The 120,895-nt window shown below is 58.7% G+C and overlaps 2 protein-coding genes across 6 annotated transcripts; one reads left to right on the forward strand and one right to left on the reverse strand.

Annotated features, from left to right (window-relative positions):
- Window positions 1-30,709: 30,709 nt before the first annotated feature.
- On the reverse strand, window positions 30,710-94,122 carry MRPL23 (mitochondrial ribosomal protein L23). Of its 5 annotated transcripts, XM_058439080.1 has the most exons (7): window positions 94,036-94,122; window positions 90,589-90,711; window positions 89,404-89,486; window positions 88,757-88,830; window positions 69,247-69,446; window positions 65,017-65,025; window positions 58,068-58,137 (listed from the first exon to the last, which is right to left on the reverse strand). In XM_058439080.1, the coding sequence occupies exons 1-7, from the start codon at window positions 94,050-94,052 to the stop codon at window positions 58,068-58,070; spliced, it is 576 nt and encodes a 191-aa protein (XP_058295063.1). In that variant the 5' UTR covers window positions 94,053-94,122. The 5 variants fall into 5 exon arrangements, with proteins under 5 accessions (XP_058295062.1, XP_058295063.1, XP_032009716.1 ...); XM_058439079.1 differs by lacking the exons at window positions 58,068-58,137; window positions 65,017-65,025 and adding an exon at window positions 30,710-30,824; XM_032153825.2 differs by lacking the exons at window positions 58,068-58,137; window positions 65,017-65,025; window positions 69,247-69,446 and adding an exon at window positions 85,068-85,324 and having other exon boundaries at window positions 94,036-94,121.
- LOC116467898 (collagen alpha-2(I) chain-like) lies at window positions 35,311-47,384 on the forward strand. Its single transcript, XM_058439882.1, is given in 13 exon segments — window positions 35,311-35,394; window positions 36,112-36,154; window positions 36,618-36,656; window positions 36,821-36,919; window positions 36,996-37,064; window positions 37,144-37,203; window positions 45,181-45,660; window positions 45,663-45,901; window positions 45,904-46,057; window positions 46,139-46,273; window positions 46,369-46,481; window positions 46,562-46,684; window positions 46,766-47,384. Coding segments are annotated over 11 exon segments (1,512 nt in total). The 3' UTR covers window positions 46,479-46,481; window positions 46,562-46,684; window positions 46,766-47,384.
- Window positions 94,123-120,895: the final 26,773 nt, after the last annotated feature.

A 120,895-nucleotide genomic window follows, 5' to 3' on the forward strand; every position in this document is an offset into this window, starting at 1 on the left:
GACTATGGAGAATGAGTATGGAGGGTAGACTATGGAGAATGAGTATGGGGGGTGGACTATGGAGAATGAGTATGGAGGATGGACTATGGAGAATGGAGGGTGGAGAATGGAGTATGGAGTACAGAGAATGGAGTATAGAGATTGGAGAATGAAGAATGAGCGTGGAGGGTGGACCCTCCACTCTGCAGACCCAGTGGTATCTGCATTACCTTCTCTGCTGACAACTCCTGTCATGGGCCAGGCACTGCTTTGTCCACCCCCCACCATGGGCCATGCATTGTGCCAAGTGCTCTGGGGACACGTGCAGCACACATGGCATGGATGCGGTGATGGAAGCTCTCCTGTGCTGCCCAGAACCCTGGCTCTGGATTGTGCCCAGTGGTGGTGGTGATCTGCCTGCCTTGCTCCCTCCAAGCCATGTGCTGGCCGCTTTTGTCGGAAGTTGCATTTGTCCTCTGGGTGTGGACATGATGCCAGCCGTTTCGCCTGCTAACTCCATGTCCGCTGGGGGCTGAACACTGCCAGGCACTGGACAGACATTTTTGAGTGCCAACTGTGTGCTGTCACCATGCGCAGCTCTGTGTGCTGTTCTGACAGCTTTACCTACATCATGTGCTTTGCTGGGCTTCCCTCCACCTAAGCTCCATGTGCTTATTATTGAGCACCTGCAGTATGCTAGCCATGGTTTAGACTCTACATCTAGAGTACCTTCTTTATATATGTTAGTGAGCATCTACTGAAAACCAGATACTCTTAGGCTCTTCAGACTAATTATTTAGCACCTCCTGTGTACAGATATTCTTTTTTTTTTTTGAGATGGAGTCTTGCTCTGTCGCCCAGGCTGGAGTGCAGTGGCGTGATCTCGGCTCACTGCAAGCTCCGCCTCTGAGGTTCACGCCATTCTCCTGCCTCGGCCTCCCAAGTAGCTGGGACTACAGGTGCCCGCCATCACGCCCAGCTAATTTTTTGTATTTTTAGTAGAGACAGGGTTTCACCGTGTTAGCCAGGATGGTCTGGATCTCCTGACCTCATGATCCGCCCGCCTCGGCCTCCCAAAGTGCTGGGATTATAGGCGTGAGCCACCGCGCCCGGCCGTGTACAGATATTCTTCTAAGCTCCTTACCACATCCCCACAGCCTGCTGGGCTCTGTGGTAGCATTGCTGCACATCTTGAAGGACCGGGTCATGCCCACGTCATGCTGTGGGATTTACTTACCCTGTGTGCTGGGCTCCATGCTGGGTGTTTTGCTTTTATTTCTGAGCATGTCTTGGGGGCTGGATGTTCTCACAGGCTCTTTACCTTTGTGGCCAAAGCACCTGCTCTGTGTCACACGCTGTCCTAGGAATGTACATGTGTCAGGGGGTGATGAGCAAAGGCGGGCCTCCATTTCCCATCTGTTCATGGGGACTGGCATGCCATCTTTCCAGGGTGCTCTGAAACCCAGGAGAGCCCCCAGCACAAGACCGTGCAAGGCAAGGAATGCCAAGAGAAGGGCAGGTCTGTCCAAGGCTGCCCCCTTGGGGGGCTGGGACACTAGGAATCCCCGAGGCCTGGGCACAGGGCTCAGAGCCCATGCACCTCCCTCTGGAAGCCTTCATGGGAACTGTGGGGGTGTCAGGGGGCTTCTGGGCTGCCCTTCCACTAGAGGATTCCCCAGCAGCTGTCCTGGAGTGGACTCCCACATGGACCTTCCAGCCAGCCCAGGTGTCCCAGCTGTCATCCCACAATGGCCTCTCCAGGAGGTCCTTTAGGACAGCACACTTGGCCTTGGGGTGCAGTGGGACTGCCTCCTGTCTGCCCTGCTCTTCACCCAGAACCATCTCTGCGGTTCCACTTGCCCCCACCCAGGCCTTCCTCACACCTCGGCTTCTCCCCCGACGGGCCTCCCTGCCGCCCCTAGACCTCCTCCTACCTTGGGCCTCCCCACATGTGGCTCCCAGAGCCTCTGGGTGGTTTCTACAATCCAAGCCCCATCAGAGGAGGACGAAGATTTGCCTGTTTCAGAAGGCTCAGAAGTGGTTCAAGCTAGCAAGCAAATGGAGGCCCCTCACCAGCCCCCTCTAAAACCTCCCCAAACACACACAGACCTGTGAGTCCCCGCCTGGCTCTGACCTCAGGCACAACTCCCCACCCCCACCCACAAACATGACCCACACAGCTCCAGCCCCAGGGCCAAGGAGCTAAGCCGGCAAAAAAAACCCACGAGGCCCCTCTGCCTGCCTGGCCCAGGCCTGGGGCTGGGAAGGGAGCTGGGCTGATTGATGGGCCAGGTGGTGGTATTGCAGCCTCTGCCCCACAGCCCGGCACAGCCAGGGCTCAAGTGCCCCCTGAGCTGCCACAGGAGGTGCCTGTGCCCCGGGAACCTGGGGGCTGTCACCCCCAGGCAAAGGCGAAGGCCGCAGGAGGGCAGTTGCACAAGCCAGGAAGCAAAGGTTAGAGAAAAGCAAATTCAATAAGCCGGCTTTTGATCCGTTTTCCACGAAAAGGTCCCCTCCTGGTCCCCAGGCAGCCTCGTGGCCAGCAGGGAAACCCGCCAAGCTGGCTTGCCCACACCCATCAGGTCCCTGCCTGTCCCCCGACCTGCTGCAGGTCCCCAGCCCCTGGCTCTTGGGGCCTTTCCCCTTTGCCCATTCTCCCTGGGCTTCCCCGCCCACCCCCCCCACCCTCCCACACTCCAGGACCACCCGACAGACAGTCCCCTACTTTGGGAAGAGGCACAGAGACAAAGGCCTGGGACCCTGCATGCAAGCCCCTCCACCTCTCTGGGCTGCGCTGGGACCAGGCCTGAGCCATCTACCTCTCAAGGAGGGATGACACGCAGAGACTTGGGGCCCTGAGGGACCCGCATGGTGTGGGGAAGACCCTCCTCCCTGTGCCCTCCATGCCGCCCCTCTGCCATGGGAGTGCTCCTCTTGGGGATTCTCATTTCCGTGCAGTTCTGAGATCATAGCCATAGCATGGCACCTCCCAGCTGAGCAGGAGCTGAGAACAAATGGGGAAACTGAGGCCCAGGAGAGGAAAAGCATGAGGAAAACAAGGCATGCTCCTTGCCCTGGGGATAGACCGGGAGGTGTCTTGAGGGCTCCGAGACCTGAGTGTCCGCCTGGCCCAGCATTGGCCAGCTGGGGTCCTCTGGGCCTCAGTTTCTCTCTGCTGTGCCCTCCCTGCAGGGTGGTGGTGCACGATGGCAGAGGCTGAGGAACGCCGCTCACATGTCAGGGGGCTGCCACCAGCTGGGGCTTATTGAGTTACAGGTGACCATCATCTGCTTCAGGACTGGCCTTTTGAGAAGGGAGGAAGCTATTAAGGTGGGCCACTGGGGGATCTAAGATGCGGGGGTAGGGCTGGGGTGGGCCAAGCCCTCGGGGAACCCTGTCTGGCCCAGGCCCTTAAAGCTCCTCCACCTGGGACTCCCCACCTTCTGCTGTGCAGCCTTCCATGGCTCCCTAGTGCGCAGAGAAGGACCAGCCGCTCACCCTTCTCCGGCGCTGGGGGCTTCTGCTCAACTCTTTCCCAGCTTGTTTGGAATGCTGGCAGCTGAGCCTCCCTCCCACTCCCTACCCGCCAGCTGCCACCCCCTGCCAGAGTTTCTCTCTGCCCAGAGTCCCAGCATCCAGGCTGGAAGGGAGAAGGAGCCCCCTATCCCGTGCTGCCCCACCCAGCACAGGCCAGCCCTGTAGCCTCCAGGGTGTGCTGGGAAGACCCCCATAGGAATGTCTTCTCTGGGCCCAGAGCCAAACCAGTGCCAGGAGGAAGAACATTTGCTTAGAAACTTGGGAAGTGTCTGCTGAAAGATGCACGTGGCTCAGCTGTGTCTGACAAGCCCAGGAGGGGAAGTGAGCGGCCCCCACCCTGACAGTCCGGGACTCTGGGAGCTGGCCAGGCCTGGGCGTGGGCCTCCTTGGTAGAGCTGGGGGGGTGGGGGTGGGGGTCAGGAGGGACTGTCCACTTTCCCATCCAGCTTCTGGTAGGCTTGTCCTTGCTCAGCAACCTTCCATGGCTCCCCAGTACTGGAGGGGACAGTTATGTCTCTTCTCCTTCCACCATCAGCCTCAGACCCGGGAGAGCACCTCCCGCAGCCATCCCTGAGTCTATCTTTCTGGCTACTCCCGGACAGCTCCCCCGGGTCCCCTGTGAAGAGTACCCCTGCTGACCCTTGGGAGTCTGGCTCTGGCAGTGGGGCCACCAGCACACCCCTCACTGCTCCTGCCTGAAGCTGGGTCTCCTCCCCTCTCCCTCTCCCTCCCACCTCCTCAATGTCCCTGGAATCCCCCACCCAAGCCCCTGGGCTGCCCTCTGCCTGTCTCCGGCCCCTCTGTGCCTCAGTTCTTCATCTCGTCTCCCCAGCCCACTCCCATCCAGGGCCTCTGCCCAGCTTTGGAGCCCTCAGCCACCTCTCCCAAGCTCCTGGGCAGGGGCCACACCTGGCTCCCAGGCCCTTCCCAGAGCTGCCCACTCCCCTCGGCTGCCTGGGACCTGTGGCCCCTCAGCCCCAGCTGCAGACCCCTTCCTCCCGCCCCCACCGCCCCCAGGGAGCGTCAGTCCCCAGCCTGGTCTGGGGTGGGCCTGGGCTCATTCCTGCCTGCCTGGCCCAAGGAGAGGGAGGGGGGAAGAGGAGAGGAGAAGGGAGAGCGGCCTAGGGAGGAGGACAGAGGCAAGAGGGGCTGCAAGGTCAGGGGACAATGTTCAGGGTGGGAGGTGAGTGGGGTCAGGCAGCGTGGCTCGTCTTTGAGAGACGGCTGGGGAGACCCCGCTGAGCCCCCACTAAGCCGCTCAGCCCAGAGGATCCAGCCACAAAGGGACCTTCCCTTGAACCTGCTGAAATTTTGTTGTCTCCTGCGCCCCCGTGAGGTCAGTGGACAACATGACACCCATTTGGCCACTAAGGTGGGGCTTCTGGGGGGGTGCAGGTGGGAAGCGACCCCAGCCCCCACCCGCCACCTGCAAAGCTGGGCCCTTCCTTCCAGCCATTGTCCCCGTATTCCCAGGGCCTGAGGAGGGGGTGGACCTTTCTGGATCTGATTTCATCTCCCAGGCAGCAGGGAGGGGCTGCCGAGCCCCTCACCCCTGCCTCCTTTCCCTTCTAACACGTGGAGACCCTCGTCCCAGATGATGGGGTCCTTCCAATCCTAGGCCCCCCGAGACTTGTCGCTTGGTGGAGAGAGGCACCGGCCGTCTGGGCTCCAAAGGAAGCCCCACGTCTGGGCTTGTGCTAGCTCCCAGCCCGGTCACAGAGGCCTCTAACTCCAGCTGCAGCCTGGGACCCAACAGCCCCCAGCCCTGGCCCTGGCTCCCACACCTGCTACAGGTGTTGGGGGCCACAGGGTGCCACCCCGGCCCAACTGGAGACAGAGCCCGGGGCCTCAGCCCTCAGCACATGCGTCCCCAAGGCCAGAACCCCGAAGAGAAGGGGTCTCCAAGGCCCTCCAGGCTGCAGCACCTTATGCAATGAGCTGAGGCCCTCCCTTTGGAGCCTGGGCATCCAGATGCCTTCTGCCACTGACAGACGCTGCTGGGAAGGAGTCCTGCCTAGTCACCCACCTCCCTGCAGCCTGGCCCGGCCCCGAGGCTCCCAGCACTCTGGGCCTCTGTCACGGGGACACCCTAGGAGGGTTCCCAGCCTCTGGCCTCCCACCTGCAGCTGGCTGTCAGGCCCAATGGGTCAGGAAGGCTTTATGAGCAACCTGAGACCAGAGGCAAGCCTCACAGGACAGCAGATTGAAGGAGGGGCAGACAGGGACCAGGGCTGCTGGGCACTGCAGGCGCCTGGTCTGGTGGAGGCACTGGCTACAGAGGCCATCCCCACCTAAGCCACCTACGGCGAGGAGTTGGACTGCAATGCAGCCCCTCACCAGCAAGGTGCCGTGAGGAATAGGAGGAGTCCCAATGGAGAGGTGTAGAGGGGGCCTTGTGGGCAAGGGAAGCACGGAGAAGCTGCCCCACCTCCTGGCTGGAGTTGTACAACCCCCTTCTCCCCTAAGGGGTCTTCATTTGCCCTTCAGAAAAGGAGGGGGTTCAATCGCCCTGTCACCAAGGACCCTTCTAGAGAAGCTGACGATGGGACGGTTCTAGTCAGGACGAGCCCCCAGGCCAGGCTGATGGGGGTTGGGATTCTGAGGGATGGAGTGTGCACACTGCTTTGGTGGGGCTGGGGGCATATCCTGGAGCCTCCCCAGGGGTCCCCTGGGTCCCACCCTGAGCAGCTGGGCGTTGGAAGCCGCCTCCCCTTCCCAGAAGGGCAGCTCTCTGTCAGCATCCTCCCTCCCCCCGGGCGGAGCGGACAGGCTCCCATGGAACAGCCTCTGAGCAGAGAGCTGTGTCCTCAGATCTGCCGGGGCCAGGGCTGGGGCAGAGGAAGGGGCATGCAGTGAGCCCAGCTGGGACAGCAAACAGGCCTCTGGGGTCTCTCCTTTCCCTTGCCTGCCCACTGCAGGGGGCTGGCCGGGGCCAGGGCCGGGGGAGACTTCCTCGATTTATCTCTGCAGCCAGCGGACAGCCTACAGCCTGGAATCTGGGGTTAGGCTGAGGTTTGCGTGTCCTGCTGTGAGCAGCTTGCAGCAGGACAGAGGGACTGGGCTTGGGGGTGGGGGGGGGCACTGAGGGAATGCAGGCGGGATGGGGTGGGGGGCTGGGACAGCGAGGATGCTGGGATGCCTCTGAGCTGGCTGGGGACCCCATTGCTTTGACGGGGCCTGAGTGAGTGTAGAACCCTGGTACGGGCCATGGCCATGTTCTCTGAGGAGCCAGGGGACTGAGGGCTGTAGGAAGTGTGTGGGGGGGGGGTGCCAGGCGATGTAGACACAGCCCCGCCTGCGGCAGAGGGTGGGAGCGGGTGCCGGAGCCTGTGCTTCAGCTGGAGGAGGAAGGCACAGACAGAAAGAAGAGGATTCAGCAGGGAAGGGCAGGGCCGGGCCTGGAACACCAGGCCGGAGCCAGCTGGAGGGAGGCAGGAGCTGGGGGGCTTCCAGAGGCTTCAGGCAGGAAGGAAGGGAGGCCTAGGGAGCCACAGGCTGGCGACCAGAGATAGCACGGCTCCAGGACTGCCACCAAAGCAAGGCCCCAGACACAGGCGAGGGCCCCACCAGCGGCCCCGTAGACAGAGGCTCCCGGCCTAGTTGCAAAAGCTCCACACGGCTTCCCTGTGTTTTCATGACACGATTGGCCTCTCCCGCTACAGCTGCCCCAAGACGAGAGGGGCCCTTCACGGCTGCCCATGCATTGCTGTCCCATAAAGGACCCTCCGCAGCCCCTCAGGAGACCCCTGCCCAGGTTCCCGTCATCAGGGAGCTGGAAGCCCAGCTGTGCCCCTCACCCACAAAATGAGAGGGGGGCTCTAGATCCCACAGCGAGGGTCACATGTCAGCACCCGGCCTTGGACAAGGAAGATGTTGCTGGCTCCGATGACCTGGCTTCCTGGAGTAGGCAGCGCCTGGTGGAGCTTTGACATCAGGGTAGATGTGGAGGGGGTGCAGCCACAGATGAGTGAGGCAGCAGATCACAGACTGTCCAAGCAAGGTGGACTCAGACTCACCAGGGTCAGTGTCGGCCACCCAGGCTCCAAGGCTGGAGCCTCACGAGTCCAAATGGCTCAGCACACACAGCACATGGCACTCCCCAGTGCTGCTCCAGCCCTAGCACTTCCTGAGGTCAACAGATTCCCCCGCCAGTGCCAGCCCTCCCTGCCCAGGCCACTAGGGCCATGCTGCCCCCACCTCATCACTGCGGCAGAGGCACCCAAGTGCCATCCGGAGGACCTGCTGCCCGAGGGAGCACAGCTCTGGGCTTTTCTTTCCACCTTGTTGCCACTCAGGAGAGGACAGTGCATATGTGGGAAAACCCTCATGCTCTTTCCCACTTCAGGCCCCACCCTGGCACCAGGCTGTGAGCAGGGCAGGCCTCATTGCAAAGTGCACGTGCACCCACTCACCACCCCATCCTCTGCCTCATGAGGGCCCCAGGGGATGTGGAGCCAAGTCCCACACCACCCTGCTGGTGCTGCCTGCAGGGAGCCTATGACATTGTCTGTGAAGGTGGTGGCTGGGCTTTCCACATAGAATCTTGCCCCCCATGGGCCTGGAGCAAGGTCCATCCTCAAGCCCGCTGGGCCTCAGTTTCCCCCTGGGCCCTGGGGTGGTGGAAACCCTGCTCACTGACCTCAGAGGCGTGGAAATGCTTTGAACACATAGGGCTGCCCAAGACCCCAGCTCCTCCCCGGCCTCACATGCGTGGCACCCCCCGCTGAACTTGGGCGTGGCCCGCCCTGGTCTGCTTGCTGTGGGCCGCAGCTGTCCTTCCCTCCTGCTCCTTCTGGGGCCCTCTCAAACCTCCCTTTCCGAGGTGGTCCTGCTCTGTGGGATGTCTCTTTTGGGTGCAGGGGCCCTGATGGATGGGCTCCGTTCACCTGTCCTGGTGGCCACAAAGGGAGAGGAGAGAGAGCACGGAGGTCTTCCTGGCACAGGTCCACGTACTTTGGCCAGGGAGGGTGGCGGTGCCACCCTGGTGGGCCACACTCACCCCTCCTGTGTCCACCTGGGCCATCAGGCTATTAGGACAGCAGCCCACATCTTAGTCAGCAGAACCCCCAATGGGCAGAGGCTGTGGGCCCTCTTGAATCCCTGAGTGCCCCCTTGGGTGTCTCTTGGCCTGCTGGGGCTCCCTGAAGGGCCTAGCCCCCCTGCCCAGGCCTCACAGGCCTCCCGACTTGGCAGGCAGGCTCCAGGGAGCTCCAAGGCACCCAGGTCTAAGCCAGGCTGGGGTGGGTGCGACTGCACTGAGATCTGCCCATGGTTTCTACCAGCCCCCAAGGCCAGCCTGTGGCTCTGGCGGATAAACACATGTGTTGAGCCATGGTGGATGTGTGCGTGGGACCACTCTGCCTCCCACTGCCATCGTCACTTTTTCCTCTTTCTCTAATCCCAGCTGGGCTGCTCCAGCCCAGTGGGCCCAATCAGGCTGCGGGGTCCAGCAAGGAGGCGCAGGAAGGAGGGTCTCCTGCAGAGGTAGTGTCTGAGGGGAGCACATTGAGGCACAGTTCGGAGGCCCCACACCCAGAGCCAGATCTTGGAGTCCCAAGAAACTCATTTCTAGGCAGCCGAAGCTGAGTTTGGCACAGAGCGAGAGGTGTCTCTGCCTTCCCCCAAGGCCAACCTGTTGAGCCATCGAGGCCCCGTCCACTCCTCCTGGGCCTTCTCTTCCTGCAGAAGGTTCTGAGGGGTTTCTTAGAAAGAGCCATTAGAAAGAGGTGCAGGGCCTACGAAATCCAAGCGGCTCTGCAGCAGGTCCAGCCCGCTTCCTCCCTGGCCTGCAGAGCCAGAGTCCCAGGGAGCCAAAGACGCAGGCAGCCAGCCTGCCCCCACGCCAGCCACACCGGGAGCTGGGAGCCTCCTTCCACTCTGGTGTGAGGGCACTGTGTGTGGGGGAGCCCCGAGGCCTTGGTCCACCAGCAAGCCCGGAGGAGAAGGGCTTTGGGGCAGCCCTGCCTTCAGCAGTTTACAACCCACGGCTCTGGGTCCCCACCTGGCCTTGTCAGCAGATGGGTCCTCCTTGGGACAGGCCACCAGGGACACTGGCTTTAGCCCTGGGAACCAAGACATGGGGCCTTTGACTGGGCAGCAGAGACCGGCATGGGACATATCCCAGGGCCAAAGGGACAAGGAGGGCTTTCTAAGGAGGCAGGAGAAGGGCAAGATGACCCCAAAGTGTGCAGGGGAAGCCAGCCTACCCAAAGCCTCTCTTAGGTGCTGCGTGAAGGTTTCCTAGAACAGTGGGGTGGGCGGGGCAGGCAGAGGGGCAGGGATGGGCTGGGTAGACTGGGGGCAAGGACCAGTGACGTTGTGGTGGCTGAGGGGCCTCTCGCCTAAAGCCTCCTCCTTGTGGGGTTCCCTGGAGGTGGGCAGGCAGAGCAGTCATGGCAGGCAGCGCACATTGGAGGCGTTGGGCCATGCTCTGCTCTCAATACCATCTCCTGGGCCTTGGGCCTCAACGACCGGGATGGTGTCGCCCCCGTGACACAGAGGGATCACAGCCAGAAGAGGCAGGGCTGAATGCATGTACCTCGCTGTACGGGCACCCAGGAGCACAGGGAATGCTCCCTGGTAAGCACATGGGGGGGTGAAAGCTGAGCTGGCCAAGTCCAGTTTTTGAGCTGAACCTCAACACAGGGGCTTGCTGCCCCCTCCAAACTCCCAACCCAGGGCCTGTGGGCACCAGGGTCCAGCTGCTGCCATTAGTTCCAACAGCTGAGCTTCCCCCTGGGCTGGCAGGGCCTCCTTGGCACTCTCTGTGCCCCCCATGCCAGCCCTGCACGTACAAACCCCACTGCAAGCAACACCCCCACCTCGGCCACAAAGCAGCCCTGTTCGAAGGGGCCCTACTGGGCCTCAGGGTCAACAAGACTGAATTCAGAGGACTGAGAAGACCCTGGCAGAGCCGCCTGCCTCCTGGGAAGCCATTTATCACTCCCAGGCCCCGGCCCGCCGCCTGCTGTGTGGCTGCGGCCAGCAGGCCTCACAGCGCCCGCCCACCACTCTGCCAAGAGCCCCTTGGCCAGGGCTCCCTTCACCACCCTCAGCCAGCGCTTTCTGCTGGGCTGGCCTTCCTAGCTCCAGAAGGGTCCCCAGCTCCTCTGCTCAAACCAAAGCTTCCCAAACCCACCCACATTTCCCCCCAGCTGTCCACTTGCCCAGGGCCTGTGGGCCTAGGTCAAAGGCAAAGGGGTCCCACTTGAAGAAATCCTAGTAAATGATGAGCCATTTCACAGAAGAGTCCCCTGAGGCCATCTGGAGAGACCCCTGAAAAACCCCCTGGCCACCTGGGGAGCCCCCTGCCCACCTGGAGAGCCTCCTGGCATCCTGGTGCATTGCAAATGAGCTTTTATTGACACAGCTTTTCAGGAGTGGACGCAGGCAGACACGGGTGTGGATGCCCTGTTGGGGCACAGGTGCAGACATAGTGGGCCATCTCAGCAGCCGCCAGGGGAGCCCCGGCCCAGACACCTTTGGACAAGGCCTCCGCTTCCTGGTGAAGTGTCTGGGCACTGTGTGTTCCTGGACTTCTGGGGCTCAAGGGAGCTGGGGGGGCCCCAGGGGCCCTGCCTCTGACACTGAGGCCTTCAGGTGAGATGCTGGGCTGAACCCTGTGCCGTCCTCCTCTCTTGCCTGCCCCTCCAGACCTGGCTGTCATCTGCTCAGGCAGGCCAAGGGGGCTGTGGCCTTGTGTCTCTCCCCTGCTGAAGGCCCAGGACCCTCCTCAATTTAAAGGTCAGTGTCCCTCAAAGCAGCAGGCTATGTCCCACCCAGCACCACCCCCCACAGCCCCACACCACGGCCCTGGACAGGTGGGAGCTCTCCCCACCTGGAGCCTGGCACAGTGTGGAGCGGCAGCGGCTGCCAGGGGAGCCCTGGAAGGATTTGGAAATGGGTGAAGGTCAAATCCCAAACCTCCATGCTGCCCTGAAGGGGAGGGTGAGGGAAGAGGCCTGGCAGCCCCCAGGATGCCTACAGCTGATAGCCACAATACACACCCTCCTCCAGGCACCGCCAGTGCTGTGGCCTGTGCCTGTCCTTGTGCTGGGCCTGCGCCCAGGGGCAGTGGTACCAGGACTGAGACTGGAGCCCTGACTGCCTGAGACCCCCAGCCCCTCCTTGCTGTGTTGAGCCAAATGTGAAGCTGGGTATCCAGCCAAGAGGCAGCGCTGGAGCCCAGACCTGGACCCCGCTCCCCAAGGAACACACACTCCGGCTTGCCGTCCTGGCACAGCTCAGTGACACATGCTTTTCAGGCCTGCCTGGTGTTTGCCCAGGGAGACTGCAAGCTCTCTGCAAGCAGAGCCCACTGCCCCTGGACCACTGCTCCCAAGGGCTGGCCAGCACTTCCATCTGGCACCCAGCTCTAAGCGTCCAGGACCCTCCAAGCCCCCAATGCCCCCATCCAGGCTGAAGCTCACCCTTGAGCTCCAGGTTGGAGGGGAAGACTGTCGACCCCAGGTCAAAGGCCTGTGGTCAAACAGAACCCACCCGAGCCTACAGGATTTAGCCAGACTAGCTTTTCTGTGTTCGCCGGCCCCTGTGTTTCCCAGCCCAAACTCCAAGCAGGCAGAGCTGGTGCCCACTAACTCAGGGAGATCTTCTGGTTTGTGTCCCCACCTCACCAGGAGAAGGCTGGGGCAGCTCTGGGGCTTGGCAGGGGCTCTGCCCCAAGGTGGTTGGGTAGTGCCAGCTCTGCTTTTGGGAGCTGAAGCCAGCCTGGGTAACGTGTCTCCAGAGGACCCAGGCACCCAGGCACCACTGCCGACCCCCAGCACCCTGGGGCTGGAGCAGTTTAGCAGCCTCTCCAAACCCTGTGCCCATTTCTTACTGTCCCAGGAAGAAAACAAGCCGGGCATGTGGTCAGCTCTTTGGGCGTTTTCAGCCCCGGGAAGCACTGACCAGGGTGTCTCCCCGGAGGACACAGAGCCAGCCCCAGCCGTTTTCGGAAGCTCACCCTGGCAGGCCTGGGAAGCCAGCCGAGTAGGCTGGCTGAGAGGGCGATCACTGCCATGGGTGGGGGTTTGGGCTGAGTGAGCAACCTGGGGTCTTGCGGGACAGGGAGTCAGCCCAGCAAACGGCCCTAAAGTGGGGCTCCTGGGGATAGAAGGACGTCCCCTTCGAGTGTTCCAGGTGGCTCCGGAGCTGGCTGCGTTGATTGGTGGAGCTCCCTCCCGCTCCATCTTACTCGCCCTGCTTGTGCCATGGCTCCCCCAGTCCCCTCTGTCTTCCCCCACCCGCTCGCTCTCCAGGGTGCAGTGGTGGGGGGGTCTAAGTATTCACTCTGAAGCTTGGAGCCCTCCACGCCAAGGGACCTGCTGGAGAGAGAAATCCCCCACCAGGGCAGTGCTGGCTCCCTTGGGCTCTCCTGGAGTGGAGGAGATGGTGCAGGGGCACAGGGCAGGGGAACAGGGCAGGGCAGAGGGAACACGGCCGACTGCCACTCGTGCCTGCAGAGGCTCGGGGATTGCCGTGTGTGCTGAGCCGCCTGCCACCCATTTGTGATGAAGACTGCCCCTCCCCACCATACCGAGCCAGCCTGGGGAGGGCCCAGCCTCGCTCTAAAACACTCTGCAGCTCAGTCTCATCCTGTGCCAGCCCGGCTGCCTTACTAGCTGGCAAGTGAGGAGGGACCTGATTTGTCCTCCAAGAGCTGCCGAGCCCAGCCCCAAAGCCAGGGCTTCACAATGGAGGCACCAGAGTGGCCTCTCGAAGGATCTGGGGCTCCCAAGGTGTCGTCAGAGGGGGCTGAGGTTCTCTCCAACCCTGGGACAGGGAGAAGCTGCAAAAGCAAAAGGGAATACTAGGGCCACCTGGCCCGCCCTGCACGCTCTGGAGGAAAGGCCGGTTCCCCTACCCTCTCCTGGAACCAGGGTGTGGGGAGGTGGTGACATGGGGGCCTCGAAACTGCCCGAGGGCCAGAACCCGTGAGCTCAGGGGCAGAAAGGGGAGCTGGACGGGCCTGGGCTGGCCTCTCTGCTCCCTTTCTTGCTGCCCTTTCTGGGGTCTCCAAGTGCCTGGCTGGCGCCTGTCCGGGCCAGGCGTCTACATTCCCTTCCTCTTTGGGAAGAGGACAGGGAAACTGACGCCAGGCCCTGAAATAGCCGCCGTCCTTCGGCCTGCGCGCCTGTGCAGATGGCTGTGCTGATTGGCCCCCCTCGGTGGGCACAGGTGGCCCTGAAGTGGACAGGCCCAAAAAAGGCCAACAGCCTTCCTGGGCACTCTTGTGCCCCACATGGCCAGTGCCTGGGAGCTGGGGGTGAGGCTGGCAGTGATGTCTGCCCCTGCAGGGGGGGCCCAGGCCAGGCTGGCATAGCAGCTGGGACTGCCATTCACAGCCAGTGGAGACCAGTGGGATGGGAGGGGCAGCTGAGCCAGCAGGGCCAGCAAGGGCACCGCCTATAGAGGACAGGCCTTGGGGTGGCGAAGAGGGGTGCTGGCGTGGGCAGTGGCGAGATGTTACCTAGTCCATGCTGCCCCGAGCTCCATCTCCCAGCCAGTCCCCATCCGGCCCTGAGCCATGGGATGTGTGCCGGTGGCCCCTGCAAGCCCAGCCCCGGGCTGAGCCTGTGCATTCTCAGAGGAAGGAGCTCCAAGTGCCTGCTGCAGAGCCGTGGGCCCAGTGGGCAAGGGTGCAGCCCCGTCAGACCACGTGCTCGGTGTCTGAGAACCCCTGTCCCTCACAGGCCTGAAAGCCAGAAGCCAGGGCGGAGGGTGAAGCCCGTGAGCCTGGCAGTGGACGGGCGGCGGGCTGGCTGTGTGACGGCATTGAGCGGCAGCTGCCCCCGAGTTCCACTTGTGTCACCTCAGCAGCCTGGGCCCTCCATGGCGCCTGATTGCCTAGCTGTCTCTGTGGCCACACTCCCTGCCTCTTTAGGAAAAGGAGGCTGAGCTCTAGGGCTGGAAGTAGCTGTGCCCTAAAGAGGCCCTCGAGGACACCTGGGCAGTCAGGGACCACAGTCCCCTCGAGGTCAGGATGGCCCAGGATCACCCTGTGTGGGTCTCTGTGCAGCCCCCTCCCCGGCCCTGCCTGTCTCTGTCCCCTGTCTCCCTCTGCCCAGGGTCTGTGGGCCTCGGTTTCTCAGCCAGTAGCCGCAGCTGGGTAGGCTGGGCAGGGAGTCTGAGGTGCAGAGCAAGGTGGGAGGGCAGGGGGAGGGGAGCCCCGTGCCCTCTGGCTGGGGACGAGGAAAGGTGTAGCTCATGGAAAGAACAAGGCAGCAGGCAGCACAGTGGAGGCAGCAGGCAGCACAGTGGGAGCAGCAGGCAGCACGGTGGGGGCAGCAGGCAGCACGGTGGGGGCAGCAGGCAGCACGGTGGGGGCAGCAGGCAGCATGGTGGGGGCAGCGACCCGGCCACATCTCACACATGATGTTGCTCTCCCAGAGGCCTTGGCCTGGCGCACCTCCCTTGCTAAAGTTTCTCGCTTTCCACTGCTTCCTGCTTCCCAAGTTTGCTTTCCGGGGTCCAGGCAGATGGGTGGCCAGGGAGCCTGCTCAGTGATACTTGGTTTCTTCTGAGATCCACTTCCTGGAAGCTTCTCGCCCGGGAGCTGCCAGTCCCCTGCCCCGGCTGCGCTCCCACCCTTTGTGCTGCTGCCCACGGGGACGGCAGTTCAAAGGGCCTGGACTGTCCAGGCTGACAGTGAGTGGGGTGGGGGGCAGAGGCTTGGGCCCCAGCACCTGCTCATCTACCCAGAGACCCGCAGGCAGGGGCATCAGGAAGAAATAAACACAAAGAAAGCAAGGCCCAGCCCTCAGGCAAACCCAGCTTCCACTCTCAGCCTCAGTTTCCCCATGTGTCAAATAAGGGAGTGGGAGTGGCCCCACCTGGCTGTAGCACTAGCTCTTGGCTCCAAGATGCAGGCCTTCCTTCTCTTGTCCCCAGCCCCTGCTAGGGGCATTCTCCCATTAGAAGCCCCCTCGAGCCTGGGGACTCAGTGCCCACTCACCAGTGACAGTGCAGAAACCTGCCCTCAGCCAGGTCTCTGTTGTCTGCCACTGGCCATCCCTCTGAGACCAAGAGCCCACACCCAAGGCTGGAGCTCAGCCACACCCTGTTCTCTTCCCACCAGCCCCTCCTGGACTGTCCCCCCGGGGTGGGTACACAGTGGGCACTTGGCAGGGACTGTGCCATGAACATGGGCTGCCCCTCACTGCCCACCCATGCTGAGCAAACATGCACTGGGTCCCTGGCCGTTGGGCCCAGTGAGGTGGCAGTGGCAGCAGCAGTGGCCACCATTCACACCTGGCAGGGAGACCTTCCCAAGGCCACCTGCCAGCTGCACTCAAGGCCAGGGCACAGGCTGTGCTGCTGGCCCCTCAGCCCACGCTTCCCAGGATGGCCACCTGGTCAGGAAGGAGAGGTCGGGGCTCCATCAGCCAGTGTCCTCCCTTTTAGCATCCACCAGGGGATGGGAAGGTGGTCCTCAAGAAGCCAGGGGTCAGGGCATTGCTGTGGGCGGGGGGTGCCCGGGACTCCTCAGGGTTCTCCTGGCCCTCCACGGCCATTGTGGGGAGGAGGTGCCTGAGGCTCCTCTGGGTTCCCCTGGCCATCCATGGTCATCATGGGTGAGGGGGTGCCCAAGGCTCTTCTGGGGGTTCTCCTGGGATCTCCATGGCCATCGGGTTATTTGTGCCCGTCCAGGTGGCACGAGTGAGTGGATGAGACACAGGGAGAGGGGTCAGGGTTGTGCCCACCCTCAGGCCATGGTCCTTCCCTGGCTCAGCACCAGACAGCGGTGGAATGTGGGAAGATCTGGAGGCACACAGCACAGAGGGGGTGGGCCAGCACCTGCAACATCACCTGTACCTGCTCAGGCCTAGATACTCAGCGACGGTCCACACAGAGGCTGGGAGGACTGAGCTCCCTGGGCAAAGGGAGCAGCCAGGGGCCTCCAGCCACCGAGAACACCTGTGCCCCAGGGAGCCCTGCCTGGTGACGGGGCTGGGCGTGGCTGGGATCCTGCACCTGCGTCTCTCAAATGCTCTGGTTCCACCGGCCTGGATGTCAGTTGGAAAAGGTCTTTTTTCCCCTTTCTTCCGCAGGGGAACATGTGGCCATTACAATTACTGGTGCCATGCAGGAGCTTCAGCTCCAAGCCTCAGGGCCACAGGCAGCTCCTGGAGTTGGGCCAGAGTGAGGAGAGAGGGCACAGGAATGGGGGCCGGTGACTGGGTATAAGAAGACCCTTGTGGGCAGGGGGAGGGAGAGGAGGGGTGAAAGAGGACAGAGCCCCTGGTCTTGAGAGCTGGCCGGCCAGAGTGTGGGCAGGTGGCCTCTCATCTGAGTTGAGCATCTTGGTGAGCCCCAACCCTCCCGCCTGGGGGTCTCTGCCCAGCCTGGTCCCTGGCCAGTCGGCCAGCAAGCCCCTCCGCAGCCCTTTCCAGAGGCTGCTGTGAGTCTGCACCCACCTGCAGTCTCCTGCAGGGCCCTGGGAGGGGAAGGGGGGTGCAGGCGGCTCCAGCAGCCAGCCTCACAGACACTGTTCCTTGGGAGCCGTTTCTGGGGTGCAGCTCCAACTCACACCCCAGAACACCTTGGAGGAAGGAGCAGCAGGCCCCAGGTAGGTGCCGGTGGGGGGGCCCCTCTGCTTGGTCGCATTGGCAACCCAGCCCTGGAGCTGGGGGTCGGGGGGTGGCTGCCTGGAAGGCACATAAAAAAAGATAGAGCCTGGAATTTTTCCCTTCGAAAAAAGAAAACTTGTTCTAAAAGGGGAAAGATTGATGCTCTTGCTTTCCCACACTTGGTTTGGAGCCAACGAGGTGGTTTCAGAAGAAATTTTCCTCTCCTCTATTAAATGTAACCAAACACGATCGACATTTGCACATCACACGGGGACCTCCAGGCAGCAGAGCTTAGGAACCTTCCTGCCCTCCGCCCAGCCAGGCGAGAACAGACGCACCTCTCACCCCCTGGCCAGACAGCCGGGCAAGGGCTGTGGGCAGGAGAGAGGTGGGGGCTCCTCAGGGCCCCCGTGTCAGGAGGCGTCCCAGACAAGAGTGGAGGGAGAGGCCTGCAGCCAGAGGCTGCCCACCAGCCAGCTGGCCAGATGAGGCCCCAAAGGAGCCCAGGTGAGGATGGCAATGGCAATGGGGCCTCGATGGGACGGGGCCTTGGCATCCCACTCCGCACCTGCCCCTCTTGGAGGCCATCGGGAAAGCTGAGAAGCTGGGGTGGCCAAGTGAGGTGCTGGTGGCCCCCACAGAGTCCCCCAGCTGCATCTCGGTCTTGACCTGGGCGGGGCTGGCCCCTCCAAAGGTGGACTCTGATCCTACAGGGGCAGTCCAGCCTCCTCCACCATGCAGGTGCCCACGCATCCCTGCCTCCGCAGGCAAGGGTGAAGCTGGCCCATCGCAGTGACGGCACCCAGGCCAGCCCCAAACCTGGGGTGTTGAGGAGCCCTGGTCCTTGGGGTCTGCTGTCACCACAGCTTGGAATGGGGGGTGGATGATCCCTGATGTGTCCTGTCTCAGAGGCCAGGTTCTGCCTGCTGGGCTCTCTGGCTCCATACCTTGCTTCCCTCAGAAAGCACGCGCCCGCAGGCAACCACGCACCTCCCACACCCACACATACCCACGCACGTCCCACACGTGCACACTCCACACGTGCACACCCCAGGACCATCCACAGGTGCACACTCCCATGTGCCTCCCAAACCCATGCACACCTGCACACCTTCCCCCACACATGCACACTCATGCACACAGCCACACACACACGTGCACACACCCACACATGCACATGCACACACACGTGTGCACACACACGCATGCACCCCCCCCCCCACACACACACATGCACACACCCACAAACACACGCACACACACACACACCTCCACACACACACCACACACAGACACCTGCACACACCCACCCACCTCTCCCTACACACCCACACACACTCACCCACCTCCCCACACCCAAGTACACACATCCACCTCCCCACACCCACACACCCACCTGCCTCCTCCAATACACACACACTTCCCCACACCCACACACACCCACCCACCTCCCCACACCTTTACACACACCCACCTCCCCCCCCCACACACACACCCACCTCCCCACACCCACACACACACCCCCATCTCCCCACATCTGCACACACCCATGCACATCACACATAGACAAACACACAATGCCCAAGCACACAGGGCCTCACTGCCCTTCCAGACACCCAGCCCTTACAAGCCCAGGTTCAGAAGAAACAAAGGTTTAGAGTTTGCTGCTTCCCTGAATCTCCCTCTTCTGGAGCCTCCAAGCACTCCTGAGAGCTCCTCAGACAAACTGGAGGCAAGGGGAGCCCCAGACAGTGCAGGGAGAGCCACTTCACTCTGCCCTGGAGGGAGGGGTGGGCAGCAGGGGCATCCCCTCCCCAGGGCCCGCGGAATCAGCAGGGGAGATGGGGGAACACTGGAAATTGTCCCCCATTTAGACACTTGCAGAGCTGATGCCCCAAGGTCCCCTCTTCCCACCAGCACAGCCCAGGAAGGAGCCATGACATTCAGAAGGCCCAGGGCCAGCGCAGCATGATGGGCCCGGACTTCTAGGCAGCTTCCATGGGCTGGGGTGCCCTCCTGGGACCAGCTGGCTGCCTGGACACGGACCCCCGGGATGCTCCCATGCTCAGTGATGGCAGGAAGGAAGGCAGGTGGAGTAGACAGGGCCTGTGGGAGGGCAGGACCCGGCAGGCAGCCTCGCCTGTGGCCCACGCTCAGAGGGGCCAGTTTCCAGCCTCCAGTTTGTTTCCTGGGCAGCCAGGGTGTGTGGGGGCCCGAGGGCAGCCAGAGCAGGCAAGTCCACAGCCTCTGTGTCCTCAGCCAAGACTCCATTTGTCCTCGAGACCACCAGAGGCCCAACAGCAGCCTCCCACTGACCACTCGACCGTCGACCGCAGGCTTCATCCAGACACAGGCTGTCCTGCTGCCGGTGCATGAACAGGGCAGCCAGATCCACCGATGGAAATACAGGGCACCTGTTAAGCCGTGAATTTCAGATAAATAACAGAGGCTTCTTCAGTATTTGTCTCCAACAGTGTCCCAAATATTACACGGCACACACTCACACTAAGAACAGTCACAGTTTACCTGCAATTCAGATTGAGCTGCCATCCTGCACTTTACCTGGTGACCCTAAACCACAGAGTAGAGTGACAGCTGCACAGGCCACGCCTCCCGCTCCGCTTCAAAGGCCTGTCTCAGCTCCGCACCATCCAGCGTGGCCATCTCCAGCCACCACAGCTGTTTACACTACAATCATGAAAACTGCAACAACCACGTTCCAGGGCCTCTAGAGCCGTGTGTGGCTGGGGCTCCCAGCTGGACTGGGAAGACCCAGAACGCTCCCATCACTGGAGGAAGCTTTGCTGGGCCCTGTGGGTTTGAGAAACTTCCTCCGGTTGCCTGGCCTGCACTACCAGCGGGTCTGGCTTCTCGTGCCAGGCCTTTCAACTGGGAGCTACCTATGCCCAGGGCCTGACTCACAACTGTGGCACAGGGGCATTCACCTACAAGCAGCTCTCGAGGACATGCCTGGCGGAGTGCCTCCACCCGAGTCCGGACGCCATCCTGCTCAGCCCTGGGCCCGACACACTTGTTTCGCCTTTGTTGGGGGAGCTTGCTGCAGCCAGGGGCCTGATGCGGTCCCATTGCCAGCAGAGCCCTCAGCTCCCCTCCCTGCCCTCCTCCCAGCGCCTACCCCACAGTGGAGCTACTCATCTAGCACAGCCGGATGGTCCCCACCAGCCTCAGAGCCACGGGCCTCACGGCTGAGTCCCAGCAGGGCGGGGCTCAGCAGGGGCACAGCTTGCACCCAAGAGCTCTCCAGGGCTGTCCAGCCACTGCTCCCCAGGCCCCGTTCTCCCAGATTCTCTCTCGCCACGGGGAGAGGAGGAGAGGCTGCTAGGCCTGCATGATCTCCCCTAGGAGTGGGCACTGGCCAGCTTCACCAGTGGAGTCATCATGAGGGTGCTGTCTGGGGACCTCCCTGCCCACTCCCAAGTCAAGGGCCTGGTGTGTGCAGAGGGTGCCTACTGTGTGCAGAGTGCAGAGCCCGGTGGGAGGCCAGGCTGCTGCAAGAGCCCAGGTGTGAGGTGATGAGAGCCGGGTGTAGGGGTGGCGGCAGGAAGGAAGGAGGGGCTCAGAGCTGAGTTGGAGCACCGCCAGCGTCAGGGAGGCCCAGGCCCACTCCAGTCACCCCCAGCTCAGAGCCGCCACCATGGCAGTGCTGAGCCCCCTACTCCAGCTCTTCATCCAGATCTGACGCCCCGATAGGACGCAGGCTGACCAGACTGACCATTAACCTGTGGGCCTGCACTGGGCACCAAACAGCAGGCAAAGGCCCAGCTGACCCCAGACTACTGCAAACCACCCCAGACCACCCCAAACCCCTCAGGCCACCCCACACCACTGCGGACCACCCCAGACCACCCCAGGCCACCCCACACCACTGCAGACCACCCCCAGACCCCTCTGGCCACCTCGAACCATTGCAGACCACCTCAGACATCCGCAGAGGACCCCAGACCACCCCAGACCCCTCAGGCGTGGGCCTGCCTTCAAGCCCAGGCCAAAGAAGGCTGAGGCAGGCCTGCACTGCCCGGCCACCCCAGGTCTGTCTGATGTCCTCAAGCCTCCCGCCCCCGGACTCTTCCAATTGCTTCTGGGCTTTCCTGAGGCTGGGAGCTGCCTCGGGCTGACTGAGCAGATGAGGGGTGTGACGTGGGTGCCCCGGACACGGGGGCCAATGGTAACTGCAGCAAGACGGGCTGCGGGCAGAGTCCTGCACCCTCCCAGGAGACTCATGGGGAGCCCAGCCCCACCTGTGGCCCCGCCAGCTCCACCACAGCCCTGCACCTGAGGATCTGGGGTCTGCTCCACAGAAGTTCAGTGGAGCAAAGAGGGCGTGTGAATGCAAACCCCACCATGATCCCTGTCCTTGTTTGGACTCATGCGACCAGGCGGCTCCCCTCTCAGAGGGCCCAGGGAGGAGGCTCACTCAGGACAGGCAGCAGGTGGGAGGGGAGGCAGGGAGTGAGCCAGTCGGGCCCTGGGGGTGGGGATGGGAGTGAAGAGGGCAGTGAGAGATGCAAATTGCTGCTTGGAGGGTCTGGACCCCGTGGAGAGGTGGCGAACCCTGAGGTCCCACTGAGAACTTTCCATGGTCAAAGTCACTCTTGTGGGGCACTGGAGCCGGTGCTCACCCCCCACCTTGAAATGGCCAATCCTCTCCCCTGCTGAGTTCAGCATTTCGGGTTGCTCGATAATCAGCCTGGGTAGGAATATTTACACCATGGTCATAGGAATACACTCCAAAGCAAAGCATGTGTTTTCTCCCTGAGAGCCCATGTTAATGCATCCCAGCACACCCCTGCACTGGCAGTAAATTCCTTTAATTCCCTTTTTTTTTTTTTTGAGATGGAGTTTTGCTCTTGTTGCCCAGGCTGGAATGCAATGGTACGATCTCCACTCACTGCAACCTCCGCCTCCTGGGTTCAAGTGGTTCTCTTGCCTCAGCCTCCCAAGCAGCTAGCTCAGATTACAGGCAGGCGCCACCACGCCCAGCTAATTTTTGTGTTTTTAGTATAGACGGGGTTTCTCTATGTTGGTCAGGCTGGTCTCAAACTCCCGACCTCAGGTGATCCACCCGCCTTGGCTTCCCAGAATGCTGGGATTACAGGCGTGAGCCACCGCACCTGTCTGTAAATTCCATTTTTACAGAATGACTCGGGATCAGAGCCATTCTATGAAAGGTGATGTTCCTGAAAAACAGAAATGGGCAATTCTTCCTAAGAGTTTTATGAAGGGGAAAATATTCCATTTTGTTTAAACAAGGACAAGAGATCTGACATGCCAGGGGCCTTCTGCCCCTCTGCGGATGGTACAGGAGACCAGGCGCTCCATGAAAGTCTCCCACGAGGCCTCCAGCCTCAGGCAGATCCCTACTACCTGTCACTGTCACTGCTCAAGGTGGCGCCCGCTGGCTCCCCTGGATGGGACTAAGGAAAGCACATTCCATTGGGCAATCTCTGAACAGAAGCATCTTAATAGGAAATTCACCTTAAAAGGTGACAGGTGTCCTCCCAGGCCTGCTTCTGCAAGACAGAGCATGTCGAGGGAAGGGAAACATGTCTAATCCCCAAGGCTTCCTGTGGGACTTTGCAGAGGAGATGGTCACAGCTCATGACCCAGCCTGCAACTCCCACCTCCCACACCCTCAGCCCGGGGGACTGGCGCCCCCACCCTGCTCTGGCTTGGTGGTTTGTAGGGGGTGGCACAGGGCCACGGCCATCTGCACCTATGGACTGTGAGAGGAAGGGAAGGGGCACTGGCTTGGCCGCAGGCTTCCCCTGGCCCCACTGTCATCTTTGAGAGGCTCTGTGAGACTCCCAAGAGTCAGGTGGGGAAACTGAGTCCCAGGGCTCAAGGGCATATGCTACGTGCAGGGAAACTGCAAAAGAGCCACCGCCCAGCCTTGCTTATCCTCAGAAGGTGGCAACACAAGCCACTGACGTCCCTAACAAAGTGCCACGTGCCAGAAGGTGTGTGTCTATGGGGGTGAGGACGTGGGGTCAGAGGGAGCCTGGCCTTTTCTTGGAGTGCCCCTGTTCTCGCCTCTCCCCCAGCGTCCCCAGGTGCAGCCTCCGCTGGTCCTTCAGAGGGTCGTGCCTGTGGTGCCTGTGGTGCCTGCGGTGTCTGTGGTGTGTGGTGTGTGGTGCCTGCCCCTCTGTCAGGGGTGGGGCCAGATGCTGCGTGTCCAGGGCAGGCTCCCTCTCCCCCTGAACATGCCTGGCTGAGGGGCACCACTGCAAATGTCATTATTACCAGGAGCCGTTTATAGGGTGCACTTTGTCCACGTGCAGGGTTTACAGCCCCTTTTATTCCTCATAAAACGGGAGGGGAGCAATGCCCCAGCGTGTGGGGGCCAGAGCCTGGCTGCACCCGCTGGAGAGCAGCGAGAGGCTGGCGCGATGTAGGCCCCTTTGCCACGCCACCCTGGTAGGCTCTGATCTGAGGAGACCTGGGCAAAGGGGATGGACTGTGGAAGGGCCCCTCTGGAGGCCTGGGTGCAGGATGACCAAGGGTCCCAAAGAGCCCGCTATGCTTGGGTTTTCTAAAGCAGAGGTGAGGGATGGCAGGGTCCCTCTGGGGGTCTCAGTGCAGGATGACCAGGAGCCCCAAAAAGCCCGATGTGCTTGGGTTTTCTGGAGCCGAGGTAAGGGGGAGGTGTTGAGGGGCTGGGGCAGTGAGTCTGGGCTGTGTCCTTGATGGGTCCCCTCTTCCAAGCTCCTTTCCCAGCACATGAATGCTCCACGCTGCCCAGGCCTGCCATTTCTCGGATGCCTGCCCCCACGCCGCTGTGCCTCTCCTCCCCCACCTCCCCCTCCTTGCCCATCTCACCTCTCTCAGGTGTGTGACACCAGCCCCTCCCCCCTCAGGCCTTCTGCACCCCCACTAGCCTGCACCCCAGATCCAAGTGGGGGCCTAACCCACCTCCAAGCCCCTCTCTTCAGCCCTGTTGGGAGCCTCTGACGCTTGGAACAGCCTCAGCTGCCTACTCAGAAATCAGCATCCTGTGCCCCTACTCAGCCCGAGGCGGGTGCAGCCTCCCCTCTTTGAGCCCTGGTCTGCCAGGCGAGGGGTGCTGGAGCAGGCAGGTCTGGGACCAGGGGCAGCAAAACTGCCAGGGGCTCACCCTCCACCCTCAGAGCTTCGAATGGGAGGGCAGCCCTGGCCCAGACACCCTGGTGAGGACCCTGGCCTTGGCTCACCCTGGGGCTCCTTCACAGTGCTCCCCCACCCCGGCTCCCCAGAATGGAGTCCAAACTTCTCTCCTATCTGGCCTCTCTTGCTTCTTTGGATTCCGGTGGCCATGAGGGGAGTGGAGGTTGGGGGTTCCTGGGCAACCTCTCCTGAAGCACAGGAGGCAGGGGCTTCACCCAGGCAGCTGGCTGAGGCCTAGACACCCCAGGGGCTGCTGTGGCCCCTGGTATGGACTTCGGTTACCTGGGGAGGCCAAGCCAGCATGCTTCTGGGGGTCTGTGCTCGGTGCCCCCTGCGAATTAGCGCTATCTCAAAGCAGGTGCCCCAGCACACTGAGGGAGCAAGGGAATGTCTCTAACACTGCTGGAGGGCGGGGGGCCCTGCCAGAGCCCAGGGAGGGATGCACCGGCCCACGGCAGCCAGGGCACCCCCTCCATGCGCATGCCCCCGCCTGGCTCCCCTTCCTCCTCAGCGCTTCACCTGGTCCAGGAGAAGAGGGCAGAAGACACCCCTAGACCGCACGGGGGTATGGGCAGGGAAGGGAAGCGGCTCTCAGTGGAGACTGCCTTGTAACCCAGGAGGCAAGGAGAGAGGACTGCCCTCCCAGGGGCAGCAAACAGGCACTGGGTGGAATGGGGTGCCCAAGCCTAATCATCTGCCATGGCACTGTCCAAGAATGCCCAGATCACTGAATGCACAGCATGGAGAAGGGATGAATCAGGGGTCACTTGGTGGGGGCTGCTGGTGTGGGCCATACTCCCCAAACTCCAGGCAGCACAGAGGTCACCAGGTCTCCAGGGCTGTCCCTCCAGGGCCTTTACAGATCCTGAGTCCTGACTCCTCACATACACAGCATGGGCCTGGGAGTTGGAGTCCAGGCACCCCAGGCCCAGGGCCCTGCATCTTCCCTCCCCAGCCAGACTCACAGCACCAGCCAGATTCACAGCACCAGCCCTTGGGCCACGGGGGCGGCAGGCCCAGCTTCAGAGGTACAGTGGCTGTCCCGGCCTCTGGTCCGTCTCGTTGGGGCAGGGGCTGCCTCTCCCCACAGACCAGGGCCTCCCTTGGGGTGGGTGCTGCCTCACAAGGGAGCCTCAGGTGGGGGTGGGTGTGGCCGAGTCTTTAGTGTCTGCCCAGAGGCACCCAGCAGGCAGCTGACCTCCTAGACCAAAGATTCCTTCCTGGAGGCCGAGGCGCTGCCTCCCCCACCACGTGGAAAGTTGGCCCTGATCAATTAGACCGTGCGCTAAATAAATCACTCAAGGGGCTTAGAGCTGTGTTTTTGCAGCGGCTGCAATAATAATATTAATAACAATGCCCCTCAGAAACCGGCCAAGGCTGGAGTCTTGGGTGGGGAGGGGCCGGGTGCCATGCTGGCGTCCCTGGGTCTCTCCCCAGCCCCCTGCCCACCCACCAGGGCCCCGCCACCCGGTCCACAGCCTGGCCCTGTCTCCTGGCTCAGGGCGTCCGGGGCGTCTCCTACCCGGGGCCTTCTGGCCATGGCGGGGCCGTGTTGGGACCTGGAACCCACCCCACACCAGCACGCATGCAGGGGAGGCTGGGGAAGCCCGGAGGACCCCCAGAGATACCCTGACCAGAGTGGACAGGAAGAGGATGCAGGGCAGGGGGCAGGGTTGAGAGCACGGGGAGAACAGAAGAGAAAAGGAGAGTTGGAGAGAAAGAGGGGGTGCAGGGCAGGTGGAGTAGGGGACGAGGGTCTGGGCGCAGGTTCGGCCCTTGACTTCTCCAGGGCACCTCCTCCCACCTGGCATGGAAACAGAGTGCCCATCTCATGGGGACCTGCCCTGGAGGTCCACGCACTCTGTGTAACTGTGGGGGTCCCCAGTGGGCATTGGCCCAGCTCTGCTTCTGGGATGAGGTTGAGTGAGCAGATGGGGGTCCCTGCAAGGTCCAGGGCCAGGGCAGAGACACAGAAACAGAGGGAGATGGGTCTCCATTGTCGCCCAGGCCCCTTGACAGACCGCCCCGCCATCCAGAGCCTGTGGATTGCTGAGCAGGAGCTGCCCCCGCATCCCACAGTGGGAGCGGAGGGTCGGCCAGCACAGGCAACGGAGAGGAGCTGGCCTGGCCCCTCCATCCTCCTTCGGTGCGGGGCTGAGGAGGCGTCTGGCTGGTCAGGCTGCTGGACACCCAAGGCTCGAGAGGAAGCCATGGCTTTGGAGGGTGGCATTAGCACAGAGGGGAGCCAGCGGCCCACAGGCATCCCGCACACCCAGCGCCACAGTGGCAGCAGGCCTGCCCTGAGGGCTGGTTCTGGGATGGGCAGAAGTGGAGCCCTCTCTCCTGTGGAGCCGCAGGAGAGAAAGGCAGGTGTGCCCTCCCGGCCCAGGCCTCTCCCACCTGAAGGTCCAGAGAGGAGGCAGCCCCCGGAAGGCTGCACAGGCGGGGCTTACAGACAGGGCTCGGGGACCAAGGTGTGGGCCCCAGGGACAGCGGGCAGCAGGGAGGGAAGAGGGGGAAGAGGGGGCTTCCACTGCAGGCCAGCTGAGGGAGATGGCCCCTCGCTGGACGAAGGGCAGTTCTAGGGGGCCTCACTCCCGCCTGAGCCTGGAGATCCCAGCCCTGCGGGAGGGGCATTGCCCAGGCCCACCCCTCAGCAGTCGCTGATGCTTTGAGAGAGGGTGCCCTGGCTGCGGTTTGGGGAGGCATGTTAAAACATCAAAGACTTTTGAGTTCAAAGATGTCAGAGGGCAAAGGTCGCCAGCCCCGGCTGCCCTCTGTTTAACCTCAGCCCCAAAAGGGAAAAGGGAACCAGAGGGGGAGTGGCTCTGTCCCTGGCCCCATCCCCGGCCCCTCTCTCTCCTCTGATCCTTCTTCCTGGCTCTCTGCAGACAGGGAGAGTGAGAGGGCCCCAGTGTGGCTTCAGCCTCCGCACAGGCCCTCTCTCCCCTCCCCTTTTTTTGCAAAAGCAATGGAAAACAAACACGCTCCCCTGCCCCCCCAACTCCCCACCTCCCATCCCCAAAATCAACCCAAGAACTCCGCCAGCCTGCTCAGCGCAGCAGGAAAACCGGAGTGGTTGCCTGCGACCCAGAGCGCGACGCGAAAAATAAATTCCTTGTTTTATGGTGGGAGGGGAAGGTGGGGGAGGAGAAGGAGACAGAGAGAGAGAAAAATAATTTTTATTATTTTCTGTTATCATTTTCCTAGGGCTGTTTTGCCTGGGCACCACAGTCAGCTCTAGCCCAAGGCCCACCCCTGGGCCTAGGGCAGAAAAGGGCTGGAAGAGGTGGAGGAGGGGCCAAAGGAGGAGGAGGAGGAGGAGGAGGAGGAGGAGGAGGAGGAGGCGAGGAGTGTAATTGAAGCTGGCTGTTGGCCCAACCACCAACTTAAAACAATAAAGCCAGAGGAAGTCCTGCAGGACAGAGAAACAGAGCAAGGGGGTGGGTGGCCAGCGGGGCAGGATGGAGAGGCCAGGGTCGCCCTTGGGACCCAGCTTTCCTTGTAGGGAGGAGGCCCCGTGTCCCAGAGGGCACAGGGAGCTGAGGGCTTTGGGTAACAGAGAGCAGGGGCGGTCAGTGGCATGGGTGGGGGTTTAGGCTGAGTGAGCAACCTGGGGGCTTGCAGGCCAGGGAGTCAGCCCAGCAAACAGCCCTAAAGTGGGGCTCCTGGGAACAGGGGGATGTACTCTTTGGGTGCCCGGGGTGGCTCCAGAACTGGCTGGGGTGGTTGGTCCAGGGGTCCCATGGCCTGGGCCTCCTCCCCTGGTACTAGGGCCATGGATGCTGATGGGTAGGGATGGAGGGGGCCCTTCTAAAGAGGGCTGGCTCCCACGGGCCCTCAGGCCAGGGTGCACTGCCCGCTTTCCAGGCCACCCTTGTAGGGCTGGGAGGCCCAGAAGGAGGGCAGCAGCCCTCTCCCCAGCCCGCCACCCACCATGCCAGACGCCCTCGAGAGGATGGGTCCATGCCAGAGCCCCTGCCACGCAGGACCCCAGAGCCGCGCCTGTGTTGCACAGGGCGGGTGCTGCAGCACCTTCCGTGGGGCTGCACAGCTGGAGTCAGTGGAGTTTGTGGCCAGACCCCAAGGAAGTCCTTCCCAGAGCATCCAGGTGCACAGGACAGGAACCTGGCTCCCTGTGTGGGCAGAGGCCTCATGCATCCTGGAAGCCCAGGGCCCCGGCTACCCCATCTCCATCAGCCCACAGATGCCTTCCCAGGCAGGGCTGGGCTTCCAGCCCCATCAGGGAGACTCTGGCAGAGCTAATGCTTCCCAGGCCAGGCTCCCCAGGGGACAAAGCGGGCAGGGCTCACGCCCACGTCCCCAGCCTGTCCTCCGTGTGCTGCTCCCCTCCTGGGCCTTAGGGTCCTTGTTCCCACGACAGAGGGCCAGGCCCCTCTGAGGACCTCGGGCTCTGGAGACGGCACCTGTTCACGCCCAGCTAGAGCCACAGCAGGCGACTTGGTGAAGGGCTCCCAGGGCATCCAGCACCCAAGAGCAGGGAGGGGCCTGAGAGGCCGGGGGGCAATCTTGATTACCCCCAAAGCGAGGCTCAGTGGGACCCCCTTTGGAGGTCAGGGGTGCCCACGGAGTGGCCAGTCCTGGGAAAAGGGGCATTTTCAACTGGCTGACAAGGAGGGGTGGGAGGCTGGGGGAAACAGGGCAGGCGGGCCAGAGGTGGTGGGAAACAGAGCGGGAGGTGACAAGTTCAGTCTTCTTGGACTGCTGTCAGAAAGTACCATAGCGTGAGAGAGAGAGTCCGAGGTCAAGGTGCCGTGGGGCGGGTTCCTCCTGAGGCCTTTTTCCTGGGCTTGCAGATGCCGCCATCTCCCTGTGTCCTCACGTGGCTGTTGCCCTGTCAGCGTCTGTGCTCTGATCTCCGCTTATAAAAACACCAGTCGGATGGGCTCAGGGTCATCCTAATGATTCCATCTTAACTTGGTACCTCCTTAAAGACCCACTCCAGACAGGCCCATTCTGAGGTTGTGGGGGTCAGGACTTCCGTGCCTAGCCTGGGCAGAGACACGATGCAGCCCTTAGCAGTCCGTGCTCCCAGAAGCCTCGCCGTGGGGCCAGGAGAAGGCCGGGCAGGCACAGGCGAAGGGAACACCGACCATCTGCAAGTTGCTGGGAAGAAGGGTGGGAGGGGAGAAGGGTCCGGGGAGCATGGCTCTGGGCAGCCAGGCCGCCTACCCCACGGGTCCTGGAAACAGCAGCCCAGAGCCCAAGTGTACGAGGCCACAAGGACTCGGAGGGAGGCTGTGGGTGAGGGCACGGGTGGCCCCCAAGAGTGAGGTCCAGAAAGGCACAGGGGGCCCAGGGGCCTCGCTGGGAAGGCAGAGGCGGCCTCCCCTTAGCCAGGGATGGTGCAGGTGCAGTCGGGCTGAGCAGTTGGAAGCCACGGCGTGGGAAATGGCCCGGCCAGAGCCGGATGTGAGAGGGGACCCAGGAGAGGCTGCACGTGCAGAGACGTGGCCCATCCACCCGGATCCTGCTGGCCTCGGGGGATCCAGACCCCTGACTCACAGTCACGCCACAGGCCAGGTGGGGACCCGCCTGGGGAAGAGACAGGAACTGGGGAGCTGCCTCCAGGTTTCCGAGCGTGCGCGGACGGATGGGTTCCCGGCGGCCGGCTCCGGGCTTCAGGTCTCCCTGCCTCCCCTAATTGTCCCCGCATGAGGCACAGAGGAGGGAAGTGAGTTAAAGCAGAAGTTTCCTCCAAGAAAGCTCATCAGAAAAGCCCAGATGGAAAAATCCGCCTCCATGGAGCCCTTGGAATTGGAAGTGATTTCTTTCTGGAAATATGTACCCTGAGGGGTGAGGGAAAGGACAGGGCCTGCACGTTCGTCAAGACGGAGACTGTTGGCTCCACACACCGTGAGCCCCCTCCCCAGGGCTGCCTTAACCACTTCCTTCACCCCCTCTCGCATCCCCCCATGGGGAGGGTCCTGCCAGCCGGTCCGGGTCAAGGTCCATGGTCCAAAGTAGGGACGCAGCCTCTGCCTGTGAACGAGCTCCTCCCCAGACCAGCAGGGCCACAAAGGCTGGGATCTTCCACCCTCAGGGTCCTCCCCACAGCCACCCTCCCTCTGCCAGACCAACAGGGTCACACAGGCCGGGACCTTCCTCCCACAGCCACCCTCCCTCTACCAGCCTGCACCTGCCACACCCCATCTACATGGAGGAGAAGTCTCCCTGAGTTTAATCTGAATGCACGCCATGTGTGCCGGCAGCATGAAGCATTGGAAAGCACTTAAATGTGGCTCTGCTCCCACCCCTATTTATGGACAGAGACACTGGGGAAGGGAGTGAGGAAATGATTTGTCCCCGAGGCAGCGCGTGTGTTAGGACAGGGCAGGCGCTCCTATGTGGAGAGGTGCCCCCTTCCCTCCTGCCCCCCGTGTGGTCCTCCCTCACTGTACTTGCCCCAAGATGCCGGGATGCAGCTGGCATGCATGCATCTATGCACAGTCACCATTCCAGGAGGGTGGTCCAAGTATGGTGCGGGCAGGGTCTCCTCCAGGCGACTGGGGACCCAGGCTCCTGCAGCCTTGTGGCTCTGCACTCCTGAAGCTGCTGGGGATAGAAGAAAGAGAACACAGAGGATCCTTCTGGAGACTGTTATAGACCAGACCTGAGAACAATGCAATCACTTCTGCTCCCAGTGAGTGGGCCAGGCTCCATGCACAGGGCCGGAGGACATGTGCAGAGAAAGCAGTCCTCACTGGCCGTCACTGGCCCTGGCAGCAGCACCCACCTCCCACCTCCAAGCCCTTGTCCTCGTCTCTCTGCCAGCCCTGCTCCTGTCACCATGATGATGGCCTTTTCAGGCAGGGCTGGCCCCACTAGGGGCTTATGAATGCTCTCGGCCCATCACTGGGTGCCCCTATAGGCTGGGCTCCAAGTTCTGGGACAGGGCCCAGCTCTGCTGCTGGGGACAGAAGAGGTCCAAAGAAGACAGTCTCCATGCTCAGGGAGCTTCTGGGCTGGGTGGGAAAAAGGGTTCCACTGGGAGCAGTTGGGTGCCAAGTGCAGCCACTCCCCAGAGCCTGGTGAGCAGGAGGCAGCCCCACCGCAGGGGGCCATGTTGACGCAGTCCCTGGGACTCTGAGGGCAGCCTTGGTGGCCAGCCTGAACCATGTGCAGTGGACACTGGGCAGAAAGGGACCTCGTGGTAAAGACCAGATGAGCAGCCTGGCACAGACAGCAGGAAGGGCCACAGAGACAAATGCCCCATTTCCTGGCCAGCCCCACGCGGGAAGGTGCACGTGGGGAGGGAGGGAGGCAGGAGAGGCAGCCGCACAGCCCAGCCGCGGGTGACTGTGGACCTTGCCCCGGCCTTTCCACCCCCAAACCCCCCAATGTGCAGCCTCAGCCTTCAGGAATGTCCTGTCCATGGCTCAAGCTGCCAAGGGGAATGGACAGGGCCCAGGAGCGGGGGCCCAGGCAGGTGGCCGGCGGCTCTGACACTTTCCTGGCTGAGGTCTGCGTCCCCCGCGGACGTTGCTGGGGCGGTGTGGTGGGCTCCAGCGTCTGGGGGTGTGGGATAGTTTCCAGGCCCCAGCCCATCTGCTCAGGCTCCCACTTGGAGGGCCTGTGTTGTTGAGATGTCTGAAATATTTGTTTTCTAAAGGATTAGCTTCCAGATGATTCTGGAAGGGGCCAGGAACGATTGGCGTGGAGGGAGGAAGGAGGCCCTCGCTCCCTCTTGAATCTGGACCAGGAAGGCGTCCTCTGTGCTTTGAAAAGCCCAGGCCACGTCCTCCTTTCTCTAAGCCTTAGTCAGTCCACTTGCTCATCCACTGATCCTTTCATTTATCCAACAAATATCCCTTGAGCTCCTGCTATGAACCAGACCCACGGCCAGGGGCTTAAAACCCCACCTGGTCAGATAGCCCTTCCTGGCCAAGCAGGGAGAAAGGGGCTCTCCTCCGGGGGGCACGTCCTGCCCAGGCCCTGGCCCTGGCCTTCACGAAGCCACTCCGACATGTACACCCCTCCCACGTGGTGCCTGTTCTCTGGGACCACACTGTTAGCCCCAGACAAAGTCTGGGCCACTTGTCCCCTCTGTCCACATCCCTCTACTCACGACCCCTAGGAGCCTGGAGAGGAAGAGGAGGGCCAGCCATCTTTCCTACCAAGAGACTTCTCCAGCCTTCCTGGCTCGGACCCCGCTGGCGTTGGCGTGCTGAGAGATTCAGGATAGTGGCCGCTCCTGTGGGTGGAGGATGGGGGTCCCGGGGAAGAAGATGGCCCGAACCAGCCGGGCTGGGGCCTGTCCACGGGTGGGAGGAAGAGGACCTGAAGACAGCATGGCTTGTCTTTGACGGGGGAGGGTCTGGCTCTGAGGGACTGTGAGTGTTTTGGGAGAGACGAGAAGGGAGCCCTGGAGAGGGTGTCCTGGGGCCACCTTGCTGATGTCAGCGTGAACCTAAGGAAGCAGGGGTAGGAAAGTGGAGAGACAGGAGGACTTCAGAGTCAGGAGGGGGAGAAGTCCCCTGAAGAGAGTCTGTAAGGACTGTTAGCACAGAGAATGAGAGAAGGAGAGAGAGAGAGAGAGACAGAGATCCCAAAGAGAAGACCAGCAGGCAGAAAACAAGGCTGGAAGGGACAGAGGCCCAGGGACACTGCATTCCCAGCTTGGAAGCAGCAACTGTGTCCAGCCCAACAGACACCTCACAAACCAATGGGGTCCTTGAGTGAGAACACAGGGCTCATGGCAGAAGGTGACAGTCTTCACCCCAAAAGGAATAGCTGGATCCACAGGCCCTGGATGGCCGGCAGCAGGGGCACCAGGCCAAGATGTGCTGGTGGCGGAGGCCGGCAGGGACCGGGTGGGGAGGAGGGCTATAGGGTCAGCAGAGGCTGGGGAGAGGGCTGCGGGGTTGACAGCAGAGAGGCCAGGAGCCAGCTGTGTGTTGCCAAGATGGCAAGTCACTGACACCATGCACAACATCCTCAATGTGAGTGACAGCCAGGACCGGCCCCATTAAAACTCCAGGCCTCCAAAGACAGGCCAAGGCCCTCAGACACACCCAGAGGTCCAGGGGCACAGGCAGGCACAGGCTGGGTGTCAGCGGGCACAGGATGAGCTACAGCTGCTCCAGAGGAACCCCCCAGAGCCTCCCAAGTGTGTATTCTGGGGCCCACCACGGCAGGCTGCCTCATCCTGCCCCTTTCCAACTCTGAACTCTGAGCAGCTAAGAGCTCGCCAGGCTGTGCCCCACACCGTGAGCTCAGGCCAGATGGGAAACCCCACAGCAGGCCCAGCCCACACCATGCACAACGTCCTCAACATGGGTGACAGCCAGGACCGGCCTCACTGAAACTCCACACCTGGATTTTCCCCAGGACTGTCTCTCTTCTACCTGCCCTGGAGGTGAGGCCCAACCCCGTCTCCTTTCCCTTGGCCAGCCGGTGAGGAGTTGCGTGAACGCTGGCTCCCCTGCTATTTTGTGGCTGATTCCCAGGGGAACTCTCCGGCACAGAAAAGTGAGGCTCAGAGAAGTGGAGGGGCTTGGGCTTCTCATCAGTCCTTGCTGCATGAGCAACTACTCCCAAGCCAGTGACTTAAAAGAGCCATGACGTGAGCTCTCACAGCTCTGCAAGCCAGGATTCGGGGCAGAGCTTAGCTGGGTACATCTTCTGCCTGTGGGTGACCAGCCAGGCTCTGCCATGCGGCTGCTGTCCGCCGGAAGCTGGGCTCAGCTGGTCGGTCCAAGTAGCCTTGGCCTCCGAATCTGGCACTCTGGTGCCCTTTCTGGGAACTCTCTCCACATGGCTAGCTTGGGCTTCCTCACAGCATGGCAGTCTCATGACAGCGAGAGCCGTACGTGGCTTTTCTTGGGGGAAAAAATCCTAAGGCTTCTTAACAGTCAGCTTTGCAGTCCCAGAACAACACCCCACTGCATTTTATTAGTCAAACACACCCAGATTTCAGGGGAGGGGAAATAGATCCATCCTCCTGGCGTGAGCAGGGGTGAGGCTTCCTTGCAAAAGAGCACGGAGTGGGGAAAGGACTGTTACCGCATCCCTGTAAATGGCGTGCACGGGTGCCGCAGAGGCAGCTGCGGCTGGGTTAGTGCACCGAAGTCAGGGAAATGGAAGCAGACAGAGTCATGGGTCAAACCGTCAGCCCCGTGACATTTCGCTCCATTCCTTCTTGGGCTGAACATCTTATTTTGCTCCATTTTGTGATCCCTGAGATGAAGTGGCTCTGTCAGGATTCAATCAGAGAAGCACAGCCTCCTCACGGTCAAAGGGCAGGGGCTTTGTTGAAAGGGATCGGACCTTCTGCCGAGATGGAGCTCCAGGCTGTCTGGGAGACGCTACTGCCCGGCTCTAGGGCTGGGCCTGAAGCCAGCAGGACAGGTCAGGAAAGAAGATGGGCAGGAAGTGGGAGGGGGCAAGGGCCACCTGGACTTCGTGAGGCCACACATGAACCCATGTGGACAGTCCAGAGCCTACATCTGTCTCTTACCACTTTGTGCTGCATTGAATCATGTTCCCCGGAAATTCATGTCCACCCAGGACCTGTGAGTGGGGCCTTCTGTGGACAAGGGCTTTTGTGGGTGCAACCAAATAACGACAAAGTCACACACTGAATTGAGGTGCGGGGAAGCATCCGTTCAATGAGTGTTGTCCTTATAACAAGAGGGAAATTTGCACACAGAGACAGACACACAGTGGAGGAGGCGTGTGAAGACAGAGGCAGAGACTGGAGCAATGCAGCCACACACCACAGGACACCTGGAGCCCCCAGATGCCAGAAGGGGCAAGGAGGGGCCACCCTAGGGCCTTGCGAAAGATGGTCCTGCCCTCCCCTGGGTGGTGAACCTCTGGGCTCCAGAGCTGTGAGACAGTCCATTCCTATGGTTAAAGCCACCCAGTCTGTGATCACTTTGTCACAGCAGCCCCAGGAATAAACCCCTCCAATCCCAAAACACAAGGGAACAAGCACCCCTCACCAGGGGGCCACAGACACCCGTGACCCAGGACTCAGAGGAGCTGCAGGCTTGGGGCCCGGGGCCAGCAAGCTGAGCCACGGATGGTGACACCAGGCATGTGCAGCAGCAGCACCCAGGCAGCACCCCCAGCAGATGCGAACGTGGTGGCTGCTTCCACCCACTGGTCACGTTGCAGCCAGGTGAGTCTGCCAGGGCTGCCAAGACAAAGCGCCACGGACTGGGAGGATTAAATGAGGGAAATATATCCTCTCCCAGTCCTGGAGGCTGGAGTCCGAGATCAGGGCTGCTGCAGGGCTGGGTCCTCCAAGGCCTCTCTCCCTGGCTTATAGATGCTGCCTTCTCCACGTGCACTCACAGGGTCATCCCTCCGTGTGTGTCTGTGTCCTCCTCTCCTCTTCCTATAAGGACACAGTCCTATGAGACTGTGCTCACCTCTGCTCACATCAAGAGAACGGTCCTGTGTCTCCTCTCGGGACCTCATCTTGGTGCCTCCCCCTTGGTTACCCCACGGTCAGGACTCAGCCACCAGCGTGAGCCCACACACCGGTTCTGGAGTGGTGGGCACAGGTGAGAGGGAGGTACAGCTGCCACAGCCAGGAAACCCCAGGATGGTCCTGAATGGGCCCGGAGCTGGCTTTTCTCTGTCAGAGGGTCATGAGGGTGAAGATCACCAGCTCCCAAGGTCAGGGCCTAGCCTCCTTCCATCTCACTGCTCCGGCCTCCTCAGTTCCTCATGGAGTCTGTTTAGTGCCTCTCCAGAAAAGACAAGTTGAAGCCCTGACCACCAGCATCTCAGAGCACAAACTCATTTGGAAATAGGGTCATTATAGACGCAGTTGATCAGGTCAGACTGCAGTAGGGCAGGCCCTGAATCAAACATCATGGTGTCCTCACAGGTAAAGGAGAGGCACGAGAGAGCAGCGCTGCATAAGGCGCAGGGTGAGAGCATCCTGGAAGATGGACATGGCTGGGGTGACAGGTCTGGGAGCCGGGGAACACTGGGAAAGTCGGCCAGCACTGGAGCCTCCCTTAGAGCTTGAAGAAGGAGCCAGCCCTGACCACCCCTGACTCTGGCCTTCTAGCATCGAAACAGGGAGAGACGCATTCCATGTGGTTGTTCCAATCAGCCCAGTTTCTGGGACTTCCTTATGGCAGCCTCAGGGAACTGGCAAAGCCCAAATGGGCTATCCCATTACTTATATCTGGGTAGGTCCCAGCCACAGGGGAGAGAGAAGAGAAAGCCCCTCTATCTAATGACATGCTGTACCCATGTCCCACCCAGGTGACGCACCGTACTTGTGTCCCACCCGGGTGACGCGCCGTACCCGTGTCCCACCCAGGTGATGTGCCGTACCCTTGTCCCACTCCCCGGGTGATGCGCCGTACCCGTGTCCCTATCCAGGTGACGTGCTGTACCCGTGTCCCATCCAGGTGATGTGCTGTACCCATGTCCCACCCAGGTGACACACTGTACCCATGTTCCACCCAGGTGACACGCCGTACCCATGTCCCATCCAGGTGACATGCTGTGCCATGTCCCACCCAGGTGACACGCTATACCCATGTCCCTATCCGGGTGACACACAGTACCCATGTCCCACCCAGGTGACGTGCTGTACCCATGTCCCTATCTAGGTGATGCACTGTACCCATGTCCCTATCCAGGTGACGTGCTGTACCCCTGTCCCACCCAGGTGACGTGCTGTACCCATGTCCCACCCAGGTGACATGCTGTACCCATGTCCCATTCAGGTGACATGCTGTGCCATGTCCCACCCAGGTGACACGCTATACCCATGTCCCTATCCGGGTGACACGCTGTACCATGTCCCTATCCGGGTGACACACAGTACCCATGTCCCACCCAGGTGACGTGCTGTACCCATGTCCCTATCCAGGTGACTCGCTGTACCCATGTCCCTATCCAGGTGACACACTGTACCCATGTCCCTATCTGGGTGACAACACTGTGCCATGTCCCTATCCAGGTGACACACAGTGCTCATGTCTCTATCTAGATGACAGCACCGTGCCCACATCTTCATCCTGGTGACAGCACTGTGCCCACGTCCTGTCTTGGTGACATCACTGTGGTTATATACCTGTCCAAGTGACATCACTGTGCCCACATCTGCCTCCAGCTGACAGCGCTGTGCCTACATCCCCACCCAAGTGCTCTGGGCACCTTGGCTGGGGCCCTGGCCACTTTCATGTTGGTGCCAACCTGTGTGTGGATCATAGCACCCAGGCACTCACCATTACCATGGTCAGCACAGACCAGATCCGACCCCAGTAGTCCTCAAAACTAGATCCCCTGCCGGGTGTGGTGGCTCACGTCTGTAATCCCAGCACTTTGGGAGGCTGAGGCGGGCGGATCATGAGGTCAGGAGATCGAGACCATCCTGGCTAACATGGTGAAACCCCATCTCTACTAAAAATACAAAAAATTAGCCAGGCGAGGTGGCGGGCGCCTGTAGTCCCAGCTACTTGGGAGGCTGAGGCAGGAGAATGGTGTGAACCCAGGAGGCGGAGCCTGCAGTGAGCTGAGATCGCGCCACTGCATTCCAGCCTGGGGGACAGAGCAAGACTCTGCTTCAAAAAAAACAAAAAAAGAAAGAAAAGAAAAAACTAGGTCCCCAGCAGTCGCTTCACCAGCAAGACCATTCTTAGCAGGTGCGCCTGGAAGCAGAACCTCCGCAGCTCCTGGTCTGTCCTATACATATGCAAATGCCCCATTAGAAAGCAAATAGCTCGAGGTGTTTGCCTGCTCCCAGGCAAAATCTCCCAAATCTTCCTCTGGGAATCAGTGAACAGAAGAGATGTCCATCACCCCCAGGAGAGTGGTATCTGAACCCGTCTAACCGCCCAACAGGTTCTCCCTGCCGCCCGTCTGGACAGAGCTGCTTTATCACGACAGGGGAATTGCAATAAAGTTTAATTCACACAGTCGGCCATGCAGGAGACCGGAGTTTTATTATTACTCAAATCAGTCTCCCAGAAAATTTGGGGATCAAAGTTTTTAAGGATCATTTGGTGGGTAGGGGGCCAGTCAATAGGGAGTGCTGATTGGTTGAGTCAGAGATGAAATCATGGGGAGTCAAAGCCATCTTTTTGTGCTGAGTCAGTTGCTGGGTGGGGGCCACAAGACCAGATGAGCCAGTTTATCAATCTGGGTGGTGCCAGCTGATCCACCCAGTACAGGGTCTGCAAAATATCTCTAGCACTGATCTTAGGTTCTACAACAGTGATGTGATCCTAGGAGCAATTTGAGGAGGTTAAAAATCTTTCAGCCTCCAGATGCGTGACTCCATGACTCCTAAACCATAATTTCTAATTGGTGGCTAATTTGTTAGTCTTGAAAGTCTAGTCCCCAGGCAGGAAGAGGGTTTGTCCTGAGAAAGGGCTGTTATCGTCTTTGTTTCAAAGTTAAACTACAAACTAAGTTATTCCCAAAGTTAGTCCAGCCTGCATCCAGAAATGAACAAGGAGGCAAGATAGAGTTGGTTACATCAGGTCTCTTCCATTGTCATTATTTTCTGTTATAATTTTTTTTTTTTGAGACAGAGTTTCGCTCTCGTCATCCAGACTGGAGTCCAATGGCTTGATCTTGGCTCACTGCAACCTCCACCTCCGGAGTTCAAGTGATTCTCCTGCCTCAGCCTCCCAAGCAGCTGGGATTACAGGCGCCCACCACCATGCCCAGCTAATTTTTGTATTTTTAGTTGAGATGGGATTTCGTCAGGTTGGCCAGGTTGGTCTCGAACTCCTGACAGGTGATCAACCCACCTCGGCCTCCCAAACTGCTGGGATTACAGGCAAGAGCCACCACCGCCGGCCGATTTTCTGTTATAATTTTTGCAAAGGCGGTTTCACCAGGAGAACCAAGCATTAATGCACTGTGGCTGATGGGTAGTAGAGCGGCATTTCCCAATGGGAGAACCCTGGGGCTGTCTAGGAGCCCATGCATGGCTGGGAGCCTAATCCCAGAGACACCACCGATGACAGCTCCCATAGCACGTAGGACAGTGGATACTTAGAGGCAAAGAGAAATCTCTGTGTTCTGCAGTGGTCATGACTTGGACCCCAAAGAACTTGAGCCCAAGGTCCAGAGGGAGACCCTCCCCACAGGGCCTCCAGCAGGAACAGGGATCATGGGAGCCTGCCAAGCATAGCGCACAGGTATTTCTGGAGGCTTCCCATTCAGTCTTGGATGCCAACCTCACCAAGGGCGGCCCATCTCACTGACCTCACCAAGGGAGGCCTGCCTCGCCGCCCCGCTGGCGCGGAATCGGCTGTAGGTGTGGAATCAGAAGTGGCCGCGCGGCGGCAGTGCAGACTCACACATCACAGCCCGAGCACGCCTGGCTGGGGTTCGCCCACAGAAATGTCCCAGGTCTCCCAGGCCAGGTGCCGCATTGGTTCCCGAGGGTCGTCAGAGATAGGATACTCATGCGAGTAACATCGGGCTACGTGTTTGATTCACCCCCGGGTGCATTGTTGAAGGTTGGGGAGATTGGAGGAGACACTTGGGGGACAATGAGGTGTCCCAGTTCCTTGGAAGATGGGGATCTCGGCCTCAGCGTGAGACCCCTCCCAAAGGGTCTCTGGCAGGCACAGAGCCCGGGGGCTCTTGCATAGCACATGTGTATTTCTGGAGGCTTCCCCTTCGGTCTCACCACCCCGATGGTGCAGAATTGGTTGTAGTTGTGGAATCGGAAGTGGCCGCGCGGCGGCAGTGCAGGCTCACACATCACAGCCCGAGCCCGCCCCAGCTGAGGTTCGCCCACGGAAACGTCCCGGGTCATCCAAGCCAGGTGCTGCAAGGTTCACGGGGGTCGTGAGGGATAGAACACTCATGGGAGCCACATCAGGCTACGTGTCTGATTCACCCCAGGGTGCACTATCGAGGGTTGGGGAGATGAGAGGAGATACTTGGGTGACAATGAAGTGTCCCCATTCTTTGGATGATGGGGATCTCGGCCTCAGCGTGAGGCCCCTCCCACAGGGTCTCTGGCAGGCACAGAGCCTGGGGGCTCTTGCGTAGCACATGGGTATTTGTGGAGGCTTCCCCTTCTGTCTCACCGCCCGGATGGCACAGAATTGGTTTTAAGTGTGGACTCAAAAGCAGCCGCGCGGCGGCAGTGCAGGCTCACACATCACAGCCCAAGCCCTCCCTGGATGGGGTTCGCCCGCGGAAACGTCCCGGGTCACCCAAGCCAGGTGCCGCAGGGTTCTCGGAGGTCTTCTGGGAATAGGACGCTCATGGGAGCCACACCATATCTTCATATCGGGCCATATCCACCGCCCCGTGGCCCCAGGTCACACTCTGAGGCCTTCAGTGTCATGGCCTGGGACTCAAGTCACACCTACCCACGTGATGAGCACAGCGAGTTCCGCCAAAAGCTTACACTTTCCACATCCATCCCAGAGCACAGATCCGACTAAGGACAGCACCCAAATCCCGAGCCTTTTACTGAACTGACAATTGCCTCCCCAGTGAACACTCTGAGCTTGTCAATCCTAAGTGGCCAGACATTAACATTCCCATTCAGTGCAGGTTTGAGATGCTAATTCAGGAGCTTGAGATGCTAAAGAGCTCGGAGTGCCACTGCTGCTTTATTCTGGGGTCCAGGATCCTTGTGTTGCCTGAGATAATCCGCTAATGTGGGTGCTGCAGACATCCCGCAGTCTGCGGAATCGATAAAGGATGGGCATCAATGGTGTTCGTGCACCGTGAGGTCTGTGCCCAGTTGCCTGCCTTGTGCTGTGGAATCTGTACACCTGGCCAACATGTGCTTGTGTGAGCCTGATGGTGCATTTTTCAGAGCCTCACCTCGGCTCTGCCCTGGAGCCTCTGTGCTGCTGGAATCAGACTCAAGGACCGCATCAGAGGACCATGGCCCCGTATCACCTGGGTCAGGCACTGAAGTTGGGACAGGAGAGCAGAGACTTCCAACATGAGGGATCCCTGTGTTCTGAGGTGGTCATGACTGGGACCCAAGGACTCAAGCGCATGCTCCAGAGGGAATCGTTTCCCACAAGGCCTTTGGCAGGAACAGGGATCCTGGGAGCCTGCCAAGCAGAGCACACAAGTGTTCCTGGAGTCTTGCTGCCGAGATGCCATGGAATCAGTTGAAGGTATGGAAACACAGGTGGCCGCGTGGTAGCAGGGCAGGCTCAGGCATTGTAGCCCGAGCCCGGCTACCTGCGGTTTGCCTGCAGAAACATCCCGGGTCAACAGGCCAGGCACTGCATTGGTTCACGAGGGTCATCGGGGGTAGGACCCTTGTACGAGCCGCATCGGGCTACGTGCCTGATTCACCCCAGGGTGCACTGTTGAAGGTTGGGGAGATGAGAGGAGATACTTGGGGGACAGTGAAGTGTCCCCATTCTTTGGATGATGGGGATCTTGGCCTCAGCGTGAGACCCCTCCCACAGGGTCTCTGGCAGGCACAAGAGCCCGGGGGCTCTTGCATAGCACATGAGTATTTCTGGAGGCTTCCCCTTCAGTCTCACCGCCTGGATGGTGCCGAATTGGTTGTAGTTGTGGAATCGGAAGTGGCCGCGCTGCGGCAGTGCAGGCTCACACATCACAGCCTGAGCCCGCCCCAGCTGAGGTTCGCCCGCAGGAACGTCCCGGGTCACGCGAGCCAGGCACCGCAGGGTTCACGAGGGTCATCAGGGATAGGACACTTATGGGAGCCACATCGGGCTACGTGTCTGATTCACCCCAGGGTGCACTATTGAGGGTTGAGGAGATGAGAGGAGATACTTGGGTGACAATGAGGTGTCCCCATTCTTTGGATGATGGGGATCTTGGCCTCAGGGTGAGACCCTTCTCACAGGGTCTCTGGCAGGCACAGAGCCTGGCGGCTCTTGCATAGCACATGTATATTTCTGGAGGCTTCCCCTTCAGTCTCACTGCCCGGATGGCACAGAATTGGTTGTAGTTGTGGAATCGGAAGTGGCCGCGCGGCGGCAGTGTAGGCTCACACATCACAGCCCGAGCCCACCCCGGCTGGGGTTCGCCCGCGGAAAAGTCCCACGTCATCCAAGCCAGGTGCCACAAGGTTCACGGGGCTCATGAGGTATAGGAGACTCATGGGAGCCATATCGGGCTACGTGTCTGATTCACCCCAGGGTGCACTGTTGAAGGTTGGGGAGATGGGAGGAGATACTTGGGTAACAATGAGGTGTCCCAGTTCCATGGATGATGGGGATCTCGGCCCTAGTGTGAAACCCTTCTCACAGGATCTCTGGCAGGCACAGAGCCCGGGGGCTCTTGCATAGCACATGGGTATTTCTGGAGGCTTCCTCTTCAGTCTCACCGCCTGGATGGCGCGGAATTGGTTGTAGTTGTGGAATCGGAAGTGACCGCGCGGCGGCAGTGCAGGCTCACATCACAGCCCGAGCCCGCCCCAGCTGGGGTTCGCCCGTGGAAACGTCCCAGATCACCCAAGCCACGCGTCGCAGGGTTCACGGGGGTCATCTGGGAATAAGACACTCATGGGAGCCACACCACGTCTTCAGGTTGGGCCTTATCCACAGCCCCGTGGTCCTGGGTCACACTCCAAGGGCTTCAGTGTCATGGCTTGGGACTCAAGTCACGCCTACTTATGTGATGATCACTGTGTGTTCCACCAAAATCTTAACGCTTTCCACATCTATCCCAGAGCACAGATCCGACTCCGTCTAAGGACAGCCCCCAAATCCTAAGCCTTTTACTGAACTGACAATTGCCTCCCCCGTGAACACTCCGAGCTCCTCAGCCCTAAGTGGCCAGACATTAACATTCCCATTCAACGCAGGTTTGAGATGCTAATTCGGGAGCTTAAGATGCTAAAGAGCTGGGAGCGCCACTGCTGCTTTATTCTCTGGTCCAGGATCCTTGTGTTTCCGGAGATAATCCACTAACGTGGGTGCAGCAGACACCCTGCGGTTTGTGGACTCGGTACGGGGTGGGGATCCTGATGGGGTTAGGATGCCCGACGGCCCGGGTGTGCTCCATGCTCAGGGATCATCATGTCCGGCCAGTGGTAGCTGGCACGTGGAGAGGTGCATTTGCCCACAGGTCTTCCCTGTGCCTGCGCATTGCTGGAAGTGAAATTCCAGGGCAGCACCACCGGATCCTGTGCTAGCCCCTCCCACAATGCCTGGAGCAGGAGCGAGCGGCCTGGGGAGCCGCCTTGCCTGGTGCATTTGTATTTCCGGAGTATTCCTGAATCTCCCCTTGGGTTTTGGGTGCTGTCCCCAATGAGCCCATCTCCTAGCAATGGCGCAGAATCCGTTGTGGCTAAGGAGACAGAAATGGCCGGGAGGCGGCAGTGGTGACTCACATCACAGTCTGAAGGTGACCCAAGGCTGGACTCCACTTTTAGCAAAATGTGGGGGTCTGCCTTGGTCTCCTAACTTGGGGGTCCACTCATGGAAAAGCCTGAGAATTTTCATACCATGGAAAGTCCCCGTGTCGTGGGGTTCACCCACAACAAAGCCCGGTGGTCAGTGCTCAGCAGGCAAGCACTCAGCCCCTCCTGGTGGGGCCCTGGGAAGAGAGGGTTTGCCGGAGGCGCGGCCAGCCCTTCTACATCCCAGAGGGCCTGCTGGGTGACTGGACCCGTGAACTCTGGGTCCCTTGGCCCTGGTGCCACCCTTCACGGCTTTGACACTCGAGACTTGAGGTGAACCCCATGGACCACAGGGCCCCAACAACCCTCCCCAGAGGCCAAGGTGGTGACCGGCAGACCCACAGAGGGGTGGCTGGGGGAGTCGAAACTCTCCAGTCTCCACTCCACTCCCAACCGTGGTGCCCACGCGGGCCTGGGAGAGTCTGTGAGGCCGCCCACCACTTGTCAGTAGAGTGCGCCCGCGAGCCGTGAGCACAGCCCCGCGACATGCCGTCTTCAGACAGGAAAGTGGCCGCGAAGGGGACCAGGGTGCCCAGCGGCTGTGGGGACTCTGTCCTGCGGAAACCGCAGTGACGAGCACAAGCTCGGTCAACTGGATGGGAATCGGCCTGGGGGGCTGGCAGCGCGCCCACCAGGGGGTTTGCGGCACTTCCCTCTGCCCCTCAGCACCCCACCCCTACTCTCCAGGAACGTGAGGTCTGAGCCGTGATGGTGGCAGGAAGGGGCTCTGTGTGCCATCTGAGTCCTCAGGGACCCGCAGCTGGCCCCCAGCCATGTGCAAAGTATGTGCAGGGCGCTGGCAGGCAGGGAGCAGCAGGCATGGTGTGCCCCGAGGGGAGACAGCGGTCTGGGAGGGAGAAGTCCTCGACCCTGAGGGAGATGATGCCCAGCCCTGTCTCCGGATGCCAAAGAAGGGGTGCGGGGAGGCCGTCTTTGGAGAATTCCAGGATGGGTGCTGGGTGAGAGAGACGTGTGCTGGAACTGTCCAGGGCGGAGGTGGGCCCTGCGGGGGCCCTCAGGAGGGCCCTGCTCTGATTGGCCGGCAGGGCAGGGGCGGGAATTCTGGGCGGGGCCACCCCAGTTAGAAAAAGCCCGGGCTAGGGCCGAGGAGCAGGGTGAGGGAGGGGGTGGGATGGGTGGGGGGTAACGGGGGAAACTGGGGAAGTGGGGAACCGAGGGGCAACCAGGGGAAGATGGGGTGCTGGAGGAGAGCTTGTGGGAGCCAAGGAGCACCTTGGACATCTGGAGTCTGGCAGGCGTGATGACGGGTGGAGGGGCTAGCTCGGGGCAGGGCTGGTGGGGCCTGGGGCCAGTGAGGAGTGCGGAGTAGGCGCCCAGGCATCGTGCAGACAGGGCAACATCAGCTGGGGACGATGGGCCTGAGCTAGGGCTGGAGAGAAGGGGGAGCCAGACATTCATCCCGGTCACTTTTGGTTACAGGACGTGGCAGCTGGTTGGACGAGGGGAGCTGGTGGGCAGGGTTTGATCCCAGGGCCTGGGCAACGGAGGTGTAGCTGGCAGCAGCGGGCAGGTGAGGACCCCATCTGCCGGGCAGGTGAGTCCCTTCCCTCCCCAGGCCTCGCTTCCCCAGCCTTCTGAAAGAAGGAGGTTTAGGGGATCGAGGGCTGGCGGGGAGAAGCAGACACCCTCCCAGCAGAGGGGCAGAAGGGGGCAGGAGAGTTAGCAAAGGTGACATCTTCTCGGGGGGAGCCGAGACTGCACAAGGCTGGGGGGCTGTGGGCCCATCCCAGGCAGAAAGAGCAAGAGGGCAGGGAGGGAGCACAGGGGTGGCCAGCGTAGGGTCCAGCACGTGGGGTGGTACCCCAGGCCTGGGTCAGACAAGGACAAGGCAGGGGACACAGGACAGAGGGGTCCCCAGCTGCCACATCACCCACCGCAATTCATTTAGTAGCAGGCACAGGGGCAGCTCTGGCAGGGCTTTCTCAGGCCTATGCCGGAGCCTCGAGGGCTGGAGAGCGGGAAGACAGGCAGTGCTCGGGGAGTCACAGCAGGACGTCACCAGGAAGGCGAAGCGGCCACGGGAGGGGGCCCCGGGACATTGCGCAGCAAGGAGGCTGCAGGGGCTCGGCCTGCGGGCGCCGGTCCCACGAGGCACTGCGGCCCAGGGTCTGGTGCGGAGAGGGCCCACAGTGGACTTGGTGACGCTGTATGCCCTCACCGCTCAGCCCCTGGGGCTGGCTTGGCAGACAGTACAGCATCCAGGGGAGTCAAGGGCATGGGGCGAGACCAGACTAAGCGAGGCGGGCGGGGCGCAGTGAATGAGAGCTCTCAGGAGGGAGGCTGGCGCAGGCAGGGGTGAGGAGCGCACCGGGCGGTGAGCGGGAGGCACTGGCCTCCAGAGCCCGTGGCCAAGGCGGGCCTCGCGGGCGGCGACGGAGCCGGGATCGGTGCCTCAGCGTTCGGGCTGGAGACGAGGGTGAGTTTTTCCTCTTCTGCCACCCTTAGCCCCCACCCACCCCTTCCCACACAACCAATGCCTCTCTTGTTCTCCCCACAGCCAGGTCTCCAGCTGGGGTGGATATGCCCACCAGCTGCCGAAGGCCAGGACGCCAGGTCCGGCGGACGTGCCAAGCGGGACGTGACATGGTCCGGTGTGATGGCGAGGACAGAGGAGGCGCGTCCGGCCTTCCTGGTGAGCATGTCTGCCCTCCCTGCGTCAGGACACGGCCCTGCCCAGACCGCCCGGCCGAGCTACCATCTCACTGCCCCCACCTCTGTCTTCTACAGAACACCTTAGGCTGGTGGGGCTGCGGCAAGAAGCGGGTCTGTTTCTTTACTTCCTCCACGGAGTCGGCACACTACGGCTGCCCTCTGGGCTCCCAGAACCCACAACATGAAAGGTGCGGGGCCTCCTGCCACACCTGGGGTGGGGGGCACGTGAGAGGAGCTGAGTGGGACCTCACTCCTTCCCCATCCACAGAAATGGTGCTACCCAGCTCAAGCCTGGGCCTTTGAATCCGGACACAAAACCCTCTAGCTTGGAAATGGATATGCTGCACTTTACAACCACTGCACTACCTGACTCAGGAATCGGCTCTGGAAGGTGAGCACCAGCACTCCTTCCGGAAGCCTCCAGGCCCCCGAGCACCCTGCCCCCACCCCACCCACGTGTCGCTATCTGCAGGTGAAGCTAGAGGAACGAGACCTCATCAACCCAACACCAAAGACACCATCGGAACAGCAGCGCCCGCAGCACCCACCCCCCACCGGCGACTCCATCTTCATGGCCACCCCCTGCGGCGGACGGTTGACCACCAGCCACCACGTCATCCCAGAGCTGAGCTCCTCCAGTGGGATGACCCCGTCCCCACCACCTCCCTCTTCTTCTTTTTCATCCTTCTGTTTCTTTGTTTTCTGAGCTTTCCTGTCTTTCCTTTTTCTGAGAGATTCAAAGCCTGCACGACTCTGTTTCCCCCGTCCCTTCTGAATTTAATTTGCACTAAGTCATTTGCACTGGTTGGAGTTGTGGAGACGGCCTTGAGTCTCGGTGCGAGTGTGCGTGAGTGTGAGCCACCTTGGCAAGTGCCCGCCCAGGGCCCGGCCACCCTCCATCTGGGCCGGGTGACTGGGCGCCGGCTGTGTGCCTGAGGCCTCACCCTGCCCTCGCCTAGTCTGGAAGCTCCGACCGACATCACGGAGCAGCCTTCAAGCATTCCATTACGCCCCATCTCGCTCTGTGCCCCTCCCCACCAGGGCTTCAGCAGGAGCCCTGGACTCATCATCAATAAACACTGTTACAGCAACTTGTCTCAAGGACTCTGGAATCCGGGCTGTGGGCCTGATGTGGGGGAGGCCAGCCTTGGGCAGAGGAGGGCTGGGGGGCAGGGGGAGGAGTACATGAAAAGGGGGATGGGGGTTCCAGGGTGGGGGATTCTGGGATGGGTGCGGTGCAGCACATACCAGGGGTGGGGTGAGCAGAGGGTGTGTGGACATCAGGGGTGCAGGGCAGGCGGTCAGCATGCAGTGATGGTGGTGGAGGGGCTGTGGGACCAGGGTCTCCACAGAGTGGGGGGGCCTGGGCTGGCGGAGGGGGCCTGCGTTCTGAGGCAGGTGTCGGGGACCACCAAAGCACCCCCGAGTGAGTGCCTCCTGTCGCCCCAAAGTCCCGTCAGAATGACACCTTGGTGCTGGCCCCAGACCCCTGGAGCCCGGGCTAGGTGGCTGGAGTAGGGCTGGCCATGGCCCCTCTGGGAGGCCCACAAGGTGCTCTGGGCAACCCCACCCCGACAGGGGCACGAACCCCGTGCCAGTCCCGTTCCTGCTCCCCTTTTGCTGTGGGTGGGAGCCGGGGCCACCCAGGAGGGACAGCCCCACACAAGGAGCCAGGGGGTGGGGGTGGGAGCCAGTGGGCTTCCCAGTGGGCAGGTGGCCTTGGGGCGGAGGTCCTAAGGAGGCCAGGGGGCCAGGAGGAAGGAGGAAGGAGTTGAGGGCAGCCACAGGGAGGAGGTGAGGGAGGAGCAGGAGGGCCCAGGGTGAGGGGCTCCCGGGCTCCCTCCCCGGGGTCTTGCTGCTGGAGCTCCAAGAACCCCAGCATGCAGGGGTTCGCTCCCCAGGTGCCAAGGCAGCCCACTCATGGGTTTGGGGTCAGCTTCCCCACAGAGGCCAGTGGCCAGCAGCTCCCTCAGCCAGGCCTCCCAGCTCCCAGCCCCTCGCTGTGCAGGCGCTGGGAACACAAGGGGCAGCCCCTGGAAATAAGGGTGGGGTCCCGGCCTCCCCATTCCTTCCCCCCTCCCCCCTGCCTTCCATCCCCATTCCCAGTGCACAGAGCTGTCAGGAAAATTCCTCCTCGACTGACAAAGAACAGACAGGAAGGCGGTTAGGGACGCCCCTCCCCTACCGGCCCAGCCGCCCTTGGGGTCTTGGTGTACAGGGCGGAAGAGCAGCGTGGTTCCCCACGCCCCTTGGGTCTGGCCTCCCCTCTGCACCCTCTCTTGCCCCCACCCCATCCAGCTGTGGGCCCTGGGGTCTGTCAGAGACCGAGGGGTTTCCAGGGACACACTTGTGTGCTAAAACCTGGGCGGGTGGTCACCCCACAGGATGCACGTAGACATCCGGTGAGGGAGTCTCTTGAAGCCTCTGGGATGGTGCCCCTGGGACTGGCTGCCATCTCATGGAGGAGGTCAGAGGTCGCTGGGGCCAGCCCAGGGTGAGGCCGCATTCATCTTCCTGACCCTATGGGCCAATTTGACTTACCCAAGTGGGTTTTGGCCGGCAGGATGAAGTAACCCATCCATTACATGTCAAGAGTTAGGTCTATAAACGGCCTTTATTATAAACATCCAACTCTGCAGGAGGTTTACAAAGCGGGGCTCAGGAGATAAAAGCCGGCTTCCCCAGGTGGTGGCTGCAGGGTGCGGCAGGCAGCCCCAGGGGTGCCCAGGGTGGCGGGGCAGGGGAACCGTAGGGAGGGGGAGAGAGGTGCCCAGAAAACCTTTCCTGGGGAACATGGAAGACTTTGCCCGCTTCAAATCCCTGCCTGGGGAAGGACACATGGGAATGGGGCCGGGGGAAAGGCAGGCCACCTCGGGCCTTCGTCACCTGCGTCAGCTCCTAGGGGCTGTCTCCTCCTGGTCACTTGGAGAGAATAGGCATGCTGGTCACATCCACATCTCTGGCCCCAGCGGTGTATGAATGACACGTTTGCTCTGGAGTTTCCACCTGGAAGCTGTATGGGGACAGGGCTGTTCCTTCTCACACCCGCTGGGGAAGGGACACAGGCCTCTTGGTGGCCCCCACCATCTCCCAGCACTGCCCATGGCTATGCCCACACTGGCTGCCCCCTGAGAGCAGGAAATGTACGCAGGGGCAGCGCCTACCTCTGGGCAGCCCACGTTTCTCTGCTCCCTGCAGCGGAACGGGCTTCCTTAGGGCAGTTCCCAGGGTGGTGTCCCTAGGGCAGCCCCTGAGTGCCAGAGGGGGTCTGGGCCACAGGCCCTGAGACAGGGAGGTGGTGGGGGCAGCGTTCTGGGGGCTGAACCTCAGGGTGAGGCTGGCAGGTGGGGAGCCACAGGCCTGGGGGGCCTGCAGCAGGTGCTCAGCCTCAGAGCCTCCTGCTGCGCCCCAGGGCGGGGGCTGGGAGCCCGCCCAAGCCCCTAGCTCTGAGCGACCTGCCAGGTTGGAATGTGTGTTTATCTTTGGCCCAACCCGATTTCCTGCTTTTTAGAAAAGGGGCTTAGAGAGGGTTGTTAGACAGGCTCCGTGCACCCCAACACCCAAAGGCACTTTGAAAACGCTCCTGCACTGACTTCAGTGCGGAGAAGCAAACGGGCTGGAATTTCACTCCCGAACCCCAAAACGGGGGTGGCGGGGCCGGGGTGAGGGTTGTGGCTGCCTGCAAAGGTGCCGGGAAATCTGGGGAGGGAGGAACTTCCACCTTTCAGGGGGACCCTGAGGGTGCCCAGGCTTCTGGCCAAGTCCCCAACCCTGTTAGGCACCGAGGTCTTCACACCCAGACCCTCCATCCACCCAAGTTTCTGTGGCACGTTTAGGCTGAGTGAAGACCAAGTCATCCAGTTAGAGAAGAGGACTTAAGACGTGTGCTGCTGCTGTGGCTACACTGGACCCTCGGTGCACGCATCTCCTGGCGAGTCCCCTGTGGCCCTGCGGGCCGCCGGATGGCCTGTGCAGCCATACACACCCGGGGCACGTGACCTCAGCTATCTTGTCACCGAGCACGTGCATCCACAGCTGCGCGTCTATGCCTGGGAGTGGGGTCTCCACTTGGTGGGTCTCTGCGTGCTGACCAGTTAACCTGCCCTTCCGGGCTGTGGAGGGCATGGGTCCTGTTCGGCCCGGAGATGCTCCGTGGGGCGTGTGTGTGATCGTGGCCCTGTAGCAGGGTGGTGTTCCCTGGAGGGTGGACCCCTGAGCCTGGCTGTGTGTGTCTTGTGCCTTTGTGTGGGTTCATGTCTCGGCATGAATTCTGCGACCCAGGAGCATGTTTTCAGGCAGGGATTAGGGGAAGCCGGGGGTGGGATGGAGGCAGGGCACTTGGTATACCACCGAATGAAGACAGAAAAATCCCAACTCTACGAAGGAAGCGAAGTCCCTTCAACAGGGATAAAGCGATGTTTGGGGTCTGACTATGAGGCACCCTGGGAAGTCTCAAAGAAAACAGTTGGGGCCCCAAGGAGGGTAGCCCCCTCCCCGACCCCGAGCTCCTGGGAAGATAAATGATTTCCTCCTTTCTAGAGATGGGGGTGGGATCTGAGCACTCAGAGCTAAGGGTGCAGTGGGCCCCCGCAGGGGCCCTCCTCGGCCCTCCCAACATGGGGGCCAGGAGGTCAGCCCCTCAACCTGGACCCCGGCTGGGTCTCAGGGAATGGCCTCCCCCAGTGGCCCAGCTTGCTCGTGTTTTCAGATGGGTGTGCATGGGTGTGTGTGTGTGTGTGTGTGTGTGATGCCTGACAAGCCCCAGAGAGCCAAAGACCTGAGTGGAGATCTTGTGACTTTCCAAAAAGGGGATTGGAAGGTTCGAGAAGGAGCTGTGGTCAGCCTTGCTCTCCCTTAAGGCCGCAGTAACCACACCAGGCATAGCACAGGCCTGCGCCCCATCCCTCCTTCCCTCCTCCGCGCCTCTCCTTTCTCCTTCTCCCCTCCTCTACCCCGCTCCCTGGCCTGCTCCTGGTGACACCATTGGCCCCTTTCCAGGGCTGAGGGAAGCCAGCGGGGGCCCCTTCCTGGAAGCCCACCTGCAGGCCGGCTTGCTGGGAAGGGGCTGCTCTCACAGAGGCTCCCGCCCGCCCTGCAGCCGTTTCCTGGAAGCAGTCGCTGTGGGTATTCTGTTCCTTGTCAGCACTGTGCTTGCAAAGAAAGCAGACACTGTGCTCCTTGTCCTTAGGGAGCCCCGCTCCATCACCCAACACCTGGCTGGACACAGGCGGGGGGCCGGGTCCGTGGGGAGCGGCGCGGGGCTGGGGCCGGACCAGTAAACACACACGGGCGCCAGGCACTGCCGGCTCCTCCTCCTCCTCCTGCCCAGTGCCTCTGCTAACAGGCACGTGCCAAGCCCCTAGGCCAGGAGGCCCAGCAGTGGGTGCAGAGCAAGCTCCTGGGAAGGGGGTGCAGGGCGGACCCCCAGGGAGAAGGGCTGGCAGGGCTGTGGGGGACGCTGACCGTGGGCCCCACATTGCAGAAACCTGGCTGCCTGGCTGGAAGTCGGGCGAGATGCCAAGGCTCTGAGGCCGCAGGAGCAGGGTGCGTGGAGGCCGGGGCGTGGGGAGGCCGCACAGCAGCATGCACCACAAAGCCCAGGGGGAGTGGAGACCAGGCCCTGGAATCGAGGAGTAGAAAGGTGGCTTGGAGGCCTCGGAACCAGGTGACCTCCAACAGAGTGGGGCCGGCCCTGGGGGCAAAGAGGTGCCTGGGGTCCGGCCCTGCCTGGGGGAGCTATGTGTCATGGGCAGCCACAGGATATGTAGCCAGCTCTGAGCACATGAACCCATGGGCCAGGGCAGGGCTGCAGGGCAGGGCAGGGGAGATAGACAGGGGAGCAAGGAGCAGAGAGGGGACTTCGGGCTCTCCCAAGAGGAATATTCTCCCGACAGGAGGAAGAGACGGCCCAGGGGTGACTGTGGGGAGCCATGGTGGCAGCTGGGGTCGTGGCAGATGGAAGAGAGGCTGGCGAGGTGAAGGCGCGGGGGTCAGGGCTCTGGGGCCCACATGCCTGTGGGAGCAGGCAGGCCCAGGGCTCTCTGCCACTCCTCACTCCCACTTGGCTCACAGGCTGGGCCCAAGGGTGGGGTGGGATGAGCAGGAGATGGGGCCCAGGGGGCAAGCAGGGCCCCAAAGACATTTAGAAAAACCGGTTTATGCAGGCAGCATTCAGAGCAGGCGGTGTGCATGGCGGGGGCCCTGGGAGCACAGAGAGGCACACGCAGGGCCCCCGAGGGGCTCCCCATTGGCCGGCAGTGACATCACCCCTGTGTCAACACTGTGATGTCTGCAGCTCCGGCCAGCCAGGGTTTATGGAGCGAGACCCAACCCGGCCTGGGCCCTCACTCCCCAGGCCCACACACTAGCCCACTGTTCAGGGTCCGGGGTGGCGGCATGGCCTGGGGGTCCTGGCACGCTGCTCCTCTGCCCACCCCAACTTCCCGGCATGGCGGCTGCCCCCTCTGAGCATCCCCAACCAGAAAGTGTGGGGCCGGCAGGCCTGCCCTCCTCCTCTTCTTCCCTCTAGAGAGAAACTTGGAGGTCCTGGGGCTGGGGGCGCTCATAGCCCTGTGACACAGGTGCATGGGGTCAGGGGGCCCAGAATGGCCTCTGGGAGGGACCTCAGGTGGGCCGACAGCTCTGGGCTTCAGGGGTCTGTCTGCACAGGGGCTAGCCCCTCCCAGATCTCTGTGAAGCCAGTACGGGCCTCCCCTCCTTGCCCCGTGCTCTGTCCAGTGCTGCCTGGACTGCACTGCGGGCCACTGGCAAGAGGGTGGACAGGGAAGGGCCGCCGTGGTGCCTGTTCCTGCTCTCCTGGCTGTGTGGTCCCCTCCAAGTAGGGACAACCCTTCTGAGGGCTTGGGGGCACCCTGGGGTTGCCAGGGCCTCCCAGAGCCCTGCGAGCCCCTGGGGGGTCTGGCCTGATGCCCCCCTCTGCGTCCAGGGCAGGCTGTGGCCCAGAACCCCAGCTTCCCAGCAGGCCGGTGTGCGGTGATGACCCAGGAGGTGCCTCGCTTCCACTGAGGGGCCACCAACCTCTGCCAGGCCACAGAGACCCCAAGGAGTCCGAAGGCTGGAGACCCGGGGCCGGGACCAAATGGGCTTTTCCCACGGAGCCGCCCCCAGGCCCAGCTGGGGACACGTCCCCCTTCTCTCCAGACACACCCTGCCTGCCACCACGACACATTGGCCTGTTGGGGGTGTCTTTTAAGTGCTTGCCACTCTGAGGTGACTGTCCCTTTCCAAAGAGGTTTCTGGGGCCCAAGTGGGATGCGTCGGCCTGAGCAGGAGGATCTGGGCCGCCAGGGGCCAGGGACTGTCTCCTGGGGAAGGAAGTGCCTGGGAGCGTGCGTGCTGACCCAGGACCATCCAGGGAGGCCCGTCTGTGGGGCAACCGGGAAGGGAGCGGCTGGAGAGGCTTGGCCGCCCCCGCCCTGCCTCCCATTCCTTAGCTCCATGCCTGTCAACCTCTGTCACCCAGTGAGTGATGTCCAGGGGCCCTGGAAAGGTCACAGCATGTTTGAGCGGGGTGAGAGAGAGGGGAAAGGCGGGGGCAGGGAAAAGTACGTGGAGGAAGCTCTAGGCCCAAGGAGGGAGAAAGGGGTCTGGGAGGGAGGGAGCCCCTGGGGCCGCCAGGAAGGTCCCTGCCTGCTGCTGCCACCCAGAACCCTCGCCTCTTAGCAGCCCCCGCAGCCTCAGCCTTTCTGGCCTGTGCCCATCTCCCCCATCCCCAGCTCTCCTGTGCAACCAGGCCTTGGACCCAAACCCTCCTGTCCCCTCCTCTCCCTCTTCACCCTCCCCATGCAGTGGTCTCCAGCCTGGCTCTGCCCTGCCACGGGTCCCCTCCCCTCATTCCAGGCCTACAGCCTCCAGTCCCGGTGGCCCCCCGCTCGAGGGTGAACGGCCTCACCCTGGGTCGTGGGACAGAGGGCACGTTCACCAAGAGTGGCTCCCAAGGGACACGTGGCTGTTTGCAGTTCACAGGAAGCATTCGAGATAAGGAGCTTGTTTTCCCAGTGGGCACGGAGCCAGCAGGGGGGCTGTGGGGCAGCCCAGGGTCAAGGCCAGGCTGTGGGGCTGCAGCTGCCTTGGGCCCCACTCCCAGGCCTTCGCGGGAGGCGGAAGGCGGGAGGCGGCAGCTGCACGGCGGCCCCAGGCGAGGCTCTCAGCCCCAGTCGCTCTCCGGGTGGGCAGCCCAAGAGGGTCTGGCTGAGCCTCCCACATCTGGGACTCCATCACCCAACAACTTAATTAAAGCTGAATTTCATGTCCTGTGACTTGGGTAGACAAAGCCCCTGCCCAAAGGGGCTGCCAGCCTAAGGCAGTGGGGACAGCATGGGTGGCGGGCGATGGGGGAGATGGACAACAGGACCGAGGGTGTACAGGACACTCATGTCACTCGTGCACGCCAATGGGGGGCATGGGAGGCTGGGGAGCAGACAGACTGGGCTGGGCTGGGCGGGAAGGATGGGCAGATGGGATCCCAAGGACATGGAATTTTGGACCTTCTGCCACTGCCCTCTCTGCTGAGCCTAGGAACCTCTGAGCAGCAGGAAGGCCTTGGGTCTAGAGCCTAGAAATGGACCCCCACCTCCACCTGCCCAGCCTAGACCCCCAGCATTGAAGGGTGGTCAGAAAAAGCTACCCAGACTTCCTGTGGGAGGAAGCCACTAAGCGGGATGGACACCACCGCCCACTCCACCCGGCCCTGCCCAGCCCTGCCCAGGCCAGCCCAGCCCTGCCCTTCCCAGCCCTGCCCAGCCCGGCTCATCCCTGCCCTACCCAGCCCAGCCCTGCCCTGCCCTGCCCAGTCCTGCCCAGTCCTGCCTAGCCCAGCCCTACCCTGCCCTGCCCAGTCCAGCCCTGCACGGACCAGCCCAGACCTGCCCAGCCCTGCCCTGCCCAGCCCTGCCCTGCCCAGGTCTACCCAGCCCAGCCCTGCCCTGCCCAGGTCTGCCTAGCCCAGCCCAGCCCTGTTCTGCCCAGCTCAGCCCTGCCCACCCCAGCCCACCCCAGCCCAGCCCAGCCCAGCCCAGCCCAGCCCAGCCCAGCCCAGCCCAGCATGCCTTCTCTGGCTGGAGAGCACAGGCTTGACCTTAGAAAGAGGCTGGCAAGGAGGGCTGAGGCCACCAGGCCACTGCGTGCTTACGGGTCAGACAAGCCCAGAGCCTGCTCCCCTGCCACCCGTCGGGGCTGTCACCGCCAGCATGCTGTGGATGTGCGTGGCCTCAGGGCTGCTGGCTCCAGGATGCCCCTGCCTCAGCTCCCGAGGCCACCCCTCTTATGCCATGAACCCTGTGCCACACCCACCTCTGAGCTGTCCCCACTCCTGCCGCCTGCACCCCCTGAGCAGCCCCGTGTGTGTTTCATGGGAGTTTTAGCAAGGAAGGGGAGCTCTTCAATCTTGCCAGTCGGGGCGCTGTCTGAGTAAGTGTCCCCGTGCTGTGCCCCAATGTCCCCATCCTTTGGCAAACAGCCGTCGGCCTGTGGATCCTGCACTCCCATGCGGTGGGAGAGGGAGACCTGGGCTCACCTCAGCCTCCCCACAAGCCAGGGAGAGGGGCTGCCCAATGGCGGGAGGCCCCCATGGGTCCCAAACGGTAGCTGCCCGCACTCCTACCCAGGAACTTTGTCTGTGATGAACACCAACGAATAAGGAAGGGGGTGAGAAAGAAGGAAGGAAAGGCGGTGGGGGGCATTGTGGGGGGCGGGGAGGGTGTTTGGAAAGTTCCAGAAAAGAGTCACTTTACCAGAAAGGCCAGAAGCTCCCCGTGCCCCCCAGCCCCTGCTTGGCTCCGAGGTGAAGGACTTGGAGCATCGAGGCTGGCGTGGGGACCAGCTGTTCTCCTGGAGTTTGTTTCCTTCAGTTCCTTCCGGGCCTCGCCCTCCTCTTCCTGCCACACACATACTTTTTTCCTTTTTAAATTGTTTTATTTGGGGCCAGGTGTGGTGGCTCACACCTGTAATCTCAGTATTTTAGAAGGCCAAGGTGGGCAGATTGCTTGAGCCCAGGAGTTGGAGACCAGCCTGGGCAACATAGTGAGATGCCATCTCTACCAAATATCAGCCAGGTGCAGCAGCACGCACCTGTATTCCCAGCTATGTGGGAGACTGAGGTGAGAGGATCGCGTGAGCCCAGGAGGTTGAGGCAGCAAGCCATGATCACACCACTGCACTCCAGCCTGGGCAAGACAGTGACACCCTGTCTCAAAAAAAAAAAAGTAGAAAAATTTATTTTAAAAAATTGTTTTAACATTTGAGTGCTACAACTGTCCAAGGAGGAGCAGACGGCCAGTGTCAGACAGCCTGAAGCCTGACCGTCTGCGATCAATGGCCCTGCGGCCAGCTGTGTGCGGCAGTTTGGCCTGGCCAGATGCCTCTGTCCTTCTTGGCACCAGCTCACAGCCCGTGCCCATAACAGACCTGGGGCACGAAGGAAGGGCAGATCCAGCCCCCACCTGCCCTGGTTCTGAAGATCTCCCAGGAGGCTCCATGGGGTGCCTTGGGTGGGAGGGGCTGGCCAATAGCCTTGAGGAAGTGGCATGGACATGCAGAGAGGGGCATGTCCCAAACTCCGGGAGCTGTGGCCTCCAGCTGCCAGGAGGTAGATGTGCTCTGACTTCTGGGTTCCCACCACCAGAACTGCAGGGGATATGACAGCAAGCCAGACTTGGGGAGACATCTCTGCTCGAGTGCACATTGGCCTGATGACGACTGCTCTTGGGTTCACAGGTTCCAGGCTCCGCCCGGGAGCCTCATGCAAACTGGTCCCATTCTACACATGAGGAAACTGAGGCACAGGGTGATTACGGCTATCCCTGAGCTTCTGCAGCCAGTAAGGTGACACACCAGGATGTGTTCCCAGGCCGCCCGCTGGGCTCGGTAACACAGTCTCAACTGCCCTGTGACACTGTGTGTGTCTGTGCTTGCGGGAAAGGTGACCAGAGTCCCCCTTTCCTCCACAAGATGAGCCTACCAGCAGGGAGACAGTCCTCAGGTGTGAGGATGAGCCTCGTGGTAGGCACAGAGAAACAGGAGGAACCTTCTAGAAGGTGAAGCCTCCCATGGCTGGGACTCTTGGAGAAGGGCAGATCTCTGTCCACTCCTGCCCACTCCCCAGCACAGACAGAGCAAGCAGGACAGAGGGCCCAAAGTCCCAGGATACTGCAGAGCTCAAAGGAGGGCAGAGAGCATCGCCCCACATGGGCGCCGGCGGAAAGGTGGGTGGGGTTCTCAGGGGCCCCTGGCCATCCTGAAGGTTGCCTCACAGAGGTGCGGGCTTCTCCTCCCTCCCACACACAGTGTCTCTGAGGATGAACTGCCGTGTGCCCGGCGGGGACGCCGTCCCTGGCCCTTGCTGGGTGCCTCGGGGACGAGGTCAGCTGAGTCTGCTACCCTAACTCAGACACACCATCTAACTCTCCAAGTCCCTTCTCAGTGAGACGGGAGGCCTTGCACCCACCTCCCAGCCCCCATGCACCTGAGGGGGTCCCCGTTCTCCTACCCCGTGGCTCCACCACACCCCACGCATCCTACCTGAGGGACAGAGGGGACTGTGAGATGCTCCCCCTAAGGCTGGTTTTCCTCTTTCACCCATGACGGGCCCCAGCAAATTCTCACCTCCAGAGGCCAGGCCTGCCCCACAGGTCTTAGGAAACACAGCCCTACTTCCATCCAGCACACCAGCCCAAGGAAGTGCCTCGGGGTCCTGGGGCCCGAGGGGGGCCTGGCCTTGGTCTCACGGCGGTGGCTCCACCTGGAGAGGAGTGAACTCAAGCCAGGACGCCCCATCTCCACGGCGGAAATGGTGTTGCCGGCTGGTCCCTCCTGGGGACTCTGGGCCTGGGGTTCCCATGGGAGTTGGGGGGATAGCTGAGTCCTGTGGAGGTGGCCCTCTCCTCCTCGCCCAGTGGAGCTTGGGATGGGGGCAGGTGAAGACAGGGTGGGAAGCACAGGGCATTCCCCCTCCACACAGCGCTGAGAAACCAAGGGAGCATCCAGAAAACAGTGCCCGCTCCCGCGTGGAGGCGGGTATCACAGGTGCCAGCTCCAGGTGACCCTAGCCCAGCCAAAGAACCAGGGCCAGTGTGTGCCGCAAATCCCGTGTCCGCTCCCTCCCGCCTGGGACCACTGTGTCGAGGGGAAGGGAGAGTGGTGGCCCTCACCTGATTCCTGAGGCCTGAAGTCCAAGCTCCCAGCCCTCAGGCAGGCCAGGGTCTAGACGCCGCTGCCCCAAACACACCCCCCAGTCCCAGCCTGCAGGCTTCATGCAGGATCCCTCAGTGCACCTGGGGGCTGAGGAGAGTGAGCAGGGTGCAAAAGAAGCTTCATCGGGAGGGCAGACCCCACCCTCCTTGGACCCCCGGGGATGGTGTCCTGGGGCCTGGGCTCAGATGGACCCTGGGAGGAACGGTGCGGGGGCTGTTTTTTGCTCCAAGAGGACAAAGTGCCACATTGCCTCAGCAGAGGGCTGCCGAGCTGGGAGGACCCACAGTGCAAGGCCGCACAACCCCCCAGGAAGTCTCAGAGCCTTCAGGTTCCAGGCCGAGGCTATGGGCTGTGTGCAAACCTCACTGGAAGAAAAACCTTACAGCTCAGGAGGAGGGGCCCCACCCGCTCCCAGAGCCCATAAGGGAGGGGTGGTGCCCACATGAGGCCTGGGGAAGGGTTGGGGCTGAGACACCCCCTCACCGCCCCCAGATACCCCAGGCAGCCCCTCCCTCCACAGAGAGACCCACTGGGCCTGACCCTGCCCTGGGCACAGGGTCGAGCCAGGGACGGCCCATGGGAGAAAGACAGCTTCATGGGCCACTGGCTGGACCAGGTGGGTCTTTCCCCAGTTCTAGATGGCAAATGGGGTGGGGCCAGAGCCTTCTGGCTAGGGAAGACACTGGCCTGGCTGGTGTGGCAGGGGCAGCGAAGGAGGGTCAAAGGCCACTCTGGCCTGGAAGAGTCCCCAGCCACCTGGACAGGGGTAGCCAGGCCTGGTCCCTGCCCCCACTCTCCAAGGGGTCGGGGCAGCCGGGCAGAGCCAGTAAGTGTTTGTTTTCAGATGACATTTGTAAAGAAAAACAGCCTCCCACACTGCTTGACCCTGTGTCTGGAATGTGGGGAGGCAAACAGCTGTGCCCTTCCCAGACCCTGCACAGCCCCTGGTGGGGGCAGGGCCCTGGTGGGAGCAGGGCCCAGAGGTACAGCCTGGGGAGGCACCGGCCATTGCGGTTGGAGCTCGGCAGCTAGGCTCTGGGCTCTGTTCCGGGCCTCACTGTGTCCCCAGTGGGGTGCCGCCACCACCCCCCCAGCCTGGGCCCCGCCGGTCAGACACCCGCAGGGACAGCTTGTCTTGGCTAGCTGGCTATAGCACCTCGCTGGAGTCCAGCAGACACGCGCTCCCGTGCGCACGCTGTGCCCCAGGCCAGCCCTCATGCTGCTGCTCCTGTCAGGCCCCCTGCCTGCTGTGGGCTGCTGGCTGCCTTGGCCTGCCCCAGCTCTCTCTGCGCCCCTGCCTCCAGGGAGCCCTCCTCGAGGACTCCAGCCACCCAAGTTCAGCAGGGCCAGCCTAAGCCCCTGCCCCACCTGGCCTGTGTGGAAGGTCCTCAGCCCCCTGATCCCCTAGACCCTCCAGGCAGAGGCTGGGTCCCTGGGGCTCGGGGAAAGCCGGCTCCATGGTCCCTGGCCTGGATGACTTCCCGGAGGCCCGTCCCCTGCCACGTGCCTGGTGACCCTTGTTCCTGCCTGGCTGCCCATGGTCCTTTGTGCGACCCCCGCCCACAGCCCAGGAGCTGGGCAGGAGGCTCTGATTGGGCGGCAGCAGAGTCATCCTAGGGCTGCCCCTGACCCTGGCCCTGACCCTGTCCTGGAACCCGGTTTCCAAATCTTGCCTCACGCTTTCGCCAGACCCCCTTGGCCCCTTCCCCTGACCCTGGAATGCCCCTGGGGCTTCCTGGAAAGGGCCCCTCCTTTGCTCACTATCAGGTGCCGGACTTCACCAGCACTGACCACCCGAAGGTGCAGGGACACCCCCCAGTCCCTCTCCTGGGGGTCCCATCACCAGCTCCCCATGGGCGGAATATCATATCGGAAGAATTCTCTGCGCAGGTGCTCTGCCCCTTCAGGCACAGGTGAGGGCGGCTCAGGGGCCAGCGGCAGACATTGGTGCCTGCCCCTGTAGCGGGGTACCCCATGCTGAGACAGCGTGCACGGGGGACACTCCGGGCCTCGGTCCACCCTCCATGTGGCAAATGAGGTGCTCGGCGGGGCTTCTTAACTCTTCACCCTGGCCTTCCCACGGGTCCCTTCCCTTCCCCTTGGGGGCCCTGGCCCCAGGTCCCCAAGGCCTAGACCTGCCTCTGCCACCCTCAGAGCATGGATGCGCTGCAGAGGGAGAGGGGCTGCGGCTCGGCCCCAGAGCTCCGGCTTCCTGTCTCCCAGCCCACAAAGCACTAAAGGCCATGGGTCCTGGGACATCAAAGGCCCGGGAAGCTCCTTGTGTTGAGTTAAGCATAGTGGAGCAGAGGCATGTAGCTGGCATTTCCCACGCTTACGACCACTCTGCTACGGGCTGGGGTGGGGCTGGGAATCAGCTTCCCCTGCACCCCTGCCATCCCTTGTCCAGAGGGACCCGTGGGAAGGCCAGGGTGAAGAGTTAAGAAGCCCCACAGAGCACCTCATTTGCCACATGGAGGGTGGACCGAGGCCCGGAGTGTCCCCCGTGCGTGCTGTCTCAGCATGGGGCACCCCGCTGCAGGGGCAGGCGCCAACGTCTGCTGCTGGCCCCTGAGCCGCCCTCGCCTGTGCATGAAGGCCCAGCACTTCAAGGGCTGCCAGGGCTGAGGACCTGTGCAGAGAACTCTTCTACACCCCACAGAGGAGGCTGAGGGGTGGAGGCAGCTGCGGGAGCCCCAGGGCCACCACACAGGCATGCCTGCCCCTCTCCTCGGAGGGTGTAGAAAGCTCTTAAATGGTGGAAAAACAAGGGCATGGCCACATTTCACAGGCACTGCTTAGAAGGTTCCAGAAGGAGTGAAACAATGGCATGGAGGGAGCGGGGCCTGGGCCGGTGGGGGCACAGGGATGAGGCCAGTGAAGGCCACGGGTGGGGGGGTGCCCTGAAGCCAACGACCCCATCCTTATCGCCTGTGTCTCTCTGCACACAGCGTCTCGTCTGCAAAGTTAGCTGAGCAAACGCCAGGAGCCAAGGGTCGAGGCAACGACATCCGTGGGGCCACTCCATACCCCCTCTGCCTGCCCCACCAAGACCTGCTTTCCTGGTTGAAATCCAACTCACAATTTGCCCCCGGGGGCCCAGCAGCCCTACCCAATGGAGCAGCTGCACCCACAGTGCCCAGCTTCCCAGGGAGACAGGGGCTTGGTGAGCCTTCCTGTCCCCACTGGAGCATGGCTGGAGTGATTTTCTGCTTCTGCTGCAGATCATCCTGTTGGGAACAGCTGTAATCACATTATCCCCAGTTATGCCTCCACTGGGCACTGGGGTACGGACAGGACTGCCAGGACACAACTCCATTTATCTAACGCCAGTGGAGCCCTGGGGGCTCTCCTAGGTCCACGGGGAGGGGTAGCCATCTCTCTAGACCCAGGGACCCCAGGACTGGGGTAGAAAAGCACGGGAGAGTTAAGGAGTTAAGGCCAGAAGGGGCCAGTCCGGCCAAGTGGGGCAAAGCTGTCCACCGTTGGGCAGGGCATGACTGAGGGGCTGTGTGGGGAACAGCTGCTCATCTTACCCAGGCCCATGCCCGTGGTGAACTGTGTGACTATCCCCAGGATCAGTCAGGAGGCTTGGCCCAGAGGCCTGTGCAGACCTAACAGCCAGCTCCAGCCCCGAGGCAGGGCAGCTGTGCTCCAGAGGGCTCCCAGGGCCGCACCGTCCCTCCCAGGTGGACACGCTTGTGGCACGTACGCCCCCACTCTCAGCCCTCTCCTTCACTGGATGGAGAGACTCAGGACCCCCAGAGGTGGGTGGCAGGCAGAGGAGGTGGAGCTGGTCTGAGATGCAAGAGGTGGCCCATGGATTCTAGGAGCAACTGGTGGCCTCCAAGGTCCCCCACCCACTCAACACATGTTCCCAAACCCCATTTTGCAGATGAGGATGACAGGCTCAGCACAGGGGCCCATGTCTCTGTCACCAGGCAAGGTGGGGGGCTCTAGGGCCAGAATCTGGCCCCCACTTCCAGCCGGGGGTCAGAGGTCTCTGGTTAGCAGCCGAGGCGAGCGGGACACAGGCTGAGGGATGGGGACAGCTGCTTGCCCGGCACAGACAAGGCTCCCCTCCCCATGCTGGAGACCCCGGCTGCCCCATCAGTCACGGCCCACCCAGGACCATGCAATCATCCTCCACTTCTCCTAATCCTCCTGCCAGCTTCTTCCCAAGAGTCCAAGCAGTTGGATGCATTTTCTAAATTCTCAGGCCACTGCTGTTTCCTCCTCAAATTCCTTGCCCCCCACCCGTGGCCCCCTCCCAGCCATGGGAAAGGATTGCTGCGGCCTCCCCATAGGCCCGTGCACGGGTGGGGCTGCGTCCAGGCAGCTGTGAGGCACCGGGGACCCAGGGGTAAGAGCCCCGATTACAGGGGCGTCATGGGAAAGCGGCGAGGGGGTCCACCCAAGGCCCCCACCACAGCCCCGCTCCACATCCTCCCCTCATCTCTGGCCCTGGAGAGAATCAGATAGGACCCCCAGCAGCAGTCACTTGAGTCCCACTGCCACCGGCTGTGCTGAGGATGCCCACTGGGCCATGCTGTGGCCACCCGGCTTGGAGTGTGGGCACCAAGGTATCGGCCCAGATCCCTACCCATCAGAGCACCAGCACAGGGCCGAGCCAGTGCCACAGAGCCCCTGGGCTGCACAGACACGTCCTGCACGTCCCACAGACCAGCCTGCCGGGAGGGAGGGGTGCTGCCCCGGGCTCCGTGCCCTCCCAGAAGGGGCTACAGTGGGGCTGCTTGCCAGGTGGTGGCTCTGACGCAGGAGAGGACAGATGGGCAGAGCCCGAGGGCAGCCCTGGCCAGGTGCGCACAGTGGTGGCTGTGACGCCCTCTCCCACGCCTGTCTCTGGGTCCAGGAGGAGTGATGATCTCCAGACTCCAAAGGACTAGGAACAGCCACAGGCTCGCTGCTGATAACGGGGCCTTCTCTGCCTGGTGGGGAGTGATGAGGCAAGACCGGATGGCAGGCCCCAGGCCTCTCCTCTCCAGGGATGGCCATCATCTCCTCGCCTGTGCAGGTCTCAATCAGTCAGTGATTACACAACCAGCACTTTATCGCTGGCTGTGAAGATCTGGAGGACATGCGGGGCCCCGGGGCCACAGCCTTCCCGCATGGGTGAGCGGTGAGCGGTAAGCTGTGCAATTAGCCCTCAGGCCGTCATCGCCAGGCCCTGCCTTTGTTCCTCCACCTGCCGCCCGCCCGCAGCCTGGACAGCCTGCTCTTTCTCCCCCTCCACTCTGGCCCCTTCCTCCTCAGGGCCCTGACATGCAGCTATCTGGCACCTAGTTTCAATACACTTTTCTTTCTTTCTTTTTTTTTTTTTTTGAGACAGAGTTTCACTCTTGTCCCCCAGGCTAGAGTGCAATGGCTCGGTTTCGGCTCACCACAACCTCCGCCTCCTGGGTTCAAGCGATTCTCCTGCCTCAGCCTCCTGAGTAGCTGGGATTACAGACATGCGCCACCACGCCTGGCTAATTTTGTATTTTTTGTAGAGATGGGGTTTCACCATGTTGGTCAGGCTGGTCTTGAACTCCTGACCTCAGGTGATCCACCTGCCTCAGCCTCCCAAAATGCTGAGATTACAGGCATGAGCCACCACGCCCTGACTTCTTTTCTTTTTCTTTTTTCCCACCCTCAACTATCTGTTTCATTAAAAAATTCAGAATTCTCTCCCCTGCCTGCCAGGATGGGACCCAAAACCAGGTAGCCAATGGGCCTGCCCAAGTTGTGGCCCTGAGCCTGTCCCCGACAAGTCACCCTACGTTTTCCATTCCACCATCCTCTCCCTGCACCTCAAGCACTGTGAACCCTCTCCCATCTGCCTGACCTCGCTGTCTCCAAAGGAGAACCTTTCTTATGCCATCTCGCCCTCTCTAGGCCCGCCGTCTGCCTGGGGGCTGCCCTGGTGGCTGCGCTGTGTCTCCCACTGCTATGCGCACGGTGCTGCCTGCTGTGTGCCTCAGAGGCACTGGAGCCCATGTGCTCGGGGGGTGTGGCCTCCAAACACTGTGAGTCCCCATATCTTGCCTCTGGAGGCCACAGCTGGCCTGGGCCAAGCCTGGGCCACTTCCTCTGCAGGGACCAAGGGCAGGGCTGCCTTGAGGGTTTCGGGGCAGGAGAGAGGGAACGAATTTCCTAGAGGCAGATGGGGGCCACAGGGAGGCTGGAGGCCTTGAACCCCACCCAGAGAGGCAGTGGAGGGATGTTGCCTGGCGGATGGGAGACAGCAGGCGGGTGCTCCAGGGGCTCCTCCCTCTTGTAGCACCTTGGACATGTTTTGTTTTATTATGGTGAAAATACGTAACAAAACTAGCCATTTTAGCCATTGAGCCATTATAGTCATTGAGCCACTGACCCACTGAGCCATTAAGCCATGGAGCCATTTTAGCCATTGAGCCACTGAGCCACTGAGCACACACATCAGTGGCACTCAGTGCATTCTCACTGCTGCGCAGCCATCGCCACCATCCACCTCAGAATTCCTCCCTCTTCCCAAACTGAAGCTCCCTGAAGGTGCCCAGCCTCCTTGTCAGTAGATGAGATGGGGAGGCAGCCCTGCTCGACCAAGGAGGCAGAAGTCTTGACTGTTCTCCCTACGGTCCCACAGGAAGCACCTGCAGCAGGGCCCTGGCTGGACAGACGGCCACAAGGCGTGTGGTGCAGTGATCGGGTGCCCTGACCTGGGCAGGAGAGTGGCGCCCTTGGCCTGCCCAGCCCCTGCCCTGAGGCCTGCCTGACAGCCGAGGGGAGCTTCACCTTCCAGCCTCTGGCTGTCATTAGCTGCTCCCAGTGGGAGGTAGGACCGGCAAGAGAGGCTCAGTCCCACAGCCAGTGAGGATCCAGGCTCACGTGGAACCACCTGGACCTCATTATTCTTAAGTGGTCCAGTCTGAAAGTTTGGGAAGAGGGGAGAAAACACTGCCAATCTCCAGGCCTGGGGAGCCCCACCCCCTCTTCAAGCCAGCACTGAAGCCCGGGGGGCTTCAGCCACAATGGAGAGCTGAACCGGGCCCACCCCAGGGCCCAGGAGGGGCATCTGTAGAGGGTTCAGCCCCGGGAGGACTTGGAGGTCAGGCAAGCCAATGGGAGTTCAGAGCTTAGGAGGGGTGAGAGGTCAGACTCTGGTCCTTTCTCATCACCTGGGGTCCGTCTGTCCTTCCAGAAGGTCACCTGGGGTGTCTACAGTCAAGGCCAGTCTGACAGGTAGGATGGTGCTTCCCAGCAACCCCACCCTGGGGAGAACCCTGCTGCCTCTCCCTGCTCTCCACCCCCAGCACAGGCCCCGGGAAGTCTCCAGCTGATGACGCCAGGACGGTGCTGAGTGGACTCTGGGGCCAGCATCACAAGTCACCCAGGACCCCAGACCATCCAGCCACACCCTAGGCTATGAGGAGGGGGAGCTCTGGGGAGGCTGGGGTGCCTTCAAGGTGCATCCTAGCAACATCCTCCACCTGCAGGAGGGACACTCGGTCACAGCTTGGGGAGGATGTGCTCAGAAGACATAGGAAGGATTTGCTCAGACCCCATGGGGAGGACTTGCTCAGACCCCGTGGGGAGGACATGCTCAGACCCCAGGCAGGCATCATGAGTGTGCCCAGCCCAGACCCCAGGCTGGTAGCTCCTACCACACGCGGAGCAGCAGAGGCTGGCAAGAGGGACTCAGGACTCGGGCTGGGGGCAGAGGGCCCTGCACGGCTCTGGGGTCCTGACCCAATTCTGCATTTCCATAGAGAGCTGCCTGGGCACCCGTGCTGAGGATCCCTGAACCCCCTGGTGTATCGAGGACCCTTCCCCCACCCCCCCACCCCCGCCGCTGAGATACAGGAATGTACAGGATGGCTGTGAGGGGAGAGGCAGGCCCAGGGCGCAGTGGGCAGGGCTGGGCGGGGCTGGGGATCTGCAAGAGGTTGGCCCTGGAGATGGGACATGTCTGGACCCTCAGCGTCATCACCTCTATGTTTTGACCACTGAGCAAATATACACTAAATGAAGCACAAATTAGCCAAGGGGACAGTCGACTCTGTCCTTTCTTCTTAATCCGTCTGGCTCAGGGTTTCCCAGCCTGGACAGCCTGTCTGAGCGTAAGGCTGCCCAAGGGCACACGGGCATCCGTCCGGGAACATTCAGGCAGTGACCAATCCCTGGCCGCCCTGGTGTGTGCCCAGCACTGTGGGCCTTTTCCCAGCCAGCCAGTGGGGGAGCGGCCGCTGTGGGTCCCTGAGTCTTAGCGAGATGGTCAAGGATGGGACAATGATGGAGACCCGCATGCAGCCACATCCATGGGTAAAGGAGGCAGAATGGAGGACAGCTCTGCCATCCCCTCAGCCGCGCCATGAGAAGCCACCCCTTCCCCTAAGGCCCCAGCACCAGCCTGGAGGCCACCATGGGCTGGAGCCCAGCACAGCCACCATCGCATCTTGGCTGTCCAGCTCAGGACAGGTCAGTTCCAAGGCGTCCAGGCTGGAGCTCTGGGGGCGGAAGAGCACAAGCTCCTGAGGAGCCTCTGGTCCAGCCCTGGCAGTGGAGGGCCAGGTGAGAGCCTGTCAAGGGCTCTGAGGACTCCAGGAGGGACCGGCTAAGGACACCGGTGGGAGTAATACCTCCCCGTCCAATGGCCGCTCGCAGGAGGCAATTCCCAGAGCCCCGCTCCATGGGCCACCAGGTACCCAGAGCCTCATTTAGAAATGGCAATCCCTCCCCACTGGCCCCCGCTGGGATCCTGGTGCTCCAAACGTCCTGCTGTGGTCCCAGGGAGGAGCAAACCCCCTCCCAATCAGGAAGCATCCTCAACCCCATCTAATTCCAGATGCTGCCTCCCACCTTGGCTTTCCAGGAGACGGAGAACAGAGCCGGCCTCTCCCCAAGGCCCCGAGGCCCAGCAGGGCACTCCTCCGAGCAGATAAGCCACCCCTGCTCCCAGGACAAGCAAGCCCCTGCCGAGGCTCTGCTGCTGCTAATTGGCCCTTGGGATAAGCAGACCTGTCCAGGAAAGAACCCTCTCCCTGATCTCCCGGCCCCAGCCCCATCCGGCTGGGAGTTCTGACTTAAGCAAATAATCAGTGCAGGGAATTGAAGGTTCAACAAAATCGCCCACCAGGAATCTGGCCTTCGTTCCTCCACCCTCCTCCTCCTGCCTCTGCCTGGGGTCTTGAGATCAACAGCAAGGCTTTGCAGTCGTAGGGGCTTCCCCCGGACACCCTCCAGCCTCAACCCAGGGGAGATGGGTGCCTGGGCTGTGACCTCTCACACAAGAGGACCAAGCCCAGAGAGGAGACGGGGAGCCATGGGCCCAGTCAGCTGGGGTCTGCGATGGACTCAGTGGGGTCTGGCCCTCCTCACTCCAAGGGGAGCTGGGAGCCGACCCGGTGAGGGAGGGTGTCCTGGGAAAATGACCGGAATCAGGGAATGGCCCTGGGGCTCCGGACCTCTTCTGATGGAGTTATTCAAGGCCCCTTGGCAGGGCCGGGCATCCTCTGGGCCCCAGGGGATAAGGTCCCCTCACTCCACCACAGAACAGCATCTGGGCACCTACCTCTTGGCCATGGGCAGAGCAAAACTCTCTCCTGGACCCCAGTGACCAGAGCCCTGGCCTTGAGAGGGAGCTGTGCATCCTCAGGAGCGCCCCCGGGCTGCCCCCCACCACCCTGCAGGCAGCTCACCCTCCCACCCCACCAGCTGCAAAGTGCAGACACATGTCTTTTACACGTGTCTTTTCCATCCCCAAATGTTTGTTCTGCGCCTGCTTCAGGAGGGCAGTCCTGCCTGCTCACAGCCCAGCCCTGCCCGAACTCCTGGCCATGCATGGAGACACACGGGCGTTAGAACATGGCATCCTGGTTCCCTTCTATGTTCAGGAAGACGACACCCATCTGGCTGAGGGGATGGCAGAGCCCCTCTCCCCACAGCCCCCTCTGCAGTGCAGCTCTCCTTTCCTCTCCCTGGTGCCTCTTCCCGAGGGCAGCCCCTTCTTTCCATCAGGATCACCCTTCCTGGGCCTCCGGGGTGCACCGGGCAGGCGCTGTTTCCCCCAAGCCCTCCCTTCCTCCCTCGGGGTGGGGCCCTTTCCTCCAGGCTCTTCTCTGTCTCCTGGTCTCTGCCATCTCCCAAAACCCATTCTATTTCTCTACATGTCTACCTTGTCCCCCACCTGTCTCCATTCTCCTAGTCTCCCGCCTGCCAGGCCGGCCCTGGCACCAGCCACTTGGCAGCCTCCTCCTCCTCCCAGAACCTTCTCTTTCCTTCCTGGTCCCATGTCAAACTGCAGCAAGCTGGTCGGAAGGTGAGACCAGGCTGAGAGGAGCTCTGGGCCACGGAGATGGTGGCCAGGGGAGGTGTGGGAGGTGGGAGGGCAGGCGGGCCAGGTGGGGAGCAGGGCATCTTGCCATGGGAAGGGCTGGAGGAAACACCGCATCCAGGGATAGCCACAGCTCACCTGGAGCCCCTGAAGGTCTTGCTTTTAGAGCCGGGCGGGGCTGCTGTGTGGCCAAGCCGGGCGAGTGGCCCCATCCCGGGTCCTGGGCTCCTGGCGTCTGCCCTGGAGCTTACCATGTTGCAGTACTGCATGGCCATGCATTGCTGCTGTCTTCACTGTATGACCGGGGGCTCCCTCTGTGCCCCTCAAAGCCCCAACTTGCCTAGACTTTGGGTCTGCAGCTGGCACATGGGAATCTTCCCACATGGCAGCATAGGGGGACTATGGAGCTGATAGCAAGGCTGCCAAGGTCTTACTTGAGTAGAAGACTTCCATCCCGAGCGATCCTGTTGGCCGGTCCTCTGGATCCAGCCTTCCTGGGGCTGCGGCCACCCACAGGGCTCCAAGCAGGTCTGGAGTCCCTGGTCCCCCAGGTTGTCCACCCCTTGCTGCAGCTGCTCTGGAAACAGAGGGTGCTGCCCTGGTCATTTTGCTCCTTGCTGGGTGTCTGGGAGGGCTGTGAGGGGAGGAAGAAGGGCAGGGAGAGGTGAGAGACCCGAGAGAAGGGGGAAGGAGTCTCAAAGGAGGGGAGGGAGGGCCGGCCAGCAGTGTGGCACAGTGTGCAGGAGGGGAACATGGCGGTGCCCGGCATGAGGTGGGGTGCGGGGCAGCCCTGGAGCCCTGGCTGCCTCTCCCTGCCGTGGGTCCGGCACTAGCTAGCCAGCTGAGCTTGCTGTGTTTGGAGTCTGCAGAAAGTGCTGGCCCGCCAAGCCCCACAGGCCAAGCCAGGCCCGAGGGACAGGAAGGAGCATGGGGCCTTCACTCCCTGCCCAGCCCGGGGCACGGCCGGCCCATCTCCCATTTCCAGGGCATCCGGGGACGGGCACGCCCCGGCTACTTACTGCCCTGCCACTGGAGGTTAGCATCCTCCCTCGTCCGCTGCCCTGCCCAGGTGGCTGTTACCTCCCCTACCTCCTCCAAGACCCTGAGCAGGGGGAGAAAAAAGTGGATGGAGGCATCCGACCCTCCTGACCTGAGTGTGGTCCCTGCTTTGTTCCCCCTTCCTCTGCCCCCAGTTCTCACTGCGAAGGAGGAGAGGGCTCACCTGGGGTGGCCCCACGTGCTGCCAGCCTTGGTCCAAGACTGCAGAGAAGGGGCCCTGAGGAGGTGCGGAGGAACTCAGAGGCAGACCCCGAGGGTCTTCCCTGAAAGAGGAGGGCTGGTGGGCAGCAGGAAGATCTGGGATTTTGCCCTCAGCTGCCCTCTCTATCCTGACATGTCACCCGCTAAGGGTCACAGGCCAAGGAGGGACTGGGCAATGTCTGGGAGCCATAGAGTCGGGATGGCCTGGCCAGGCTGGGTGTGGGGGTCTGTTGGGGATCCCAGGTGAGGGGAAGGAATTGGGAGTGGACCTGGGCCCGAGGCAGGTTGGGTGGCTGGTGCAAGGCAGAGGGCTGGCCCCGGGGGCATTCTGTCCTGGCTCCCCTATCCCCTCACCCAGTTCGTGAGCATCCCTCGTGGAGCGGGCCCCAGGGAGATCACGGGGAGCAGGCAGATGGAGTGCAATATCCTCCAAGGAATGTGTGTTGTGAGGTGGTGGAGGGCAGGGCCTGAGAGGCCCCGGCTGCAGAGCAGGACGCTGGAGGGCGCAAGGCAGCCGAGCCAGGGCCCGGGGCAGCCAGAAAGTGGCACTGTGTTCTTTTGGGCCGGACCAGAGCCCAGGCAGTGTCAGGAGGTGGATGGTGTGGAAGAGATAGGAGTTCCAGGGGTGCACTGGGGGGCCCTTTGTGCGGCTGGAAGGTGGAGGGGCGCTGGGTGGAAGGGCTGGCATCGGGCTTGCGGCTTGGGCTAAGGCAGCCTTGCAGGGGCTGGCTCCTGAACCCACGCACAGCGAGAAGTATGGGCTGGAGCGGCCACAGCATTGGGGAAAGACAGATGGGAGGGCTGGACAGGAAGCCGGGCTGTGGCCAGGCCAGGGCCCCAGGAGGACAGGGACAAGTGGTGGACGTGAGGGTGCAGAGAAGCAAAGTCACCAGGACCTGGCCTGGATCGGGATGCTCAGGAGGCTGGGGACACTCGGAGGAAGGCACTGGGGAGCCCAGCTGGCTGCCCCACCCCTGCCACCCTCAGCTCCCTCTGCCCGCCAGGACTCCCAGGCTCCATCAGGTGCTGCAGCACCCTGGCTGCAACATAACGAGGTGGGACAGGGTCAGCAAGGTGACTTCTCATGCCCCAGTGTTTGCAAATCCCCAAAATGACCTAATAGACAAGCTCAAGGCTGGATTTTCCAAGAGGGCCCCTTCAAGTACCAAAGGACACAAAGAGCAGGCCCTTCTGAGTCTGTGGCCCGCAGATGGCAACACGGGCCCGGGACCCCAGGACCACCTTGGGCACAGAGCGGCTGGGCCCAGGAGGCTGGCCTCTCCCGGGGATTCCACAGCTGGCCTGTGGGGCTCCAGCAAATGCGCACAGGGTTTTCCAGAGCCCCGCACAGAACAAAGAACAAAATGGGGAGAGCAGGGCCTGGGCTGAGCGGACCCCAGGCGGGTGGGCGGAGGGGCGCAGCGGCATGGCGCCCACTGTCAGGTCGAGGGCAGCTGCAGGGGGCTGGGCTGGAGCAGACCCAGGGTGGGGGTGGGGGCTGGAGGAGGCTCTCACGGCCGGAATCAATAACTCACGCTGGGGGAGGGCGGGAGACGTTTGTGGCAGAGCAGGGAGGGGTGCCGGACGGGGTGTCCCTCCACCCCCAAGTTCAAAGTTTTATGGCAAGCAGGCTTGACTTCCTCCCGCGTCCCTCCTCTCCAGGTGTTATTTGAAAAAAATACTTTTCAAACTACATGCTGAAAACTTCAGCATGAAAATTTAATGTCAGAAACTCTGTAATCTCTTTCCCAGAGATAAGACCCAGCCCCTCGAGGAGGGGCGAACTCGATCCCTCTAACACAGAAAGCAGACGCCAGGCCGGGAAAGCAGGGGCCTGGCGGCCTCGCTGGGGGAGGCTCAGGCTCGCGCTCCCTCCCTCCCTCCCACCCGGGGCTGGGAGGGGGTGGCTGAGAGAGGCCCTGCAGGGATGGAGCTGCATGGCTGGGGCGAGGGGTCCGGCAGGAGGGGCCGTCCTGGTGCAGCCTGCAGGCTTCGGGCCTTCGGGAAGCACATCCTGCCGCTCTCCCGCGTGCACCCCGCTCCCCGGAACTTGGAGTGGGCACCGCTGCTGCCAAGGCTCAGGTTTCCATGACGCCTGAGGCCCCTGGCCCTCTCACTCAGACCCTAATTTAGGCCTCGCAGAGGGCTCAGGTTGTGGACAGCTAAGCTGGGAAAGGACAACGTGGCCACCACCGCCCACGGCCTTTCTGACCGGCAGCGCTGCCCTGGGTTGGGTGGTGGGGGCGTCCTGCACACACAGAGTTCCTGAGGACAAGCCTGGGTGTGGGGGTCTTGGACTCTGAGCTGCCAGGCCCGCCAGGTCCTGGCCTCAGGGAGAGGGGAACAGAGCTGCCACACACCCAGCTCTTGACTCGATTTCTCTGTGGGTGACAGACATAACTTCTCCAAGCTGTTTCCAACAGCCCCCACCCTGAAGACGGCCTCCACCTCAGACATCAGACAACGCCCCGAGCCCCCCCTACCCAGGGCCGGGAGGGCAGGCTGCCCGGAAGGAGGGTGGGGCTGCCCGGGGGCTGGGTGTGCGCTCCAGACCTGTGTTCTGGGACTGCATTCCGGGGGAGGGGGTGGTGGGAAGGCGCCATGTGGAGCAAACCGGCTGGGCTGGGGGCAGGAGGCCCCCCAAGCGGGGAGAGGGAGGCGTCGGTCCGACCGACCGCACTGCTCTGCTGCCCCCACCAGGCAGGCCGAGGCTGGTGTCCCTGGAGACCGGGACGTGGTGGCCCAGCCCAGCACTCCGGAATGAGCCTGAGACCCCCGTGTCCTGAGAGGCAGGGGGCTCCTTTGTAGCGGAAGGAGACAGAGGCCTCCTAAAGGGGCCGGACGCTTGCCCAAGGCGCTAATCGCCTGGAAGCTTCCAGAATGTGGGTGTGGGAGAGGCCAAACTGCTTTCTCCCCAAACCCCAAGATCCTGGGTGACCCTGAACCCAGGCCTGGGGACTTGGCCATGTCTGCCCAAGCCCCCTACCGGCCCCCACATGTGCTTTGCGTGGTCCGAGCCCGGCGGGCAGGGCAGGGCTGGCTTGAGGCTGCCGAGAGGGTTTCTCCCCAGCCGTCCTGCCCCCTCCAGGGGACATGGGGAGCCAGACTGGTCTGTTGTCCTGTGTTTGCCTGCCTCTCCCGGTGTTGCCGTGGTGATGACACCAGTCATGGCTGGGAGGGGTCATACCTCAGGTGGACCAAGAGTCCTGGCGTGTCCACCACAGACGGCACCCCCTCAGGATGCCCACGCCCTGGCCCCCGGCCCCCAGGCCTTGTCGAGAATGTTCCATGAGCCTGATGGACAGGCACGAGGTCCAGCGTGTGAGGCCCAGCCTGCTGCTCCGGCGCCTGCCCCTGCATCCCCACAGCACCCCGCCCGGCCACCCTGTTTGTCCTCGGGGGCCCCCCAGCTGTCTCAGGTCCAGGCTGCCGGGTGTGAGAAGCGCCCTGGGTTTCTGCTGTGTCCCTGCACCCTGACGAGGAGCGCTTCTCTTCCTGCACTCACAGCCCCACACAGCCCCTCCACGCCCCAGGGTCCCCCAGCCAACCAGGGTCCTATCTGCTGCCTGCGGCTGAGCCTGCGGCGGGGGACCCCAGGCAAATATGAGGCAGCCTGGGGAGAAGGTGGCCCCTGCAGAAGCTGCTGCCCGCATGCCCCCGCGCCATGCTGCCAGGAGAGGCTCGGACCTCAACAACTTGGGGGTGGCAGAAATGGTCTCCGCATGACCAGTGCAGCCCCTTCTCAGCCCCTTCCTGGGGGGTCCAGAGGGCCTAGCAGCTTCCCTGGCTGGGGGCTGAGGGGCCTCTGGGCGGCGACTCTTGGAAAAGCCTGAGGTCAGAAGAGTTCAGAAACAGCCGTGCTGGCTGGGTCCTCTTGACTGATGTGGACAACTGTGTCCCATCTCCCTGAGCTATTTCTGTTTTCGCAGGAGTCAGGGGAGGGCTGGAACTCCGGCTTCCCGGCATCCCGGCGGGCAACCAGATACCCTCAGATAAAGGGCATTCCTGGAGGCCTTCATCACGCTCCCCAGGCAGCTGCTGGCCCCTCACCCTGCACAAGTGGGCACGTCCTCCCTGAGCCCCGAGGGAGGCTCGGAACACATAGTTTCCCTGTTATGTACCAGCTGAGAGGCCCGGGTGGATTTAGCTAGGGTGAGGCCCAGGGGCCCAGGCGAGCAGGGGATGTTCTGGTAGGGAGGACATGGCTGAGATGGGAAGAGCAGCTGGTCCTAAGCCCCACAGGGCCCCCTCAGGGCCCCGAGCCTGGGTTTTATTTTGGGAGGCACCTTCTAGAGCGTAAGCTGCCTCATCCCGTGGGCACGCATGGGGTCGCCCAGGACCTAGGGGATCCTTCAGCCAGCTGTCCAGCTCCGGGACTCTGGGTTCCCAGGAACCCTTGGGGACTGATGCTCTGAGCATGTTTGCCCCGCAGTGTTCTCAGCCACACCTGCACCCTAGCAGGATGCCAGAGGGCTTTTCCCAGACTTCAGAGCTGAGGCCCGGGCCTGGCGGGCGCCCCCTCCTCCAGCAGGACGGGAACCAACCATTCACTCAAGCCACGAGCACCCCATGGGCTGCCCTGAAGAGCTGTTGGGAGGAGAGGGTCCATGATCCCAGGCTCTGAAGACCTCTGTGCCCAGCAGCGGGGCCTCTGGAGGGTGAGGAGGGATGCGAATTAGGAGCAGTCCATTGCCGGCTGGTGGGGTTTGTTTTGTTAAACCGAAAGAAAAACAGCAGCAGCAGCACAGAGCCCCGGGGCAGCTGACCTCCTGAAGCCAGGCAGGGTGCCTGGGCAGGGCCCCAAAACCACAGAGGAGCCCCAGCCAGCCCTCTGGGGAGCAGGGTCAGGCACCCCGACAGAGTGTGACCAGGACACACGACCCAGCGGCCCTACAGCCCCCCAGCACCTCCTCACTGGGGACCAGCCTGGCGGCAGGAGGCAGCCCTGGGGGTTGGGGACACAGTCCCGAGGAACGCTAGGACCTGGAATGCTCCTTAAGGGAGTAAGACACCCCTGGGGGGCAGAGCTAGGTCCTGACCAGGGTGGGGGCCGTGGAGGAGCTGAGCTGGCTCCAATCGGTGCATGGCTGGCTGTCTAGGGGCAGCACAGAGGGAGGTCCCATCCCAGGCCAGCAGTGGCAATGCCACCTCTGAAAAACGGTCCATGCCATGAAGCCTGAGCCTCCGGTGCCCTTGCCTGGCATGCTCTGCCACACCGTGGCCGCATGAGGGACAGACAGCGCAGGACAGAGCCCCACCTGGCAGGGAGGTGGCGGGTTTGCCACGCGCCAGCAGGCACCGGGGGAGGAGGGGCTGGGTATCAGCGGCAGGGACCCTCGGGGCGAAGCTCAATGTGAGGTGGGCTTCTTCTGGAGGCCCATGTCTCCTGGGCGCGCATTATCATCTCCACATTTTATTTTATTATATTATTATTTATTTATCTATTGAGACAGAGTCTTGCTCTGTCACCCAGGGTGGAGTGCAGTGGTGCAGTGGTGCAGTGGTGCAACCTCCACCTTCCAGGTTCAAGTGATTCTCCTACCTCAGCCTCCCGAGTAGCTGGGATTACAGGCGCCCGCCACCACACCTGGCTAATTTTTGTATTTTTAGTAGAGATGGGGTTTCTCCATGTTGGCCAGGCTGGTCTCGAACTCTTGGACTCAAGTGATCCACCCACCTCAGCCTCCCAAAGTGCTGGGATTACAGGCATGAGCCACTGCGTCTGGCCTCATCTCCACATTTTAGACACATCAAGACAAGGTGGCAGCCAAGGGCCTCAGGGTTGCAAGGCAGCAGCTCAAAGTGGAAACCCGGACTCCTGGCCCCTCACCCAGGCCGCACACCAACAGCCAGGCCTCCCTCCCAGAAACCGCCACCAGGCCCGCTCCTGGGCCCCAGCTTCCTGTGCTCCTGGTCCAGGCAGTGGCCATTGTCTGCCAGCCATTAGGAACCAGCTGGGGGAAGTGCCATGCCCCAGCCCCTGGGCAGCCCGTGTGTCCCCCCTATACCCGTGGGCAGGGCCCTCGAGTCCCAGGTCCCAGTGGCCGGCCATCGGTCCTCTCACTAACCGCAGGATGGACACTGAAGGCCAGAATGGTGGGGGCCCTGGGGGCCACCGGAAAATCTCACCCACCATGGCCCAGGCCCATGGGTGTTCTGTGGCTCCAGCCTGTGGCTCGGGGCAGGGGGTTGGGGGGCTGGGTTTTCTGACCCCGGTGGTGGTGAATGAACAGCAGACCCCTGTCTACGCCCCTGGCCTCCCGGCTCACTGGCCTTCCTAATGAGCGTGTGTTTCCAGAGCCCTTTGATCTGGGGCTTTAATGACCATCCCCTACCGAGGAGCCACCGATCAATGGGCCCGCCCCTCCCCAGTGTGTGCACAACCAAAGCCGGGCTTATCCAGGCCCCCTGACCGGCAGCCCTGAGGCTGAGGGCTCCCGCTCCCGCCCGGGGTCACCAGGATGTTCCCGGTGGCATTCCAGGTGGGACGAGCCTAGCTCCTCCTCAATGCCTCGATGCCCACGGCCAGGCCCAGCTGCCCCGGGTCATCTGGGCACCTCCTGGCCCATGATGGGGGAGGGAGTGGCCGAGCAGTGCTGGCTCCCACCTTCGGGCACCAGGGGGTCTGCTCGGAACATGGAGAGAAGACAAGACATGGCCTCAACTCTGACTCAGGGCATGGGAGCAGCCTGCGCTTCACACAGTCGGTCCCCCACTCTGCTTGGGGGCCCTCCTCCCGAGCTCCATCCTGGGTGGGCCAGGGCCCTCTCCCCATGGGGTCTCCAAGCCCCAACACTCGGTCTGCAGTGTCCGGTGGGTATGCCATCCGTACTGTCCTGCAGCAGGAGCTGTGCCCTCCGCTGGCCCTGAGGAGACCGCTGCTGCTGTTCCCGCCATTGTGGACACCCTGACTACCAACGCCAGCTCTCCTCCCGTAGTTAACAAAGCGGGGGGCGCAACAGGCTGTGTCTCCAATGTGGCGATGGGGGGACCCACGCTGTCCCTGCTGATGGGGAGGCGAGGGCCGCAGGGCAAGGCGGGAGCCCCAGGGGGGACTGCAGGGGTCCAGCTCTTTGGGGCCACCCTTCCCCCAGGGCACCCCTCACTCGCGCCCACGCACGCGCAGACGGGAAATGAGACCTGCGAGGCTGGGCTCGGCCCTCCCCCTCTCTGGCAGCAAGCACGGGGTTTTATGAGTGCTACAAATCAGATATCACACAGTTTGGGGCTGACATGGTTTTTGTAAGAATTATTTAAGGCCCTGGCCGCCGGTAAAGTCCCAGGGAGAATGGGGCAGGGCGCACCCAGCTGCTGGGGCCGTCGGAATTCCAAACACTTCGTAAAGCTAAGGTATGAGCCGCGAGCACCTTGTTCTGTTTAACAGCCTGCTTCACCCCTGCCCTGGGCCGCGCGAGGGCTGCCGGGAACACCTCCCCCAGGCCAGGAGGAGGGGGCCGCCTGCAGCTGTGAAAGCTGGGGCCTGCCTGGGCGGCCCTGGCTCCAGGCTGAAAAGCTGAGAGGGAGTGAGTTGAAGGGTTGGCCCCACTAGCATCTTCTCCCCACCCCGAAGCACTGCCCAGGGTCCTGCCGTCAACCCCAGACACGGGGCCCGAGCCGCTCCTGGTGGTCTCCTGTGCTCCATCCTGGGCCCAGCTCACTCCTCCTGGGGTCTGCAGCAAACTCCCGCAGGCCGGGACCATGCCCAGTGCCCACACGCTGGGAGCACAGCGGTGTCCCGGCCTGGAATGGGCCTCACTCGGCATCTGTGACTGGTCAGTTCCGCCAGCCGAGCCTGCTGCTAACTGGGCCAGGTCACAGGCTCAGGCTGTCCACCGGCTACTTCCCTGCTACTTCCCTTCAGTGGGCCCAGGCCAAGGCGGGGAGCGCAGATGTGCCCAATGTCACCACTGCCGGAGGAGGGACGGCCATGTGTGTGGCCCAGGGCACCCCAGGCACACCCCAGGAAGCTGCTCATGGGTACCCATTGGCGAGGAGGGTGCAGGGGGAGGCACACGCCAATCCATCAACCTCAGGGATGCGCCCAGGTTTCTACCATGGGATATTTGAGCACTGCCATAATTATCCAAATACCAGTGTCGTCTCATACTGACAGACAATGGCACCCTTCCTTCTGTGATCAGTGCTAAAACCCATGACACTGTCATCACGCAGAGTGCTGAGCAACCAGGCTGAGAACACGGACGCACAGACACAAAGCCCTCCCAGTGAACCTGTGGGAAGGAGGCAAGCAGCATCGCATGACCGGGGCTGGCCCGGCTAAGGGGGCTCTGCAGAGCAGGGCCATGGGCTCCCCAATCTGGAGGGGAGGCTGCTCACTCATTGCCTGGCCTCTCCACCCACCGAGTGCCCTGAACCAGGCCTCTGCCTCAGGGGTGCCCTCAGGGGAACTCAGAGGACTGTGCAAAGGTGGGCTTTGAGTCCCTGACGCTGCGTGGAGGGCCTCTGCCGTGCGGATGCCAGGCAGGAAGGAGTGGAGAAGCAAGAAGGGGCGTTACTGTTGGACCCGACGGGCCCATCCCTTTCCAGCCTCCAACTTCCCTGGGGTGACAGGGCCTGGACCTGTGGACCCCTGTCTCTGCGGGAAGTGTTTGCTGTAGGCCCCAGGGCTGCACGCTCCTGGGACAGGCTGCGGACCCTGCACATCTGAGCTTCTATGAATTCCACGTAGAATTCCATGGGATTGCTGGAATCTTCTGTCTCATGTCTCTCAGTGAGGGAGGATGGAAAAGAAGGTCAGAGGGAAGGATGGGGTAGCGGCTCTGTCCTGGGCCCGAGGGACGTCTCTGAAGGCCAGCGCCCCCAGCCTCCCGCCATGGGCGCCCCAGAGCAGGGGTCACTCTAGCCATGGGGTGAGCCCCCTAGGGTCTCAGCTTTGCAGAGCTGGGCCCAGGCCAAGGCAAGGAGTGCAGATGTAAGGGGGAGGACAGTGGGGGGTCTCCCACCCTCTTGCAGAGCTGGCCTTGTGCAGGGAGAATGCAGGCCTGGCCGGCCCTCCCCATTGGACACAGCGTCAGGGCCCCAGCGTCCACGGAGGCCAGGGCCAATCAAAGCCAGATGTCGGAAAAACAAGAAAAGCTGACTATTTTGACTAGAAAAAGCCCTATTTACAAAGAAATAATGAAGCGATTTGGGGGGACTGGTGCTGGGGATGATCTCAGACAGGGTGGGGTGGTGAAGGCAGACGCCCAACAGGTCACTCAGGGCCTGCGTGTCCCCACCCGGCATGGTGTGGTCTGAGGCCTCGCAGGGTGCGGCTCCTGCCAGGCTGAACTGGGTGGGAACCTTGAGGGACATCCCCTCAGACACCCAGACCCAGGAAGCAGCTGTATCTGGAGGAGCAGGAGAGGCTGGAACACGGGGGCCCCAGCAGTCCTGTCCACCTGGCATGCCATGGCAAAGAGCAGCATCCACTATGGAGATCGTCCTAGGGCAGGCGGAGGGGTGGAAATATGGTCAAAGAGAAGAATTCTTGGCCCTGAAAGGACTCTTAGCCGGCTACGGAGATGAGACGGGCACTCACGTACACTGCAGCCCAGGCCCTGGCCACCACGCACAGGGCACTGCAGGCATCATGCTTGCTCCCAGGGCCCCAAGACGCAGAGGTGACAATGCAGGGAATTCCAGGGGTGCAGAGCTGTGAGCGTTGCTGCAGATAGAGAGGAGGGGACCGAGGGTGTGGCACCTGGGGAGGAGGAGGACAGAGACATGAAGATGGCAGAGAATGACAGGGAAGGGAGCATGTACAAGGCGGCCAGACCCTGGGGCTGGGCACCTCGGTCCAACCCCTGAGCCCCAACCCGAGCCCCAGCCCAGGCCAAGCTCCCAGGGCCCTGCAGGAACCACCTGGGGGCCAGCCCAAGAGCAAAGACGCCATCCGCATCCACGCCTCTCCCCAGCTTCCAAGCCACTCGGGAGCCCACCTGCGCCCCTCGTGAGAAGCAGCCCAGGAAGATGTCGCCTTTATGAGCACCCCATCTGGAGCTCCACAGTGGGGACGTCTGTGGAGCCGGCCCCATCCCTTGGCCACCCTCAGGCACCTCTACAGCCTGGGACAGTCACTTCCTCGGTGAGGCTACAGCAGCCTCACATGCACACCCCAGGCAGAAAGTGCCCGATCCCTCCAAGAGGAATGGCAAGCTCACATCCATGTAAAAATGTGCACACGCGTGTGCACCACAGCCTTGCTCACGAGAGCCAAAAGGCGGAAGCCGCCACGTGTCTGTTGAGGGACGGCGGAGGAACACGAGGACCGTTCACCCAGTGGAGCATGACTCAGCCACAGAGGGAAGGAGATCCTGGCGCAGGCTGTGACATGGGTGCGCCCTGAAGATGCCACACCAAGTGAAATAAGCCAGACACGAAAAGCCACACAGACCCTGAGTGGTTCACTCATGAAACATCCAGAACAGGCCAATCCAAAGCAGACCAGTCGTAGCCAGGGGCAGAAGGGAGCAGGGAGCTGGGAGCTCCAGCTAAGGGGTGCACGTTGCTTTCTGGGTGATGAAAATGTCCTAGTAGGCTACACAACACTGAGAATATACTAGAAGCCATTGAGTGGGTGGATTGTAGGGTATGTGAACTTCATCTCAATAAAGCTGTTTTTTAAAAATAGAAAAGAGCATCCCAAGGCCAGTGCTCTCTCCAATCACTGCAGCCACAGGCCTCCTGCTCTGGGGGACCCACCGTGCCCAGGCAGGGATGCTAGGCGGTGCTCGGCTCATGCCACCTGCCCACTCAGCCAGGCCCTGGCCAGGAGCACCCACCAAAGCCCGAGGAACAGGATGGCAGCCCGGCTTTCCCACCTGGCCAAGCTGACTTCCTGAATCGGGCAGTCACTCACTCACTCGTTCACTCAGCTAATACGGCTGACGGTTGCAGGAAAGGTGGGAGGTGGGAGGGCAGCCCCAAGATGGCAGCCACTACAGCTACCTTCAAGGGGCTGGCCTTCTCCAGCCTGTCCTCACTTTAAGCCCTGGGGTGGACCAGGAGGAACCGCTGTGTCCCTGGCCTTCGTCGCCTGCTGGAGGCCAGAAGGTGGGAACCCCCAGTGCAGACAGGCGACCGCGAATGTGACTTCAGGCTCCAGACTGCAGAGGCGTGTGTTGGCTAGCTTGAGGCAGAGGGGCCCAAGGAGGTGGGTGGGGGCAGGACAGGGCAGAGGAGGAGCCCCGGGAGCCAGGGACAAGAAGAGCCCACTCCTGCCCCAGCACCTGGCTGCTCATCTCCTGCCCCAGCACCTGGCTGCTCATCTGCCGCCAGGTACAGAAGTGATGCCATTTCGAGATGGGACACCATCAAGCTGCCCCAGGAACACCAGCAGCTCCCGAAGAGGAGAACCAGATGCCCCAGATGCCCACAGGAGGGAGGGTGGCCAGAGGGGTTTCTGCTCCATTCCGGCAGCTTGGCTCTTACCTGGAGCTACCAGGGCATGGGCTCCTGTGGGCCGTAGAGCTGGGCCCATCATGGCTATAACTCATCAGCATGGAGAAGTGGGGCCATCCAGCTCTGAGCACAGCCCCGTGCAGTCCCGAGGGCCCCTCCGCCCCTTCCCACGCATGCAGTGTGGCACTGCCTGGGCCTTGCATCACCCCTGCATGGCAATAAATGAACATAAATGGGGACACGGAGCAGTGCTGTCGGCTCTCTCCCTCGTCCTGTTGCCTTTGTCTCTGGCTGCCTCCGACCCTGCTCCCAGCTGGAGATGTCCACGAGGGGAAGGGCTGTCATGTTGGGGGAGACCGAGGCAAGGCCGCGGGCCCACTTGCTATCTCTTGGGTCAGGGTCCCTCTCCCACTTCTGCCACGCTGAGGATGTCCAGACACAGGTGGGAGTGGTCTTGTCAGCCTCGGGAGATTAATCTTTCCGGGCGAGTCCCTTCTGCAGGAACAGCCTGTTTGGGTTGGACGGGGGTCTTGCCCAGGTGTGGGGGTGGTGAGGTTGACACCCAGGCCAGAGGGGCCCTGTGAGACCCTCTCTGGTCCCCATGCATGAAAGAGCCTGTGTTAGCACATGAGCCACTACAGTGGGGCCCTTGTACTGGGGAGAAGACAGACCTGCCCAGGTGCTGGTCCCTCCCTCCCTGAGCCTCCAGGCAGGAGTGGGTTATGGGAGCTGGCGCGTCCAGCCAGCTCCTTCTCTGGGCTGTGTGTGTGCCTGGGGTGGTGGGAGCAGACCCCCGGCTGAACCCCTGAGCATCCCACTCCACCCAGGGCCCTTCCTGTGGGCCCTCCCCACATGGCCCTGGTTGGCTACCCCAAGCTCAGCTCCACAGGTGCGGCACGCAGGGCTCTTGGAGAGAGGCCGAGCCTTCCAGACCCTGAGTGGGGCCGCCTGCCTACCCTGGCCTGTTCCGCGCTCCTCTGCAGCAGGCATGTGAGGTGGGTGTGGGTGCTTTGGGGAGACTATCCAGTGACATGGCTAGGTCATGCCACACGCAGCTGGGACAGATACCTGGGGGCTTCAGTTCTGATACCCGGCTCAGACCAGAAACCATTGGTCAAGTGAACAACCCAGAAAGTGGGGTCTTGTGTGAATCATCCACCCCCGCCGAGGACTGGCAGCCCTGTTTCTCACACTGGACAGCCACACACCCGTCCCTATCCTCCATTATTCAAGAAATGCGCCCAGCCTCACCCCGCGCTCATCCCCGCATTTTGGTCTTGCCTCCATCTGGGTACTCCCTGGGACTGGGCCCATGCCATGCACTTGGCAGGCCCCTGAGGCTATTATCTCCCCTAAGACTCTGCCCTCAGCCAGCCCCTTTCCGGGGTCAGCGGGCTGCCATGCAGAAGGATGCCCAGTGGCGACTGGGGAGTGAGGGAGCCCCCGGTGTGCTGTGGAGATGGGGATGCAGTAGCTCCCCAGCCCCTTTCTCCTCCCTGGCAGGGAGGCCTGTGGGAGACATGGAGGCTGCGACGGGACAGCACAGGCCAGGGTGAGACAGGGCGGGAGGAGGATCTGGAGGCCGGGGTGGCTGGAGCCGGAGTCAGGGCTGCGTCTGGGGGTGGCGGCCGTGATGGAGTGTGCCTGGTGCGCTGGCCGCCAGCAGGGCTGCTAACGGCCCCTGTGTGCGGGGCTGGACGTGCCGTGGATGAAGGATGGGATTCCTCTTCCCCTGCTGTGAATTAGGGTCCTCAGAGCTCTAGGCCCCATGAATTATTTCTCTAAGGAAAACACAGTTGACTCCATTTCTCCGGCTCCACTTCCTGACCTTCCCCATCCCTTTAAATCAACATTGAAGGGTGAGCTTGCCCGGGCCTTCACCCCCTAGTGGAGCGCTTCCCCCGCCGCATCCCCTCCTGCCTGCACTCTGGGCTGGGGGAGGGGAGGCTGAGCCAGCTGCCACGCCATCTCCTCTTGCAAGACCCTCGGAGGCTGCCCAAGCAGAAGGAAAAGCTAGGACCCTCACTCAGACCACAACAGGCCCACGCTGCAGATCAGGGTTGGTCCCGAGGCCATGGGACACCTGTGTTCTGAGCATTCAGATGGGGAGGCTTACACAGCAAACCCAACTTTGGGCAAGAAGGCCACGCCGTGGGCTTTCCCCGAGACACCCGAGTGCGGCTCCGTCCTGGTCAGGGTGGAGCACAGACGGCTCCCAACATACACATGGGCCCTGGTTTTGATTCCCAACCCCAAAGCCGGAGCCGCCTGCACACAGCAGGGAGGGGGCCTTGCTCTGGCCTCCATGTTGGGTTTTCTAGGGAAGCACTGGAACCAAGGACAGGCTAAGAAAAACAGAGGAGCCCCCGGGCCTCTGCAACCCGTCCTGAGGACGCACCAGCTGCCACATGGAGATGGGGCCAGAAGGGGCTCTGGAGGCCCTGGGCCTCACCAGATGCAGGGGTTCTGGGAAAAGGGGCTGGAAACCTTCCGGGCTCCTTGGAAGGTTCTGAATAAGACATCATTAAAACCAAAAATCAATTCTGTATCCAGCTCAGGGCCCCCTGGAGGCTGCCCCGGCCGGCCTGTCCAGCTTTGCTGGAACGGGAACCCAGGCCAGTCTGCCAGGTTCAGGCCCCAAAAACGGCGGCCGGGCAACCCTCTTTTGCTCCCACAGGCCAGGCCAGGCTAGGAAAGGCAGCACAGAGCCTCTGGCAGGGCCACAGGCTTCCACGCAGAACCCTTTAGACAAGAATCAGAGGCAGGGGTCGTGCGTCCTGACCTGCCCTGGGCCGACAGAACAAGGGTCTAGACCCAGGCATCCACCCAGACACTGCGAGGCCACTGGGCACCTCAAACAGGACGCTCAAGCCCACCCTCTCCTCTCTCGACCTGTCCACCCCCAGGGCTGAGAAGCCCACAGAACTGTTTTGCAGTGGTTGCTGGCCACACCTTGCACCCTGCCCTAACCACCCTTCCAGGCTGGGTCCTCCCTGTCCCCTAGGCCCAGCCCCGGGCCTGTGCCCGACAGCACCTCTCCGCCATGGCTCTCCTGAGACACTGCTGCCCTCGGATCCCTTCCCGGCCCTTCTCGGGTTCTTGCTGCCAACAGTGCCAAACCAAAACCCACAGGCGGGCCGGAGTTCCCTCACCAGGCCCCCTGAAGGCTGCTGACCTGGCAGCCCCTCCCCAGAACTTCTGTCCAGGCCAGGCTGTTCCCTCACCCGGCGTCGCCCCGTGCTCATGCTGACCCCTCTATTCCTCCCGACGCCTCTGGGCTCAGGCTCTGAATGCGGGCGCTCAGAATTATCTTTTGGGTCTTTTCACCTGCGTATCTCATTCCCCACCTGGCATGCAGCTCCGAGCCTGTGTGTGGCCCTCTCTCTGGCCAACCCGCCTCCCCAGCATGGGGCCACCACGTCTCAAGTCTGCCCACCCTCAGTTCCCCGTCAACTCAGAGACCAGACCCCGGCCGCACCCACTGCCCAGACCCTGGGAAAGCAGAGCCAGGCCACGTGGTGCTCAGAGCTGGGGGGTGGCTGCTGCGTGTCTGGCACCCAGAGACCCAAGAGAAGAAGGAAACAGAGCTTCCGGCTCTTTCTCCTGCAGCAGGACTTTTATTTAGGTGTCAGGACTGCTCTGCCACAGTTGCCCACCTGGGGCGTGCCCCTGCTGGCCGCCCCGTCACAGCCCGAACCAGCTAGGGATGCCGCCCCGCCGCGGGTCGCTGCTCTGCCTCTGCTGCCTCTCCTCCTCGAGCATGCTGTAGAGGTCGTCGGCAGCGCTGCCTTCAGGGCTCTCGTCTTTCTCGGGAAACAGATCTGGGAACGTGAAGGTCTGTCCATGGGCCTAAGGCGGAGAACAAAGGCTCCAGCCAGAGCTGCAAAGACTCCTCGGCAGAGGGGTCCATGGGGGAGCCTCATGCTTTCTGGCAGCCCCTTTCTGCCGGCGCCGGATTCGACTGCTCAGAGGTACCTCCCTGGGCCTCCTGGGGCAGCGTCCCTGCCTGGAATGTAAGCACCCCCACAGCCATCGGCCCCCAGCTGTCATGCTGCAGCAGAGGTCACAGCTCTAGGACAAGGCCGCTTTCCCCACCATTGTCTCTTTAGGGCCTGATGTCTGCCCCCGCCCTGGGTGCACCCATTTACTAGCACGGGGCCACCTGGTTGGCAGAGGGGGGGGCAGGAACAAGGCATGGAAAAACATGACACAAATCACGTCTGGTACCACGCTGAACCTGTCCATCCAAAATGCCTCAGGCTCTACTCACATTAAAGCTCCTCGTCCTCCCAGCCCAGAGCCTGGCAATTAAAATGAACATCACGTACGAAGAAACATGCACGTGCGGCAGCTGATAGATCAGGACCGGCTCTGTCAATTAACTGGTCTTACATCTTCTGCTGAGTTCAGAATATGTCTGTGTCAGCCAAGCCCCAGCCCAGGCCACAGCATGTGGCTCGGGTTCACGAGAAGGAGGGGATACTGCTCCTTGGGGACCTAAGCAAATATGAGGAGCCATTTTAACTTGCTAATGATTACTAAGTAGCTCCAAAGCTAAGGGGTGAGAGGCAGAAAGAGCAGACCAGAGGAGAGGGAAGGGAAGGGAAGAGGGAGGAGTGGGCCGGCACATGTCGGGGAGCAGCCGCCCTTCTGTTTCCAGACAGGTGGAGGAGGAGTGAGGATGGCACCCGAATCTGGAAACCTTTAGTCAGTAAAATCAGTCAAGTACACTTGGCTCTTGCAGACCCTTGTTGTGTAAATAAATTTGGACGTGGGCAGGCAGCCAAGTATGATCTGAAACAGGCCCGGATTCCACTCTGCGAGGGAGGTGTATGCACCCTGATCCCTGGTGCAGAGCGCAGGGGCTGGTGGGGAGAGTGGCACTGCGTGCGCCGTAGCCGGCCTGCAGGAGGATTGGCTTACACAGCTCTAAACTTTGCATCTTTTAAAATACCAAGGGGCAATCGTTCACATGTGAGGCTGACTGCCCAGAATGGGAGATTTACCTTTACCATGTGGAGGTGACTCTGCTAGTTTTCTGAGGCAAGGGGAACCCAAAATGACAGTTTAAAACACAAACATGGCCATTTGTCATAGCTTCGGGAAGAAATGGGGAAAGGTGGTGAGAGACAAACACCGTTTGGGGATGCCAAGCATGGTTTCTCAGGGGGTTCCCCTTTCTAGAAGAGTTCACCTTGTACCTAAAAAAAAAGCCCTTGATCCTTCCAAAAAGGAGAGAGACAGCTGATCGGGGTAAAGGACAGGAATGGAGAAAAATGTCCTAATGACAAGTAAACAAGGCAGCCCTGCCTTCAGGAATCCCAGGGCGCCCTGGGGGCTGCTGCCTGCCTGGACCTGGAGGCCGGAGCCCCGAGCACAGAGCTCGGCCCAGCTGGCGGCAGCGGCTTGTTCTGGAGTTGCCTCTCATGTCGTGCGCCCTTCATTCCTGCGCCGCTCAGCGTCCACACAAGCCTCGGGGCAGCGGGCAGTCAATGGTCTTTTTGTTGTGTGGGTCACTGAGGCGCTGGTTACAGCTCCCAGGACTTTGGGCCAAGGAGATGCTTATCAGGTTGTCGGGGAAAAAAATGTGGGACTCCCACCATGTGGGACAGGGCCTTTCCACAGTGGCCAAATCCAAATAAAGTGGATAATTTTATCTTTCTAATGCTCCCTCCCTGGGCTTTGCAATTAGCAGTGATTCTAAGCCCTGGCGCAGGGCCCAGGGGGACACGCTGAGCAAGGTCTCAGCAGACACGAGACAGGAAAGGGCCTTGACAGTCCCCTTTGCGGGGGGACAGGGACCAACAGCCACGGCCCATTTCTAGGCTGTGCAAAGATCTGCTGGAGTTCAGGAAGGGGGGTGAGGACCCATTACCAATTTTAATTCTGGAACAGGAGGAGCCATGCCCAACAGGGACCCCTCAGGCTCCCAGTTGCCCTGCCCTGTCTCTGGCTGCCTGGACTTCACAGAGGGAGAACGACACGCGGGCAGCAGCTGCAGACACCGGATCCCAGAGCTGCTGGGTTCAGTTTTCATGGGAGGTGGGGCCCAGAGGAAAAACGCAAGGGTTCAGATGACTCGAATGCCACTTGTAACCGTAGCTGCCTCTGAAGTGCCCGTGGCAGTGCCGGCACACGGGATGTCCACCCACATGCCATGACAAAGACAGATGGGCCCGACTGACACTGAGCACACAGAGGCCTTTATGAGGCCAACGGCTGCTCTCCCCACCTGGATTGGCTGATTTCATGCACAGCAAATATTAGGCCAAATTATTCCGGGGGCCCCTGTTTAGAACAACAAATGTGACTGATTTTCAGAAAAGCTGCCATGCTAACTTGGCCTTTTTAACAAATTGCCTCCTTAGCCCCAAAATAGGCCGGCTGGCCCAGGAGGCGGTTTTCACAATAGTGTTACTGCCATCTAGTGGCAGGGGCCGCTGGCTCGGCCTCCAGGGACCGTTTACACCGGAAGACAGCCCCATCCCCACCCAGTAGGCCAGCCCCAGGGGCAGAGTGGGGAGGCCCAGGACGCGGCCGGGGCGGGCTGTAGACATCTTGGCCTAGAGAGAAAGTGCCTCTGGGTTTGCCTGGGACTCAAAATGAAGAGCCCGAACAAAGGCTTTGAAACTGTGGGTCTCACTACCGAGAAGTCTGGGTTTCAGAAACTGAAGGCCCAGGCAATGTGGGGTGAGGGTTCTTCTTCCCCAGAGCCCCCCCAGAATACATAAGAAAGCACCTGCTCAGAACCAGCCTGCTGAGCCCTAACAAGTGCATGGGACCTGCTACCCTGCAATGCAGGGCATGGGCCTCAGCCAACACCCTGGCCAGCCAGACCTGCCTGGGCACCAAAGACCTTTGCCCTCAGGGGCCTCAGACTCTGCCTCCGAGTCTGAAACCCGGCCAAGGAAAGGCTCTCCAGAGGCCGGGGCCTCCCATGCTCAGACACCCTGGTGTGTGTTGGAGCTGAAACCCACTAGGCCTGTGATGGCTGCCTTTGCCCACAGAGAATTCAAACTTCAAAATCACAAAATGGCTGGACACTGAGACATGCCCCATGTGCCCCAGTGCTCACGTGCTCCCAGTGCCACCACTGACACCCCCAAGGCCGTGACGGAGCGTGACCTTATGTGGAACCTGCCTCTGCGCTGAGGCCCTGAGATCCAGCCTCACGGGGGCTCCCTGGGCCCCAGCGCAACGTCTCCGGCACAAACATCCCCAAGGACACAGTTGCGAGGAGCCCCTCGGAGGCCCCGCTGGGGCTAGCCAGCTCACACGCACCAGCTGCACGTAGGCGACCTTGTAGTCCGGCTTCTTGATCCTCACGTTTCTGTGATCTCTTTTCTTGTTAGAGCCTGCCGGAAAGGAGTGAAAAAAAAAAATCAGAACTTTAAAAAAATCAGAACTTTAAAAAATTACATCCTCAGAGGTCAATGCCACTAAAACCAATCTCTGCTCTCTTAAAAATGCAAATATGTTTTTAAAAACTCAAAAAGGCGATTTCTCAGGGAAATAGGCACTGTAATCAAATGAGCCAGCACAGCAGGCTCGCAGGCTCCTCCCATCTCCGAACAGAGGCCAGCAGGTTCTCAACAAAGGAGCAGACACGGCACCAGCCAGGGCACATGACAGGGGCTTATGGAATAGAGAGCACTTTGCTGCCCAGCCTCAGCCACTGCAGTCCCACCTCAGGGGCTGACGGCAGGAGTCAGGGCTCAGAATGGACCTCAGGCCAGCCCAGTTGAATTCCATCCCTGCTCTGGCACGTAAGCACCGTGTGACCCTGACAAGTCACCCTGTGCCTCAGTTTCCCATGAGCCAAGTCAGACAAAGACCCCCATGAAGTAGCTGAGGCTGTGGCTCGGTGAGGTGGGCATGTGGCACAGATGGGCACGACATCAACAGGAGAACCTCAAGTGGGCACTCACCATGCTGCACCCGTGTCCGCACGGCAGCCACAGGCACATTATAGATGCTCTCGAGGTAATTCCTGAGGTCCACCCTTGTCATTCTGGAGGCGAAGGAGAAAGAAAACGGCATCTTAACCAGGCTAAAAGCCAAAAACACTGTCCCAGACACACAAGCACCCAAGGCTGAGAGGCCAACAGACCAAGACCCACAGGCGGCAGGGATGAGGGCTGGGTACATCAGCGGCACTAGTGGGGCCAGGCAGCCCCAGCAACACCAGTGCTGCTGGCTGCAAGGCTCCCTACTCTGGGCACACCAGCATAGGGTGGCAGTGGCATAGACCCCAGGGAGTGAGAGCACTGCCCAACCAACCCCTGGCCTGCTCCACAGCCCGACATGGCTCCCTGCTCCGGGCAAGTGCCTATGAGAGGAGGTTACAGTCTCTGCACACTCCTGGCTGGCAGGTGCCCCACCTCATCTACCCTGGGGCCCAGTGGCAGCATCAGGGTTAGGCCTGCTCTGCGGCTGATGGTGCTCTGCGGTTCTAGGAAGTACCTTCTGGAAAGGCCTGCCTGGCATTCGGTGCATTAACTGCAAGTTCCCTCCACTGTAGAACCTCACGGTCACTGTCAACTCAGCTTCTGGGCCCCTGCAGGCTGCACAGGCCTGACCTCCGCCCCCAGGGGAGCTCATGCTGCTGCCCCACCTGGCTCGCGTCAACCCTGAGCTGGGGAACTGTAAACTTAAACACTGCAGAGCAGCAACCCAGTTTTGCTCGCAGGGATTATGCATTTCTCTGAAGGTCAAGGAGGCTCTTCTGAGCGGTTCTGCACTTCACAGCCTGCTCCCAACCCAGCCTCCCAGGGCGCCGCTCCTAAAAAGAAGTTGCAAGAACTCAACAGAAGACACGAGCACAGAGGTCCAAATTTTAAGGCTTCCAGTGAAGCCCTCCCCAGGTGGAGGGCGGCGTGCAGCATGCCTGCCGGGCTCCACACCTACGGGCACTCCATCAATACTTGACAGGCAGGGCCACCTGAGGTGCCTTCCCAGCAGGAAGAGGCTAGCACATGAGCTGAGTTGTTTAACTCAGGACCCAGGCCCCCCGAGGGCACTCTCCCAACCCAGCGGGAAAACTTCCGGGCTCACTCCATGGGGATCCCCCCGAGGGTGCTACCCCACCCCAGCCGGAATCCTCCCAGACTCACTCCATGGGGATCCGGAACTGCACAGTGTCCTCGGGCTGGGTCACACCGGGCCGCACCAGCTGAATGAAGAAGTTGGTTCGGAACACCCGAAGTTGTGGGCCACCCAACTGGTACAGGGGGTACCTGTACAGAAGAGATTGGGTCCACGCCACACACTTAGGCCAAGGCAGCCCGACACGCCAACCCTGCAGACCTCCAAGTGTCCACTCACAACAGGGTGGGTAGAAAAGGGGGTAGCTAACACTGCGGACCCCTGAGTGTCCACTCACAACACGGGTGGGCAGGAAAGAGGTAGCTATCAGCAGGTCACCACCCAAGGACAAAGAGGTCCCCACAGCCCCGTTCTCACATGGGCCTGCCAAGGTGGACAGCCAGTCCCTAGCATCGACTTAAGGAGCATGGGCTGTTAACCCCCAAGGTCAGACTTTAGAAAGGGCCAATGGACAAAAATCAGAACCCCGCAAACAGCATTCCCCCAATAAGCTGATGGCAAGGCTCAAAGACGTGTGTTGGGGCACTGATACCCCTGGAAGAGCAGACCCCACGCGGCTGGCCCACTCTCCTGCTGCTCAGGTGAAGTGGAGCTGCAGAGGACCACACACCATGGGACAGAAAGGCCAGCTCCACACTCTCCCGGTGGCTGCAGGGCCTAGCTCCTCGGTATGGAGAACGCAGGCTAACCAGGCTTAGGCTCCTAGAAGATGGTGCTGCCAACAGACTCTGATTCAGTACACTAAATGAGTTGACTGCACCACACCCCAGCACCCCGCTAAAAGCCAGCAGAGGCAGTTGGAGAGGTGCCAAGTGGCCACCGCAAACTAGACCGGCACTCTGCCTGGGCTGGTGGGCCAGGTGACAATTGTGCAGAATCTCTAGCCAGTTGGTTTCGTGCATTCTCCCATGTTCAGCTGGGTGGACAGGCAGCACTGTCCTACCCGCCCCCACCCCCGTTCCTGTCCCCTGCCACTGCTGGCACACCCTGGCTCTATCTGGGCCTCAGAGATGGGGGGAGGAGAAGCACAGGAGAAACAGGTCTGCTGGGTCTCGGGGGATGTGGGATCTGAGAGCCCAGGTGCAGGTCTTGGTGGAGGGGGAGCACAGGGGCTCTTTAGAGGTCTCTGGTGTCCTATCTGAGGTACTGCACATGGCCCTGACCTTGGGGAACACCCAGCACCAAGTTAAGAGGGGCTCCATGAGGCCAACGCTACCCCAAGCTTCACATGAATTTCATGCTGGCCTCTGCCTGTCTAGGGAAGATGATGAGGAAGTGAGGGCCAGAGGCCTTGGGTGGGGTGTTCCTGAAGGGCCAACAGTGGTGGGCAGGGCTGAGCCTCTGGGCCTGAGGGCCTGGCAGGGGCCCGGAGCTGCCGGGAGCTCTCAGAGGCAAGGCGCCTGTAACAAAGCCCAATCACTAATAATGTCCACCCCAGGCCTCCTGATGACCACACTGACACTTGGGCCAGTGGGGCTGAGTCTTCACTCACCCAACCCCAGCAGAGCCTCCTCTTGGGCACGGCCTTGGCCTTTCCAAGCCTCAGAGTGCAGCCTTCAGGGATGGGCCCAAGTGAGAGGCCGAGAAGAAAGGGTGGGCTCTGGAGGTGGAGGAGCCTGACTTGTTTTACCCACAGGTTCAGGCTAGCCATGGCCACCCGAGGGGCTCACACATTCCCTCTGGTGACCAGCTGTGGGACTGCAGGAGGGGAGACAAAGTTTGGGGACTCCCAGTAAACAGTCGAAAAGAGGGTTCAACAGCTCCCAGGCCATTAATTTTCGAGTCTCCAGGCTTGGGGCCTGAAGGGCACACTTTGCTAAGGGTTTGAAGGGCCATGTGTGGGCTTGAGGTGAGAGGCTGGCAGGGGTTGGGCCAGGACTATTCACTGTCCTTGTTCCCACAGGCAGAGCCTCTCCAGGCTGGAGCGCAGGCTGTCTGTGCATGGAGCCTGCAGATCTGGAACAATCTGCACTGTCGACACCCAGGGCCCCAGGACAGGGCTCTAAGGCCTCTCTGTTGGACTCGAACCCTTGTGGGCCCACCAGCCCTCAGTTCCCTCAGTCCCACTCTCTCCTGGGAGCACCCCAAGCACTCCGCATGGTACTTCACAAGCACCTCCACCGTAACCTATCTCAAGTAGAACTCTGCACTAACTTCTTCCTCAAAACACAAAAACCTGGCTCACTGCCACCAGCCTGCCTCCCCACAGCCCCACGAGTGACTCACCCAGGATCCCACCCTCTCGGCACCCCCGCCCCAGCTGCATCCAGTCCACAGCAAGTCCAGTCAGCGCTCCCTGCAAAGGCTCCCTGGCAACAGGAGTGTGTGCACTGCTGGGTGAGCGGGCCCGCTGCCTCCAAGGCAACCATACCTGATCCATTTCCAGAGACCCACCACCCTTGGCCCTTCAGGAACACTCTACCCGGGTCCTCTGACCCTCACTTCCTCCTCATTCTCCAAGCACAGGCGAAGGGCCAGCGTGGAATTCACGTGAGGCTCAGGGCAGTGTTGGCCTTACTAAGACCCTTTCTTCCTTGGTGCTGGGTGCTCCCCAAGGTCAGGGCCACGTGCAGCACCGGTCCCAGATGTCTGCTGAACGAAGCCCCCTCCACTGGGGGTCCCACCTGCCACCCTCCCCTCTCTCCCCAGCTATGTGCAGGGGCCTCCAAAGCCACACCCTGGCCCCTTGACCGTCCCTCTCCAGAAACACTGATTACTGTTCTCCAAAACCCACCCGGGAGCTCACATCTACTGATTACGCCTGAATCATTCGTTCACCAAGAAATATGCAGGGCTTCCTGCTTCAATTTGGGGAGGGCGAAGTGGTGCAGGACAGCGCCCCGATGGCCCCCTGGGAATCCAGAGAACATGCAGAGTGGGCGTGGGGGGTCTCGGCTGAGCAGAACCGGGCCTCCGGCCCTGCCTGCCCCAAAGCCCTGAGGGCTACGGTCAGCTGCCCTTTCCCACTCAAACCCAATCTGGATTCCCAGCTTCTCTGCCTCAGGCCGCGCCCGAGCTGCGGCGGGGGCCGCCAGGGCCTCCCTGCCTGGACCCAACAGCCGACGTGGCCCCCGCCCCGTGACGACCAGAAACGTCTCCAAACAGCGCCCTCGGCCCTGACTGCGGGACCAGCCCCGGGACCGACCCCAGGCCGCCCTCCTAGTCCCCACGCGGGGGCACCGTGGCCTCCATGGGTTTGGCTCGGACCCTCTGTCCCCAGCCCGGCCCCGCCCGCCCCCTGGGGTTGCCCTAAGCTTGGCGGGGGGCTCCTCCGCCACCCGCCTCGCGTGTCCCAAGCCATGACAGGAGGTCCCGGAGAACCCTGCTTTGCCCGGGCCAGGAGGGGGCCCAGGGACGCCCACCCCGCTCCCCGGAGTCTGCACGCCCTGTGGGGTCCGTCTGCTTGTGACACTAAGGGGCGCCCCGCGGCGGGGGGGCTGACGACCCCTACTCACACCACATTCCGCGCCATGGCGGCCACGCGCGCTTCCGGGGCCCGCGAGGCGGAAGGAGCAGCGCGCCCGCCCCGCACGGCCGCCGCCTGGCACAGCGCCCCCTCGCTTCCGGAGGCCGCGCCGCCCGCCCCGCACGCGCCCGCGTTGCCCGCCCGTGCAGTCCCCAGCCCCGCGCCCGCCCCGCGCCGCCTTCTCCTCCCTCCCTGCCCCCCGCCTGTCCCGCACCCCACGTTCCTCCCCACCCCGACCCCCACTCCCCGCGCCGCAGACTCCACAGGACGCGGGGCCGCAGCAATCCCGCCCCGCACTCCCGGCCCCACAGCCTGAAGCCCGGGCCCGAGCCCCTGCTGCTCGCGCCCCGCCCACGCCCTCACCCCTCCCAGCCCCAGAGGCCTCCCACCGCCGTCGCACTCTTTCGGGCCTGTCTGCCCTGCCTCCCAGGACCTCGGCCTGCACGCCCCTCCACACCCGTGCCCCTGCCCTTTGACAGCTCCAGGCCACAGCCTGGCCCCGCACCGCTACGCTTGCAGCTGCTGGGAGCTGGAAGTGGAGACCCGGGGCTGTAGTGCTGGGGAGGGCGGGTCCCCAGGTCTGGGGTCTGAAGCCCTTCTCTCCATCTGGCTGTTTTCCCCCCGGAGCCCGGAACCCCAGGGCCCCTCCCCTCGCCCTTCTGGCCAGCCCGGTTGGCAGCCCCCCACACTGGCCACACCGGCCACGCTCTCCATCCCCGGTGCTCCCACCACGCCTCCTCCAAGAGGGCCACTGGCTTCTCCAGGCCTTGCCGTTTGCTCACTCCCTCTCCACCCTTCTGGCCAGCCCCCTCCAGCCTCTGGCAAGGCCCTCTCTACAGGGACCCCCGTCCAAGGCCCAGTCCTGTCTCCTTTCCTTGGGTAGTGCTGGCCAGGAGGGCTGCTGGGACCTTTCGGGAGTAGAGGGCGGCAGCGTCCCTCCCCTGTCCCCAGGCCTCTCCCTCCTCCCCTGGTTTCCTCTGCCTGATGGCTGGATTCAGGCCACTTCTCAGTCTATCTCTTTAACTGCCCGTGCCCCCCCACCCCCAAGCCTGGCTTGTTCCCGCACCCAACAGCACCTTAAGTGTTCTTCAGAGCAAGAGGCAGGGGTGTCATGCTTCAGAGCAAGAAGCAGGGCCATGGGTCCTGGTTGCTGCTGGGGGCAGGGGGCCCAGGCCTGCAAGTGGGAACAGGGCTGCGGGAGGGCACTGGGGTTGATGGAAATTCAGGAGGAGGAGAGGGCACTGTGCCCCTCCAAGGGCCTGGGCCAGGTAGGGCTGGAGTTCCTCCTGATGAGTGGGTTTGAGTGGAAATGACTCCAGCGGGTCTATCTAGCATGAAGGCATTGAAGCAGGATGGAGTGAGAAGTGGGACAGAGTGGGCAGGGAAGGTGGTGGCAGCTGTCCCCACTGTTGTCCAGGCTTGCGTGGGGTGGAGAAGCTCCAGGCTGCCAGTGGCAGGGTCCCAGGAGGCTGGTGACCAGACGGGCCTTTGCCCAGCAGCAGGTGCCCTTGGCCAGGCCCAAGGAGCAGACTGCAGGACAGGGATGGAGCTGGAGAAGGGGGGTCCTGGGGCCGGGGGTCCTCAGGCTTCCTCTTATGTTCATGCAATGCTGCCTCTTTCGGCAGCCACATTGTGCAGTGTGCTTAGAGATATGTGGCTGCTCGAAGTTGGGTTCAAAGTTGTGGGTGGCTGATGTGGAGAGGAGGGTGATTAGAGGCCGAGCTGTGTGTCAGGGGTGGGTGCTGCTCAGATCACTGGGGCTGCTGGAGGGCGGGGGTTGAGCTGGGAGCTGAGGTCCTTCCTCAGGGTGAGGCAGGGATGGGGTGTCAATGGAGCAGACCCCTCACCACTCCTTCCATCCCTGCTTTTCTGATAATCTGCTAATGGGATCCTCTGGAAGGCATGCTAAGTATGGGGGATCTCTGAGATGCCTGGGGAGCCAGTGGGGAGCTCCTCTTCCTCCTTCCCACCTGCCATTGAACACAAATGCCAGTGCGGCTTCCCCTCTGCCCCTCCTGAGATCAATGGTCTGCACGGGGTTGAGGCTGCCAGATAAATACAGGCCCAGTTAAATCTGAAGTTCAGATAAACAACTAATAAATTGTCATTTTATTTTTATTTGTTTATTTATTTGAGACAGAGTCTCACTCAGTCGCCAGGCTGGAGTGCAGTGGTGCGATCTCGGCTCACTGCAATCTCTGCCTCCTGGGTTCAAGCAATTCTCCTGCCTCAGCCTCCTGAGTAGCTGGGATTACAGGCGTGCACCACCACACCCGGCTGATTTTTGTATTTTTAATAGAGACGGGGTTTCACCATGTTAGCCAGGATGGTCTTGATCTCCTGACCTCGTGATCCGCCCACTTCGGCCCTCTAAAGTGCTGGGATTCTAGGCGTGAGCCACTGTGCCTGGCCCTTATTTTATTTTATTGTATTTTATTTTTTATTTTTTCAGACAGAGTCACTGTGTAGCCCAGGCTGGAGTGCAATGGCAGAGTCTAGGCTCACTGCAGCCTCCACCTCCCAGGTTCAAGCAATTCCCCTGACTCGGCCTCCCAAGTAGCTGGGATTACAGGTGCGGGCCCCCACGCCCAACTGATTTTGTATTTTTAATAAGGATGGGGTTTTACCATGTTGGCCAGGCTGTTCTCGAACTCCTGACTGCAGGTGATCTGCCTGCCTCGGCCTCCCAGAGTGCTGGGGTTACAGGGATGAGCCACTGCACCTGGCCCAATAATTGGTCCTTTTTAAGTAGACCTTATCTTTTAGAGCAACTTTGGGCTTACAGAAAAATTGCTCAGGGAGTATACAGAGTTCCCGCAGATCCCCTCTCCCTGAGTCCCCCTCCATTATTAACATCTTGCATCATGTGGTGCCATCTGTTCCAATTGATAAACCAATATTGATGCGTTACTATTAAGTCCAGAGTTTACCCCCAGGGTTCATCCTTGCAAAATGTCCTTTAGCCACCATTATGGTGTCAAACAGAAGCGTCACTGCCTGAAAAGCTGCCTCTGCCCTGCCTGTGCATTCCTTCCTCCCCCCCCGGCAGCTCTGGCTCTTTCCACTGCCGCCTTGGCTTTGCCCATACCAGGCTGTGGCATCGTTGGAATTATACAGCACGTAGCCTTTCGAGATTGGCTTCTTTCTGTGAGTGAGATGCAGCTAGGGCTCCTCTGGGTTTTTTGTGGTTTCATAGTATATTCTTTTCAGGCCGGATACCGTTCCATTGTCTGGATGCACCTCGGTTTATCCATTTGCCAATGGAAGGACTTCTTGTTTACTTCCAAGTCTCGGCAGTAATGAATAAAGCCTCTGTAAACATGTGTGTGCAGGTTTTAGGGTGGACACAAGTTTTCAATTCATTTGCAGAAACACCCAGGAGGGCCATTGCTGGTTGTATGGTAGGAGGACGTTTGGTTTTGTAAGAAACTGCCCCGCAGTCTTCCAAAGTGGCCGCAGTGTTTGGCGTTCCCACTGCAATGTTGGTGCTTCCTCCTGCCCCACGTCCTCACCAACTTCTCATAGGTGTGTTGGGACACGCTCTTCTGTTTCCACCTGCTAGACCTGAGCCAGGAGCCCCGCTGCAAGGGCAGCCCCTAGACTGAACTTTGCAATTCAGGCTGGGGGAGCTGGGGCATTTTTACAGTGAGGGTCCCTGAAGGATTTTAAAGGAAGGTATGAGTTCAGCTGGGAAAGCACTTTCAGCCTGCAGATGAGAATCAGATCATGGGAGGGGAGGGGCCGTTCACACATACACTCACTCATTCATTCATTCATACAGAGGGTGGCGGGGAGGGGTCGTTCACACATTCATTCATTCATTCATTCATACAGAGGGTGGGGGAGGGGCCATTCACACATACACTCACTCATTCATTCATAGACTCATTCATTCATCCCGCCAATAAACGCACAAAAAGGTGCAAACACTTGTAGCGAAATCACTGTAAGCGCAAACCAATGAGCCACCATGTTCAAATGCAGGTTTTCAAAGGTTAGGAAGAAATGGCAACCCCCTTGTTTTACCCAGCACCTACTTGTGCCAGGCCCTGGCTGCAGATCCCCGGCTCTCACCATCCAGGAACCAGGGAGCCCCGGGGAGGCCAGACCCAGGCACCAGGAGCCCTGGGGCAGAGCAGGCAGGACTCACAGGAGAGGCACAGGCAGCTCAGAAGGGTTGTTGCCAGCCCTTGCCCATCCTGCAGGCCACAGCGTGGACCACAACCCCTCCTCGCCTGCGTCCAGCATCCTCAGACCCTGTGTACCAGCTGGGTGACCGTGGCTCTGGGAATGTGACTTGCTCACATCCACAAAGCCATTGTGCATTACACCAGGATAGAACCCAGAAGACACCCCCGCTCCAAACAGCCTGCGGCCCTCCCCAGAACTGTGATAGACCCACCCATTGCCCCAAAATTGTTCTCGTGCTCTGTGTGGCTCCCCATCCCATCCTGGACCTCCCAGTCCCAAGCAAGCAATGTCCTGGTCGGTTTCTGCTTTTGTGTGTGTGTGTGTGTGTGTGTGTGTGTGTTTTGAGACAGGGTCTCCCTCTGTTTCCCAGGCTGGAGTGTGGAAGTGCAGTGGCACAGCAAGAGCTCCTTGAAGCCTCAAAGCTCCTTGCAGCGCCAGCCTGTGATCACCAGCCACACACGTGGCCATCTGGCGTTTCTCCCAACCAGAAGAGAAGGCCCCCCACCCACATGGGAGGCTGCATTTGGACAGGACCAGGACAGCAGGCGGGGGTGTGTTGGTGCTGCTCTGACGAAACCCTTCAGAATCAGCTGCCATTAGAGACTTCTTGTCTTCCCGTCAGCCCCTCCCGGTCCCTCCCCTCTCCTTCCCACCTTCCTCCCCCCCCTCCCTCCCAGCTTCCCAGCCAACCTAGCCCCTTTGCTGCAGCAGCAGAGCCCCTCCCAGCACCTGCTCCTGGTGGCCCAGGGCTCAACAGTGCCTCCATTCTAGGAGTCCCATCTTAATCCCAGTTCCCCCCACCATTCTCGCCCTCCTAGGAATCCTGCTCTTGGGTGCCACAAAGAGGGGGTGGCAGAGGTAGTCAGCCTCTCACATGGCATGGTCGGGGGCCTCTGAGGGTCCACGTGGGCCTTCTTGTGCCCCTGTAGCACGTGGGCTTCCCGGGCCGCAGGGCCTGGGCATGTGCTGACCCCGCACACTTGCCACGCCCTCTTCCCACGGAGGCCTCATTCACCTACCTCATTGAAAACTGCAGCCTCAGCCAGGCACGGCGGCTCACACCTGTAATCCCGACACTTTGGGAGGCCGAGGCAGATGGATCATTGAGCCCAGGAGTTTAAGTCCAGCCTGGGCAATGTGGTGAGACCCTGTCTCTACAAAAAATAGACAAGTGAGCCAGGTGTAGTGGCATGCGCGTATCGGTTGCTCATATTTCTGATTCCAGGGCTTGGCTGCTTCTGTCTGTTGCTCATTTTTTCTACAGGCTGAATTGTGTCCCCCTTAAAATTCTTACTTTGCGGCTGGGCGCGGTGGCTCACACCTGTAATCCCAGAACTTTGAGAGGCCGAGGCGGGCGGATCACCTGAGGTTAGGAGTTGATCAGCCTGGCCAACAGGGTGAAACCCTGTCTCTACTAAAAATACAAAAATTAGCCGGGTGTGGTGGTGCGTACCTGTAGTCCCAGCTATGAAGGAGGCTGAGGCAGGAGAATCACTTGAACTTGGGAGGTGGAGGTTGTAGTGAGCCGAGATCGTGCCACTGCACTCCAGCCTGGGCGACAGGGTGACATCCATCTCAAAAAAAAAAATTATATGTTGAAGCCTTAGTCGCTAATACTTCAGAATGTGACTGTTTTTGCAGATGGAGTCTTTAAAGACATAATTAAATTAAAATGGAGTCATATGGGTGGGTCTTAATCCAATAGGACTGGTGTCCTTATAAGAAGAGGAGATGAGGACACAGGAAAGCACAGAGGGATAGCCCTGTTGGGGACACAGGGAGATGGTGGCATCTGCAAGCCCAGGAGAGAGGCCTCAAGAGGAACCAGCTCTGCAGCACCTTGATCTCAGACTCCAGCCTCCAGGACTGTGAGAGAATAAATGTCTGTCATTCAAGCCGCCCAGACTTGGTGCTTTGTTATGGCAGCCTGAACAAATTACTTGGGGCGGGAATGTTCTCCTTATGTGTTTTTCCAAGTGCCTTTAATGTATGAATGACATTACTTCTTCTCTGTCATACTTGATTCAAAATATTTTCCCAGTTTTGTCATTTGCCTTTTACTTTTTAAAAACACCTTCGTTGGGGGTGTCATTGACACGCAGCCATTGCCATGTTTAAACTGTACGATTCCATCCGTCTTAATCTACATAGACAGCCATGAAGCCAGCCCTATCAGGAGACAAACACACTCATTGCCCCCAAATTGTCCTCATGCCCTGTGTGGCTCCCCATCCCACCCTGGACCTCCCAGTCCCAAGCAACCAATGTCCTGGTTGGTTTCTGCTTTTGTGTGTGTGTGTGTGTGAGAGAGAGAGACAGGGTCTCACTCTGGTTGGTTTCTACGTGTGTGTGTGTGTGTGTTTGAGACAGCGTGTCTCTCTGGTTAGTTTCTGCGTGTGTGTGTGTGTGTGTATGTGTTTGAGACGGTCTCACTCTGGTTAGTTTCTGTGTGTGTGTGTTTGAGACAGGACCTCACTCTTTTTCCCAGGCTGGAGTGTGGGAGAGAGAGAGAGAGTGTGTGTGTGTGTGTGTGTGTGTGTGTGTGACAGGGTCTCTGTTTCCCAGGCTGGAATGTGGGCGTGTGTGTGTGTGTGTGTGTGTGTGTGAGAGAGAGAGACAGGGCCTCACTCTGTTTCCCAGGCTGGAGTGTGCGAGTGTGTGTGTGTGTGTGTTTTGTGTGTGTGTGTGAGAGACAGGGCCTCACTCTGTTTCCCAGGCTGGAGTGTGGGAGTGTGTGTGTGTGAGACAGGGTCTCTGTTTCCCAGGCTGGAAGTGTGGGAGTGTGTGTGTGCGTGTGTGTGTGTGTGTGTGAGAGAGACAGAGCCTCACTCTGTTTCCCAGGCTGGGAGTGCAGTGGCACAATGAGAGCTCCTTGCAGCCTCAACCTCCTGGGCTCAACGGATCCTCCTGCCTCGGCCTCCCGAGTAGCTGGGACCGCAGGTGCACACCACCACACCTGGCTAAGTTTTTGATTTTTTTTGTAGAGACGAGGTCTTGCTATGTTGCCCAGGCTGGCTTCAAACTCTTGGGCTCAAGCGACCCTCGTGCCTCCACCTCCCAGAGTGCTGGGATTACAGGCATGAGCCCTGCACCCAAGAGTTTGTGCTTTTTTACAGTGCTACAAAAATGACATCCTGCAGCACGCACGCACTCCTTGTCTGACTTCTGTCACGTAGCGTAACTATTCTGAGATCCATGCTTGCTGCTGTGTCTGTTGTAAACACTCATTTTTATTGCCACAGCACGGGTACACCCCAACCCGCTCATCTGTTGGTCTCTTGGTGGACATCAGGGCAGTTTCCAGTTTTGAATGATGGAAAGTAATGTGGCCATTTACATTCACACGCAGGTTTTCAGAAGGACATACATTTCCTTTGCTCTTGGGGAGAGACCTAGAAATAAAACGACTAGATGCCGTGGGAGGTGTGTGTGAAACTTGTTCAGAAACGGCCTAGCTCTCATTTCATGTTGCAGTTGGAATCATTCATCTCGCTGACTTTGGCCCTTCCTAGATGTGTAGGGTGCGGTCTGTGATTTTGGCTTGCGTGTCTCCCGGGACCAATGGTACTGTGCAGCTTTGCACGTGCTACTTCACCACTGATACATCTTGTTGGGGGAAGCATCTGTTCAGATCTTTTGTCCGTTGCTGTAAAATTGGGTTATTTGTTTTCCTATTGTTGAGTTTGAGAGTTCTTTCTTTTTTTTTTTTTGAGACAGAATTTTGCTCTTGTTGCCCAGGCTGGTGTGCGATGGCGCCATCTTGGCTCACTGCAACCTCGGTCTCCTGGGTTCAAGCGATTCTCCTGCCTCAGCCTCCCGAGTAGCTGGGACTACAAGCATTTGCCACCACGCCGGGCTAATTTTTGTATTTTTAGTAGAGACAGGGTTTCACCATGTTGGTCAAGCTGGTCTCGAATTCTTGACCTCAAGTGATCTGCCTGCCTTGGCCTCCCAAAGTGCTGGGATTATAGGCGTGAGCCACCATGAGAGTTCTTTATATATATTCTGAATCGGTCCTTGATGAAATAGATTTGCAAAGATTTTTCTCTTGGTTGGTGGCTTGTCTTCTCACCATTAACCATCTGAAAAGCAAATTTTAAACATTTTTGATGAATTTCAGTTTGTCAATTTGTTCTTTTAGGAATTGTGATTTTGGTATCATGTCTGAGAAATCTTTGCCTTATCCAGAGTCATAAAGATTTTCTCCTGTGTTCTTATGGCTCCAGCTTTACATTTAGACCTATGATCCTTTTTGAGTTAATGTTTGTGTATAGTGTGAGGTATGAATGCAAATTATTCTTCTTTTTCTTTTTGCATATGGAGATCCAGTTGTTCCAGAATATGAAATTGCTGCAGCGTGGTTTCTTGAAGAAGCTACAGTTGGGCACCGAGTCGCCCTTGCACCTTTGTCAAAAGTCTGAACTGTGCATGGTGGTGGGTGCCTGTGGTCCCAGCTACTTGGGAGGCTGAGGTGGGAGGATCCCTAGAGCCTGGGAATTTGAGGCTGCAGCGAGCAGAGATTGCACCATTGCACTCCAGCCTGGGCAACAGAGTGAGACCCTGCCTGAAAAAAGTCATCAGTCTGTGTGTGTAAGCTTATTTCTGGACCATTTTCTCTTGGATCTACTTGAATATTTTTACACCAGCATCACTCAAGTTTTGATTACGCTTGTCTTATATGAATTCTTAGAATGTTAGCTCTTCAATTGTGTTCATTTTCAGGATTGTTTTAGCTCTTCTACCTCCTCTGCTTTTCCATATGCATTTTAGAATGGACCTGTTAATTTCTATAAATGAAGGGAGAATTGACGTCTTAACAGCATTGAACTTACTAATCCACGAACTTGGATGTCCCTATTTATTCAGATCTTCTTCAACTTCTTCCAAGCATTTTTTACTCTTTCAATTTGGAGGTCTTTCACATCTTTTGTCAGATTGACCTCTAAGTATTGTCTATTTGTATACAGTTAGGAAGTGGTATTTTTAATGTCAATATCTGATAGTTGATTACCATTTTATAGAAACACAATGGACTTTGTATATCAGTCTTGTTATTCCACAACCTTGTTAATCTCACTTAGTAGTTCTTGTAGCTTTTTCTTTTGTTGTTGATTCCATCGGGTTAGATGGTCACGTTATCTGTAGATAAGATTGTTTTCTTTTTCCTTTCTCGTCTGTATGGCTTTTATTTCTTTTTGGGGGCCTAATTGCACGAGCAGGAACCTCCAGGTCAATGTTGGACGGAGGTGATGAGGGCAGACATCCCAGCCTCCTTTCTGTTCTTAGTGAGAAAATGTTCAGTCTTTTGCCATTGGTTGTGGGGTTTTCATAGATATCCTGTATTAGGTTAGGGAAGTTCCCTCTATGCCTAATTTACTGAGTGATGTTTTTTAAACAAATCAGGAACCTATGTTGGATTTTTCAAATGCTTTTTCTGTACTGTTAAAAACCTTAGACAAATTAAATTGAACAGAGTTTAGTTAAGCAAAGAACCACTCGCTAACGGGGCAGCCCCCAAACCAAAATAGGTTCAGAGAGGCTCTGGTGCTGCTGTGTGGCTGAAGATTGGTGGACAGAAAAAGGAAAGGAGGTACAGAAAATGGAAGCAAAGCACAGAAACCGCCAGAGGGGCTGCAGCTCCACGCTTGCCTTATCTGAACACGGTTTGAATGGCGGCACCCTTGATGAGCGGAAACCCGGTGAGTGGCACAAGGGAAGGTTTCAGTCTATTTACATCTCCAGTTAGGTTTCAGTTCACGGTGGATGGAGAGGGCAGAACATAAAATATGTCAGGGGGCAGCTTTACGCCAAGCTTAATTTAACGATTTCCCCCTTTAGACGTTGATGTCCCTGTCGCCATTGTAAATGTACTTATTTGGTCCCAAGCCCCACTGGGAAATAGCAGAACAATGGGTTTCGTAAGTGGGAATGAGGACCTCGGGTTATATTTTTTTGTAAGGCATAAAGAGGAACCTCCTTGTGCTGGAATTTCATGTGCTCAGAAAAACAAACCCTGGTCTGCCTTAGGATCTATCTGCTTCCGTAAAGCTTCAGTTTGACGGTGTTGCGTTTAGCTTGTGTGACTCCATCTGAGTTTGGTCTGGTCTGTTGGGGCCTCTTGCAGGAGCTCAGTCCAAAACAATGGCCTCTTATAATTTTGTTTAAAAATTCCCTGGCTTTGGTCAGGTTCTCATTTAGTGGAAAGTGTAGCCAAGCCTTAGGGCCTTGGCACCACCCTCAGTCACCACCACTTTGGGTTTCCGGTCACAGAATGTCATTCATACCTAGGTTACGACGTCCTCATGGCCTTGTGTTTCTTTGAGTTCTTGTTGCTGCAGTCAAAGAGACACCATTTAACATCCTACAGATGGCTGCATGCAAACATTTAAAACTTCTGAGAGAATGCAGAGCAACAGGGAGACGAGTATTATGACCATCAGGAAGATCATATTTAATACCAAGAATTTGAAGCATGCTCCTTAGGCAGGGTCCCATGAACCAAACCAACGAAAATCAAATAGATCAGAGAGCGAGCTAGATAAAGAGTCTACTCATTTCAAACAAGCAGCCTGTTTGTTAATCCCCTACAACCGAACCTTTCTAATACCTGATACATTCCTCCATGTGCCACAAGAAGTGTCGGCAATGGCACAGACACTCCTCTGTTTAGCTAGCAAGGAATCCAGAGCAAGTCCATCATCTCACACACCTTTAGCAAGAGAATTTAAAGACTGTTGTGTAACCATAGCCTTTGGAGTAGAATCTGTTCTAGAGCCAATTACGAGGGATACTTGTTTTTTTTTGTTTTTTTTTTTTTGAGATAGAGTCTCTCTCCGTCGGCTGGAATGCAGTGGCACCAGCCACCTTGGCTCACTGCAACCTCCACCACCTGGGTTCAAGTGATTCTCCTGCTTCAGCCTCCCGATTAGTTGAGATTACAGGCACCTGCCATCATACCCAGCTTATTTTTAATATTTTTAGTAGAGATAGGATTTTGCCATGTTGGCCAGGATGGTCTTGATCTCTTGACATTGTGATCCGCCCGCCTCAGCCTCCCAAAGTGCTGGGATTACAGGCGTGAGCCACCACGCCCAGCAGAGGGATACATTTTAAATCTTTGCCTCATTTACTCCAAACCATGGAAAAAGAGGCCTCACAAACAATGCCCATCTAGAAGAGTGAAGCTCCTGCCAGAGTTCTCTTTAAGCTGTGATGTAGAGGAGTGGACCAATGTTTGTGATTGATTAGGAACAAAGGCACCCTCAACATTTTTCACCCAGACCGGGCACAGGGGCTCACGCCTGTAATCTCAACACTTTGGGAGGCCAAGGTGGACACTTGAGGTCAGGAGTTCGAGACCAGCCTAGTCAACATGGTGAAACCCTGTCTCTACTAAAAATACAAAAATTAGCTGGGTATGGTGGTAGGTGCCTGTAATCCCAGCTACTTGGGAGGCTGAGGCAGGAGAATCACTTGAACCCGGGAGGCAAAGGTTGCCGTGAGCTGAGATCACACCACTGCATTCCAGCTTGGGCAACGGAGTGAGACTTGGAGTGAGCTGATTTTTTTTTTTTCACCTACATTGGCCCTTCATCTTCCAACTGCCAAGGCAAAAGGTTGTCCACGTATAGGATTGGCTGCAAAATCCTCCACAAATAAAAGTATACCCCATGAGTGCACATAAGAGATCCCTTTTTAGTTCTATTGTTCAGAGGCGTAAGAGTCTCAAGATAAGTTCTTGGGAAAAAGTTGTCCATATCTGGGATGCTTCTGGGGAGAAACTTCCCTGATTAGCTTTACCTTAAAATCTCCAATGGGGCTGCAGTTCCTAGAGTCTGGCGGTGCCCTCTTGAGCTGTGAGATAATGAACCCAGCGTTCAAAGTCCTAAAATTTCACTGCAGTGTGGGTGGCAAGGGCAGTCTTTCTGTGATATTCTCAGAAAACCAAATGTCTTGGTTCTAGATTGTGAAGCGTTTGATAGGTTCCTCAGTGGACCATGAAAAGCTTTCTGTACCTGGTGAAAATATACTTAGGCATAATGCATTAAGGCCTAGGAGGCTTTAGTCATATCGAAGTTGAGGAGTGGGAGATACATGAGGTTCTATTTAGGCCTTTCAGGGACTATTTCGTAAGGCGCCAACTTATGTTTTCACTGGAAATGGACCTGATGGCCATCCACCTGCAACACCCTTGACCAAGGCAGCCCAGTTCATTCAGTTCCCTTGCTTAATATTACTGTATCTGTAACAACTTATTAACAGTTTTACCCCTTGAGCAGTGAAACAAGTACGTCTATCACTGGAGATTTCTCAAGGAACGTCCTATGAGAAAAACAATTTTCTAATAATCTTTTAGCTATTGCTATAACATCAGTGCTCTTGCCTGGGAAAGCTTCTATATAACCAGAAAACACGCATTGAAAATGACAATTGAAGGAAATCCCTCCAGCAATGTTTAAATGGCCCATCAAGTAGCAGAAGTGTAATGGAAGTTTTGATTGTCCTCCCAGGGTTATGGGTTTGGCAGACCAAACATTGGTCGTAAACCATTTTAACAACTTACAACAGTCACCATGTCAAACATATATATGTATATAATATATATATGTAAAATTTGGATTATTTTGTCTCTTCCATGATGAATCATGGAATGCAGAGCATTTAATAGTGGAAGCTTTAAGGACACAGGAAGGATCAGGTGACCATCTAGGCTGTCCATGTGTCCATGCTTGATGCTGGACTTATCTTCTTAAATATCAATTTTGTTTCTCCAGTTCAGGTGCATAGCACTGTTTATTAGAAGGGTTATCATAGGTAATTTGACTTGGACTATGGATTTTATTCAAATTGGGTATCTAAACAATATCAGTACTGGCTGATTTAGCACGAAAAGCTGGTAAAGTGTTTTCTTGGTATTCAGTTAATTTTTGTCCTGCCCAGGTTAGCAATTTGATAAACCAGTCAATCTTTTCATTAGAGTTCCAGGAATTTTTACCCAGTCCAAATGACATTACACTAAAATTATCAGAAGCCTATTCAAGAGTGCCTATCTGGGTCCTTTCTCTCCTTTCACGAACCTCCTGGAAGAATCAACATTGTAGGATTGTGTGTGCTTGTGAAGAGTTTTCAGAAACGTCAGAAAAAAGCAATTAACTATGGAAATGACATAAAATGGTCATGGTTAAAGAAGAATTGACAAGGAATTTTGGTTATTTCTGTGGCCTACAATAGCTTAACATAACTGTAATTATGAGTGACAGCATATACCCAGATGTATCAGAATTTTAGGAACCCCATACAATTTTGGAGCATATATTAATGATGTATTCACAAACAATATCTCAAATAAGGTTAAACATCATTTCTTATTTGGCAGTGCTTCCCATGTAATTTAATTTATCAAATACTTCTGTCTCTCTCTTTTTTGGATACTATAGGGGCCCTTAGTAGCCCTCTCCACTGGGAAAGGCTGTTATCGTCTTTGTTTTAAACTATAAACTAAGTTTCTCCCAAAGTTAGTTCAGCCTACTCCCAGGAATGAGCAAGGACAGCTTGGAGGTTAGAAGCAAGATGGAGGGGCCAGGCACGGTGGCTCATGCCTGTAATCCCAGCACTTTGGGAGGCCAAGGTGGGCGGATCACAAGGTCAGGAGTTCGAGACCAGCCTGGCCAATATGGTGAAACCTCGTCTCTACTAAAAGAAAAATACAAAATTAGTCAGTGTGGTGGCAGATGCCTGTAATCCCAGCTACCTGGGAGGCCGAGGCAGGAGAATCGCTTGAACCCAGGAGGCGGAGGTTGTGGTGAGCCAAGTTTATGCCATTGCACTCCAGCCTGGGCGACAAGAGCAAAACTCCATCTCTAGAAAAAAAAAAGCAAGATGGAGTCAATTAAGTAGATGTCTTTCACCATCTCAGTCAAAGAGACAATGCAAAGGTGGTTTCAGCTTTTTCCAAAATATTATCAGATACATGTAATATAGAGAGACATATAGTCATAACAGACACAGATAGAAACAGATCTTACAGATTTCAGAAAGAATTTTCATTTGCCAGCTTTCAAATAGTTTAATTTTCCCCCTTTAGACTATCAATCTTCTAATTATTTTTTTTATCATCCTAAGCAATTGTTAGCTAGGGAACAATTTGCCTTCAAAAGAGATAACTCCTAGGTGAAACAAGGCAGAAAATGTGTATCTGAAAAGTACAGAGCTGAGACTTTCGCTTAAATACTGTACCATCATTTGCTCAACCAAGAAAAAAGCAAGGCCCAGTTAAGACAAGAAGGCCAGGAAAAACACGTTAAACAAAGGTAAGACTTGTTAACATCAATTTAAAACAAAGGTATGTCCCTCCCAGACATTGCAAATGGAAATATCTTGTGGAGATGTAAATTTCTTTCACAGAATGGTTTCAAGATAGCAGTTGAATGTCAGAAAGGTGCATTTTAGTTATTAGGCAGGTTGAAAAGTAATTGCAAAAACCACAATTATGGCCAGGCATGGTGGCTCACGCCTGTAATCCCAGCACTTTGGGAGGCCAAGGCGGGTGGATCACAAGGTCAGGAGATCAAGACCATCCTGGCTAACATGGTGAAACCCCGTCTCTACTAAAAATACAAAAAATTAGCCAGGCATGGTGGCGGGCGCCTGTAGTCCCAGCTACTCAGGAGGCTGAGGCAGGAGAATGGCGTGAACCCGGGAGGCGGAGCTTGCGGTGAGCAGAGATGGCGCCACTGCACTCCAGCCTGGGCGACAGAGCGCGACTCTTTCTCAAAAAACAAAAGACAAAAAACACAATTACTTTCACACCAACCTATGGATAGGTGGTCCTTCTAACGTAGCTACTGTTTCTTAGCTAGAATTACTGAGTACAGGGTGGGGCCCATTAAGGAATAAGGCAAGGAAAGCCTTCCCTCTGCCTGGGCTCAGCGTGGGTGGATCTAAAGTGAAGCCTGCTGGATCTGAGAGACCTTTTAGAAACACTTCATCTGGGATAGCTTTCTGTCCGGGATAGTAACCAGGCCAAAAGCTCAGCAGATTCATTTCTTCTTATCAATTGGTCACTTAAGCTTTTTATTTGTCTTAATCAATTTATATTTATGATCTTATTTTGTCTTTATCTTATTTGACAGGGTGTTGCTCTGTCACCCAGGCTGGAGTGCAGTGGTGCCATCATAACTCACTGCAATTGTTACAGGAGAGGGGTCCTGATCCAGACCCCAAGAGAGGGTTCTTGGATTTGGATCCTGTGCAAGAAAGAATTCAGGGCGAGTCCACAGTGCAAAGCAAAAACAAGTTGATTGAGAAAGTAAAGGAATAAAGAATGGCTACTCCATAGACCAAGCAGCCCCGAGAGCTGCTGCTTGCCCATTTTTTGGTTATTTCTTGATGATATGCTAAACCAGGGGTGGATTATTCATGCCCCCCCCTTTTTAGGCCATATAGGGTAACTTCCTGACGTTCCATGGCATCTGTAAACTGTCATGGCGCTGGTGGGAGTGTAGCAGTGAGGACGACCAGAGGTCACTCTCGTCACCATCTTGGTTTTGGTGGATTTTAGCCGGCTTCTTTACGGCAACCTGTTTTATCAGCAAGTTTTTATGACCTGTATCTTGTGCCAACCTCCTGTCTCATCCTGTGACTTAGAATGCCTGACCATCTGGGAATGCAGCCCACTAGGTCTCAGCCTCATTTTACCCAGCTCCTGTTCAAGATGGAGTCACCCTGGTTCACAAGCCTCGGACACAGCCTTTGCCTCCCGCCTCAGCCTCCTAAGCAGCTGGGACTACAGGTGAGTGCTACTGTGCCCGGCTAATTTTTTTTTTTTTCTGTAGAGATGGCAGGGGGCGGTGGGGTGGGGGGCGGGTGGTGGGTGTCTCACTGTATTGCCCAGGCCGGTCTCAAACTCCTGGGCTCAAGCGATCTTCCCACCTTGGCCTCTCAAAGTGCTGGAATTACAGGCATGGGCCACTTTGCCAGGCCTCATTTGCCTTTTGTGCAGACACTTTTAAAAGAGGGAGTAAAACTACTGGAATCATTTTAGAAGCTTTTCACAGCAACTGGCATCCCTGATGAGACTAATTAGGAGCCCTTGTTTTTAGGTGCACTTCTTAAAGTGCAGTGGTGTTCACCTGGAACGTTCCACCGTAATTTTCATTCACCTTTAGTAAGATGCCACCGTTTTTGTAAACATTTGCGGCGTCCGAGACCTAACATGCATGGACATACGAGCCAGAAGGTACTCGGTTTTTCAGAGAAGAAGGATCCCATTTTACACTAAATCTTGGTTTTGGCTCTTAGATCCTCGTGATCAACTTAGCAATGATTTTTCCCTACCTTAGTGTGCAAGAAAAAGAAACCAAGAGAGTAGGACACGAACATCCCTGTGAATGTCCAAAAGCTGGTGTGTGCACCTCCTGCAGTCCTGCCATTTACAGCCAGTTTCCTCCTGACCCAGTCAGACATACAAGGCCTCTAACTGGATCCAAGCCAGTGAATGATCAAATCAGATTCCATCCTGGACCCAGTCCAGTTTCTGTCACGACTTCTGAACCCAGTTTAGATAAAAAATTTGCTCAAGCAAACTCAGATGGCTCAAAACACACATCCATGGAGCTTTGGAATCCAAGAGAGAACTTCCCACGATCCCCTGCTGCTCTGAGAGAGCAGAAGGCACAGTGGGCCCTGTGGGTCCTCCATTGGTCAGTCAGAGCTCCTGGCGGCCGCTGGAAGCTCTAAACCAGATCCACTTCTGATGCCATCCGTTTAAAGAGAAAACTTGGCTGGGCGCAGTGGCTCACGCCTGCAATCCCAGCACTTTGGGAGGCCGAGGCGGGTGGATTGCCTGAGCTCAGGAGTTCAAAACCAGCCTGGGCAACATGGTGAAACCCCATCTCTACTAAAATACAAAAAATTAGCTGGGCATCCTGGTGCATGCCTGTAATCGCAGCTACTCTGGAGACTGAAGCAGGAGAATTGCTTGAACCTGGGAGGCGGAGGTTGCAGTGAGCAGAGAGGGCACCACTGCACTCCAGCCTGGGCAACAGAGTAAGACTCTATCTCAAAAAAAAAAAAAAGAAAATTTAAGGCCGGGCGCAATGGCTTATACCTGTACACCTGTAATCTCCGCACTTTGGGAGGCTGAGGAGGGTGGATCACTTGAGGTCAGGAATTCGAGACCAGCGTGCCACCACGCCCAGCTAATTTTTGTATTTTTAGTGCAGACGGGGGTCTCACTATGTTGGGCAGGGTAGTCTTGATCTCCTGACCTCGTGATCCACCCACCTCGGCCTCCCAAAGTGCTGAGATTACAGGCGTGAGCCACCACGCCTGGCCTCTTTATTCTCTTAATCTCTGCAGAATCTGTGCTCACGCCGCCTCTCTTGTTCCTGATATTGGTAATTTCTATCCTTCTCCTCCTTTCCCTGGGCCCTTCCCCATCAAGTTGGCTAAAGGTTTATCAGGATTATTGATATTCTTAAAGAACCAAGTTTTGGTTTTCTCAATTTTGTTCTATTATTTATTGTTTTCTGTTTTATCAGCTTCCACTTGATGTTTACTGTTTCCTTTCTTCTGCCCACTTTGGGTTTAATTTGCTTTTCTTTTTCTATTTTCCTTAAGCTGAGAGCGAGGTCATTGCTTGAGACTTCATTTTTTTTTTTTTTTTTTTTTTTTGAGTCCGAGTCTTGCTCTGTCGCTCAGGCTGGAGTACAGTGGCGTGATCTCGGCTCACTGCAACGTCTGTCTCTCAGGTTCAAGTAATTCTTCCTAACTCAGCCTCCCGAGTAGCTAGGATTACAGGCCCATGCCACCACGCCCAGCTAATTTTTGAATTTTTCATAGAAACAGGTTTTCGCCATGTTGGCCAGGCTACTCTCGAACTCCTGACCTCAGGTGATCTGTCTGCCTCAGGCTCCCAAAGTGCTGGGATTACAGGCGTGAGCCACTGCGCTGGCCTTCTCTTTTTTTTTTTTTTTTTTTTTGAGACAGAGTGTCACTCTGTCGCCCAGGCTGGAGTGCAGTGGCGTGATTTCAGCTCACTGCAACCTCCGCCTTCTGGGTCCAAATGATTCCCGTGCCTCAGCCTCCCTAGTAGCTGAGATTACAGGCGTGCGCCACCACACCTGGCCAGTTAAACCGTATTTCTTACGGGCAGCACATAGTTGGGCTCTGCTTTTTTATCAATGAGACAACCTCTGCTTTTTTTTGGTGGGGGCGACAGGGTCTCACTGGCGTCCAGGTTCGAGTGTATTGGTGCAATCACAGCTCATGGCTACCTCGACCTCCAGGGCTCAAGGGATCCTCCTGCCTCAGCCTCCCAAGTAGCTCTGACTACAGGCACATGCCACCACGCCCAGCTAAATTTTTTTTTTGGAGAGATGAGTTCTCCTTCTGTTGCCCAGGCTGATCTTGAACTCCTGGACTCAAGGAATCCTCCTACCAGCCTCTAAAAGTGCTGGGATTGCAGGAGTGAGCCACCATGCAAGGCCCCTCTGCTTCTTAATTGGGGAGTTTAGCCCATTGATATTTAATGTGCTTACTGGTATGGTTAGGTTAGAGTCTGTCACCTTGTTATTTGCTTTCTATTTGTCACATCTGTTCTTTTCTCCCCTTTACTCTTTTTCTGCCTTCTTTTGCGTTCATGAGAAGTTTTATTCGTTACATCATCTTGTTTGTCGGCTTTTTCACTGTAACTCTTTGTTTTGTTATTTTAGGGGTTGACTTAGGGTTTTTAGTTGTTAGCTTTAACGTCCCACAGTTGGCTCTGAGTGACTGATATTTCCTCTTTTTTATGGGTCACCCTTTCCTGCTTCTTTGTCTTTTTGATAATTTTTTATTGGAATGCAGACATTGTAAACTTTAACTTGGGTGGGAGCTAGATACTTTTATATTTCCACAAATATTCCTGAGCTTTGTTCTGGAATGTAGCTGTTTATCTGCAAGCAGTTTGATCCTTTCAAGTATTACTTTTACCCTTTGTAAGGGAGGTCTGGAATAGTGTGGGCTAACTTTTCCCCACTATGGAGGCAAGCTGTTTCTGAACCCCCCACCGCTTTGCGCGATAGGGTTTTCTGCTGTGGTTGGTGGGAGCAGACACAATTCCTAGGTCCATGCGAGCCCCCGGCACTGGTCTCTCTAGTCCTTTTGGATATTGCTTTCCTGCCTTGGGACGTTTCCCCCGGGATGTGCTGACGGCTCAGTCCCGAATACTCCAGGGGGACTCTCGGGTCTCAGCTTCTCTCTCTGGGCAGCTCTCTGAGCTTCACGAACTTCAGCTGCCTGGAGACCCCCAGCTCTGTCTCATCAGCTCAGGGACTCTGGGGCTACCTCAACTCCCGCTTCCTGTACTGAGGCCTGAAAACGCACCAGAAAGTGCACGGGCAGCGAGAGGCCCCCGAGGCCAATTCCCAGCCCGGGAAGCACTGTTGTGCACGGCCCATGTGTGGGGTCTTGAGAGCCACTGTGTTGTGTACTTTGTCTGTTCTGTTTTGCTGTTTGGTTGTTTCATTTTCTTGTGTATTTTGTCTGTTCTGTGTTGCTTTTTGGTTGTTTCAGGCAGGAAGATAAATCCGGTCCCTGCTACCCCATCTCAGCCAGGAGTGGAAATTTGCCTTTTAATTTTGGTGGACATGTTTGGATAGACAGAAACTTGAAATGGGGGATGTAGTGAAATGGGCTGAGCTGCCCTTTTCTTCCATCATGTTTCCACTGTTCTAAAGCTGGAAACATGGTTCCCCAGCATGAAAGCAGATGAGTGTGCAGCACACATCTCTCTAGCTTATTTATCTATTTATTTGAGATGGAGTCTCACTCTGTTGTCCAGGCTGGAGTGCAGTGGCGCGATCTTGGCTCACTGCAACCTCGGCCTCCAGGGTTCAAGTGATTCTCCTGCCTCAGCCTCCCAGTAGTTGGAATTACAGATGCCCGCCACCATGCCCGGCCTATTTTTTTTATATTTTTAGTAGAGATGGGGTTTTGCCATGTTGTTCCCCCCAGGCACGTCTCGAACTCCTAACCTCAGGTGATCCAACCACCCCAGCCTCCCAAAGTGCTGGGATAACAAGCGTGAGCCACTGCGCCCGGCCTCTAGCTTTATTTTTAACCATTTTTTTTCCCACATGTCATGGCCTCTGTAATTCACCTGGAATGTAGTTTGGCATTTGATGTGGAGAGCAAATCTCACTGCCTTTTTTTCCTCCCCAGTGCATACCTGATTTTCTCGACCTCTTTTATGAAATATCCCCCCAGACTTCCTCAACCCTGCCACCCCCAGGTTCCCATGCATACATAATATTGCGGGATAGGTATTGTGGAATGAGGATCAGTGTTACAACCTACAGATGATGTGGCTGTGAAGTCAGGAGTCACGGTCTTAGAGTTGACTGCACTGCCTCGTAGCTGTGTGACCTTCAGGATTTTGTTCAACCCCCTCTGAGCTTTGGTTTGCTCTCTGGGAAGACTCCAAGGATAAGAGCATCTACCTCCTCGGCCTGCTGTGAGAGTTACAGGGCCAGGGCCAAAGACGCTTTGTCCAACTGCTGGTCTGCAGGGAGCTCTAAATATGAATCTGCTACATCACCTTCACTTTTGAATTCGGCTCTGATGTTCCAAATGTTCTTGGCCGTTCCTCCATGTTTCTCCTGTATGAATTTCAGCTTCTTTTTGCCAAGTATCTCCCCACCCCCGCCCACCCCCACTCCCAAATAAACTCCCTAGAATGTTGGTTGAAAATCTGATAAGCCTACACATTGATTTGGAAAGAAATGGTTTTCTGTAAAAGTCAAACTCCCTACCCATTTTTTTTCTTTTTTTTTTCAAAAGTTTTTTCTTACATTTGTCATTCAAGTTTGTCATTTTCTTGCTACAGACTCCAAACACTTTTCAAGAGGACCATCGCTAAGTACTTTATACTCTTGCATGGGTTTTTTTAGAGTAAAAAATGTTCAAATTCTACTTTGTCTTCTAGCTGGTGGTTGTTGGAAGATAATTTTAAAAACTGATTTAAAATATGTATTTTGCATCTGGCCGCGTTCCTGAATTCTCTCATTCTTTCTGAAAACTCTTCCGCTGACTCTCTGGGGGCTCCTAGGAATGTGCTGTTTTGGCTCCTCCTTTCCAGAAGTTATACGTCTCATTTCCGCCTCACATCGTTGGCATTGTCCTTCATTTCCAGACCAGGGTCGAACAGTAATGGTAAAAGCAGGCATCCTTCTGTGGTTCCTGTCTTGGACTGGAACGCCTTAGTGTTCCCCCAGCAAGGGGAGATAAAGGAAGTGCTTATTTATAGTTTTCTATAGTTTCTTGAGCTTTCGTGTTGTTTTGCTTTCAGAAACAAGAATTGACTTTTAGCAAATGCCCTTCCCCCTATAGTTAACAATTAGGAACTATTTAAACTATGCCAGTAGGCATAAATAAAGTTAGGAAGAGCCCCCATCTACTCAGCCCCCACTTAGCTTAAGAAAAACAACATGGCTGGGCATGGTAGCTCAAGTCTGTAATCCCAGCACTTTGGGAGGCTTGAGTCCAGGAGTTTGAGACTAGCCTGGGCAACACAGTGAGTCTCTACAAAAAATACAAAAGTTAGGGCCAGGTACGGCGGCTCACGCCTGTAATCCCAGCACTTTGGGAGGCTTGAGTCCAGGAGTTTGAGACTAGCCTGGGCAACATAATGAGTCTCTGCAAAAAATACAAAAGTTGGGGCCAGGTGCGGTGGCTTATGCCTGTAATCCCAGCACTTTGGGAGGCCGAGGTGGGCGGATCACGAGGTCAGGAGATCGACACCATCCTGGCCAACACGGTGAAACCCCATCTCTACTAAAAATACAAAAATTAGCCGGGTGTGTTGGCACGCGCCTGTAATCCCAGCTACTCGGGAGACTGAGGCAGGAGAATCGCTTGAACCCGGGAGTCGGAGGTTGCAGTGAGCCAAGATCACCACTGCACTCCAGCCTGGGTGACAGAGCGAGACTCCGTCTCAAAAACAAAAACAAAAACAAAAGTTAGCCAGGCATGGCGGTGTGCACCTGTAGTTCCAGCTACTCTGGAGGCTGAGATGGGAGGATCACCTGAGCCTGGGAGGTTGAGGCTGCAGTCAGCCGTGATGGTGTCACTGCACTCCAGCCTGGGCAACACAGTGAGACCCTATCTTTAAAAAAAAAAAAAGAAGAAGAAGAAGAAGAAATACAATGTGATAGCTTCATCTGAGTTGAGTGCCCTGTGCAGCTCCTTTGTGGTGGAATCCCCTGCTCTGCTGGCAGGGACATTTCATCATAAGTGTGTGTTCTGTATATCCAGATGCATGTGATATTTTAAAATATAAAACTATTGTTTAAATTTCATGTAAGTAGCATGATTTTTCCTTTTGCAACTCTTTCACCCCCACCCCAGTGTGGTTGCTGTGTCCGGGACTTCGCCATTGGTGGCTCACAGCCGCAGGTCAGTTGTAATCGTGCAGAACCCATCTATGAATACACCACAGTGTGCCTGTCCATTCTCCTCTTGGTGAATGTGTGGAGGTTTTCTGCTTCTTTGCAGTGATCAACAGCAATCTGTACCCAGCAATGCAAGTGCCGGACTGAGGGATGCACCCTGCATGCTGGCCAAGATGTCACTGGGCGTCATTTTGGTGTTTTTTTGTTTTGAGACAGAGTCTCGCTCTGTTACCCAGGCTGGAGTGCAGTGGTGCAATTTTGGCTGACTGCAACCTCTGCCTCCCGGGATCAAGGGATTCTGCTGCCACAGCCTCCGGAGTAGCTAGGATTACAGACACCCACCACCACGTCCAGCTAAGTTTTGTATTTTTAGTAGAGACAGGGTTTCACCATGTTGGCCAGGCTGGTCTCGAACTCCTGACCAAGTGATCCAGCCACCTCGGCCTTCCAAAGTGTTGGGATTATGGGCGTGAGCCACCATGCCTCGATGAGGTTCTCTATTTTCAAGACACCCTTTTAACTTGGTAAGTAATCAATCAGGTGGTTCTTCGAAACTGAACATTCTGGCCCCCGTTAACTTTCACCTGTGACTTGGGCGTCCAGTGATAATCCTTGTCTCAATCAACGATCCCATCAATGGTTGCAAAATGGTGCATTCTTAATGCTATCATTTCACCTCCATTTAGCTGGTGTTCTGCAAAAATGAACTTTTCCTTCTCCAGACTGATGTTTATATTTTGTTCATCCACTTTGCAGTTTTAATTTGGTTTCCCCTTTCTTGAGTGTGCTGACCATTCAGGTTCTCTTCTCTGCCAGCTGCTTGTCACCTCCTCTCGCTCATTCTTCTATTCAGCTGCTTGCCTTTTTTCTAATGGTGTCCTACCTTCTTTTTAGATAGTGAAAACTAATTCTTGATCAGTGATATGTGTTACAAACATCTCCTCCCAAGAGATGGCTTGTTTTTTTTGGCTTGGTTTATGGTGTCTTTTGATGAAGAGAAGTTCACTTATTAAAAACTGTAGTTATTTCTTGTTGAATTTACCAATCTCTTTATTCTCTGGTTTGTGGTTTTTACATCTTGATGAACAAATGTTCCTTGCTACTAGCCGGGCGCAGTGGCTCACGCCTGTAATCCTAGCACTTTGTGGGGCTGAGGAGGGTGGATCACCTGAGGTCAGGAGTTCAAGACCAACCTGGCTAATGTGGTGAAACTCTGTCTCTACTAAAAATACAAAGATTAGCCAGGTGTGGTGACAGGTGCCTGTAATCCCAGCTACTAGGGAGGCCGAGGCAGGAGAATTGCTTGAACCTGAGGGACAGAGGTTGCAGTGAGCCGAGATTGTGCCACTGCACCCCAGCCTGGGTGACAGAGTGAGACTCTGTATCAAAATAAAATAAAATAAAATAAAATAAAAAGTGACACGATCTCAGCTCACTGTAGCCTCCGCCTCCCGGGTTCAATCGATTCTCCTACTTCAGCTTCCCGAGTAGCTGGGATCACAGGCACCCGCCACCACGCCTGGTTAATTTTCTTGTATTTTTGGTAGAGATGGGGTTTCACCGTGTTGGCCAGGCTCGTCTCGAACTCCTGACCTCAAGTGATTCACCTGCCTCGGCCTCCCAAAGTGCTGGGATTACAGGCATGAGCCACTGCGCCCGGACCTCCCTTCTGTTCTTAGTTGACAAGAATGTCTATCTATGAGTGGTGTTATATTTTATCCAAAATTTTTTGTAGTCTTTACATTCTTTATGTGTTGTAAACGTGAATCACTACCTCATTCAGTTTTCTGATGTACAACTATGATGCATTAAAAAGAACCTCCAAAGCCGGGAGTGGTGGCTCTCACCTGTAATCCCAGCACTTTGGGAGGCCGAGCTGGGAGGATCACTTTAGACCAGGAGTTTGAGACCAGCCTGGGCAAGATAGTGAGACCCCATCTCTTAAAAAAAAAAAAAAAAAGCGAAGTGTGGTGGTACGTAGCTGTGGTCCCAGCCATGTGAGAGAGTGAGGTGGGGGAGATCGCTTGAGCCCAGGAGTTTGAGGCTGCGGTGAGCCAGGATCTGACCATTGCACTCTGGCCTGGGTGACAGAGCGAGATCTCATCTCTTTAAAAAGGTAAAATTAAAAAAAAATAATAAAGGACCCTCTTGGTCATAATGTAATAAAAAAAAATCATACCGTTTTTTGCTTAGTAGGAGATTTAACTACTGGTTCAGTGTCTTTTTCTGTCTTTGCGCCCCTGATTCGGAATGCAAGGTTCAATGTTTTTAAAATGAATTGGTCTATGCAAGGTTTGAACTTCACTTTGAGTCAGTTCCATGTTCTGTTTCTCCTGGGAATGGGCTGTTTGGCTCGGTTTTTAAATTGTCATAAAGTTGTTTGTGGAATTCTTTCACCGCAGTGTCATCTCTGCAGCCTTCGTCATTACGTTCCTCTTTTTGTCGACATTGCTTATTTGTGTCTCTTCCTCTTTCTACTAATTTTTTTGCCAGATGTTAGACTATTTATTAGTTTTTTCACATAAACCATTTTAAAATTATTGGTTTATTTTTGAGCCAGAGTCTCACTGTGTCGCCCAGGCTGGAGTGCAACGGCTAGATCACGTCTCACCGCAACCTCCGCTTCCTGGGCTCAAGTGATGCTGTCACCTCAGCTTCCCAAGGAGCTGGGATTACAGGCACCTGCCACCACGCCTGGCTAATTTATTTTTATTTTTTGTAGAGGTAGGTTTTTGCCATGTTGCCCAGGCTGATCTGGAACTCCTAGGCTCAAGTGATCTGCCCTCCTTGGCCTCCCAAAGTGCTGGGATTACAGGTGTGAGCCACTGCGCCCGGCCAACACAGCAGCAATGTTTAATTTTGTTGATCTTCATCAATTTTTATTTTTCATTTTATTAACCTCTTATGTTTCTTATTATTTCCATTGTTTTCTTTCCCTTGGTTTTAGTGTTTTGTTCATTTCCTAATTTCATAAATTAGATGCATACTTATTAATACTTTCCCCTATTTTTTTGTTCTGGGGTAATCCATACTTTCTTTGTTTTTTAGTTTTCCTCCTTTCTTTTTTTTGAGACGGAGTCTCGCTCTGTCGCCCAGGCTGGAGTGCAGTGGCACAATCTCGGCTCACAAACCCGCCTCCCAGGTTCACGCCATTCTCCTGCCTCAGCTTCCCGAGTAGCTGGGACTACAGGCGCCCGCCACCACGCCCGGCTAATTTTTTTTTTTTTTTTTAGTTGAGATGGGGTTTCACCATTTGTTAGCCAGGCTGGTCTCGATCTCCTGACCTCGTGATCCACCCACCTCGGCCTTCCAAAGTGCTGGGATTACAGGAGTGAGCCACCGCGCCCGGCCCCCGCTTTCTGATATAAGCATCTAGGCCTCCCATTTCCCTCTGTCTTGTTTCAGCTGCACCCAGGGCTTTGCTCTGGGGTCTCCCATTCTCCTTCAGTTCCATCCTCACCCGCTCTCCCTGACCACATCCCCTCTGATCCCTGAGCTATTCAGGTGTGTTTTCTAACCTTTGCTGAAAGGGCCACCTTCTAGTTAGTTGGGTTCTGACTTGGCTGCAGAGGGCAGACAATTGGCTGGGGCATTCTCGTGTCTGTGGCCAGCTTTGGTCACTGTCTCCCACGGGTCCTCTGGTTTGGAGGCTCTGCTTCAGTCCCTGTCTGTTCCATTAAGCCAAGTCATTTCGTTCCAGTCCCAGATGCCTCACCCCGCGCTCTGCGGTGAGCACAAGCTGTGCACTGGGATCACGGACTCATTTTCCCTCGCCATGCTGCCACGGGCTCCCACTGCACTCCCAGTCCCAATTGCGGGATGCATGGGGGACGGAGCCCCTGTCCATGGGTGGTGACCACCTCTGTGTCCAGCATAGCTGCTTGCCTCCTGTCCATTTGGTGCTCTTGGGGGGGCCTTTCAGAACCAGGCAGCACAGCAAGATTGGTGACATCCAACCAACAGATTTCACCCGGGTGTACCCTGGTTCCCACCTGTGCATTACCCAGTGAACACGCCTGGTTGGGCACAGCATAGCTGAGACTCCCGCGTGCAGGCCTGCTGTGGGGGTGCAGGCTCACGGTGCACATTGGTGTGTGTTGTAGGGTCACACATCTGGGATGATGTTCTGTATGTGTGTGTGTGTTGTGTGTGGGGTCACGCACCTGGGATGATGTTTCTGTGTGTGTCTGTGTGTGTGTGTTGTTGGGTCACACATCTAGGATGTTT

The sequence above is a fragment of the Hylobates moloch genome, unplaced genomic scaffold (assembly GCF_009828535.3).
Source record: "Hylobates moloch isolate HMO894 unplaced genomic scaffold, HMol_V3 SCAFFOLD_5, whole genome shotgun sequence".
NCBI lineage: Eukaryota > Metazoa > Chordata > Mammalia > Primates > Hylobatidae > Hylobates > Hylobates moloch.

Excerpts from the sequence above, each read along its gene's own strand:
- MRPL23 (XM_058439079.1), bottom strand. Across the intron at positions 88,831-89,403 it reads GCGGACACGGGTGCAGCATG|GCTCTAACAAGAAAAGAGAT; the intron begins GTGAGTGCCCAC and ends CCTTTCCGGCAG. Across the intron at positions 30,825-69,246 it reads GATGGAAGTCTTCTACTCAA|CAGCTTCAGGAGTGCAGAGC; the intron begins GTAAGACCTTGG and ends TTCTATCCCCAG.